Below are 144,179 nucleotides of genomic sequence, written 5' to 3' on the forward strand. Positions count from 1 at the left end.
ACATCTGGAACATAGAATCTAACCCTTCCGGGATAAATCTATGATTTTCCACCGATCAGTGCCCACGATATCATACCCTCCCCATCTTAAAATGCTGCCGGCACTGATTCCATACTCTGAGCGATGAAACCACCACCGGGCTCATGGAGTATCAAGCTGGCGAGAATGGAAGAGGCGCCAGTAACAGTGCCTGAAAGCTCATCCCTTTACACGTGGCCTCCTCCATCTGCCCCTCACCGACCTCTCCTTCACAGCCCACTTCCTGATCTTTTCAACATTTGCTGCCCAGTAATAATTCAGCAAGCTCGGCAGCGCCAATCTCCCTCTCTGTCTGTCCCTCTCCAAATGCACCCTCCTAATCTGGCGTACCTTACCCGCCCATATAAACCCCAAAATCATCCTATTCATCCTGCCATAGACTCAGGCACAAAAATTATGAGATTCTGAAAAATGAACAAAAACTTTGGCAGAACTGTCATCTTTACTGGCTGGACCATCTCTTAAAATCCTCCTACACCCCTCCACCAAGTTCGCCAAATTCAACTTAGTAATTCGGCCCAACTATGCGCCAACCGTACACCCGAAAACTCGACTCAGCCAGCTGAAGCGGCAACTTCTCCAAGCCCCTCCTCTGTACCCCAGCATTCGGGTACAACTCGCTCTTCCCTACATTGAGCTTATACCCTGAAAATTACACAAACTCCACCAATATCCCCCAAATCATATCAATACTCTCCACCGGATCCGTGACACAACAGGTCATCTGCATACAGGGAGACCACTCCCCCCCACACACACACTCCCAATATCCCTGCCGCCCTGACCATCTTTGCCAAAGGCTCAATTGCCAGTGCAAAAAGCAATGGAGACAACGGGCACCCCTGCCTCGTACCATGGTGCAGGCAGAATTACATCAAAGTAATATTATTTGTGTGAACACTCGCCATAGGGGCCCTGTACAACAACCCAACCCAATCCACAAATCCCTGCCCAAATCCAAACCGTCCAACACCTCAAACAATTAATCCCACTCAACCCGGTCAAACGTCTTCTCCGCGTCTATAGATATTATTACCTCCGTTTTCCCCTGTGGGCAAAATAATCACATTCATAAGCCTCCTAATATTAGCCGACAACTGCCATCCTTTCACAAACCCTATTTGGCCCTCATCTATCACTCCCGGTACACATCCTCTATGGGCGGCATGTGGCACAGTAATTAGCACTGTTGCCTCACAGTTCCAGGGACCCGCGTTTAATTCTGGCTTCAGGTCACTGTCTGTGTGGAGTTTGCAATTTCTCCCCATTTCTGTGTGGGTTTCCTCCGGGTGCTCCAGTTTCCTCCCACAGTCCAAAGATGTGCAGGTTAGGTGGATTGGCCATGATAAGTTGCCCCCGAGTGTCCAACGGTTTAGGTGGAGTTACTGGGTTAAGGGGATAGAGTAGAGACGTGGGCTTAAATAGGGTGCTCTTTCCAAGGGTTGGTGTAGACTCGATGGGCCGAATGGCCTCCTTCTGCACTGTGAGGATGCTCTGATGCACTTCGCCCGCACCTAAGCCAACAGTTTTGCATCCACATTCAATAGCAATATCAGATGATACAATTGACACTCCTCTGGGTCCTTATCCTTCTTCAAAATAACGAAATTGATGCTTGTGTCAATGTGGAGGAAGCTCCCCCTTGTCAACCGACTCGTTAAACATCTCCACTAAAAGGGGCCCCAATTGTGTAACTAATTTTTTATAGACTTCAGCTGGGAACTCCTCTGGACCCAGGGTCTTCCCAGGCTGCATCGAACCCACACGCCCTATCACTTCCCCTAGCCCCATCAGGCCACACAAACCCCTTTACCTTCCCCTCCTCAACCACCGGAAAGTCCTGGCCATCCAAAAATAGTCTCATGCTCGAGTCCCCCCATCCCGGGGGTTCCGACTTGTAAAGTCCCTGGTAGGAGGTCTCAATTACCCCATTCACCTTCCCTACCCCTCAAATCCTTCATCCACCCAATCTCCCTCAGCGCCTCCTGCTTCCTGAACTGATGCACAAGCAACCTGCTGGTCTTCTCCCCATGTTCGTACAGCACTCCCCCAGCCCGACGCAACTTCCCCACCACCTTCCCTGTAACATAAGCTAGAACTCCATTCAGGGCTTTTTCCTCTCCTTCTACAGACCCTCCTCAGGAGCATCAAGTACCTCTGATCCACCCCCAGAATGGCCTCCACCAGTCTCTGCCTTTCCAACTATTCCACCTTATCCCTATGTGCCCGGATCAAAATAAACTCCCTCCTAATTACCACTTCAGCGCTTCCCACAGCTTGGAGACAGGGACCTCTTCACTTTTATTGAGCTCAACATAAGTGCATATAGCCACCCCTATCTTTTCACAAAACTACTTATTGGCGAACAACCCCACAACCAACCTCCACTGCAGCCGCTGGGAACCCCCATTTTCCACACACAGGTCCACAAGATGCGGCGCATGATTCAACACCACAATTGCCTAATACTCCATCCCAACCACTCCTACCAACGCCTTGTCCAAGACAAAAAAAATCAATCCGGGTATACACCCGATGTACATGAGAAAAGAACAAAAATTCCTTCCCTCTTGGCCTACCAAACTGCACGGGTCCACACTCCCCATTCGCTCCATAAATGCCAACAATTCTCTTGCCATCTCCGACACCTTCAAAGACTTGGGGCACGACTGATCCAGCCTAGGATCCAAAACAATATTAAAATCCACCCCCGTAATCAATGGGTACGTGTTAAGGTCCGGAACCTTCACCAACACCCTCTTCATAAAATCTACATCTTCCCAGTTGGGGGCATAGATATTCCCCAACACCATGGGCGCAGCCTCCCACTCACCATTACATATATACCCCCTGGATCACCCACTATGCTGCAAGCTGAAAAAGTCACCTTCTTACTAATCAGCACTGCAACCCCCCTCACCCTGATATCTAAACCTGAATGAAACACCTGCCCTATGCAACCTTTCCTCAACCTCACCTGGGGTCCGCAACCATCAGATGAATCTCTTGCATAAACACCACAACTGCCTTCAAGTTCTTTAAGTGGGCGAAAAGAAGGGCATCCCGACCGGCCCATTCGGTCCCCTGACGTTCCAAGAGACCAGTCTGGTCGGAAGGGTCCAAGCACCCCCTACCCCACACACACTCCTTGATCAGCCATATCCACATTTAAATGGGCTCCTCCAGGCCCATATCCTGCCCACCTCCCGGGTCACTGCCATGCCACCCGAGCCAACTGCTCCACAACAATGCCTTCAATGTCAGAAACTCCCCCCTCCCCCATTGCAAACACAAAAAATCCCACCTCCCTGGATCCACCACCACCCACCCAAGCCACAAAGAAAACCAGCACAACCCAAACCCCCCCCCTCCCGCCCCCCTCCACAGCTCTTCCCCCGACTTCACTTTTGTTAACTAGCTTACCTGTTGGCAGGATGACCACCACCCGAGGCAAAAGACCAACTACCTCTGCACCAAAGCACCCTTCTACCTCCCTGCCCCACCCAAGCCCCCCCATCCCCACCTTCCCCTCTCCCCCCTCCCCCACGTTACCCACCAAGCGCCCCACATCTTTATATTACAAACATCACTATTCCCACCGCGTGGAGGCAGAAAAGATACAAAAATCTACTTTAACACAATTAACTTCACAGAGTGGGTAATATAAACAAAAGCAAACATAACAACCTGGCGTGAAAGCATACAGTTTGTCACCCTCCCTGAGTACAATACTACCAGTCTGTTTCATAGGTGAATCCAACCAAAATCCAATGTCCTCCACCATCCCCCAAGTCCATGGTCTCTTATGGCATGTCGAAATAATGTTCCTGTCCCCCATATGTGGCCCACAAATGAGCAGGGTACAGTACCCAAAACCACACCTTGTTCCTGAATAGGGCCATCTTGACCCCTTTAAACCCAGCCCGCCGCTTGGCCCGCTCTGCTTCCAAGTCTTGGTAGATACAGACTGCATGGCCATCGCAAGTGCACTCACGCATCTCCTTCGCCCACTTCAAAATCCTCTCTTTGTCCAAGTACCAATGCATACTCACAATGATTGCCCTAGGCAGCTCTCCCACTTTCGGCTTCCTCCTCAACGACATGTATGCCCTATCCACTTCAGGTCAGTCAAAGACCCCCTCCCCCACCAACTGCTCACACATTTTAGCCACATACATTGTAACCTGCTTTCCCTCAATCCCTTCAGGCAGCTCCAAGGTCCTCAGATTCTGCCTCCTCCAACGGTTCTCCAGGTCATCGACCTTCTCCCTCAACATTTTCTGTCCCTCTGCCATCATCAGCATTTCTGCCTCTAACGAGGTGATACGATCCTCATGATCAGCCACTCTACCTCCTTGGTCGACACATTCTGCGCCTCCAGCCTCTGCTGGGGCGTTCCCTCGGCCCCTGGAATTGGACAGAGCGCACAGAGCCCTCGTGAGGAAGTCCAGAGCGAATGAACCGCCGAGGGCCATGGACACCGTTTCATGGACAAGGAACACATTTTGCGGTGGGCCAAGAAAGAACGGAGCAGCAAGTGGGAGAACTGTGAGTTGCGCATTTATCAGGACCTGGGAGCGGATTTGGCCAGGAGGCGAGCTGGGTTCAATCGGGCAAAAACGACCCTCTTTAAGAAGGGGGTGAAGTTCGGGATGCTGTACCCAGCCCCCCTGTGGGTCACACATGAGGAACGGGACTTCTACTTTGAAACGGCAGATGAAGTATGAACCTTTATTAAAGAAATGAAGCTGGAGGCGAATTAAAAGACACTGAAGCCTTGGAGAAGTACTGTGGCAGCGATTTGTGGTGCTGGATTGTAAAAATTTAAGTAGTTCTATGTGAAATAATGGGCTGTGTGGAGGGTTAAAGGTTGATCTGTCTCGCAGGGACCTTGTTAGAGGGGGGGATGGGCTTTGAATTTAGTTCTGCTTTTTGGGTGACTATTTTTTCTAAAGTGATTGTTTCTTCACTTTTTTTCAGTTGCTTGTTTACTGGGAAATGTGATGCTTTTAAAATGTTTATTCATGTGGGGGGCGGGGGGAGAGAGGAGAGTACAATAGGGAGACAAACTGCTTGGTGCCAGGGGCGGGAGCTATCGAGTCAGCACGGGTCATCTGACTCTCAGAAGCACAGTGGGGGCTGGACAGGTGTTAAGCTGGAGCTTGACTTGGGGGATTGGGTTTTTAGTGTTATTGCGAGGGGGGGAGGGGAGGAGCTGCTTTGCTGACAGGGGAGGAACTGTTACTAGGGGACAAATGGGAGGTCGGGAACGGCGACAGCCCGAGCGGGGACTCGAGGGCGCGAGCTCGAGACTGGCCTAAAAAGGGTGATGCCTAGTGAGCGGGGAGGGGGGGGGGGGGTTGGAAGCCCCCCGTTCAGGCTGATCACATGGAACGTGAGAGGACTGAATGGGCCGGTCAAGAGGGCTCGCGTGTTCGCGCATTTGAGGGAACTGAAGGCGGACGTGGCAATGCTACAAGAGACACACCTAAAGGTTACAGACCAGACGAGATTGAGGAAGGGGTGGGTTAGAAAAGTGTTCCACTCAGGACTGGACTCAAAGACCAGGGGGTTAGCGATCTTGATCAGCAAACGAGTGGCATTCGAGGTAGAGAGAATTGTGTCAGACAAGGGGGGTAGGTATATAATGGTGAGTGGGAAACTGGAGGGGGTGCGAGTGGTACTTGTGAACATATATGCTCCGAATTGGGACGACGTGGAATTTATGAGGCGGGTGTTAGATAAGGTCCCAGACTTAGAGTCACACAACCTGATCATGGGAGGGGACTTCAACACAGTCATTGATCCGGAATTGGACCGGTCAATATCCAGGACAGGGTGGAGGCCGGCTGCGGCAAAGGAATTGAAGGGTTTTATGGAACAAATGGGGGGGATTAGACCCATGGAGGTTTGCACGGCCGAGGGCGAAGGAGTTTTCCTTTTTTTCACATGTCCACAAGGATACTCTCACATCGCCTTTTTTGTTCTGAGCAGGGCGCTAATACCGAAGATGGTGGATACTGAGGACTCGGCAATTGCAGTGTCGGATCATGCCCCGCACTGGGTGGATCTACAGGTTAGTGTGGAGACAGGGCAACGCCCGCTGAGGAGACTGGATGTGGGGTTTCTAGCGGACAAGGCGGCCTGTGGGCGGGTTAACAAGTCCATCCAGAACTACCTGGAAACAAATGATACGTGGGAGGTCTCTGCAGCGACGGACTGGGAAGCTTTGAAGGCAGTAGTCAGAGTGGAATTAATCTCGATACGGGCCCACAGAGAAAAGGTGGAACGGGCTGAGAGGGATAGATTAGTAGAGGAGATACTCCAGGTGGACAGGAGATACTCGGAGCCCCCAGATGCTGGGCTACTGAGGGAGCGGCGGAGGTTACAGGTGGCATTTGGGCTGTTGACCACAGAGAAAGCAGTGGAACAGTTGAGGAAGGCAAGGGGGGCGATCTATGAGTACGGGGAAAAGGCAAGCAGAATGTTGGCGCACCAGCTCAGGAAAAGAGAGGCGGCCAGGGAGACAGGTAAAGTAAAGAGCAGAGACGGTAATACTGTCCTGGACCCAGCGGGGGTGAACGAGGTGTTTAAGGACATTTAAACTGGGGTGGAGGGTATGAGGCAATTTCTGGATCAGTTGAGGTTCCCGAGGGTGGAGGAGGACCTGGTGGAGGGGCTGGGAGCCCCAATTGAGATTGAGGAAATAATCAGGGGCTGGAGGGCATGCTGTCGGGCAAGGCCCCGGGACCTGACGGCTACCCGGTGGAATTGTATAAGAAGTTTTCAGAGATATTGAGCCCACTGCCTGAATGTTGCCTGGTATGGAGAGCATTAGCTATGAGAAGCGGTTGAATAAACTCAGTTTGTTCTCACTGGAACGACGGAGGTTGAGGGGGCGACCTGATAGAGGTCTACAAAATTATGAGGGGCATAGACAGAGTGGATAGTCAGAGGCTTTTCCCCAGGGTAGAGGGGTCAATTACTAGGGGGCATAGGTTTAAGGTGAGAGGGGCAAGGTTTAGAGTAGATGTACGAGGCAAGGTTTTTACACAGAGGGTAGTGGGTGCCTGGAACGCGCTACCGGAGGAGGTGGTGGAAGCAGGGACGATAGTGACATTTAAGAGGCATCTTGACAAATACATGAATAGGATGGGAATAGAGGGATACGGTCCCAGGAAGTGTAGAAAATTGTAGTTTAGTCGGGCAACATGGTCGGCACGGGCTTGGAGGGCCGAAGGGCCTGTTCCTGTGCTGTACATTTCTTTATTCTTTGCTGGTGAGGACATTTAACGAAACAAGAGAAGGGAGTCCTCACCCCCAACAATGTCGCAGGCCTCGATTTCATTGATCTTGAAACGGGAGAAGGATCCGGAGCAATGCGGGTCATACAGGCCGATTTCTCTACTGAATGTGGACGCCAAACTGCTAGCTAAGATGCTGGTCACAAGGATAGAGGACTGTGTCCCGGGGGTGATAGGGGAAGACCAGACTGGATTTGTTAAGGGCAGGCAACTCAAGGCAAATATTCAAAGGCTTCTAAATGTTATTATGATGCTCTCAGAAGGAGAGGAGGCGGAGGTGGTGGTAGCGATGGATGCGGAGAAGGCTTTTGATTGAGTGGAGTGCAATTACCTGTGGGAGGCGCTGGGAAGGTTTGGGTTTGGTGAGGGCTTTATTGACTGGGTGCGGTTGCTCTATCAGGCACCAGTAGCGAGTGTGCGTAGGAACCGGCTGAGGTCGGGGTATTTTGAACTGCACCGAGGGACGAGGCAAGGGTGCCCCCTCTCCCCGTTACTGTTTGCTCTGGCCATAGAGCCATTGGCCATGGAATTAAAAGCCTCTAGGAACTGGAAAGGGCTGGTTCGGGCGGGGGGGGGGGGGGGGGGGGGGGTGGAGCACCGGGTCTCGCTCTACGCAGATGACCTGCTCTTGTACATTTCGGACCCACTGGATGGGATGGGGGAAGTAATGCGAATCTTGGGGGAATTTGGCAATTTTCCAGGATATAAATTGAACATGGGGAAAAGCGAGATGTTTACGATCCAGGCAAGAGGGCAGGAGAAGAGACTGGGATAGCTGCCACTTAGAATGGTAGGGAAGAGCTTTCGATATCTGGGAATCCAGGTGGCCCAGAAATGGGAGGTACTACACAAGTTAAACCTACGGTTGGTAGAACAAATGGAAGGAGACTTTAAGAGATGGGACATGCTCCCGCAATCACTAGCGGGGAGGGTACAGACCGTGAAATTGATGGTCCTCCCCAGATTTCTGTTTGTCTTTCAGTGCCTCCCCATCTTCATCCCTAAGGCCTTTTTCAAGCAGGTGAATAAGATTATTTTGGGCTTTGTGTGGGCAAGTAAAATCCCGCAAGTGAAGAAAGTGTTGTTGGTGCGCAGTCGGGGGGAGGGTGGGTTGGTGCTGCCGAACTACTGCAATTACTACTGGGCGGCTAATATAGCCATGATCAGGAAGTGGGTAGTGGGGGAGCGGTCGGCATGGGAGCGGATGGAGGCGGCGTCATGTAAAGACACCAGTCTGGGAGCTCGTGTTATGCTCCTCTTGCTCAATGTGGGAGCTCAGGGACGTGGCTAATGTCCCTGGCTCCTTCACGTGCAGGAAGTGTGTCCAGCTGCAGCTCTTGTTAGACCGCATGACAGCTCTGGAGCTGCGGATGGACTCACTTTGGAGCATCCGCGATGCTGAGGAGGTCGTGGATAGCACATTTAGCGAATTGGTCACACCACAAATTAGGATTGCTGAGGGAGAAAGGGAATGGGTGATCAAAAGGCAGAGAAAAAGCAGGAAGGCAGTGCAGGTGTCCCCTGCGGTCATCTCCCTCCAAATCAGGTATACCGATTTGGATACTGTTGGGGCAGATGGCTCACCAGGGGAAGGCAGCAGTAGCCAGGTTCATGGTACCGTGGCTGGCTCTGTTGTACAGAAGGGCGGGAAAAAGAGTGGAAGGGCTATAGTCATAGGGGATTCAATTGTAAGGGGAGTAGATAGGCGGTTCAGTGGTCGAAAACGAGACTCCCGAATGGTATGTTGCCTCCCAGGTGCATGGGTCAGGGATGTCTCAGATCGGCTGCAGAACATTCTGAAGGGGGAGGGTGAACAGCCAGTTGTCGTGGTGCATATAGACACCAATGATATAGATAAAAAACAGGATGAGGTCCTACAAGCAGAATTTAGGGAGTTAGGAGCCAAGTTAAAAAGTCGGACCTCAGAGGTAGTAATCTCAGGATTGCTACCAGTGCCACGTGGTAGTCAGAGTAGAAATGAAAGAATAGGCAGGATGAATGCGTGGCTTGAGAGATGGTGCAGGAGGGAGGGGTTCAGATTTTTGGGACATTGGGACTGGTTCTGGGGGAGGTGGGACTACTACAAATTGGACGGTCTACACCTGGGCCGGTCCGGAACCAATGTCCTTGGGGGTACTTTTGCTAACGCTGTTGGGCAGGGTTTAAACTATTGTGGCAGGGGGATGGGAACCAAATGAGGAGGTTAGTGGACAGTAAGGAGGTAGTAACTAAAGCCTGTAAGGAACTAGATCATGAAGTCAGCGTGACTAAGGGAAGAGTATGCAGGGTGCAGATGATGAACGCAAAGGGACTGGTGGTCTGAGGTGCATTGTTTTAATGCAAGAAGTGTAGTAGGCAAGGCAGATGAACTTAGGGCTTGGATTAGTACCTGGGAGTATGATGTTATTGCTATTACTGAGATTTGGTTGAGGGAAGGGCATGATTGGCAACTAAATGTCCCAGGATATCTATATTTGTTCTCAAGGGCAGCACGGTAGCATTGTGGATAGCACAATTGCTTCACAGCTCCAGGGTCCCAGGTTCGATTCCGGCTTGGGTCGCTGTCTGTGCGGAGTCTGCACGTCCTCCCCGTGTCTGCGTGGGTTTCCTCCGGGTGCTCCGGTTTCCTCCCACAGTCCAAAGATGTGCGGGTTAGGTGAATTGGCCAATGATAAATTGCCCTTAATGTCCAAATTGCCCTTGGTGTTGGGTGGAGGTGTTGAGTTTGGGTAGGGTGCTCTTTCCAAGAGCCGGTGCAGACTCAAAGGGCCGAATGGCCTCCTTCTGCACTGTAAATTCAATGATAATCTATGATTAATCTAGGACAAAGGTTCGGCACAACATCGTGGGCCGAAGGGCCTGTTCTGTGCTGTATTTTCTATGTTTCTATGTTTCAGGCGGGATAGAGAGGGAGGTAAAAGGGGTGGAGAAGTTGCATTACTGGTCAGAGAGGATATCACAGCTGTGCTGAAGGAGGGCACTATGGAGGACTCGAGCAGTGAGGCGATATGGGCAGAGCTCAGAAATAGGAAGGGTGCGGTAACAATGTTGGGGCTGTACTACAGACCTCCCAACAGCGAGCGTGAGATAGAGGTACAAATATGTAAACAGATTATGGAAAGATGTAGGAGCAACAGGGTGGTGGTGGTAGGAGATTTTAATTTTCCCAACATTGACTGGGATACACTTAGTGTCAGAGGTCTAGATGGAGTCGAATTTGTAAGGAGCATCCAGGAGGGTTTTCCAGAGCAATGTGTAAATAGTCCAACTCGGGAAGGGGCCATACTGGACCTGGTGTTGGGGAATGAGCCCGGCTAGGTGGTTGAAGTTTCAGTCGGGGATTACTTTGGGAATAGTGATCACAATTCCGTAAGTTTTAGAATATTCATGGACAAAGACGAGAGTGGTCCTAAAGGAAGAGTGCTAAATTGGGGGAAGGCCAACTATACCAAAATTCGGCAGGAGCTGGGGAATGTGGATTGGGAGCAGCTGTTTGAAAGTAAATCCACATTTGATATGTGGGAGGCTTTTAAAGAGAGGTTGATTAGAGTACAGGACAGACATGTCCCTGTGAAAATGAGGGATAGAAATGGCAAGATTAGGGAACCATGGATGACAGGTGAAATTGTGAGACTAGTTAAGAGGAAAAAGGAAGCATACATAAGGTCTAGGCGGCTGAAGACAGACAAAGCTTTGGAAGAATATTGGGAATGTAGGACCAATCTGAAACGAGGAATCCGATAACAACCACAGGTTTGTAACGGGTAGGCTAGATGGCAGGTTCCGGAGTTGGCAGAGGGCAGGAATTAGAAGGATAGGGGATCTATTTATAGATGGGAGCTTTCCCAGCTTGAAAGCTTTGGAGGATAAATTTAAATTGCCAGCGGGGAAGGTTTTAGGTATTTGCAGGTGCGCGGCTTCCTGAGAAAACAGGTGCCGGGCTTTCCGCTGCTGCCGCCACGGGGGATACAGGAGCAGGACAGAGTAGTCTCCAGTACCTGGGTGGGAGAGGGGAAGGTATCGGATATTTACCAGGAGCTTTCGGAGGTGGAGGAAACTCCGGTGGAGGAGCTTAAGGGCAAGTGGGAGGACGAGCTAGGAGGAGAGACAGAGGCGGGTCTATGGGCGGATGCCCTAAGCAGGGTTAATACCTCATCGTGCGCCAGGCTTAGCCTGATACAATTTAAGGTAGTCCACCGGGCACACATGACAGTGGCTAGGATGAGCAGGTTTTTCAGGGTAAAGGATAGTTGTGCGAGGTGCGCGGGAAGCCCAGCAAATCATGTCCACATGCCCGAAGCTGAGAGGGTTTTGGCAGGGTTTTGCGAAGGCAATGTCCACGGTGCTAAAAACACGGGTGGTGCCGAGTCCGGAGGTGGTGATCTTTGGAGTGTTGGAAGATCCGGGAGTTCAGGGGCGAAAGAGGCCGACGTCCTGGCCTTTGCCTCCCTGGTAGCCCGGAGATGGATCTTATTAATGTGGAGGGACTTGAAGCCCCCGAGTGTAGAGACCTGGGTTAGTGACATGGCTGGGTTTCTCAGTCTTGAGAAAATAAAGTTTGCCTGAAGAGGGTCAATGTTAGGGTTCTCCCGGAGGTGGCAGCCGTTCGTCGACTTTCTCGGGGAAAATAAAAAATGTCAGCAGATGCAGTATTTCAAGGGGAGGATTGTTGTTGTATGGTTGAGGTGTGTGAAGATTGGGCTGGGGTGGGGGGGGGGATGTTTATTTTACCATGTTGATGTCATTGTTTTTGTTACTGTAATAAAAATGTTCAAATACCTTAATAAAATTTTTTTTTAAAAAAACTTTCATTGTTGAGCTTTATTTCAGGAGCTGTCTACCCATTCAAGCCAACATACTTAGTAAATGAAACACAATACAGCCTATTATTTACAGTGGTCTTGTGTGGTGGTGGTATTTGGACTTTGGAACAGAATTTCGAAGTAGGCTGATTATCCAATGTAACACCAAATACATTTTAAATCCACACAAGGATCAATAGTAGAATTCCCTAGGAACTTGCGTAATTTTCTTTCTTTAAATCAGAATAACCTATTGTGGTTGGACCATAAATGTAACTGAATAGAAGTAGGAATTAGAGCTTACAGCTATCTAACGTGAAAAGAAAGGCCAGCTTTTTAGACATCCCACAGAGCTGGAAAGTGGAAGATAAATAGAATGGAACAAAAAAAAGGAAGGGTTTAAAAGGAAGAAAGATAATGGGCGCAATCAAACGGCCTCAGTGACGCGACGAGGCCGTTAAATCACGCGAGAGGCCTCTCGCAAGATTTGCGACGCTCGGAACGCCTCGCGAGGTCTAATGGGATCTCGTGAGACATTGTGATCTGGATCACGCCCTTATTGGGTGAGATCCAAATTAACATATTTAAATTAACCATTTAAATATGTCTGTGTGGATTATCTTGGCGCCTGGGAACTAACGGTCTCCCCAGCGAGGCCTGGACCGGGCGCCGTTTAGCACTGGTCCACACCAAGGTGGACCAGGCGGAACGGCACCAGGGTGTTTCCCAGGCCATCAGGGCTCTGGGCAGGTTGGTACCCTGGCACTCCTGCTGCCACCCAACTTGGCAGTGCCACTTAAGCACCCTGGCAGGGACACTGCCAGGGTGCCAGGCTGGCAGTGCCAAGGTGCCTGAGTGCCAGGGGTTCCCTGCCCTTAAGAGGTGAGGTGAGGTGAGGGGGGGCTCAAGGATCCCCTAAGAGGTAAGTTGGGGGGGGGGTAGTCCAGAGGACATGATATGGTGGCTGAGGGGGTCGAGAGATCGGGGCGACATTTAAATATGGCACCCCGATCTCTTCCTGCACTGACGAGCTCAGTGAGATAAGTGCAGAAACGGCAGGGCATTCCTGACCGAGGTAAGAAAAAAAACAAAGTCCCACTTGATAGCGGGGTCATTCTCGGCACTGCAGGTGCCGTGAAACACCCCAATATTTGCACCCAAAACATGACTGTTTTTCCCCCCGTTAAATAGCGCCCAATGAGTTGAATGTTCAAACAGAATTTGTGGAAGACCTGAAAGAAATGAAAGCTGCCGAAAGATATATGAAGATCAAGTGAAACAACGAAAGAGCATTTAAAACTAAAAGGCATGAGAATAGCCATGTACCATGATGAAAAGAGTTAGAAGGGAGAAATAAATGAACATGACTTTAAATGCAAGAAATCCTAACCTAAAAACAGAAAATGCTTTAGGCACACAATGTCTGCCGACATACAATAAGAGAAAGAAGAAACCCATTTTCCAACACAATCCCCATACCCTCCACGTTCTCAGCCTCTAAGAAAATAAGAGATATTACAAAGTCTGAAGTTGCTGTGGTCAATATTCAGAGGGCTGCAGCCCAGGAGATGCACCTGTGTATTTGTGCGTTGAGCTTGGCTTGAGTAGTGTAGAAAGTCAAAGGCAGAGATTTCAGAATGGGAAATGGAGATGAAATTAAAGTGGCATGTGATAGGGATTAAAAGCAAAATACTGTAGATGCTGAAAATCTGAAATCAAAACAGAAAATTCTGGAAATATTCAGGAGGTCTGGCAGCATCTGTGGAGAAAGAAACAGAGTTAACAGGTCAAGATCCTTTCTTCTGATGTAGGGATAACACATGCTAAGAGAAACATGATAAAGGGATTGAAGTCACAGTTAAAAGAGTAGATTACGATAAGACTTTCGAAGTTGGGAGATATAGCATGATGGTATATGATGGTTCAAAGATTTAGCTGCCGATGATGAAATGGACAGTGAAGCAATACAAAGATCAGGACTATGATTTAGCTTAATTTAGTTTCAAAATTTAAGTTTTATATGTCTTTTGAATATTATCCGGGTTTAATATTAAGTCACAAATCCTTACCAGTCTTGTGTGGTTTGTTTCATATCTTCACATATTTTTGTCCCTTTGGGGAACACTGGGGGAACTGGTGGAAGGGTTTCCCAGATGATCATCAACATGTCATGAATGCTCCTTCTATTTCAACAAGTCCTAGAGTGGGACTTGAATCCAGAGCTTCTGGCTCAAGGCAAGGGTGTTACCCACTGAGACATAAGACCTCAATTCTTACGTGGCGATGTCTATAAAACCATAGGTACTTCAGTACAAGTCACAGTACATGAATTTCAATACTCATTTATTAGACAGGATTGCTTCTAGAACTCCAAATCCAGAATTACAAAACACAATTGAACCCAAGAAAATGAAAATTAGTGCAAATATTCATGGAGTGAATAACTATTGTTAATGTAAGCCAAATAGGTGTCCCAAGATGTGAAATTCAGAACCTATTAAAAAAACTGCACCAGACTCAAGATCAGATTAACAAAGCAATTTTACAGAAAAACAAATGTGAATTATATTCCTTTCACTGGGTATGCTTTTGAAATAAATGTATATATGAACACTGTACCCAAACAAAATTAGCTATAACTTTATTCTAAAGTGGCTTTAGGCCTCTAACTGAAAATTGTTTTTAAATTGGAGCAAGATTTGAATCCTTAGCTCGAATGCAATTTAAGTATCACTAATAGTTCTATTCTTCAATAATTGTATCTGGAAATATAACATTATTTATTGGAGAAAGTGTATTTCAAATATCATGCCTAGTGGTAGTTTACCACCTGCAATTAATTCAATGTTAAGCACTGGGACTCCGGCAGATGAAGAATTGGTTCAGTTTATAGTTTCACAAAGTTTTTCAGTAAAATGATCTATCAATACTGTTGAGAGTTAAGGCTGACTTGAGAAAAAATTCTACAGGCAATCGATACTTTTGAGTGTTCAGGTTGACTTGAGGGTCAAAGCTCAAATTTGACTGAATATGAAGGAGAAAAAAATTCCACAGGCAATAATTAGCATCTAAATTGGAACCACGCTGTCATTGTGGGCATGCAAATCATATCCTACTGTATGCTTCAAGCTATTTGCTTTTTGAATATTTTAGAATTAAAGTTGTAGTATCCATTTTCTTGCCTTTCTAAAAATTTACATGGTAGGTTGTTATTTCATTTGTTCTGCAGGTAATCGCAGAATGCTTAAACAGAATAGTAATGGAAATAAAAGTATTACAACTTGGCAACAGTTTTCAAAATGAAAGTTACTTTAGCATATTATAATAAATTCATGAAAGACTAAAATTTAAAATACATAGAAAATGCATTTCCCAGCATTGTGTAACTAAGTGTTGATAATATTGTGATATTTCCATCAGCCTACAAGTAATATAAACGTTTCGCTGAAAAACGTGTGGTGGTGATGAGACACCTTCTTGAACCACTGCAGTCCACATGGTGTAAGTACATCCACAGTACCACAAGGAGTTCCAGGATTTTAACCAACCATGAGTAAAGGAACAGTAATGTAGTTACAAGTCAGTTTGACATGTGGCTTGGAGGAGAACCTGCAGGTGATGGTGTTTCCATATTCCTAGGCCTCTCCTGCACATTCTTCTGAAGGGTATTTCCTTGAAATTGAGCTTCCTCAAATTATTTTTATAACAACATTAACAACTGCATTTATTTAGCACGTTTAACATTGAAAAATCTCTAGGGCACTTTATAGAAGGTTATTCAGATAAAGGTCAACAAAGGAGATATTAGGAAAGATGAACAAAAGCTTAGTCAAAAATGTGAGTTTAAGGACAAATGTAAAGGACAAGGGGGAGGTGTAGAAGTTTAGAGAGCGAATCCCAGAGCTTAGTGCCGAGATGGCTGAAGCCATGACCATTATTGGTGGAGCACAAGGAATGAAGAATTCAGAAAAGGCTGATGTTGAAGAAACGAAGAGTTCTCGGAGCATTGCATGTGAGTTCATGGTTAAACCCGAGGAAGTGGGGTATGGGAGGCATTGTATGTCAGTGAGGACAGGGTGATAGGTGGGTGAGACCTAGTGTGGGGCAGGATATTGGCAACATAGATTTTGGTTGAATTAAACTGTTTGGAGAATGGAGGGTGGAATGCCAGCTGGAAGAGCGTTAGAATAGTCAAGTCTGGAGGTGGCAAAGGCATGGATAAAGGCTTCAGTTGCAGACAGGTAAGGTAAGGTTGGAAATGGAAGTCAGTGGTTTATGTCACAAGAATGGTGCAGTCATGTATTACAACGTTTACCATAGATACAAGAAAAATGTATTTTGGGAAGAAAAGGTCCTGACACCCAAGCGGTTAAAACAATTTCATATGTATTTTGTGCACCAGTTTAAATATATTTCTGAAGGACAACTACTGACATGAATACGGTACAAACAACAGCTAGCACAAATATCAGAATCATGACACATGGAAGTTCTAACATGTCTCAATGTGGTTTGCAAAATAAAACCTGTTTTTTGTGAAATTAATTTTTAACATTGCATCAGTAGATTAATTTAAAAGTTTAGAAATAGCTGTTGCTTGGTAGCTTATTTAGTTGGCCGCTTGATATTCAAACTCCAAGGTTTACTATCTTTCCAAGTTGCTTGAGCAATTCCCATCAATTCTTAGTCACCACAGGTGCTGGTTGTTGAAAGGAACAAACTACATCAAATCTTCTGTTGGTAAATAGCGTTTTCTATTGACCTCCAAAAATACTTTTGTTCCCCACCTTGCTGAAAAAGGTTGTATGAGAGATGGTGAGCAAGATAGTTGTGGGGGTGAGGAAGGGAGGAAATTGAAAAGTTCACCAGAAGTACCAATTGTCAACTAGTTAATTAACAACAATGACAAACAGCCATCCCTGAAAATGGATACTGCAGCTTTAAATGTGCAAATTTTAGTTTTATTATCTATAGCATTAAAAGACATTTTCAATGCTTACACCTAAACTCAACTGATTAGAATGAGTCATAAAAATATTTTGCCAATATCTGTGACTGTATGAGTGACAGTGACAATTCAACAAAAGAGTAAAAAGGCATATGCAGAAACATCTTCCAAGTGGTGTGCTGTTCAGCAATTAAATTAACTTTTTTACTGTTCTCATTCTTGGAAATATTTTCACACTTTCATGGTCTGTAATGATGGTTTGATGTGCTCCATGCATCATACAACTGCTTATCTACTTCTAAAATGCATAAAATACTGTTTGTTATTCCTATGCTCATTTACTACTGCATACATGCATGGTCGTTCAAGTTTTCCTTTCACTCCATGTACCTTCACTGACCTCTGCTGGTGGTAGCGTTAAAATGTCCAGTGTTTAACAAAAAAACCCAGTCAGATATGTAAATACCCATTGTATTCCTATTAAACTGGGAACTTGGCTAAGTTAATTTAACAAAAACTCGGGATCATCATAACCAAACAGTTTGAAATCTCCTTGGAAACGAGCATCAAGGCGTTTTATATCTCGTTTACTGATTCCAGAGAAATACTGCTCGACCTTGGTTTTGTTGTATGCTGTAATACCTGGTGGGATTGGGGGATAGGATACCAAATTACTCATTCCTGCTTTCTTTAAAATATATGGTGCATCTTTTTCCAGTGTTTCATGATGTCCTATGACATTATACTTGATTTCACAAGGTGCACAAAGCTCTACATATGTAGCCCAGTGAATAATGGATTCTCCTATCTTTACATCAAGCCACTTATGGTTAGGATCGCCTAAATATCGAATAAAATCATCAAATTGGAGTCCTTTAGTCTCTGTACGGTTTCTTCTATACTTCTGAATAATTGCTGGAGCAATGTTATATCTGTACCATGGTTCAAATCGAGGATTCTTTAGAAACTTGTCTTTGAATGCAGAAATAAGTCTTTCAAAGGGATCCCTAACAATGAAGAATTTGAAGTATGTATTCAATCTGAAAAACAACAAAAGTGAAAATTAATATAATGCTAGTCTGGTACTGATACTTATCCAAAACATGTTCTAAGAATGAAACAAACATCACAACTGTGATCCAATAGGCAGAGTTCAATAAATAAAGTTCAAATAGGTGATGTAATCAGGATATGTTTTCTGTGGAAACATTGTCAAAATAAGTTTATTCAAACCTTTTTGTTATTTCGGATTTACTGTATGACGACAAGCGAGGGAGCCCATTCTTCTCATGATTATGGATCAAAAGCTCAGGAATGTCTTCAATAGATTTAAATTCTCCTGTAAAAAGGATAAAAATATTAAATACAACACTTTCATATTCCAAAATCTAGTATTCCAAATACCACATAGCACAGACAGGGACAAAGTCTTAAAAGAGATTGATTGCACTGAATAACAGGATCTTCCAAAGCACTGCGAGCACAGAAATAGGCCATTTGGTCTAATAGACCCTGGCCAGTGTTCTTGCCTCACTGAAGCCTCCTCCATTGGTTTTCTCATTGGAATAATGTTATAAATGGGGAATTGGGGCCTAAACCAAGGTGCAATGCCCTATTTTTGCTGAACAGTGAAAAATTGTGAGATCTTGCCTTACAGTTGTATGTTTTCCATGAAAAAATAACGACTGCATTTTCATAGATACTTCTATACCGTATCTGTTAAGCATTTTGCCCTTTCTGAGATTGTGAAAGGCAGAACATAAAGAAACATTATAGTTGGTAAAGACCAACGGTTTGCTGGCATGTCGAAACCGGCATTGTAAAGTGCTGTTTGTTGTAACTCGAATGTCGTAAAGTCAAGGGCTGTCTGCATCTTTATATCCCTTTCTCCGTCATGTGTTTATCTAACTACCCTTAAATGCAGCTTTATTATTTGTCTCAAGTGTTCCTACAGATGTAAGTTGTAAAATAAGTAAGACTATGAGGGAGGATTCAGAAATGAATTTGGTGTAATGGTTTACAGTAAGTCAATAGAGCTAAACAAGAACAGTGGTGATGGATAAACAGGACTTTGTGTGAAGCAGGATGTGGGTATTGTAATTTTGGATGAGCTAGAGATACTATAAGGCGCTGGATAAATTGATTCTGGAGGTAATAAAATTATGAATGAGAGGTCTCAGCAGTTATGATAGAACATAAAAAAGGTAGAAAAGAACGACGATAATAATTAATCCATGGTCACATAGTTTGAACATATGCCAATGGAACTTTGGGTACCAGATTTTTTCCCAGTTGTCACAGCTATGCTTTAATTCCATGGATCCAGAAGGATGACATGAACTAGAAAAGAGCTCTAGCTAACTTGTTTTGCTGCGTACAAAATTAGTCCATCATCAGAGTGAAAGTCTAAACACTAGCTGATGCCCATTGGGAAAAATAGGGCCGGCCAGAACTTGACTGGAGCTCTCATAGTTAATTCTGAAGGGGCCACACATGCAACAGGGGATTCCTTAATTAATCAACACAGTGCAAAGAAGGGCAAATCAGTCTCCTGTCTTTTCATGAGGGAAAGGAAAGTAGGTCAGAGAAATGCCTTAAGAATCACCTTAGAAAGGTGCCTTAAAATTGCATCCAGCATCAGACTGAATAGTAGGAAATTACGAATATTAATTCAACCATGAAGACTTAAACAAACAAATATTTCCTGACCAGAACAACAAGACAAACCATTATAAACACAGATGCGGAAATAGCTTGTTATGGGTGACATAAAGATGCATCACCTTATCTGAACCTTTGTGCGACCCTCGCTGTAGCGCAGATTGTGGATCTAGCATAACTAGTTGTTGATGATGCCTCATTGATTTTGAGGTAACCTGGGGTACCAAGATGGCTGTGTGGGCATGATAAGAGCTGAGAATGTGGAGAACAGAGTGATGCGAAAAAGAGTGCTTCGTAAACAGAGTGTTAAAGTCAGGAATTCAGTGCAAGTTGGAAATGAGTGCAGAAGAAAGGAGTACTGCTGTCAACCAGTAATGCCCCCCTCGCCACTCTCAACTTCACCTTGTAGGAGATCTCCGAGGAGGACACAGAAGACAGCTATCACCCACACTATCCACCACTGCAAACACTGGTGAATGAACTTAGCGGACAGCCTTCTGGTCCACTATCTGGTGAGCACCACACTGCCTCAGGTGGAGAAAGGCGTGTCTTGGAGATCAGAGTCAGAGGTCTGCAGGATCCCGGGATTTGACTGTATCCCAGCCAGGTGCCATGCCCCTGGACATATTCGTCCCTCAGCTGCTGGAGATGCAAAAACAGATCTGGGAATACCAGGAGGGGCTGTCAGCAACATTCCTGCAACTGCAAGGCTGAATGGAGGACTCCCAAAGCCTTCAGTTGCAGAAGTTGCTGGCGTTGCATGGCATCCAAACCAACACTGCAAGGGTGGAGTGCGCAGTGGAAAGCCTGGGGCAAGACATCAGAACCATGGCTGAAAAAATCCAAAGCATGGCTCAGTCCCTGAGGGGTTCAGACAATGGCAGATCTCCAGGTCTGGCAACGCCAGATGACCTTGAGGCTTCTGGAGCTCACTCCAGCTGCCCCTGCATCCCATGGAGTAACCTAGGGGTCTACAAGCACCCGGAGGGAGCAGGAAGCACTGGGGCCTTCCACCCAGGAGAGCCTGAGAGTGACCAGCCCTTCTGAATCCCCCCTTCCTGATACCAGAGTATCTCAAGGTGATGGGCAGAACATGGCAACCAAAGGTAGGCCGGGGCTCTGCAGGTCTCAGCCCTCCAGAGGATGCCTGCTAAGGACATCTCAGGCACCAGGGCGCGGAAGACAGCATGAATTTTCACCCATATCTTTGACTTGAGAATGTGGACAGCTGACATTGTTAAGAGTTAACTCGTGATGGCCAATTAATTTGAAGAGCATGAGTCTCCATAATGTTAGAGGGCACAATAACTCTCCAAGTCAGGGATAGGCAAGACAAAGAGGCAGTGTTCTCACTCAGATTGCATCACCCGCGTCTCATTGCTGTCATCTATTTATACTTAAGACTCCAAACAGCCACTCCATGATTTTAAAATGCCTGCCCCCCACACCAAAACCCAAATGCCACCCCCCTCCCCAAACAAGGCTGGTTACCATCTTGCCTTTCGTTTCGGGTCTCATTCAACCAAGCCCCTTCGGCCAGCCTCCTTCAGTCTCATCACAGCCTTCCCCCACCTCATGAACCCTGAACCCACAGATGTCCCATACCACTAACAGCTGAGTAACTCAGCACTCATTTTCATTTCCTGACAACACAGCCTGCAGACCGACACAGCGCACTGAAAACTTTTTAAACTACACAGCATGCAGGCTTCAGGACAAATAACAACAGCCGCTATCTCTGTACCGGAGGAGCCCCCCCCCCGAACCCAACCCCCATTAAGTTGGCCAGTGGAAACAGTCCCCTTGGACACCCTGGTACAAGGTGGCGGGGGCACTCACCTCCTTCCTCCCTTTCAGGGGTCATGGCGTCTGCTTCCCATTTTTAAAAATCAGTAGTAATTCGCACCCACCTGTCTTCACACTGGTGGGTGGGAAGATTCAATGAGGTCTGAAGATTGGACTTTAAACTTGCAAATTATATTAAAATGGATTCAAATTAATTCAAATCAGGTTCTTTCCATTCCTGGGTGTGAACCTAATCGTATCATCGGAAAGGGCCAGGACGTTCATATTCAGAAACCTGGCCAGTGCAAATCCTGTTTTTGGCCTCTCACGATATTTTCCGGCCATTACGGGATTTGCGCCCTGAACATCTTTAATTGACCTGTAGGATCGCGCCCTTTGTTTCATAAGGCAAACACATCCCTTAAGTGGAGAACTTTAGAGTTAATTAATAGTCAGGGATAGGAGGATGTGGCTTCAAGTCAGGCAGGTAAGGGGATCCAGGAAGCAGGGATGAAAGAGCCTCAGTTCTTGACTTTGACTGATAGTTAAGAAGTACAAGATACTTGCTACATGTGTGGATGAGAACAAGGATTGTAGAGTGGATAAGCAAACTGACAATAGCATCATGGTACAGGAGGTCAGACAAGTGGAGGTAGTGAAAAGAATATAGTGGTGATAGGGGACAGTATAGTAAGGGGGACAGATACGGTTCTCTGAAGGCATGACTGGCTGTTTCAAAGGTTGTGTTGCTTGCCCAGTGCCAGAGTTAAAGGTATCCCTTAAAGAACTTGGATTGGGAGCAGAAGATCCAATTGTCACAGTCCATGCAGGCACCAATGACAGATAGAACTAAAAACAATGTTCTACTGAGAGAGTTTGAGGTGTTAAGAGTCCACATTTAATTACATTTATTTTTTTATTTATTCAAGGGAAGTGGGTTTCATTTGCAGGTCCCTTAAGTTCATAATTTTCTTTAAATTATTTTTTTCTACTGATATTAATTTCAAAAAGTAATGCACCCATTAACCTTTGGTTACTTTCTTTTTCTGGTATGTAACTTGTATCTTCTAGTGTGAAGACAATCTCAAAATATCTATTCAGCATCTCTGTTATTTCCTCACTCCTCGTGATAATTCCTTATCTCTGTGTCTGAGGGAGCAATGTTTATTTTAGCTGCTCTCTTCTTTTTTATATACTTGTCAACACTGTTACAATCTGTTTATATATTCTTGGTTAGTTTACTCTAATTCTATATTTTCCCCTTTTTATTACCTTTTTGGGCATCCTTTGCTAATTTATGAAACTCTCCCAATCCTCATGCATACAAAATTCTTAGCAACATTATAAACCTGTTATTTTAATCTAATACTATACTTAATTTCCCTGGTAAGCTTCAGATAGATCTTTCCCACTGTGTATTTGATTCATAATTGAAGGTATTTTTATTTATTTTAAAAAAAAAATTTTTATTAAAGGTTTTCAGGTATTTTTGTTGAAAATTTTGAATCATTTCTATAAACTTCTTTATTCTGAGTGTAATCTGTGGCTCAGTTGGTCGCACTCTCACCTCTGAGTTAGGAGGCTGTGGATTCAAGGCCGTTGCAGAACTTGAGCTCAACACCTTCTGCTGAACTTCTTTTATTGACAGGCCACCCATTGTCGGTTAGAAATAAAAACATCACCATCTGTTGTTACAACTTCAATAAGGTTCTTTGTTGACATTTCCTAAGGGCTGTATATTACAGCTGAGGTCATTATGAATGCTTCGCTGAGCTTTAAAAGCTACAAAATCACTTCTCTTAGTGGAAGGGGTGGGTTCACATTGTGATTGACAGTTTAAAGAGGTGTTTAATGGACTAGCTGTCTTTGAAATGGTTACTGAGTAGAAGTATATTTGTTTTTATAGCAGGTTGAACATTTGACGGGATTTAAGTTTTGAATGCATTTTTTGAATGGAATCTTTTTTCATTATCGAGTCTGCTTGAGCGAGAACTATTTTTTCATTTTCACATAGCTCTTGAGGTCTGCCACGGTGGATATTGGGCAAATGGCTATTGGAGGTGGTGTATGAGGGACCGTGGGTATCAGTTGGCATTAAGGGGCCATAAGGGCATAAAGTGCCTGGGGATGGGTGAGGGCATGAGTTGGCATGGAGCAGCCAATGGAAGGGACTGTGTTGGAGGTGTGAGGCGTGTGAAGGGCGAGGGCTTGAAGGCCCAACAACTTCTTAAACAGTGACAAAGTCCGAGGGAACCTAGGTGCGTCAACACTCGTCTGCCTCTTTGGCTGCCTACAATCAGTTTTCGGGGTCAATGGCCCAACTCTACCCTGTCCCTGCCTATTTCGAGTGAAAATTTGGTGTAATAGAATCATTTAAATGGGCCTGCAGTCAGGAAATTTCCCTACTCAAGTTACCACATTGATAGCAAAATTCTGGCCCTTTAATACGAGGTGGGTCTGCAAAGCAGGAAACTTTGCGACTCAAGTTACTACTTTGATAGTGAAAAACCGGTTCTACAATTGATAGCAATGAGTTAAAGTAAGAGACCAAGAGTAATGTATGCAAGTTCGTTGATGACACATAGCGCAGTGGGAATGCAAGTTGTGGAGATGACAAAATGAGGATGTAAAGAGATATAGACAGGTTAAGTAAATGGGCACTAAAGTGGTGTACATTTGGGAAAGTGTAAGGTTATTCACTTTAGCACTGTTGCTTCACAACGCCAGGGTCCCAAGTTCAATTCCCAGCTTGGGTCACTGTCTGTGCGGAGGTTGCACATTCTCCCTGTGTCTGCATGAGTTTCCTCCGGGTGCTCCGGTTTCCTCCCAGAAGTCCCGAAAGATGTGCTGTTAGGTGAATTGGACATTCTGAATTCTCCCCCCTTGTACCGGATTGCGGCGACTAGGGGATTTTCACAGTAACGTCAGTGCAGTGTTAATGTAAACCTACTTGTGACAATAAATATTATTGTTATAAATCTGAATACTTGTAAAAGATATGAAACTTTTAAATGTTGATGTTCAAAAAGACTTGGGTGTACTCAAACAGGGATCACAAAGTTAGCATGCAGCTACTGCAAAAAGTTTGAAAGGCAAATGGCATTTTGCGACTCAAGTTACTACTTTGATAGCGAAAAACTGGTTCTACAATTGAATAACCTTACACTTTCCCAAATATACACCACTTTAGTGCCCATTTACTTAACCTGTCTATATCTCTTTAAAATAAATGTTGGCTTTTATTGCAAGAAACCTGGAGTACAAGATGCCCACATTCTCCACTTTCATTGTGGGCAGCACGGTAGCACACGTGGCTAGCACTGTGGCTTCACAGCGCCAGGGTCCCAGGTTCGATTGTCCGCTGGGTCTCTGTCTGTGCGGAGTCTGCACGTTCTCCCCGTGTTTGCGTGGGTTTCCTCTGGGTGCTCCGGTTTCCTCCCACAGTCCAAAGATTAGGTTAGGTGGATTGGCCATGCTAAATTGCCCTTAGTGTCCAAAAAGGTTAGGAGGCGTTATTGGGTTATGGGGATAGGGTGGAAGTGAGGACCTAAGTGGGTCGGTGCAGACTCGATGGGCCGAATGGCCTTCTGTATGTTCTATATATGTATCTATGTAAGAACAAGGAATTCTTGCTACAATTGTACAGGGCTTTGGGGAGATCAGTACTGAGCATAGTTTGGTCTTCGTATCATCTGCATTACAGTGCAGAAGGAGGCCATTCGGCCAATCGAGTCTGCACCGGCTCTTGGAAAGAGCACCCTACTTAAGTCCACGCCCACACCCTATCCCCGTAACCCCACCTAAGCTTTTTTGGACACCAAGGGCAATTTAGCATGGCCAATCCGCCCAACCTGCACATTTTTGGACTGTGGGAGGAAACCGGAGCACCTGGAGGAAACCCATGCACATACAGGGGGAACGCGCAGACTCCGCACTGACAGTGACCCAAGCCGAGAATCGATCCCGGGACCCCAGAATCGTGAAACCACGGTTCCAACCACTGTGCCATCCTGACACTGTGAATCTGTGGACATTGTGTATCTCAGGAAGGATACATTTTCCTGGAGGCAGGATATAGCAGGTTCACTAGATTGAAAGGAGAGGTTGTCCTATGATGAGAGGCTGAGTAAGACGTAAGAAGAAGGGTCTCATTGCAACATTCAAGATTCTGAAGGGACTGGACAGGATAGCAACAGGGAGCTTGTTTCCCCTGGGTTGGAATCTAGAACATGGGGGCATATACTTAGGATAGGGTTTCAACCACTTAGGAATGAAATGAAATGAAAATAGCTTATTGTCACGAGTAGGCTTCAATTAAGTTACTGTGAAAAGCCCCTAGTCGCCACATTCCGGCGCCAGTTCGGGGAGGCTGGTACGGGAATTGAACCGTGCTGCTGGCCTGCCTTGGTCTGCTTTAAAAGCCAGCGATTTAGCCCAATGAGCTAAACCAGCCCCTTCTGAAGTGAGTAGAAAATTATTGACTCAAATGGTTGAGAATCTTTGGAATTCTCTATCCCAGAGGCTTGTGGATGCTCAACTGTTGAGTACATTCAAGGCTTGGAATTTGGGTCTCTCAGGGAATCAAAGTTTATAGCAAGTGAGCAGGAAAGTGGAATTGAGAGAGGTGGCGGAGCAGGCTCACACGATCGAGTGGTGTAATCATGCTCCTATTTATGTTCCTAATTCTAGTCTATAAAACACATATCACTCAGATTTGTCAACAGAATTGAGGAGGTTTCTTTGGAAGCAAGCAATGCATGCAACCGTATTTACAATCATCAGTCTTTAATTTAGTTATAGTTCTTTAAATAGCCTTTACAGCAGTCGGTAAAGGGAGACATATGTCGACTAACATCAGGCGTTTGTTAAATGTCATAACAATGCCCTCGAAGGGATGGAATGTGACGGTAGCAGTCATAATGGATGCGGAGAAGGCCTTTGATCGGGTAGAGTGGGAGTATTTGTGGGAGGTATTGGGGCTGTTTGGGTTTGGACAGGGGTTTGTGGATTGGATTTGATTGTTGTACCAGACGGCGGTGGCGCTTGTAAGAAAGAATCGGGTGAGTTTGGGGTACTTTAGGCTGTATCGTGGGATGAGGCAGGATTACCCACTCTCCCCATTGCTCTTTGCCTTGGCGATAGAGCCACTGGCAATGGCGCTTAAAGCATCTAGGGGTTGGAAAAGGATAGTGAGGCTGGGGACTGGAGCATAGGGCTTTGTTATATGCGGACGGCCTGGTGCTGTATATATTGGACCCACTGGGAAGCATATTATGGACAATATGGTGGAATTCGGCCGGTTTTCGGGGTATAAATTAAACATGGGGAAGAGCAAGTTCTTCCCGATCCAGGCAAGGGGGCAAGAGAGGAGGCTGGGTGAGCTGCTGTTTAAGGTAATGGGGCGAGTTTCAGGTATTTGGGCATCCAGGTGATATGGGGATGAGAGCAATCACACAAGTTGAATCTGGCTCGGCTGGTGGAGCAAATGAAGAGGGAATTGAAGAGGTGGGATGTGCTTAGACGATAAGACATAAGAGCTGAATTAGGCCACTCGGCCCATCAGGTCTGTTCCGCCATTCAATCATTGCTGATATTTTTCTCATCCCCATTCTCCTGCTTTCTACCCATAACCCTGATCCCCTTCCATTGTCATTGGCGGGGTGGGTGCAGTCTGTGAATATGACTGTGTTTCCGAGGTTTTTGTTTGCATTCCAGAACCTCCCGATTTCTTTCTCAAAGGCCCTTTTTAGGAAGGTTAACACATTGATATCGGGATTTGTGTGGGCGGGAAGGTGCCACGAGTAAAGAAGGGGCTGTTGGAGCGGGGGGAGGGGGCTGGCCGTGCCAAATTTAATAAATTACTACTGGGTGGAAAATATAGCCATGGTAAGGAAGTGGGGGAGGAGTCGGTAAGGAATCGGATGGAGGCAGCCTCTTGCAAGGCCAGTTTGATGGTGCTGTTGATGGCACCTCTGTCATTCTCACCGGACAGGTACTCCACAAGTCCGGTAGTGGCGGCGGCCATGAGGGTGTGGGGACAGTGGCGACAGCACTTGAGGCTTGAAGGGGCCTCGGTTTGGGCTCTGATCTGTGGGAATCACAGGTTTGCTCCGGGGGGACTGGACGGGGGTTTCGGGGTTGGTGATGGGTGGGGAACTAGCAGTTTGGGGATTTATTCATGGGGGGCAGCTTCCCGCCCACACGGGACTGTGGAGGACTTGTTGAGGAGTATGAGTTGTCCAGCGGAAATGGGTACCAAAACTTACAGGTGCGGAATTATGTGAGAAAACAGGTAATAATAATCTTTATTACTGTCACAAGTGGCTTACATTAACACTACAATTAGGTTATTGTGAAAATCCCCTCGCCGCCATACTCCGGTGCTTGTTCGGGTACACTTGAGGGAGAATTCAGAATGTCCAATTCACCTAAGATGTGCTGTTAGGTGAACTGGACATTCTGAGCTGCTGTCCTTTTCTGATTTTCCCCCTCCAGGGTTGCCGGATAAGGTGTTGTCGAAAGCCAGGCAGGGACCTGCATGATTTGCTGCTTGCGGTTGCAATCCAGCTGGACCTTTTGATTGTTAAAAATGTCAGGCTTGTAATGGGAAACATTCAAGACACGCTGGATACAGTCTTGGGAAGCCTGTCATGGCATGCACGTTTAATGCTCTTTCACTCGTCTTCACTCTGTTCGTGGGGAAAGTAGGTAGCTGTTTCTCCTGGATTAGCGAGCCAATTTGACCACCCTGGTACAGCAGTACAGAGCAAACTGTGAGACATCATTGTTATTGCCTGCCGCAATCCATTTTTCCGCCAAGATTTCCTCCAATTAAATACTGTAAGATGGAAACCATTGTCTTTGCTCCCCAACACAAATCCCATTTCCTAACTCGGATTCCCTCCCTCTGCCTGGAACTGTCTGAGGCTGAACCAAACTGTTCAAAACCTTGGGTGTCATAAATGACCCTCAACTAAGCTTTCAAACATATCTCCAGACCATCAATAAGATCATGTATTTCCACCTCCATAATGCTGCCTGTTACCTTGTCTTAGCTCCCATGCTGCTAAAACCCCCATACATGTTTTTGTTACCTCACTTGATTATTCCAGTGCACTCCTGGCTGGTATGCCATATACCATGTTCTACCCGCTGTAAACTTGGCATCATCCCAAAACTGCTCGTTCTAGCTCACACCAAATCCTGTTAACCCATTATGCCTGGGCTCACGGATCCATATTGCCACCAGCTAAGAAATGCTTCAATTTTAAAATTCTCAACTTTGTTTCAAAATCTCTACTGACCTTGCCCCTCTAAATCTCTTTCAACCATACAAACCCTCTTGAGTATCCTGATTTTAAGTGCTTCACCATTGGTGGCCATACCTTCAATTCCCTCAGCCATGTGCTCTAGATTTTGCACCCTGAGCCTCTCCACCTTTCCAACTCATGTCTTCCTTTAAGGTACTCCTAAAACCTACCTCTTTGACATGCCTTTTAACATTTGCCCACATCTCCTTATGTGGGCCATATTTTGCTTTACAATGCACTTTTGGGTGGCACGGTAGCACAGTGATTAGCACAGTTGCTTCAGAGCTCTAGGGTTCCAGGTTCGATTTCCGGCTTGGGTCACTGTCTGTGCGGAATCTGCACGTTCTCCCAGTGTCTTCGTGGGATTCCTCCGGGTGCTCCGGTTTCCTCCCACAGTCCAAAGATGTGCACGTTAGGTGGATTGGCCATGCTAAATTGCCCTTAGGTTAGGTGGGGTTGCTGGGTTACGGGGAAAGGGTGCAGGTGTGGGCTTAAGTAGGGTGCTCTTTCCAAGAGCCGGTGCAGACACGATGGGCCAAATGGCCTCCTTCTGCACTGTAAATTCTATGATTCTTATGAAACATCTGTATAAATGCAAATCGTTGTTGCATAAAAGATAAGAGACATGGTGGCCTTAACAGCTTCAATCAGTGTTGTCCATGCCACAGTGAAAGGTTCAAGCTATAGTTGCAGCAGATGACATAACTGGATGACAGCCCCTTTTGTGAAGTGTCGACACCTCATACATTGCTCTTAGAGATACATGAAGTGCCTCCCGAAGACCCTTTATAAGATGACTTCATGTCCTGCTGCTATCCCTATCCTTAAGTTCCAAAGGCAACCCAACCAGTCATCCTTTACTGAAGGTAGCCAAAAAAAAGTGCAACACTAGCAAAATTATTTTCTAATCAGTCAGAATGAAGTTTATAAAGTCAGAAAATAGGCCAACAAAACACTAAAAGATAATCAGCAGCATTAAATCACAAACTGACAACCAATCTATAAATAGTACTTCAGGTCCTTCTTGCCTGCTCGTGCAACAAATTGCTGAGTTTATTGCATGGTGAGTCAGAAACTGGGGCAACTCAATATCAGGAAGTAGCCCCAAACCATGAGTAGGATCCTCATATCTAGATTTTAATTTGCATTTTTAATATTCATGGCATGCACACTGGACCTAACTTATATGGCAGGCAACACACTTGTGCTTTCTAATGAGCGTGAGCATCACCCCCAACCTACTGTATGCTTAGGTGCCTGTAAACTTGTGTATACTTGTGCCTGTAAAATGGATGATTGCCATCTAATTTCACAGTGCCAAGAATGCTGGAGCTGCAGCACAAAATGTTACTTCTGGAATAATCACTGCTTTTAAACTCATGGACCAACATAAAAGTAATCAATTTAAAATTAGTTTTATCTGAATGATTAGGTATTTAGGCATAGACGGCTAATCTACTTTGGGAAGTTAGAAACTAAATTTACATATTTACTCCAGAACAAGCATTTTACCCAATGTCTTGCTGATAGCAAAATGCAGATATAATTTCTCACAAGTTTTCATAATTACCATTTAAAACAATGAGAACTTTCTTCCATTGTGTATTACCAACTTTTGGGGTTTGACAGAACAGGATTTTGTGCTTATCGCACACAAATATACGGTCCAAGACAAACTTTGTGATAGGAGAATGTGTCAAATTCTTCAACGATGCATTTCTGCAGACGTTCTTCAGAAGATTGAGGCGTTCAGCATGTACTGCATCCCAGTGAAGATCTACTTCATTCAATGTACTTTGAGAAGGCTGGAAAGTAAAATGAAAATTTTTCTGATAAGATTTTTAACCAATTTCACAAAACAAGAGCTCCACCCCAAATTTTAAAATTATATTTTGAATGAGTTCGCCATCAATAGTCCACTTGTCAAGTTCATAAATGTAGCTGTAAATGAAGTGGGAAGGAACAGAGAAGACAATAAGTGCTTCCCCACAGCATCAGGGAAAAATCAAATCAAAGGAATAGCTATATATATCCTACGGGTTGGAGAAAGTAGAGAGGGTTTGGTGTTGGGGGCCAGGGAGGGACAAAGGAGAGTGCATTGGAGTTGAGAGCAGAGACTTAAAGTAGAAGGGAAAGGAAGGATGGCAAATGAAAAGGGTAGAACAGGTGGGTAGTGGAGAGAGAGGGGGCATAGAGGGAAATAAAAACTAAATATACAGGGAAGGATGCCCCAGATTTTTATTTTCGGAACTTGAGTGAAGCCTACCTTCCCTCACTTGGACCTTAACATTACCCTCATTGGGGAAAGGTTTACGTCTTCCTTTCAACCAGGGACAAAAATATTCTTGGTGCTGAAGTTATGCTCAGCAGTATCTTTCTTCCAACTTGGAGAAAGAACAACTGTGCATGGTGGGGCTGAAGGGGAGGAGAAGATAAGAGAAGGGGGAAGAGAATCTGAGAGGAGAGGGAGGGGAACGGAAACAGAATGGAGAGCAGAAGAGATGTCAGTGGAGTACAGGAGTATATATCGAGGGGAGGGACATGAGAGGTGAAGGGAAGAGAAGGATGCAGTGGAGAGCAAAAGCAGAGAAAGTGAAGGATGGAGGAAGGAGGGACCAAAGGCAGAGTTCTAACTCATCAGAGAGGAATATCATGGATTTTCATCTGAGCTGGGGGTGACGGGGAAGAGGGGCTTGCACGCATAGGGGAAAGAGGTCGGCATTTTTGCTAAGCACATACATCTCAAAAGGCAGAAGAGAGCCACATAAGAAAGGCCATTTTCGCCGGCTCACTGTGGGCACAGATTAGTGCTCAATTAAAAGTCTTGTTATATTTCACACTTCCGAGAGATGCTGTGCCTACTTCCTACAAAACCCTCCCTAACATAGTTCCCCCATCATATTGAGAAGATCCCGATTGTTATAAAAAAGCAGACCCTCTAACTCACCGTGAGCAAAACGAGACACTACTACTGTGCCAAAAATATTATTTTACATGGCATTGCGACAAACAAATCTTACAAAAAACTAATTAAATTCAAACGATGAGATTGTCTCTAGCTTGGAGTTTTTTTAAAAGTGAAATTAATAGCAATTCAGTTGAGAATCTCCTTAAATTCACTATCCAGCGTGTATTCAAATCAGAATGAAAATAACACAAATAGAAATACTGCAATTCAGGGACAGAGTCTGAAGTTTCCAATGAGAAAATTTATATTTACAAAATCAAATAAACTTTATTTTAACAACATTTTGAAATGTGTCCCAGCTATTCTGCAAATGATTTTGAAAAGCAATCATGTGCATACTGCAGAACAAAAAAAGCCACAATTTCCAATCAACACTGGCTGCTAGTCAGACTCAGGTTATGTATTGCTGAAGAAAGATACATGCAATCAAAGCTTTTCCTCTTGCACTCATCAGAACAGCTATGCAAGATAAACCAACAGAAAAGGGAACAACAATTTATGCTGCATGAGAAGAGTGTGCCGATTGGTTGGCAAATTGACTTGATTGGTAGAGGCGTTGCCATGGGGAATGTAGCAGGGAACAGTTAACTGCCAAGCCCTCACCTTTAGGGGCGAGGCCCGCGCCGGAGTGGTTGCCGTCCCGCCGGCTGCCGTGGAAGGCCTTTGGTGCCACGCCAGTCGGGGCCTAAGGGACTCCGCCGGCCGCCGGAAGTCCGCGCATGCGCGGGAGCGTCAGCTGACGTCATCCCCGTGCATGCGCAGGCGGAGGCTATGGCCGACGCGGAGGGGAAAGAGTGCCTGCACGGCATAGGCCCGGCCACGGATCGGTGGGCCCCGATCGCAGGCCAGGCCACCGTGGGGGCACCCCTCGGGGCCAGATGCCCCCCCCTCCCCCAGGACCTCGGAGCCCGCTCGCGCTGCCTGGTCCCGCTGGTAAGGGAGGTGGTTTAATTCACGTCGGCGGGAGCGGCATTACAGCAGCGGGACTTCGGCCTATTGTGGGCCGGAGAATCGCCGGGAGGGGCCCGCCGACTGGCGCGGCGCGATTCCCGCCCCCGATGAATCTCTGGTGCCAGAGAATTCGGCAGCCACCCTCCCCCGGCGATTCTCCGTCCCGGCAGGGGGTCGGAGAATCCCGCCCCATGTTTTTAATTTTGTAAGCTGGGGCTGATTGGGTACGGTCAGTACCTTGTCATGCTGTCATCTGCCTGTCATGTATATCCTAGGTAACAATATGTCTTAGAACTAACAAGGGGCATGCCATATTAGATTTGGAAACAAATCAGATTTAGTTAACTTTCTAACAGTGGATAAACAACTATCTAATAGGGATTACAATATGAGTCCAAAGTAGTGCATGATAGGAAGAAACAGAAACTGCTAAGGTTCCACACCTAAGTAAGACCAACTAGAGTAAACTGGGCACACTGGGTAAAATGAGAGATGATCACTGGGAGTGGCCAGGCTGATTACATGGCTTCCCGTGCTTGGAGGAGGGGTTTGAGCTGCCCGAGGGAATGGGTTCCGCTATCTGCAGGTGAGTGACTTTGCACGGAGGCAGGTCTCAACCTTTCCGCACCTACCATTCAGGGGATACAGGACAAGGGTGTTTCAAAAACGGGAGTGGGGGAGGTGAAGGTCTCGGAAATTTATAAATGGGAGGGAGCCCCGATAGGGGAAGTGAAACGAAAATGGGAGGAAGAATTGGATAAGGAGTTAGAGGTGGGGTTGTGGGAGGATGCCCTGAGTAGAATCAACGTGTCCTCGTTGTGTGCCAGGCATAGCCTGATACAATTCATGCTGGTCCATAGGGCGCATATGACTGTGGCCCGTATGAGCAGGTTCTTTGAAAGGGTGGAGGATAGGTGTGGGCGGTGTGCGGGAAGCCCCATAAATCATATCCATATGTTTTGGGCATGTCCGAGGCTTAGGAGATTTTGGCAGGGATTTGGCGATGTCATGTCAACGGTATTGAAGGCACAGGTGGTTCTGAGCCAGAGGCGGTGATTTTTGGTGTGTCGGAAGACACGGAGCCCAGGGGGCGAGAGAGGCTGATGTTTTGGCCTTTGCCTCCCTGGTAGACATAGAACATACAGTGCAGAAGGAGGCCATTCGGCCCATCGAGTCTGCACCGACCCACTTAAGCCCTCACTTCCACCCTATCCCCTTAACCCAATAACCCCTCCTAACCTTTTTTGGTCACTAAGGGCAATTTATCACGGCCAATCCACCTAACCTGCACGTCTTTGGACTGTGGAAGGAAACCGGAGCACCCGGAGGAAACCCACGCAGACACGGGGAGAACGTGCAGACTCCGCACAGACAGTGACCCAGCAGGGAATCGAACCTGGGACCCTGACGCTGTGAAGCCACAGTGCTATCCACTTGTGCTACCGTGCTGCCCTCGACGGAGCCCGGAGGCGGATTTTATCGGCGTGGAGGGACTCGGAACCCCCAAAATCGGGGTATGGGTCAGTGACATGGCCGGGTTTCTCAGACTTGAGAAGATCAAGTTCGCCCTGAGAGGATCGATGCTCGGGTTCGCCTGAGGTGGCAGCCGTTTATCGACTTCTTTGGGGAAAATGAAGCTGTCAGCAGATATATCGGGGGGGGGGGGGGAGTGGGGGGTAAAGGGAAAGAGGGAGGCGTGGGGGGCTGGTTGAGGTGGGAAATAGTTAGTGGGAGAGGGGGACTGGGGAACTGTGTATGTAAGCCACGTTGGCTTGGTTTGGTTGTTGATTGGGTGGGTGTTGTTTCATCTGTTGTTTTTTCTCTTGAAAATTGTTAAAATTATACATGCCTTAATAAAATATTTTCCAAAAAAAAGAAAACAAACTTGCAAGGGATATCAAAATCAATACAAAAAAAATACAGAAGAGTATCCAGGAGCAATATGGGTCATTAAAAACTGATAACTGTAATATTGTCAATGAAAATAAGGAAAATGGCAGACATGTTGAATAATTGCATTGCCTCAGTATTTATAGAAGAGGAAGAGTTTACCTTGTCAGACACCTCAAGGAAACTAATATTGAATCATGGAGACAGGTTCAAGCAATCTAACATAACGAAGAAAACAATGCCACTAAAGAATGATAAATCCACAAGATCAGATGGTTTCCATTAGCAGGGTTTTAAAGGACATAGGTGAGAATGGTACAGGTATCTCAACTGTAATCTTCCAAAGTTCTCTTAATGTATGAACTGCTCCTCATAATTAGAAAATTAGGCATGTCATCCTGCTATTTAAGAAAAGAGAGAGAGGGAGACCAGTGAATTAAAGACCAGGTAGCCTAACATCTGCTGATGGAAAATTACTAGAGTCTATTATCAAAAGGTAAAGTAACTGAACAAATTGGAAATATTCAACTGATCAGAAAGCCAGCATGGATTTGTAAATGCTAGGCCATGTCTGACTAGAATCATAGAATGGTTACAGCACAGAAGGAAGCCTTTTGGCCTGTTCTATCTTGGCAGCTCTCTGTGAGAGCTACTCAACCAGTAGCTCTCTCTGCCCATTCCCCATAGCCCTGCAAATCATTTTTCTTCAGACTAACTTGATTGAATGTTTTGAAGAGGTAACCAAAGTAATGAAGATCGAAATGTCTATGGATGCTACTTATATGGATTTCTTGAAGGCATTTGATAAAGTTCCTCATAAGAGATTGTTAACTAAAGCTGGCAATTGGTGGGGGGAGGGGCTGCGGCCATCAGAGCCTGGTAGAACAGGTTTCGATGGGCCTAGGTGGTGTGAAATGTTGGGGGAGGGGACCGATACTGGGTGAGGTGTTGTCGAGAGGAAGTGGAGGGGAGGATTCTGGGAGGGCAGTGGGGTAGTGCTACAATTCATGGGCATCATGCATTGTACACTTTCGGGGATTGGACGGCCTCGAATATTAGCAGGGGGAGGGGGGGTTGGGTGGGTGGACTATATATGTTAATGGTGACTATGGCCGATTCCTGATTCCTTTTTGTTTTTTATCTGATGTTTATGTTGACATGTGGGCTGTTGTTTGAGGGTTGGTGGGAGGATGGGATTGTTGTTGTTGATAAGGGGATTGGCATTGTATTTGTTACCGCTTATTGTTTGTTGGTGGGTGTAAGTTTTTAAGAAAATGTGAAACAGGAGAATAAAAATATATTTTTTTAAATTAAAGCTGACGATCATTAAAGGTAATAATTGACCTAGTGAGGAAATTGGTTGAGTAACAAAAAGCAGAGAGTAGGGATAATGAACAGGTACTTTAATTGGCATATATGACTAGTAATGACAAAGAGGATCTGTGCTAGGGTCTCAACTATTTACTATGGTGATGATGGGATAGAAAGCCACGTATCCAGGTTTGTTGATGAAACAAAGATAAATGGCATTGTAGGCAATGTGGATCAAAGCACAAAATAAGATACTGATAGATTGATTATGTGATTAGGCAAAACTGTGACTAATGGATTTCAATGCAGGAAAATGTGAATTCATCCACTTTGGACCTATAACTGATTATAAATAGTGAAAAGCTAGAAACAGTAAAGATCCAAAGAACCTTGCAGTGATCCAGGTCGATAGGCGATTAAAATATTATGAACAGATCCAGAAAATGATCAGAAAAGGTTTGTGGGAGGTTGATCTTTATATCTAGAGGAAGTTCCCAACTTCCTCTTGGGTGGTCCTTAAGCTCTCTCCGTCCCACCTCAAAAGGGCAGGGCATCCTAGCTGCACACTTAAATATGCAAATTTAGGTCCGTCCACTCCAGATCGTGACGTCTGTTGAGATTCTGTTAGATCTCGCAAGGCGTGGCAAGCCAGGTAAATCTCGCGAGAGAGCTCTCGCGAGGTTTACGGACGTGTCGGGCCCCGGGTCGGGCGCGACGCAGCCATTAGATTGCACCCAGGCCTTCCAGGAATGAAATTAGGAACCACTTCAACACACAAAGAAGTTTGGAAAGCTTTTCTGCGGTCTGCAATTGATAATTCAGTTGTTAATTTTTAATCAGAGATTAATATATTTTTGTTCACCAAAAGTATTAAAGAATATAAAGAAAATGCAGCTACATGGAGTTGGGTCACAGATTGTACATGATCGCATTGAGATGCGGAACACGTTTGAAGAGCTAAATGACCGACTGTGTTCATACTTTTTCCAATTGAATAGGACACAGTTTACAGTAATATTTACCTATTTCCTGTTTTGTTTTTTGTAAACATAATTTACAAGTCAGTAGCTCTGGAACCGATTGACATCAACACGAGATCCCAGCTTGTTTCTCAGTTCTAGACCATATATCTGTGCCACAAAAAAGCCAACTATTTTCACCTCCATGACATCACCCAACTCCAGCTCTACCTCAGTTCAACTGCTGCTAAAGCCTTCATCCAAGTCATTGTTACTCTAGACTTGCCTATGCAAAGCTGGACAGCCTTCTATTTTCTATCCTCTAAAAGCTTCAAGTGATCTAAAACCTTCCAGCCCACATCCTTATTGACCCGTAATCCTGTTCGCCCATCACCCTTTGTGTTTGATTACTTATATTGGCTCCGGTATTAATGCCTCAATTCAAAATTTTCAAACTTGTTCTAAATTCATTCCATAGCCTCATCCTTTCCTATCCCTGTAACTACTGCAAGCCTTTCAACCCTTCAAAATAATGTGCTCATCTAATTCTGAATTTTTGAACATCCCTGGCTTAAAGTACTCTATCATCTGGTCACCGTGCCTTCAGCTGCCTAGGCCTTAAGCCTCTGTGTCTCTTTCCTTCTTCAAAATGTGCCTCTAGACCTACCTCTTTGGCCATCTGACCTTATGTAACCCACCTTGTCGATGTACAAGTTTCTTTATAATGCTGTTTCATAATGCTCCGGGGATTGCTGGCTAGGCCAGCATTTACTCACCATCCTAAATGCCCTTAACAAGGTGGTGGTGAGGAGCCTTCTTGAACCACTGCTGTCTATGTGGTGTAGGTACACCTAAAATGATGTTAGACAACAGTGATGTTTGACCAGTGACAGTGAAGGAATGGCAACATAGTTCCAAATCAGGATGATGTATGGCTTGGAGGGGAACCTGCAGGAAGCAGTGTTCCTGTCCACTTACTGCCTTTGTCCTTCTAGGTGGTAGAGGTCACAAGTTGAGAAGGTTCTGTCGAAGGAGCATTGGTGAGTTGCTACAATGTATCTTCATGATCGATATTCACTCTGTGCACATTGCCCTAACTGTGCATTAGTGGTGGAAGGAGTGAATATTCCTGGTGGTGGTTGGGGTGCCAATCAAGTGGGCTTATTTTTCCTGGGTGGTATCAAGCTTCTTGAGTGCTTTATGAGTTGCACTCATCTAAGTAAGTGGAGAGTATTCCATCATACTCCTGATTTGTGCCTTGTAAATGTTGGATGGGCTTTGGGAATCAGGAGCCGAGTTACCCTCCACAAAATTCCCAGCCTCTGACCTACGTTTGCAGCCACAGTATTCATCTGCTTGGTCCAGTTTAGTTCCTGGTCAATGGGAACCCCCAGGATGTTGATAGTTGGGGATTCAGTGATGATAATGCCCTTCAATGTCAGAGACAGGTGGTTATCTTCACTCTTGTTGGAGGTGATTGCCTTACAGTTGTGTGGCATGAATATTATTTTGTCACATCAAACCAAGCCTAAATATTGTCCAGTTTTTGCTGCATATAGATATGGACTGCTTAAATATCTGAGGAGTCACGAATAGTGCTGAACATTGTGAATTCATTCTCAAACATTCCCACTTCTGATCTTATGATGGAGGGAAGGTCATTGATGAAACAGCTGAAAGATCATTAGGCCTAGGACACTACCCCAAGGAACTGCAGTGATGTCCCGGGATTGAGCTGATTGACCCCCCAACAATTACAACCATCTTCCTTTGTGCTAAGTATGACTCCAACCAGTGGAAAGATTTCCCCCTTGTTCCCATGACTCCAGTTCTGCTAGGGCTCCCTGCTTAATGTCATAAGGTTTAATATCCCTAGGTCTATCTTAACTTGTAATAAAAATCTCTTTAAATTTCTAACAGTCTTGGTTTTTTCTTTCTGGAAAAATAAGCAGTGCGTTCTTGGATCTAGTTTGGCTCAATGTCCACTTGTCGTGTTCAGCATCCTTCCAACTGCATAAGATGACAGAAATGAAGCAAATCAAATACTTTAGGTATAGGGCAGCTTCATATGGTGCACTTTTGCTTATGATTGAAGAGATCAATTCTCCACTTTCATGATTGAAGAGATCAAACTGTGATAAGTAGGTTCTCCCATAAGTGTCACATATGAAATGGTTATCAGGTGTTGTTTTTGGTGTTGGCACTTGCTTCCAAGATGCAGTAGCTACTGATTATCATGGTGATGCATATCGGCCCACAGTGATGTTCCCATTTCCCTCTGTCAACAGCGTGCCTCCCAGGTGCGAGTGCCTTTTAGTCACACTTGTGTCCTTGAAGCAGAGCTGTGGGCATCCTACCTCGACATACAGAAAATCCTTGGTGTGTGATCTTTCTGCAAACACCCAGAGCCAGTGAAGTCACCTCTGTTTGATGAATGAAAACATACTTGAAACTTTGCCTTTGTGAGAATGGCCACATTTATGGTTTTGACCAAGAATGTGCCTCAAAAAGTGGAAATAAAAGCTGTGGAGCTTCCTTTCTGTGAATGGCTGTGAATCATCCATTTTTCAGTCATACAAGATGCTGGGAACATAGGCCTCATAAACCAGCAGCTTGGTCCTAAGTCAACTTGTTGTTATTTCATATATCAGAGGTTCCCAAATTGGGTTCCATGGTCGGTCCAGCCGGCGTGGGGGCAGACGAGACGGGGCGTAGGGTGGGGTGGAGGCTGTACCAAGAAGAGCCAAGGCCAGGGATGGGATGAGAAGAGGAAGGGCCCGGGGTGAGGCGGGTGGGTGAAACTGTGGATGAGAGTGGGTTCACGTGAGTGAGGGTGTGGGTGAGACTGTGACTGAGGATGGGTAAGCGAGGGTGAAAGTTGGTGTGGGTGAAGGAATGTATGTAAGTGGATGCTCCCATTAAAAATGACACAAAGGTAAGACTTAGAATTATTTGATGAAAAACAGAACCCAATGTATACATAAAGACATATTTTAAGTTTGTTTTTGTATGTTTGTACCTACTGCAAAACAATGATCACTATTTTGGAGTTGAATTCTTCAAGAAAGGTAGGATGTTTCTCAGGGATTCCTTCAGTACTCTTGGGAAGTCAAAAGGGTTCTGCGGGTGGAACGGTTTGGGAAGCCCTGCCGTATAGGTTTCATGAGTTGGCCGATGGTGGTTGCTGCTTTCCCTGAGTGTACGGAGTTCTGCAAAATTGCCTTTTAGGAAAGGGCAGCAGCAACTGCTCTTTCTGACTGTAGCTATACTCTGTTTACAAGCCCAAAATTGTACTTTTGGCTTTTTTTCCAAGTTTTCTGACATGGCGAGGTTACAGAGGATAGATTTTTGGCTTAGTATAAGGGTTGTGTGTTTTTGAAAACATTATGAGTGACAACAAGGTGATGTGAAGGAGGTAGCGAATTCTAGAGAGTAGCAGTGTATGAGCTAAATGAGTGGTTCTCTGTGTTAGATGAAAGGAGTGGTGGGGAGATGTTCAATGTTAAGTAGTGGAAGGTGTGTACAGGCTGGAAGATATCGTTAATGCAGGGTCAGATGAAGCCGGCGAGTGATGAAAGCAAGGGTGATAATTCAGAAATGTTCATGCTGCAGCACAGGAAGGGAAGGAAGGCACGGTACCTTAAGAAAGTTTACAGTTACCAATTAGAGAAAATGGAGTTCCACAATACTTGTTGAGTTACTGCTTTCAAATAATAGCCAAACAGTAGCCATTCAAATTTCCATCATAATATCCTTACTTAGATTATTTTTAGACTATCATAGGAAATGAGGAATGAGAATATTACAGAAGCATTAAAAAGTATTCTGAATTACAAAATAAAATTTAGTTTAAGATTTATTGTTGTATCAAAATCAGCAATTACATTTTACTGATAATCCACGAAATCCAACAACGGGAATAACTAGCTACTGGTATGCTCAGTTTAAAACAGTTGTTCTTTAGCTCTCTTTCAAATATTTTAACTATACAAGAGTAAATATCAACATCAAAAGTGGGTAATGAATAACTAGATAAATGCATTTTATAATGTAACCAATATATTCATGTTGGCTTTTCTACAAAGGCTGTATTAAACATATTCCTACTTCTTTGAAAAGAGCGATTAAACTGCCAAACATTTGCAATGTACAAATGTCTCATTAATCTCTTTTCATCAATCCCTAAACACAAAGGTTAGGTTTTTCAAATGAGTTTGCTAAATGTATTGTAGTCATGTATGCTTTGCAAATGATGCTTTGCAAATATTCTGCAGATGTCATCCTACAATCTATCTGCTTGCTTAATAAAATTAAACATTTTATTTGGTTTATATGCTTGCGATCTCTACTTTGGTTATAGTTCTTTTCCCCAATCCACATAATAATGAGGGTGAGCAGACAAAAGAATTGGCTCTCAGGGCATTTCAATACTCATAAATTGGTGGTGAGGAAGTTTAGCTACCTACTATCTCTTTTATTTTACTGTCAAGCACACATTCCATGGAAGGTTTTAAGATATTCCTCCCACAAGCAATTACTTGTGAACATATAACAACGTACAGAACACACGTCTTTCCATTTTCCTTTCAGTGTAATAATATTCAGAAAAATGCTTGCCATCGTTTTATATGGGGAGGTCACTTGATCACGGGCAAAGAGAACAAGGAGCTGTGGGATACAATGCAAATCCCAAAATTGGTCTCACCTGATGTTACAAACTAAAACATTTGAAGTTAAATTTGTCAGTTCCATGAGTGGGAAATGGATCAAATCCCAAAATTTAGTGTAATTTGTTTTAACCATGCCACACATTAGTAAACAATTACAATGAGAATCATCAGTGTTAGTTCCAACTTTTAATTTAAAATCAGACATAAATTGGTGCACTGATTGGATAATTGTCCCAATAAAGCTGTCAAATATTTTCCACTTTTTTTCTTTTTCTTTTTTAAAAATAAATTTAGAGTACCCAATTCATTTTTTCCAATTAAGGGACAATTTTGAGTGTTCAATCCATCTACCTTGCACATCTTTGGGTTGTGGGGGTGAAACCCACGCAAACACGGGGAGAATGTGCAAACTTCACACGGTCAGTGACCCAGAGCCGGGATTGAACCTGGGACCTCGGCGCCATGAGGCAGCAGGGCTAAACCACTGCGCCACTGTGCTGCCCTCAGCACCATTAAAATAATAAAATGCCCCAAGACACTTCGCAGGAACATTATCAAACAAAATATGAGACCGAGGTACACAAAGAAGATGCTACAGCAAATTCCCAAAAGCTTGGTCAAAGAGGTAGGTTTGAAAGAGTCTCTGAAAGGAGGGAGGTGTAAGGTAGGAAATTCCAGAGCTTAGGGCCTTGTCATCTGAAGGTACAGGCACCAATGGTGGAATGATTCAAATCAGGGATGCTCAAGAGACCAGAATTCGATGAGCGCAGATATTTTAGAGAGTTGTGGGGCTAAGCAGATTACAGAGAATAGGGAGGGGTGCAGCCATGGGGGAAATTGAAAACAAGGAAGACAATTTTAGAATAAAGACACAGATTAAGAGAGAGCCAATGTTGGTCAGAGAACACTGGGGTGATAGGTGAACAAGGCTTGGTACAAATTAGGTCATGGCAACAGAGGTTTTGATGATTCAAGCTTACAGAGATAGAATGTGGATGCATTGGAATAATCAAGTCTAGAGATTACAAAGGCATGGGTGAGGGTTTCAGCAGATGAGATGAAGTTGGCCATTGTTAAGGAGATGGAAATTGGCAGTCTTAGTGAATGCACAAATATGTGGTCGGAAGCCCATGTTGAATGTGCGACCCAGGTTGCAAATAGTCCAGTTTGGTTTTCAGCATCTGCAGTAATTTGCTTTTGTCCTTGATGCATGATCAATGACCACTAAAACGAGGTTGTAGTCCAACTGAAGGCTTTAATAAGCTAGATGTTTCCCTAGGGGCTCAGATACAGAATGAGGGCTGCTGGGGCGGCCCGGGTTCTTATGCCCGCCTATCAGGGCGGAGCTATTATACACTCTAGCCTATAGCAAGCATACAGGTTCTACCAATGGTGCTTTAGCCTGTCAGGTACCGTAATACCTATAATACCACATTCACCCCCTGTTAAAAAAAAGTCCGGTGGGGGTGGTGGCCAGAAACTACCAAACATAACATGGTATAATTAGTTATGGAGGTACCGTAATACTTCTGTACAGTGTTTAGTAACTATTTACAAGTCTGGTAGCTATGTACATTTGGTGGTTTATATTTACAGATGACAGTTAAAATGAAGCAATCAGTCGATCGGGGGCCCTGGTCGTCCTCTGTGATTGTCGGAGCCTCGGTGGTGACTCCGGTGGAGGCTCGGGCGTCTGTGACTCCGGGAGCGTGGTTTTGATCTCCATGGCAGGTTCGTCACCCCGAGACGGCGCTGGTGGGAAAAATGGCTGACCTGGGAAGGGAGCGCCTGCGGGGGGTGTCGGTGGGTGGGGGGGGGGGGGGGGGGGGCGGAAGGACCGATCCTCCTGTAAGGTGCTGCGGTGGAGGGGAGGGTGGGACCGGTGGCTGGAATGTGCGTGGAGTTCCGGCGGGCGCCAGGTCCCGTAGGGAGACCGTATCTTGTTGGCCGTCGGGGTACGCCATGTAGGTATACTGGGGGTTAGCATGGCGCAGATGGACCCTCTCGACCAACGGGTCCGACTTGTGCGCCCGCATGTGTTTTCGGAGCAGGATGGCGGATGCTGCCAGCCAGGTCGGGAGCGAGGTCCCAGAAGAGGACTTCCTGGGGAAGACAAGGAGACGTTCGTGAGGTGTCTGATTGGTGGTTGTACAAAGTAGTGACCGGATGGAGTGGAGGGAATCCGGGAGGACTTCTTGCCAGCAGGAGACTGGGGGGTTCCCGGACCGTAGGGCCAATAGGACGGTCTTCCAGACTGTTCCGTTCTCCCTCTCTACCTGACCGTTACCCCAGGGGTTGTAACTGGTCGTCCTGCTCGAGGCGATGCCCTTGCTGAGCAAGAATTGACGCAATTCGTCGCTCATAAAGGAGGACCCCCTATCACTATGTATGTAAGCGGGGAACCCGAACAGTGCAAAGATGCTGTGGAGGGCCCTGATGACGGTGGTGGCGGTCATGTCGGGGCAGGGGATGGCGAATGGGAACCGGGAGTACTCGTCAATCACGTTCAGGAAGTATGTGTTGCGGTCGGTGGAGGGGAGGGGGGCCTTTGAAGTCCATGCTGAGGCGTTCAAAGGGACGGGAAGCCTTTATCAGGTGCGCTCTCCCTGGCCGGTAGAAGTGCGGTTTGCACTCCGCGCAGATTTGGCAGTCCATGGTGGCAGTCCTGACCTCCTCGATGTCGAGTGGGGCAGGTTGCAGGTCTTGACGAGTGATCCCCGGGTGGCAGAGGTCCTCGTGGAGGGCTCGGAGGCGGTCCACTTGTGCGGTGGCACATGTGACGCGGGACAAGGCGTCAGGAGGCTCGTTTAGCTTCGCGGGACGATACAAGATCTCGTACTTGTAGGTGGAGAGTTCGATCCTCCACCGCAAGATCTTGTCGTTTTTTATCTTGCCCCGCTGTGCATTATCGAACATGAAAGCAACCGTCCGTTGGTCAGTGAGGAGAGTGAATCTCCTGCCGGCTAGGTAATGCCTCCAATGTCGCACAGCTTCTCCTATGGCCTGGGCCTCCTTTTCGACTGAGGAGTGGCGGATTTCGGAAGCATGGAGAGTACGGGAGAAGAAGGCCACGGGTCTGCCCGCTTGGTTGAGGGTGGCCGCCAGAGCTACATTGGGGACCCACTGGGCGTAGTAGCTAAAAACCCCTAGGCAGCGTTTCAGGGCCTTAGAGCAGTGAGGGAGGGGGAACTCCATAAGGGGGCGCATGCGTTCAGGGTCGGGGCCTATAACTCCATTTCGCACTACGTAGCTGAGAATGGCTGGCGGTTGGTGCTAAACACGCATTTATCCTTATTGTATGTTATGTTAAGGATTTTAGCAGTCTGGAGAAATTTTCGGAGGTTGGTGTCGTGGTCCTGCTGGTCGTGGCCGCAGATGGTGACATTATTGAGATACGGGAATGTTGCCCGTAAACCGTACCGGTCAACCATTCGGTCCATCTCGCGCTGGAAGACCGAGACCCCGTTGGTGACACCAAAGGGAACCCTTAAGAAGTGATAGAGCCATCTGCCTTGAAGGCAGTGTATTTGCAGTCACTAGTGCGGATGGGGAGCTGGTGGTAGGCGGACTTGAGATCCACCGTGGAGAAGACCTTATAATGCGCGATCCTGTTTACCAGATCGGATATGCGGGGAGAGGGTACGCGTCCAGCTGCGTAAACCTGTTGATGGTCTGATTGTAGTCGATGACCATCCTATGCTTCTCCCCGGTCTTTACCACCACTACTTGAGCTCTCCAGGGGCTGTTACTGGCTTCAATGACCCCTTCCCTCAGTAGCCTTTGGACCTCTGACCTAATAAAGATCCGGTCCTGGGCACTGTAGCGTCTGCTCCTGGTAACGACGGGTTTGCAATCCGGGGTAAGGTTCGCAAACAGGGAAGGCGGGTCGACCTTAAGGGTCGCGAGGCCGCAGACAGTAAGGGGGGGGGGGTATAGGGCCGCCGAATTGGAAGGTCAGACTTTGAAGGTTACACTGGAAGTTCAAACCCAGGAGAGTAGTCGCGCAGAGGTGGGGAAGGACGTAGAGACGGAAATTTTTGAACTCCCTTCCCTGGACTGTGAGGTTTGCTACACAAAACCCCTTTATCTCCACTGAGTGGGAACTGGAGGCCAGTGAGATTTTTTGATTAACAGGGTGGATGAGGAGGGAACAGCGTCTTACCGTGTCGGGGTGTATGAAGCTCTCCGTGCTCCCAGAGTCAATTGGGCAGGACGTCTCGTGCCCGTTGATGAAAACGGTCGTCGTAGCGGTTGAGTGTGTTCGAGGTCGAGACTGATCCAGAGTCATCGAGGCCAATCGCAGTAGTTGGGAATTCTGTTCAGGCAGTGTGTGGTCGGCCGAGCTGGGGTCCTGGGGGTTCATCCAAGATGGCGTCTCCCAATGGTCGCACATGGCCGGGGGTGCACAAAATGGCAGCGCCCATCCCTCAAGCGTGGCGTCCGTGGAACAAGATGGCGGCGCCCAGGGTCCGCACGTGGCCCTGGGATATGGAGGTGGCGGCGACCGCTGGCCGCACGGGGCCTGTGGAGAAGTTTGTGGTGGTGGTCCGCATTCGCCGCTGGAGACCGCGGCCACCGCTCGGGCCTGACATACCCCACAAAATGGCCCTTTTTGCCGCATCCCTTGCAGGTGGATGCGCGGGCCGGGCAGCGCTGGCGGGGGTTCTTGGCCTGCCCGCAAAAGTAGCAGCGGGGCCCCTCGGGGTTGCCAGGCCGCCTTGCAGTGCAGGGCTGTGGGGGAACGGGGGAAGTCTAGGGGTCGGCCGCTGCGGGGTTCCACGCTGCCCAGGGGGCTTCCGCGCGGTCGGGAACGTAGGCGCGGGCGTTCCTGGAGGCCACGTCCAGGGAGCCTTCAAGGGCCCGTGCCTCCCTGAGGCCCAGGATGTCCTTCTCTAACAGGCGCTGGCGTATTTGTGACGAAAGCATACCTGCCACGAAAGCGTACCGGACTAAGAGTTCCGTGTGTTCGCTCGCCGAAACTTGCGGGCAGCCGCAGCTTCTTCCCAGGAGTTTGTCGCCTTGTTGCAAGCAGGTGCCGGGCGTAGACCTGGTTTACCGGGCGAATATAGTGTTTCCTTTTAGCAGCTCAATTGCTGCATCGAAGTCTTACGCTTCCTCGATGAGGGTGTAAATCTCCGGGCTCACCCTTGAGTGCAGGACGTGCAGTTTCTGCTCTCCCGTGGGTGTGTTTTCGGCCGTCTCGAGATACCCTTTAAAGCACGCCAGCCAGTGCTTAAAGATTGCCGCTGAGTTCGCCACGTGGGGGCTAAGTTGCAGCACTCCGGCTTGATTCGGAGCTCCATTCTTTCTTCTTAAAAATCTAGCTTATTAAATTGATGCACGATCAATGACCACTAAAGCGAGGTTGTTGTCCAACTGAAGGCTTTAATAAGCTAAATGTTTCCCCCAGCAGCTCAGGTACAGAATGAGGGCTGCTGGGGCGGCACGGGTTCTTATACCCCGCCTATCAGGGCTGAGCTATTATACACTCTAGCCAATAGCAAGCATATAGGTTCTACCAATGGTGCTTTAGCCTCTCAGGTACCGTAATACCTATAATACCACAGTCCTATTGACTGCAATTTAAGCAAACCATGAATCTAAAGAAACAGGCTAATACTGATGTTTAGGCTTTTGTATTTTTCTTTGAATTTTCAGCCTGCTATCCAGTCCTCCAAGTTTGAAAATCTCCCCTGGAATCCTGTCCACTCCTGCTGCTTTTCCATTCTTCATATGTTTAATGATGGCTTCAACTGTGTCCAGGTTTGGTGGGAGTCCAAGATCATCTTTGATGGGGAGTTGGAGATTTCCTCAAACACATCGTCATCTATGGTTATATGACGGTTTAGGAGTGGTTTGAAGTGTTGTCTCCATCGAAGGCCAATGTTTTCTCTGCCTCTCAAGAGAGTTCCGTCCTTATTCCTCATTGGTTTAGGGCCACTGAAGGAGCTCCGGGTGTCATGCTTGTCAGCGAGGAGTTGCAGCTTCTAAGCTTTCTCAGTCCACCATTGGTTCTTGATTTCCCTAGTTCTTCTTTGCACCTCCACCGTGGCTAATTGATGAGCTCTCCTCTTTGACTTGCCGGTTATGCCATTTTGGCAGGCGCGGAGAACTTTCTTCTTCTTCTCAATGAGGTCTTGGATGGTGTGGTCATTGATGTCAAACCAGTCTTGGTGCTTTCTGTTCTTGTAGCTGATAGCTTCTTCACAGCTTGAGATAATGGCTGTCTTCAACTCTTTTTAGTTTCCTCCATTCCATTAGAATGGACACTGTAGTGATCTTTACATGGGTATGTACAGAAGGGGCTGATGGGTAATGGAAAGACCACTAGGGGGCAGCACTGGCATGTATAAAAGGGGAAGCAGCAGCCCTCTGGCCGGTTGGGTGGATTAGACTGTGAGGAGAACAGAGGCAGAGATTTAGCTCAGGGCTGCTAGTGTGGTCAGGCCTAGTTGTAGTGTATAGAAAAGTTGTAACCTTTCTACTAGTACAGTTCTTAAAGTAAGAACTCACGCAGTTATTTAAGTTGTGTTGCTCAATAAACCTTCTGTAAAACTTCTGGATGACTTCGAGCCTTCTTCCAAAGCCTCTACTGTAACCGAGTTAAGTAGCAAGATTACCTGCCTTACAGGTAACAAAACATAGTACCAGATTGACTTTAAACGGACAGTACTAGATAGATTAGGTTAGAGACCGGGAAGAACCAAAACAAGCAGCAAAAGTAACGGGCCGGCCGCTCGACTGTGGAAGACTTCGCAGCATTTTGATTCCAAACCACCTACCGAAGCGACGGACCACACGCCACTTCCAGAGTTGCTGAAAACTACCGGTAATTTAAATAGCAACTGGAAAATGTATAAACAACAGCTTCAGATATACATGGCAGCTACTGACTTAAATGCAGCCACCGACGAGAGAAAGATTGGGATATTACTCTTAACGGCAGGCCGGCAAGCTATAGACATTTATAACTCTTTTACGTATGGTGACAATGAAGATGAAACTAGCTTTCAAGTGATAATGGCAAAATTTGATGAACACTGTAAATCACAGTCAAATGAAATCATGGAACGATTTAACCTGCGCAACAGATTCCAAACAAACGGGGAGACTATCTCTAATAGATCTCCGATTGCTAGCACAAGGTTGTAACTATGCTGATGCAACAGACTCCATCATCAGGGATCAATTAATCTGTGGTCTCTCAGATGAAAATTTAAGGAAATCATTAATGCAGCAAAATGATTTAACTTTAAAAACTACCACAGCAAAATGCTTACAGCAAGAACAGAAAAAACAGCATTACCTGGAGTTTCTTGAGAAAAGAAACATGGAGAAAGTACTCCACGAGGTGGAAGATGTCAAAATGGTGGTCTCTCCTCACAGGCCTTCTTTTCTGGCCGCTGGCGCCCATTACAGTATGTCTGCGCATGCGCGCAGTCAGGAGAAACGCGATCACGCAAGATCTCGGTATGTAAAGTACTGACCCCAGCCAGAAGAGTGAGTTGCGCACGCGCGATCGCTGCCGACGCGTGACGTCACGGACGTCATGACGTGCTACCGCTGTGGCACCGCCCATTTAAAAGGGAAATGTCCTGCACGAGGGAAAAGATGTTTAAAGTGCTCCAAGATTAATCATTTTGCCTCCCAGTGTCAGTCCACAGCCAAATATTACTCTCCAATGCAAAGAAATGGAAATTTCAAGGTTCGCACAGTAGATGCAATGGACACTCAGACACCCGAAGAAAACTTTTCTGACCACGAAGAGTTCCACTCCTGGGAGAACACATACGGCGTTGGAATCATAAATGCCACAGAGGAACCGCACGAGCTGACCACACAGCCTCAATACGTGCATCCATTGAATCCACAAGTGAATGGAGTGCCACAGTGCAAGTGAACAACTCCCCAATTACATTCAAACTTGACACAGGAGCATCCGCGAACTTGATGACAAGCAAAGGCGGCAGCACGGTAGCATTGTGGATAGCACAATTGCTTCACATCTCCAGGGTCCCAGGTTCGATTCCGGCTTGGGTCACTGTCTGTGTGGTGTCTGCACGTCCTCCCCGTGTCTGCGTGGGTTTCCTCCGGATGCTCCGGTTTCCTCCCACAGTCCAAAGATGTGCAGGTTAGGTGGATTGGCCATGATAAATTGCCCTCAGTGTCCAAAATTGCCCTTAGTGTTGGGTGGAGTTACTGGGTTATGGGGATAGGGTGGAGGTGTTGACCTTGGGTAGGGTGCTCTTTCCAAGAGCTGGTGCAGACTCGATGGGCCGAATGGCCTCCTTCAGCACTGTAAGTTCTATAATATTAGGTGGGCAAGACAGACTAGAGGTTCACCTGGGAAGGCAATGAGCTTCGGGTATACCAGGGCACGGATCTGGTGAAGAGGAGAGCCGGGTTCAGTTGGGTGAATTGTTGTTTGTGTTATGGAGGTGTGTGAGTTCAGGTGCCTTGGGTGGGGGCTGCCAGGCTAGCTGGGCAGGCTAGCTAACAGGAGCACAGTGAGGGGTGGCCAGGTAGTTTGTGTAGCAGGGGACAATTGGGTTGTTGTTTTGTTTGGGGGAGGGGGGGCTACTGACAAAGATGTGGCTGATGTGGCGCAGAAAGAAAAGGAGTGGTGACGGTGGGAATCCTAGGGTGGACCTGGAGGGTCGCGTGACACATGCCGGGGGCTGGCCCGAGAAGGGATATGGTTGATCGGCAAGAGAGGGGTGTGGGGTGTCCCAGACCAGGTTGGTCACATGGAACATGAGGGGGCTGAATGGGCCAGTCAAACGGTCGCATGAGCTTGAAGGCGGAGGTGGCCTTCTTGCAATGAACACTGAAGATCAGGGATTAGACAAGGCTAAGGAAAGGGTGGGTAGAGCTAGTCTTTCATTTGGGATTAGACAAGAAGATGTGGGAGGTGGAGGTATTGTAAATAAACGGGTGACCTTTGAGGTGAGGAATATTGTGGCAGATTCGGGAAGGAGGTTTGTGATGGTGAATGGAAGCTGGAGGGGATGCCGGTGGTTTTGCTCAATGTCGATGCCGCAAATTGGGACAATGTGGAGTTTGTGAGGCGAGTGCTGGGGAAGATCCCGGACCTGGATTTGCAACGGTTGATTATGGCTGGGGAGCAGGTTTGGACCGGTTGAGCCCAAGGTCGGGGAGGGTGTCTATAGTAGCGAAGGAGCTGAAAGGGTTCATGGAGCGCCTGGGGGAGGTGGTCCCGTGGAGGTTTGGGAGACCGAGGACAAAAGAGTTCTCATACTTCTCCCATGTGCACAGGTCTTCATTCTTTTGTGGTGGGCAAGATGCTGCTGGTGAGGTCGTCGACTCGGGGCACTCGCCGACCGTTGTTTCAGACTATGCTCCGCACTGGGGGGACTTGCAAGTGGACCGGGTTTGGGGGGGGGGAGCAGCAGCCGCAGTGGAGACTGGACATAGGGTTTTTTTAAATTTAGAGTACCCAATTATTTCCAATTAAGGGGCAATTTAGCGTGGCCAATTCACCTAACCTGCACATCTTTGGGTTGTGGGGGTGAAACCTATGCAGACACGGGGAGAATGTGCAAACTCCACACGGACAGTGACCCAGGGCTGGGATTCGAACCCGGGTTCTCATTGCCGGAGCCCCAGTGCTAACCACTGTGCCATGTGCCGCCCATACTGGACATAGGGTTGTTAGCAGGTGAGGAGGTGTGTGAGCGGGTGAGGACCGACATTCGAAGGTACATGGAACTGAACGATATGGGTGAGGTCTCGGCCGTCACGTTCTAGGAGGCGCTCAAGGCACGTCCTCAAGGCAGAGGTTATAGGGGATGGGGGAGGGGGAGTTCATATCGATCTGGGGGCATAGGGAAATGGAGGAGCGAGTACAGATGACACGGTTGGTGGACGCAATTCTGCGGGTGGACAGGAGGTATTCGGAAGCCCCGGTGGCAGGATTGTTGAAAGAGAGGCAGAAGCTCCAGATGCAGTTCAGATTGGTGTCCACGGGGAAGGCAGTAAGGCAGTTACGGAAGGCCAGAGGGGCAGTGTATGAGTACGGAGTGAAGGACGTAGGATGCTGGCCCAGCAACTCGGGAAGCAGGAGGCAGCAAGGGAGATTGGTAGGGTGAAGGACGGGAGGGGAAGATTGGGTTTCCTGTTGAATTTTATAAGAAGTTTGGGGGGAACCTGGGGCCCCTGCTAGTGAGGGCATATAATAAGGCGAGGGGAAAGGGGGAACACCCGGTGGGGGTGAATGGGGTATACGAGGAGTTTTACAGAAGACTTTATGAATAGGAGCCCCCGGTCGGGGGGTTATGCGGCGGTTCCTGGATGGGTTGGAGTTCCCTAAGTTGGAGGAGGACCTGGTGGAGGGGCTGGGGAGTCCCCATAGGTCTGGTAGAGATGATGGAGGGCATCGGGGTGATGCAGGCAGGGAAGGCCCCGGGCTAGGATGGGTTACCTGTTGAACTTTGTAATGAGTTTTGGGGGCACCAAGGCCCCAGCTGGTGAGGGCATATAATGAGGCGAGGGAAAAGGGGGAACACCCCCTACATTATCGCAGGCATCTATATCCCTAATACTAAAGAAGGATAAAGATCCGGAGCAGTGTGGGCCCTATTGCCCGATATCGCTATTAAATGTGGACGCTAAGTTGCTGGCAAAGATCCTGGCCTCCGATTGAGGACTTGGTGCCGGGGGTGATAGGGGAAGATCAGACAGGGTTTAAGAACATAAGAACTAGGAGCAGGAGTAGGCCACCTGGCCCCTCGAGCCTGCTCCGCCATTCAATGAGATCATGGCTGATCTTTTATGGACTCAGCTCCAAACTTTCCAGCCCTAACTCCAGAACCCTTAATCCCTTTATTCTTCAAAAAACTATCTATCTTTATCTTAAAAACATTTAATGAAGGAGCTTCAACTGCTTCACTGGGCAAGGAATTCCATAGATTCACAACCCTTTGGGTGAAGAAGTTTTTTCTAAACTCAGTCCTAAATCTACTTCCCCTTATTTTGAGGCTATGATCCCCAGTTCTGCTTTCATCCACCAGTGGATACAACCTGCCCATATCTATCCTATCTATTCCCTTCAGAATTTTATATGTTTCTATAAGATCCCCCCTCATCCTTCTAAATTCCAATGAGTACAGTCCCAGTCTACTCAACCTCTCCTCGGAATCCAACCCCTTCAGATCTGGGATTAACCTCGTGAATCTCCTCTGCACACCCTCCAGCGCCAGTACGTCCTTTCTCAGGTAAGGACACAATACCCCAGGTGTGGCCTCACTAACACCTTAGACAATTGCAGCAGATTCTCCCTCGTCTTAAACTCCATCCCTCTAGCAATGAAGGACAAAATTCCATTCACCTTCTTAATCACCTGTTGCACCTGTAAACCAACTATTTGCGACTCATGCGCTAGCACATCCAGGTCTCTCTGCACAGCAACATGTTTTAATATTTTAGCATTTAAATAATAATCGCTTTTGCTGACATTCCTACCAAAATGGATAACCTCACATTTGTCAACATTGTATTCCATCTGCCAGACCCTAGCCCATTCACTTAACCTATCCAAATCCCTCTGCAGACTTCCAGTATCCTCTGCACTTTTTGCTTTACCACCCATCTTAGTGTCGTCTGCAAACTTGGGACACATTGCCCTTGGTCCCCAACTCCAAATCATCTTATTGTAAATTGTGAACAATTGTGGGCCCAACACTGATCCCTGAGGGACACCACTAGCTACTGATTGCCAACCAGAGAAACACACATTAATCCCCACTCTTTGCTTTCTATTAATTAACCAATCCTCTATCCATGCTACTACCTTCCCCTTAATGCCATGCATCTTTATCTTATGCAGCAACCTTTTGTGTGGCACCTTGTCAAAGGCTTTCTGGAAATCCAGATATACCACATCCATTGGCTCCCCGTTATCTACCGCACTGGTAATGTCCTCAAAAAATTCCACTAAATTAGTTAGGCACGAACCCATGCTGCGTCTGCCCAATGGGACAATTTCCATCCAGATGCCTCGCTATTTCCTCCTTGATGATAGATTCCAGCATCTTCGCTACTACCGAAGTTAAGCTCACTGGCCTATAATTACCCGCTTTCTGCCTACCTCCTTTTTTAAACAGTGGTGACACGTTTGCTAATTTCCAATCCGCCGGGACCACCCCAGAGTCTAGTGAATTTTGGTAAATTATCACCAGTGCATGTGCAATTTCCCTAGCCATCTCTTTTAGCACTCTGGGGTGCATTCCATCAGGGCCAGGAGACTTGTCTACCTTTAGCCCCATTAGCTTGCCCATCACTACCTCCTTAGTGATAACAATCATCTCAAGGTCCTCACCTGTCATAGCCTCATTTCTATCAGTCACTGGCATGTTTTTTGTGTCTTCCGCTGTGAAGACCGACCCAAGAAACCTGTTCAGTTCCTCAGCCATTTCCTCATTTCCAATTATTAAATCTCCCTTCTCATCCTCTAAAGGACCAATATTTACCTTAGCCTTTCTATTTTGATTTATATATTTGTAGTAGGTTTGCAAAGGGGAGGCAACTGATGGCGAATGTTGGGAGATTACTAAACATGATAATGATGCCCCCTGAGGGACAGGACCCTGAGGTAGCAGTGGCAATGGGTGCAGAGAAGGCTTTTGATCGGGTGGAATGGGAGTACTTGTGGGAAGTGTTAGGACGGTTTGGTTTTGGGCAGGGGTTTGTGGACTAAGTCCAATTGTTGTATAGGGCACCGGTAGCATTGTTGTATAGGGCACCGGTAGCATGCAGACAAATTGGGTGAGCTTGGGGTACTTCGGGGTACACTGTGGGACAAGGCAGGGATGTCCACTCTCCCCATTGTTTTTTGCCTTGGCAATCGGGCCATTGGCAAATGCGCTTAGGGTGTTGAGGAGCTGGAGAGGGATTGTGCAGGGGGCGGGGTTGAGCACAGGATCTCACTGTGTGCGGACGGCCTGCTGACCTGCTGCTTTATATTTCGGATCTACTGGGAGGTATTGAGGGTGTGGTGATATGCATCACTGTATATACACAAGGGGTTAATGCAAATACACTAAGACTAAGTAAACACTAGAGGGAGCACCAGAGACATCATGACACACAGACATTCAACCAATAGGTCAGTAAGATAGGACACGACTAATGGGCAGTCAAGACACCTAGAGGTGACACTACCACAAGGGGGCAACCCATATAAAAGGGCAGGGCACACATGCCCTTTCTCTTTCCACAGGTGACACAGGGGCAGATCGGAAGCATCACACCCACCGCATGGCTTAGAGCAGACTGGTTAGTTAGATTGAGTTACTATAGCAAGATTAGCAGGAGAGTCGAACTCAAGTAGGAGAATTGTTAACTGTTCAATAAATGTGTTAAACTCATCTCCAGGTCTGAACCTTCCTTTGTCAGAGCATACATCAAGGAAGCAGCATATGCTACATGAAGAAGCATAACACAACATGGCTCCAGGAGTACCTGTTGAATCTCTTTAGTTAAACTCAACATATCCGTGACAACCAGCAACAGCACCCAGGCAAGATGTTTGAGATTCCAGTTCCTCAGCAGCTCAGGTACCACGGCAATCTCAGTGCCAGCTGGCGTGCATTCAAACAGAGATTTGAGATCTACCCGGTAGCGTTTGGCCTAGATGGCGTGGCGGATGCAGAGAAAATAAAGCTTCTGCTCACCATAGCGGGTGCAAGTGCAGCAGAAATCTTCAAGACCTTCAAGTACTCCAAAGGGCAAGACAAGAGAGACTTCCAGACAGTCCTGGAAAAGTTTCAAACATACTGCGAGGAAAACACAAAAGAAATCGGTAAAACTGGAGTCTATACTCACCACGAGGCACAGGTAGGCTTGCAGCAGAAGAAAACAGCAGTTTTGATTGGCAGCCATCTTGAGAAAGGAGCCGCACATGCGCAGTTCTCAAGAAGACGCGAACCGGCAAAACAGTGTTTTGCGCATGCGTGAGAAGCCGCGCATGCGCAGTTGCGCAAAGAGCGCACAGTAAAGGAAACGCGATCTGCGCATGCGCACTCCATTCCTACATTCTACGTCACAAGCGTTATGATGTCAGAGGCTCCGGACCACGCCCGCTTAAAGGGGAAATGTCCCCAAAAAGTGAAAAACAGTTTTAAAGCCGTAAAACACAATTCTTTCACCTGGAACGACAGCACAATGCCTGAACTTAGACCAGTAGCTGAAAGTAACCTCCGCAGAACCCTGCAACAAGCAGTTAGCACCACCCAAAGAAATGATTTGGTCCTTGAAGACTACGACTCAGACGTTGATTTCTTCTTTGGACATAGCGAGCACAATGACAGCTCCGACACAGAAAGTGATGATATGGTCCTTGAAGACTACCTGTGCCTCGTGGTGAGTACCAAATCCGAACCGCAATGAGATGTGTTGTACAGTGAAGAATCTGACACAGACATGGACGAGTTCTTCGGATTTGAGGATCCTCAGCCCAGCACAGACGACATCTTAACCCAGAAGTACAGGATTCTGCTGCGGCCTGACGCCAGGAGACAGAGAGCGGTACAAGCTCACAGAGAGCGGCCTGACGCCAAGAGTCAGAGAGAGGTCCAAGCCCACAGAGAACGGCCTGACACCAAGAGACATAGAGAGGTACAAGCCCACAGAGAGCAGCCTGAGGCCAAGAGACAGAGAGAATTCCAAGCCCACAGAGAGCGGCCTGACGCCAAACCAGTGGTCCACGCACCACGAAGAGTGGTCCACGCACCACAAAGAGTCCCCGACCACACAGAGGGTGGTCCACGCACCACGAAGAGTTCCCGTCTCCACACGAAAGGTGGTCCACACACCACAAAGAAACCCCGACTCCGCACAGAAAGCGATGACAGACTACGCAGCGAGACTACTGTACGTCTCCACACAGAGAACACAGAAAGACTCCCTAGCGAGTCCACTGCACGACTCCGTTGAGAGTGCACAGATCGACTCCACAGCAAGACCACTGCATGACTCCACACAGGGAACGCTGCCAGACTCTACAGAGAGAGCGGTACAAGCCTCCACAGCGAGCTCGTTGAGACTCCACGAAATGAAGATGAAAATGAAACGAAATGAAAATCGCTTATTGTCACAAGTAGGCTTCAAATGAAGTTACTGTGAAAAGCCCCTAGTCGCCACATTCCGACGCCTGTTCGGAGAGGCTGGTACAATGGAAGCAACCCGAGACTCCAGAGCGCAGTCCTTGCATGAACAAGACCATGAAGGTCTAACAACCTTATCTGAGCAACCAGCAGCAGACGATGCAAGTCTGCCATGCTCAAGTGCACAGCAAGACTACCATGACAGTCTACCACGCTCACGTGAACAACAAAAAGACTATGACAATCTACCCAGATTATTTGAGCCACCAGAAGAAGACTCTGACAGTCTACCCAGCTCATCTAACCGGCAAGAAGACACTGAAAGTCTACCCACTGTATGTGCGACAAGTGACGAAGGCTTCACAATTCCCATACAAGATGTGCGACGTCTCAGCGAGACTGACAGACCTCAGCTAGTATGTACAGAGGCACTCGACAATCAAAGTGAGACTACTAGTGACACCAGTGACACCACATTAATTCAAAACTCATCCATCCGAGCCTCTCCATAAGAAAATGCATTCCTGAATGTTTTGACTCCGGACGGGGAGCATCAAGACACCTCAGATGATTCAAATGAACCTGAAATGACTCCGGACGGGGAGCGTCAAGAAATCAAAGGTGATTCAGGTGAACCAGATAGGACTCCAGACGAGGAGCATCGACAAGCCAAAGATGATTCCAGTGAACCGGACATGACTCCAGACGGGGAGCGCCGAGGAATCAGAAACGGCATGCTCAATGAAACAGCAGATGCCACAAAGGACACTGACATGAGTAACATTGTGAAGGACTCAAATTCTCCACTCGGTGTGGTCATTGAGCGCAACAAACACAACAACAAAACCTACGAAAACAACAACAAAGACAACTACAAGAAGCGTACCAAAGGCACATACGTCAACAACAAGCACGACAAAACCAACAACACTGGAACAATGACTGGTATGACATGGTACAACTCTGCAAATGCAGGACAGTGTAACAACACAGCTCCTAACACTGGCAAGGGTATAGCCATAGCATGGCATGACAGTAAACCAGCTTTCAAGGCAGATGAGTTTGCTCCACTACGAACAAGCAAACCAGGTTTCAAGGCAGATAACATATTGCATCAATATCGCAATCACAAGAAACAGTCCAGGTTGGACGACACAGATTACATACTGCATCGCTACCACAAGCATAGAAAAAAAAGAGTCCGAATCAGACAACAAAGTGATTTGACCATTTGCACACATCCTCATCACTTCTTGGTTCCTTAAGCACAGAGACACTGACGGCGTTCACAAGGACATGCCATCATCAACATCACCACTTCACTAACAAAACAAGAAAACCACTCGACCGTATAAATTCATGAACTTTGGACTCATACACATTATTTGGTTATTGTATAATCATCACTGTCATCATGACTTGTATATGTCATCACCTATCTACCTATTTTGTTCAATTTTCTTTAACACTGTACAGAAAATATGTAACACGAAAAAAGGGGGGATGTGGTGATATGCATCACTGTATTGTCATGTGAGAGAAACTTTAAGAAATAGATGTTTAAGTAATGTACCTTTAAGAAATGGAGCTGATCATATTACTGAAGTGATGTCAGAGGGTGGGGGAGCTGAGCTCACTTCTACTTTTGGTTTCAGTTTGAGTAGGCAGCTGGGAGTGTCTGTGTGTTTTGCTGAGAGCTTCAGGAAGAAACACAGAGCTGGTCTGTTGATGTCTGCAAATCCAAAGACTATAAATATATTGAATGTAACCTGATGCGTTCTTATTTTTTGAGGTTTGAAGTCTTTTGGATGTTTAAAAGAACAGTTTGAAGGATTATTTAGTGTTGTAGTCTTTTGGGGTTATCTTTGAAGTACTGGGTGTTAAGATATTCAATGTTTGTTTTTAAAAGGTTAACTTAAGTTCATAGAATAAAAATTGTTTTGTTTTAAAAACCATTTGTCCATAATTGCTGTATCATGCCTGGAGAGTACGCCGTGTGCTTCCCACACCACAATCTATTAAAAGTTGTGGGTCGGTTGAACTCCATGAAACACCTTGGTGTTCTGTAAACCCGGACCCATAACAGTATATATGCAAGGGGTCAATGCAAATACATTAAGACTGAGTAAACACTAGAGGGTGCACCAGAGACATCATGACACCCAGACATTCAACCAATAGGTCAGTAAGATAGGACAAGACCAATGGGCAGTCAAGACACCCAGAGGTGACACTACCACAAGGGGGCAACCCATATAAAAGGACGGGGCACACATGCTCTTTCTCTATTCACAGGCAACACAGGGGCAGATCGGAAGCATCACACCCACCGCATGGCTTAGAGCAGACTGGTTAGTTAGATTGAGTTACTATAGCAAGATTAGCAGGAGAGTCGAACTCAAGTAGGAGAATTGTTAACTGTTCAATAAATGTGTTAAACCTATCTCCAAATCTGAACCTTCCTTTGTCAGAGCATACATCAAGGAAGCAGCATATGCTACATGAAGAAGCATAACACAACAGAGGGAATTATGAGTATTCTGAAGGAGTTTGGCCAGTTTTCCGGATATAAGTTAAACATCGGGAAGAGGCCAGGGGTCAGGAAACGAGGTTGGGTGGGCTGCCGTTCAGGGTGGTGGGGGCAAGCTTCAGATATTTGGGTATCCAGGTAGTGCGCGGATGGGAGCAGCTGCACAAATTGAACTTGGCGAGGTTGGTGGAATAAATGAAGGGGGATTTTAAGAGGTGGGATGTGTTGCCACTGCCGGGGCGGGTGCAGACAGTGAAAATGACAGTGCTGCCAAGGCTCTTATTTCTTTCAGAACCTCCTGATCTTCGCCCCAAAATCATTCTTTAAGAAAGTCAATACTTTGATCTTGAGGTTTGTGTGGGCAGGGAAAACCCCTCGGGTTAAAAAGGTGCTGTTGGAACGGGGGCGAGGGGGGGGGGGGGGGGAGCGGGTTGGCCTTTCCAAACAAAATGAATTATTATTGGGCAGCAAACATTGCTTTGGTGAGGTAGTGGGTAGTGGGTGATGGATCGGCATGGGGCAGAAGGAAGCGGCCTCTTGCAGGGGTACGAGTTTAGGCGCATTGGTGACAGAGCCTCTGCTGTTCTCGCCTCTTCCGTTCTCGCCGGCCAAGTACTCCACGAGCCCAATGGTGGTGGCGGCCCTGCGGGTGTGGGGACAGTGGCAGCAGGGGGGGGTTTGGGCACAAGGTTTTGGAGTGGCGGCAGGCAGGGATCGAGCAGTTTGAGGAGCTGTTTGTGGGGGGCACCTTTGGGGGTTTAAAGGACTTGGAGGAGGAATATGAGCTGCCCAGTGCGAATGGGTTCAGATACTTACAGGTGCCATCCTTTCCTGGTTTCCTTGGGATTACACGATAAGGTGTTATCGAGGGAAGGAGTGGGTGAGGGTAAGGTGTCAGAGATTTACAAAGAGCTAATGAACTGGGAGGGAGCCCCGATTTTGGGGGGGGGGGGGGGGGGGAAGTCAAGTCAAACAGAAATGCGAAGAGGAACTGGGGAGGAAATGAAGGCCGGGTTGTGGGAGGAGGCTCTGAGGAGGGTGAATGCATCCTCGTCGTTTGCGAGGCTCAATCGTATCCAGTTTAAGGTCGTTCATAGAGCGAATGTGACGGTGGCTAGGATGAGCAGGTTCTTTGAAGGGGTAGAGGACAGGTGTGGGCGGTGCGTGAGGAGTCCTGTGAACCATGTTCACATGTTCTGGACACGTCCGAAACTGAAAGGATTCTGGCAGGGGTTCGCAGACGCAATGTCCGAGGTTTTGAGGGTGAAGGTGGCCCAGAGTCCAGAAGTGGCGATATTTGGAGTGTCGACGGATTTTGCTGGAGTGGAAGGACTCGGAGCCACCAAAACCTGAGAGGGGGGGGTTATATGGCCTTCATTGATCTGACTATAGCTTTTGACTCAGTCAATCGGGAAGTGCTATGGGCAACCCTGTCAAAGGCCAGCTGTCTGTAGAAACTCATCAACATCCTCCGACTCCTCCACAACAAGGTGTCAGCGACAGTCCATTCCGACGGAAATAAGTCAGACATCTTCGAGGTCAAGAGTGGAGTCAAGCAGCTAAGATTGACATCGGTGCAGAGAACCAACATCACATCCAATCCACAATGTCTCCTTTGGATGCCTAAGGACGAGAATCTTTGACGATTGTGACATCCCTGCTGACACCAGGATCCTAGTATACAAAGCAGTCGTCTTCCTAACTCTTCTAAACAGCTCATAAACTTGGACCACATATAGACACCACCTCAAGACCCTGGAGAGGATCATCAACGCTGCCTGAGATGGATTCTCTGCATTAGCTGGGAGGACAGGTGCACTAACATCAGTGTCCTTGAAGAAGTCAAGAACACCAGCATTAAGGCCATAATTATCCCAAACCAACTCTGCTGGGCCGGCCATGTTCTTAGGTTGTCAGAGACCCGACTGCCAAAGCAAATCTTCTTCACCCAGCTCAAGGAAGGCTCCTGAACAAGAGGACAACAAAGTAAGCGCCTCAAAGACACCCTGAAGACTTACCTCAAGAAATGTAACATAGATGTCAATGTCTGGGAGACCCTTGCTCAGGAGAGATGTACTTGGAGGAACCTCGTGACTGAAGGGACACAATTCTTTGAGGACACCAGAGGGCAAGAGGAGGCCCAAAAAAGGTGCCTGAGAAACAAATTCCAGTGATCCACAGTCCAAGGACCAATCCCATCTCCCAGAAACACCTGCCAAGTGTGCAGTGGAAGATGCACCTCCAGGATCTAGCTCATCCGCCTTGCAAGAACCCACAGAACCCATGACCTGTAACATGGAGTTTCTTAGGTGGACAATCATACTCGTTTGCAAGTGATTGATGAAGAAAATGATCCAAAGCCACAGCATTACATCAGTTAGGCATTGTTCAGTTCATCCTACTGTTTTAAGTCTGTTATTTCCAAGTTGGATTCATCTTTTTCTTTACTTTCAATGTTAATTTAATTAAGTTTTGGTCACTCTTTCTAAATTATCCTTCTCCTTCCAGGTTGCTTCGTGGGTCAGCTATGACTCAACTGGTAGCCCAAACGTTGTTACAATTAAGAGATTTAAAGTTGTTATGTTTTGGGACTCTGTCTTTAATTTAGGGTAAAATGAAGGAGGTCATGTAACCTGCTCTGAAGTCTGCCTCATAGCAGACCTGGATGAGAGGCTGTTGAAGATTAAAAGAAAGCGCTTACGTATGTCTTGCTTGGAAGAGTGTATATACTTAGAGACAATGGCGGCAGCATCTATGTGCTCACACTGGATAGATTATGAGTCTGTAAATTTCCATAAGCACAAAGAACAATGGGTTGCAAACTGCTTTAAACTGTCCATTTACATCCAAGGTAAAATAGAGTTGGGTCTCAAAGATAGCGAAACAGCATGTCTACCTAGATACAGGCCTATATGGTTCACATTCCCATGAATATGGGCTTTCAGGGGGAGAAGGTCTAAGATATCCCTGAAAATCCATAAAAGAGGTTAGTCTGCCAAGATCTAAGAGAAGGAGAGCAGCAAGAGGCCAATGGTCTCAAGTGGAAGTTTGCACTCAGGCTGAAAAGACCAAATTTGAGAGGATTTAAATGAGACAGGAAGATGCGCCTAACTCAAGCTTTGGAGGAGGAAACTAAATGGAGGAAAATCGCTCATAATGATACCAAGTCTGGGTTTGAAAGTTGCTAGGCTGGGAGGCGGAAACTAAATGGAGGAAAATCCCTCATAATGACACCAGGGGGGCGATTCTCCAAAATGGAGACCAAGTGTTTGCGCCGTTGTGAACGCTGTCGCATTTCACAACAGTGCGAAACAGGCACGGGGACGACCGATTCTGTCCCCCACAGGGGGCCAGCACAGCGCTGGAGCGGTTCGCGCTGCTCCAGCCTCCCTTCCCAGGGCCAAATGGGCGCCACGCCAACCCGCGCATGCGCAGTTGGGCCATGCCAACCTGTGCATGCGTGGGGGACTTCTTCAGCGCATCGGCCCCGACTCAACATGGCGCCGGTGTTTAGGGGCTGGCCGCGCAACAAAGTAGGCCGGGGGGGGGGGGGGGGGGGAGAGGCCGGCCCACCAATTGGTGGGCCCCGATCGCGGGCCAGTCTCCATCGGAGGCCCCCCCCGGTGAAGGAGTGCTTTTCCCCACCCCACAGGCTGCTCCCCGACCCTTCGCGCAGAGTTCCCGCCGGTAGCGACCAGGGGTGAACGGCGCCGGTGGGACTCTGTTGTATCCGCGTGGCCGCTCGGCCCATTCGGGCCGGAGAATCGGCAGCCCCGCCGATTCCAGCGGTCCGTGGTCGGCGCCACGTCAAACGCGCTGGCGCAAATGGCGCCGATTCTCCGCACCTCGGAGAATCGCGCGCCAGCATCGGGGCATCGTGTCGCGATTGCGGCGATTCTCCGGCCCGGTGCAGGGCTCGGAGAATCCCCCCCCCCCCCCACCCCAAGTCTGGGATTGAAAGTTGCTAGGCTGGGAAAGATCAAAGAACAGAAGTAAACCCCAGGAGTTAAAAACACGAAATGCTGGAAAAGCTCTGCAGATCTGGCAGGATCTGTGGAGTGTGAAACAAAGCTAATGTTTTGAGTCAAACATGACTCTACTTCAGAAATGTATTCTTCCTTCTTCTGAATACAATTTTAATGCATCCTCTTTCTTTTGCCCTACCATCTGTGTCTATGGATTGAACTGCTTAGACTCCATGCTCTGAAATTCCCCCTTTGATCTGCCACTCTTTTCTGAAAAACTTTCCTTAAAATCCACCTCTGACAAAGATTTTGTTCACTCCTCTTGATGTATGTTTCTGTGACTTAGAGGTCCTTTTATTAACTCCTCTGTGAAACACATTTTATATGTTAATGATGCTATCGAATGAAAGTTGCTGCTTTGTTAATAAGTGGAACAAAAAATCAATTGTATAATTTTTTAACAAATGAGTTATTGCAGTTCCTTATCAGTTCAAATTCAACCGCTGACTATGTAAAGCACTAAGAAATAACCAAATGACTTAACAACCACCAGTTCAATTTGTTCTTAATCACATTTTTTAAAAAGGGTAATCTTTTCCTGTCAGGATTATATTTATTTACATTCTACATATCAGTGCACTGTTTTTCATGCCAGATGACAGAGTTAATTTTCATAACAATAATCTACAGAGAGGTCATTTACCTCAGTGCACAAATATATCTCTTTCCTGCATCAGACTACCCACTGACCGTATTGGTATTTGCCCTTTTACCTTTTCAGTGCTTTAACCAAATTCATATTGATTGTTCCATAAATTAACTTTAATCTGAAGTAGCTTCTTCCTTTGTTTATAACTGGTCCTTTAGTGTTCTTCACCTCTCTTGTCATGAACTGGCTCCTCCCCTTGAAATTGTACATCATTCCCCACCCTTTTCATAGAATTTCATAGAATTTACACTGCAGGAGGAGGTCATTCAGCCCATCGAGTCTGCACTGGCCCTTGTAAAGAGCACCCTACTTAAGCCCACGCCTCCATCCTATCCCCATAACCCCACCTAATCTGTTGGACACTCGGGGCAATTTAGCATGGCCAATCCACCTAACCTGCACATCTTTGGACTGTGGTAGGAACCCGGAGCACCCGGAGGAAACCCACGCAGACAAAGAACAAAGAAATGTACAGCACAGGAACAGGCCCTTCGGCCCTCCAAGCCCGTGCCAACCATGCTGCCCGACTAAACTACAATCTTCTACACTTCCTGGGTCCGTATCCCTCTATTCCCATCCTATTCATGTATTTGTCAAGATGCCCCTTAAATGTCACTATCGTCCCTGCTTCCACCACCTCCTCCGGTAGCGAGTTCCAGGCACCCACTACCCTCTGTGTAAAAAACTTGCCTCGTACATCTACTCTAAACCTTGCCCCTCTCACCTTAAACCTATGCCCCCTAGTAATTGACCCCTCTACCCTGGGGAAAAGCCTCTGACTATCCACTCTGTCTCTGCCCCTCATAATTTTGTAGACCTCTATCAGGTCGCCCCTCAACCTCCGTCGTTCCAGTGAGAACAAACCGAGTTTATTCAACTGCTCCTCATAGCTAATGCCCTACATACCAGGCAACATTCTGGTAAATCTCTTCTGCACCCTCTCTAAAGCCTCCACATCCTTCTGGTAGTGTGGCAACCAGAATTGAACACTATACTCCAAGTGTGGCCGAACTAAGGTTCTATACAGCTGCAACATGACTTGCCAATTCTTATACTCAATGCCCCGGCCAATGAAGGCAAGCATGCCGTATGCCTTCTTGACTACCTTCTCCACCTGTGTTGCCCCTTTCAGTGACCTGTGGACCTGTACACCTAGATCTCTCGGACTTTCAATACTCTTGAGGGTTTTACCATTCACTGTATATTCCCTACCTGCATTAGACCTTCCAAAATGCATTACCTCACATTTGTCCGGATTAAACTCCATCTGCCATCTCTCCGCCCAAGTCTCCAAACAATCTAAATCCTGCTGTATCCTCTGACAGTCCTCATCGCTATCCACAATTCCACTAACCTTTGTGTCGTCTGCAAACTTACTAATCAGACCTGTTACATTTTCCTCCAAATCATTTATATATACTACAAACAGCAAAGGTCCCAGCACTGATCCCTGCGGAACACCACTGGTCACAGCCCTCCATTTAGAAAAGCATCATTCCATTGCTACTCTCTGCCTTCTATGACCTAGCCAGTTCTGTATCCACCTTGCCAGCTCACCCCTGATCCCGTGTGACTTCACCTTTTGTACTAGTGTACCATGAGGGACCTTGTCAAAGGCCTTACTGAAGTCCATATAGACAACATCCACTGCCCTACCTGCATCAATCATCTTTGTGACCTCCTCGAAAAACTCTATCAAGTTAGTGAGACATGACCTCCCCTTCACAAAACCATGCTGCCTCTCACTAATACGTTCCCTACCACTGAAGTAAGGCTCACCGGCCTATAGTTCCCTGGATTATCCTTGCTACCCTTCTTAAACAGAGGAACAACATTGGCTATTCTCCAGTCCTCCGGGACATCACCTGAAGACAGTGAGGATCCAAAAATTTCTGTCACGGCCTCAGCAATTTCCTCTCCAGCCTCCTTCAGTATTCTGGGGTAGATCCCATCAGGCCCTGGGGACTTATCTACCTTAATATTTTTTAAGACGCCCAACACCTCATCTTTTTGAATCTCGATGGAACATGCCGGTCCTGAATTCCTTTCAACTGACACTTGAAAGCCTCCCACATGTCAGATGTTGATTTGCCCTCAAACATCTGCCCCCAATCTAGGTTCTTCAGTTCCCGCCTAATATTGTTATAATTAGCCTTCCCACAATTTAGCACATTCACCCTAGGACCACTCTTATCCTTGTCCACCAGCACTTTAAAACTTACTGAATTGTGGTCACTGTTCCCGAAATGCTCCCCTACTGAAACATCTACCACCTGGCCGGGCTCATTCCACAATACCAGGTCCAGTACCGCCCCTTCCCAAGTTGGACTGTCTACATATTGTTTTAAGAAGCCCTCCTGGATGCTCCTTACAAACTCTGCCCCGTCTAAGCCCCTGGCACTAAGTGAGTCCCAGTCAATATTGGGGAAGTTGAAGTCTCCCATCACCACAACCCTGTTGTTTTTACTCTTTTCCAAAATCTGTCTACCTACCTGCTCCTCTATCTCCCGCTGGCTGTTGGGAGGCCTGTAGTAAACCCCCAACATTGTGACTGCACCCTTCTTATTCCTGATCTCTACCCATATAGCCTCACTGCCCTCTGTGATATCCTCCCTAACCAGTAGCGCAACCCCGCCACCCCTTTTACATCCCCCTCTATCCCGCCTGAAACATCTAAATCCTGCAATGTTTAGCTGCCAATCCTGCCCTTCCCTCGACCAGGTCTCTGTAATGGCAACAACATCATAGTTCCAAGTATAATCCAAGCTCTAAGTTCATCTGCCTTACCCGTCATACTTGTTGCATTAAAACATATGCACTTCAGGCCACCAGACCCGCTGTGTTCAGGAACTTCTGCCTGTCTGCTCTGCCTCAGAGCCACACTGTCCCTATTCCCTAGTTCTCCCTCAATGCTCTCACTTTCTGACCTATTGCTCCCGTGCCCACCCCCCTGCCATACTAGTTTAAACCCTCCCGTGTGACACTAGCAAACCTCGCGGCCAGGATACTTATGCCTCTCCAGTTTAGATGCAACCCGTCCTTCTTATATAGGTCACACCTGCCCCGGAAGAGCTCCCAGTGGTCCAGATAACGGAAACCCTCCCTCCTACACCAGCTGTTTAGCCACGTGTTTAGCTGCTCTATCTTCCTATTTCTAGCGTCACTGGCACGTGGCACAGGGAGTAATCCTGAGATTACAACCCTAGAGGTCCTGGGGGAAAAAGTGCAAACTCCACACAGACAGTGAGGCTGGAATTGAACCTGGGTCCCAGGAGCTGTGAAGCACCAGTGCTAACCACTGTGCCACCGTCCGTCAAAGAAACCAAGCTTTGACCCCCTCCGCCCTTGTAAACTACCACCCCATCTAAATTCCCTTTCCTCTCCAAAGACTTGACCATTTTGTTGCTCCTAAATCCTCATGTTAATTGTATATTAATTGTGTTGACTTCTAGACACAATTGTGGCCCCTTAAATAATCACAGACTTAAATATGGTTGTTAGTATAGGATGTGTTTTCTTGTAATCTGTAACTCTGTAAATAAATGCTTACACAAATCTGTATAGCTTGGCTCCAGTTGCATCCTTCACCAGTTGGTTTTCCAGACAAAACTATCCATCTTTCCTGGAACACCATGTATAAAACCCTCAATAAATGACATCCTATCTAACTGTGCTAAAGGCAAGCTATCCCTTCTCGACCTGTCTGCAGCCTTTGACACAATTATTCACACCTTTCTACTCCAATGCCTTTTCACTGCCATCCAGCTAGGTAGGATTGTACTCGGTTGGTTTCATTCTTATCTAAATACCTGCAATGGTTTCTCTTCTCATTCATGCAGTGTGACCTCTGTCAGGGCCTTAAGCTCTGGAATTCGCTCTCTAAACCTCTCCACCTCTCATTCCTCCTAGAAGATATTCCTTAAATCCTATTTCTTTGACCAAGCTTCTGACCACCTGACCTAATATCACTTTATGTGGCTTGGTGTTAAATCTAGTTTTATAGCTATTGTTGGTCTATATAAAGTTTTGACATATGCATCAATAGATGGAGCCACACATTAGAACTGATGCAGGTTCTAAAAGAAAAATACAGTCTTTCGTCTGAATAATCGTAAATTGTTTGAAATATGTTAATTTAAATAAAAGTAATATTGTCACGCAAAGCTTTAATTCATAGTGACTTGGTTTAAATAAAGAAATGCTAATATAATTCTCAAAAGGTTAAAAAGGAAATTACTATTCTTACCTGGTCATCTGTGTGTAAAGTCTGTTCTTGAGGCTTTATTTTAACATATTTGGTCACAGTCTTATCCAATATTTGTGGTTTAGAACCATACTCTGTAAAATTGAACATTCAATTCAGGTATATCAGGTCAGTGCAGTCTGTCGGTAACTACCGTGCGCGCCAATGACTTTAGGTGGTCTGTTATCAATTCAAATGGTGATCGTTAATTTATTGCTGTCACTAGTGGAAGGAAGGAAGTGGTCTTTATGTCAATTATTGATATATTTTATGCATTGGGTTGAAAATAAATTGTAAAAAACAGTTTGCACAGATATTGCAACTTGTTTTGCATCTTTATTGTTGGCACTGTATAACATATGGGAGCAATAGTATTGTTTTGTTTAAACAATGTTTTACCTGTCATACCAAGAAGGCATAAAAAAACTTAAGGAATTAGTTTCTCTTACAAATTCTCTTGTTTAAATTCAGCTTTTTTTAGAATGGACAATTGCTGAACTGATAAAATGGTTGCATATTGATAATTCTGGAAGATTCTACGCCATTCCAAAGAACAAAGCTCATCGTCCTCCTGAAATGCATTGTATGAAGTTCCAGCCAAGTCAACACTAAAGGCAAGTGGATAAGACAGCTGCACCAGCCAGTTCTGGACAGAGGCAGAGCTATTGTGGCTTATCTCCAACATGCTAATTGTTCCACAGTTAACTGCTCAAAAATACAATGGGTTTGTACAACGGTCCTTAGGTGACCTGAAACCACCCTGTCACATGAGTGTTATTTGAGCTCTTCAAATTGCTCTAATTATGCAGCTTTTGGATTGTCTTCAGTTGTGGTTTAACCTCAGAAGAGAAAACCAGACTCCAGGCTCGCAGTCTGCCTCTGACCTCCATCTCTCTCAAAGTCAGATCTCCAGAAAGAATCCTGTCTTTTGCCAGAGTGAACTAATTCTGAGAATACAAGAAAACTTTGCTGCATTTTCAATCTGCAACTGAGTCCCTAGGACCAAAACCAGGATGCTGCCATACAACACTACCTGAAAGAACGTTCATTGGACATTGACTTACTGAACTCTACTCATGTGAATTAATGCCAATGCCGTTTGATTTTTTTTAAAAAGTAACTCGCAATTTGTAACTTCTTTCGCTGCCTTTCTACCTTGTATGTTTGTGAGTGTGAATGTGTGTTGCGATCCATCGCTCGAGCTGTGAATATGTTAATAAATCCTAATTTTGTTTCACCTTAAAGAATTTGCTGGGGGTTATTTTTGACACTGGACCGCATAAACCAGGGTTTGGGAAACGCACAACGGCCCATTTCAACAAGGGAGAGGATACAAAGGGTAACAAATTAAATTAGAAATTAAAACTATTGCTGTCATGGACAGAAGAAGGGAACAGTAATAATAATTTAAGTCACCTCACTCGCATGTCGGTAATATACCACACATTGTTTAATTGGCAATTTAACAAGGTCACCGCAGCATTTATTTTAAAATGAGCTCAGCCAAGACAATATAGTCCATTGTGCTTTTATAAACAGTTGGGCATCAGCACACATAGGTGTAATGCTGTTACATAAATAGAACCGACAACAAGACTATTGTACTGAATGGGTTCGTTTTCACTGCAACAAGATACACAACAAGGAAAGACACAAGGGAATCATTGCAGTGGTTACCAAGGTCACTCAAAGGTTAAGCATGGCCTCAGTTAAAATGTTTTATCTTTGTTTTCAACTGCCTTGCTCTCCTGTCCCTGTAATCACCCCCAGTCCCACAATCATCTAATTCTGGCCTCCTGAGCAATTCTGATTTTAATCACTCCACCACTATGTCTTCAGATACCAAATTCCTAAAGTCTGGAATTCGCTTCCTAAACTTCTTTTGTTCTTTCCTTAGAATGTTCCTTAAAATCCACATCTTAAATCAAACTTCCCAATATTGTCATTAGTGGCCCAGTGTGCCAAATGATAACATTATTACGAAACAACTTGGGATGTTTATTATGTTAAAGGTGCTAAATAATTAGAAGTTGTTGTTTCACCTAAACAAAACCACATATATATTAGACAATAAGTTTTGCTATCCATTTTGTTAATAAATTGTTATGTGGACCGATTTTCACTGTAAAATGTAGGATTACACGGGTTTCATGAGTCCCAGCAATGTCACAAACATTTTTAGTCCAGTTTCAAAATCATATAATTAAGCTAAACGTGAATTTGAAAAATTAAATTCAAAATCACAAATCATTTAGAGGCAACTATCAATAACTAGATTGGTACATTTAATTTAATTGTTTATGAAGATAACCAATAACCAATAAAATAAATGACAACAACATGTGGGATCTGGAAAACATATTTGAAATAGCATCAGTTAGAATACCTTTGAAAAAATTTGATGCTGAGGTCAGATTTTTCAGATTTATCAAACAGTTCATTGTTAATTTCATGGGTTGGATTCTCTGCTACTCAACGCTAGAATCGTGACTGGGCGGAGAATATCGGGTAATCCAAAAATCGGGATTTGCGCCAGCCGTCGATTCCGACGCCATGCTCCAGTCCCCCATTGGTGGAACTAATCATGTGTGCGCAGCGCACCGGCTGGCCCATGCAAAAACATAATTTGCATGGATTTAAATATCATTAACGGGTTGGACACTGTATGCTCCACCCCTCTGAGATGCTCCGCCCCTCTCAGGCGAGAGGGGCGAGAGTCACGCTCACAAGTTGTAGGGATTTACAAGCGGGGTCTGGGCGCTCTGGCTGTTGAGGGAGAGCTAGAAGGTAAGAAAACTTTCTAAACCTGTCAAGCTTGGTGGGGGCAGGCTACCTGGGTTGCAGGGAGCAGCGGGGAACGACTGGTGCCACATCCATGCGCTCGGGATCTCTCCCTTGGGATGGGGGTGGGCTGGCTCAGACCTCCATTGCTGTAGTATGTTACTTAAATGTACCTCTTTGATACAACTTACAAGCTCCTGGCTGTTCACACGTCACTGATCGCTGTATCCTGTAAATGCTCAGAGAGCCACTGATCATGTTGGAACCCACCCAGTCCACACACCATGCCCCCACCCCCCAGAAACACTGTACCCCAGCAGTGTCAGCACCAGGATGCACATGGTCATGCTCAGTCATTAGTCCTCCCCTCCCCCCCCCCCCCCCCCCAGGTGTTGCCACTCCTCAGAAGCGCAGCCCCACTGCAGAGGGAGAAGGGGATTATCAGAGCTCATCACAACCAAACACCTTTGGAACCCTCCCTAGCACACTGGCCCTCTCAGAGAAGAGAATTCGCCAGTGACACTATCAGTCAGCCCACCCATGAGGATCACGAGCTGTCTCCAAGCCCTGCCTGTCCACCAAGCCCCTGATCCCATGCGTCCTGCCCCAAGCCAGGAAACCTGACCAGCTCTCTGTCGCACCCAGTGTATAACACCAAGGCAGCACATCACACCGCAGCAATGCTCTCAGCAAACACGCATCTCCCTCACTCACCCCCAGCTGTGGGACCAGCCAATATACAAGCCTCTTCGCATGGAGGTGACTGACAGCACACGTTGACCATCCCCATCACACCTGTGGCTCACCTAGCACTGTGGGGTATGGAGGACACCCCTCCCTGCGGCTGCCAAGGGGAAGGTCGCCCTGAACCTTTATGCCTCTAGCTCATTCTAGGGTTTGAGCAGGGATCTTGCAAACATCCACACACTCATGTATCTGAGCTGTGATGGATGCCCAATGCGCCAGGGCATTGGACACATCACTTTCAATCTGGACCAGGTCCACAAAGGTGCCCAGCCTAAGGAGGTCATTCAGCTTCTTTCGGCATTGCATGCCGTTCTTCCTGGTGGTGCTCGCAGCACTGACTGCCTCTGCCACCCCTCCCAGCCGCTATTCAGGAGGGCAGGCTTGAGCCTGCGGCCCACCGTGGGGAGAGGGTGCCCCTCCTCTCCTCAATGGCATCAAGCAGTTGGTCCACTTCAGATTCCCAAAATCAGGGGACAGGTCTTCTCTGAGCCATCTTCTTTGCTGGTGTGTGGTGAGTGGAGCGCTTATAAGGAGCTCTAGCTTGTCAGGTTCTTCAATGTAAATTCCGTTTCCAGCGATTCCGATGTCAGCGGAGATGGGAATTGCTTCCAATTCATGTGGACAGTGTGTTGGCCCATTTGCATCTCCTGAATTTCAGATCAAACATTCCCCCTCGCTCACAATTCAGTTCGGGCGGCACCACTTAAGTCTCCCAAACAGAGAATCCAGCCCCATGTTTAAATTTTATAACCAAATTTTCACATCAAAAATCAGAAGACCAGGAAGTAAAAGAAAACAGTATATTAAGTAAATGAATAGAAAGCGATCTCCACCCACTCAACCTCTAACAGACAGCGAATAACAACAGCTTTGTTATTATTTCCCCTTGTGGGGCAGATTCAATTTTGAAACCTGTTGCACTGCAAGGAAGCTCCTCAGCTAACAGCAATGGAACAAACACCAGCTACAGCTTCACAGCAAATCCAACATAGGAACACGTTTTGAATGTTTTTTTTCCCATAAATTTAGAGTACCTAATTAATTTTTTCCAATTAAGGGGCAATTTAGCATGGTCAATCCACCTACCCTGCACATTTTTGGGTTGTGGGGGCGAAACCCACGCAAACACGGGGAGAATGTGCAAACTCCACACGGACAGTGACCCAGAGCCGTGATCGAACCTGGGACCGCAGCGCCGTGAGGCCGCAGTGCTAACCCACTGCGCCACCGTGCTGCCCTCCACGTCTTGAATGTTGATGCGCAAACATCCGATCTAGAAAAGTTCATTAATAACAAAGTACTTGACTTCCAGTGGCGGCCATGGAGTGAGTGGTCGCACATTTGGCTCAAGCCGGATTTGAGGGTCTTTTCCTGCCCGACTGGCATAGTATTTGAGGGAAAACGGTACAGGAGTGCCAGGGGAAGGTAATACTTCTTTGGTGTGGCTGGTGGATGGATCTGCGGACAAGGAGTGGTGAAGGAAAGATAGAGCAGCAGGAGCAGGATAGTCTTTGTGGTGCTCCACAGGTAAAGATGGCAGAGGACAAGGGGTTGGGGAGGCGCTGCCCGCCCAGTGGTCAACGGAGCAGTTGGTAGAGTTTCTGAATAATAGGTTGCTGTAACAGAGGAAAGAGGCCCTGGAAGACCCGGCCAAAGTGTTGGAACCACTGAAATCTGGGATCGAGCAAGCTGAGCAGAGGCTGGAGTCCCAGGGCCAGGAAGTGGAGGAGGCGGTGGGGAGCACGAAGACCAGCTGGCCTCATTGGTGGCAGAGGTGGGAGTGGTGCAAGAGAACCAGGTGAGGCTGAGGGAGAAAGTGGAAGATCTGGAGAAACGCTCCAGGAGGCTGAATGTAAGGATTGTCAGGAGTCGGCATTAAAGGTGTAGAGGGCACGGTGCATGTGCCGAGGATTCTGGAGAGATTGATGGGGAAGGGGCCTTTGATCGGCCTCTGGGGATGTACCGAGCGCACAAGGCGCTGAAGAGAAAGCCACAGGTGGGCGAGCCGCCGAGGGTGATGGTGGTGCAGTTGCACTGCTTTCTGGACAAGGAGAAGATCCTTTGATGGGCGAGGCAGACCAGGAAATGTACTTGGGAATGAAATGCGCTGAGGGTGTACCAGGACTTGGGTGCGGAGCTGGCAAAGAGGAGGGTCAGGTTTAACCGGATTAAGGCTGCCCTCTTTGAAAAGGGGGTGAAGTTTGGAGTATTATACCCAGCCCGCCTGTGGATGACTTTCCAGAAACGAGAAATTTATTTCGCACACCAGAGGTGGCGTTGGAATTTCTGAGGGACAAAGGACTGGGAGGAGTATGAGGACATTGAACTTTGGAGGAGTTTTGTGCGCTTTTTAAAGTGTTTGGTGGTGGGTTTTCTGGGGCATGTCTTTGCGGGGAGCAGTGTGCCTTTTGTTACTCTTTAGGGGTCGACAGTTGGGATGGTCAGGGGTGGGGGGACCTGTAAGGAGGAGGGGCAGTTAGAGACCTTGGGTGGTGACCACCATGCTAGCTGGGCAGGCTAGTTAACAGGAGTGAAATGGGGGGTTGCCAGGATGAAGGCGTTGGGTGGGAGTGTGTGCGGGGGGGGGGGGGGGGGGGTGAAGTTGTTTTTTTGTTTGAGGGTGAGGGAGGGGAGGTTGCTGAGATGGGTGCTGTTTGTGTGGTACTGTTGCAGAGGGACCGATGCTGGTGGACATCCAGGGGCGGGCCTGGAGGGTCGCAAGCCGGGGGCTGACTCAAAAAGGGGTATGGCTGATCAGCAGGGGATGGGGACAGGTAGCCTCCTGACCAGGCTGGTCACGTGGAACGTGAGGGGATTGAATGGCCAGTTAAATGGTCACGTGCGTTCAAGCACCTGAGGAGTTTGAAGGTGGACGTGGCATTTTTGCAGAAGACGCACCTGAAGTTGGGAGTCCAGACAAGGCTGAGAAAGGGGTGGGTGGGGCAGGTGTTCCATTCGGGCTGGATATGAAGACGAGAGGGGTGCCATGTTGGTTAATAAGCAGGTTGCGTTCGAGGCAGGGACTATTGTGGCCGATCCGGGGGGATAGAGATGGGGGGGGACCTTTGTGATGGTTAGTGGGAAGTTGGAGGGGATGCCGGTGGTTCTGGTAAACGTTTATGCCCCAAATTGGATGACGTGGATTTTATGAGGTGGGTGTTACGGAGGATCCCGGACTTGGACTCGCATCGATTGATTAAGGGGGTGAGTTTAACACGGTCATAGATCCGAACTATGACCGGTCGAGTCCCAAGTCGTCGAAGGTGTCAGCAGTGGCAAGGGAGTTGAGGGGGTTTATGGAGTGCATGGGAGGGGTGGACCCGTGGAGATTTGGGAGGCTGAGGCAGAAGGAATTTTCATACTTCTCCCATGTGCATCGGGTGTACTCCCAGTTTCATTTTTTTGGGTTGGACAAGATCCTGCTGGCGGCGGTGGCCAACTCGGTAGTATTTGGCGATTGTGGTTTCCAACCACGCATTGGGTGGATTTGCGGGTGGCTCACGGGGGCGGGGGAATGGCCACAGTGAAGGCTGGATTTGGGATTGCTGGCGGATGAGGAGGTATATGAGCGGGTGAGGGCTGCCATTCGGGGCTACACGGAGTTGAAGGACACAGGGGAGATCACAGCCATCGCACTCTGGGTGGCACTCAAGGCCGTAGTCAGGGGGGAGTTCATATTAAATCGGGCGCATAGGGAGAAAACGGAGGGGGAGGAGAGGGCAAAGCTGGAGGATGTGCATGAGTACGGGGAAAAGGCGCGTAGGATGTTGGTCCATCAGTTGAGAAAGGAGGAGGCGATGAGGGAGACCGATAGAGTTAGGGATGATTAGGGTAAGGTGGTGATGGACCCGAAGGGGGTGAATGGGGTGTTCGAGGCCTTTTATAGGAGACTCTATGAGTCGGAGCCCCCAACTGGGAAGAGGGGATGTGGCGGTTCCCAAAGTGGGCTAGTTCAGGGACTGGGGGCCTAATTGGGTTGAGGGAGGTGATGGAGAGTATGGGGTTGCCGCAGGCAAGGAAGGCCCCGGTGCTAGATGGGTCCCTGGTAGAGTTTTATAAAAAGTTGGGGGCGGACCTGGGGCCGCTGCTGGTGAGACCGTACAATGAAGTCAGGGAGAGGGGGGAACTCCCCCCTATATTGTCGCAGGCTCCCATCTCCCTGATTTTGCAGAGGGACAAGAACCCTGAGCAGTGTGGGTCCATATCACTATTGAATGTGGTCGACAGGTTACTGCCGAAGGTGTTGACATCGTGAATTGAGGACTGTATGTCGGGGGTGATAGGCGAAGATCAGACAGATTTTGTGAAGTGGAGGCAGTTGGCGGCGAATGTGAGGAGGCTACTCAATGTAATCATGATGCCATCAGAGGGGTAGGAGGTGGAGGTAGTAGTGGCGAAGAAGGCTTTCGATCGGGTGGAGTGGTCATATTTGTTGGAGGTGCTGGGGTGTTCAGGTTCGGACAGGGGTTTGTGGATTGGGAACGGTTGTTGTATAGGACGCTGGTCGCGAGTGTACAGACGAACCCAGTGAGTTCAGGGTACTTTGGGCGGCATTGTGGGACGAGGCAGGGATGCCCACTCTCCCCGTCGCTTTTCGCCTCCGCAATAGAGCTGCTGGCAATGGCACTCAGGGCACCGAGGGACTGGAGGGGGATTGTGCGGAGAGGGGGGGGGGGGGGGGTTCAAACACAGGGTCTCATTGTATGCGGAAGACCTGTTGTTGTATATTCCGGACCCGTGGAAAATTGTTCAGTTAAGATCTGTTCACAAAAAGCAGGCCAAATCAATCCAATCTGGTCAATCACCACCCCATCAGCCTATGAAGTGGTGGAAGTGTCATCGGTGGTGCTATCAAGTGGCACATATTCAGCAATAACCTACTCACTGATGCTCAGTTTGGGTTCCGCCAATCCCACTCAGTACCAGACTTTATTACAATCTTGCCCAAGGTGAGGTCTTTAAGGTTCTACCATTTAGTTCACATTGTCTCTCCCCATCCTTATCAAAATTTATCACTTCACATTTCTTTTGTGGTGTCACAAGCTTTGTGCTTGTGTGCTTGAAGGGCGGTATTTTTCTCATAATACTCTTCAATATCTTGACAGAAATTCCCCCTACCAAGGTGGCTACAAGAAATCAACCTGGAAGTCATATGACAGACTGAGGAAAAACCCTATCAGGAATCAATGCAAGAAAGTCAATCGTATAACCTTACAAGACTATATAAGCCGAGTCCTGTTAGGTATGGATGCCAATTTGGTGAGGATTTGCTATGTACAGACAATGTGTTTGTGGCTGACCTTGGACTCTTCGAAAACAATGATTTGGATTGAATTTCGTCTTGTATGGAAACCTGCTCTGGTACTCTGACCTTCTTCGTCGGTGTAGAGTTTTCCAGCACAGAAAGAGGCCCTGCGGCCCATCCAGTCTGTGCCAGCCATCAAGCACCTATCTATTCTAATCCCATTTTCCAGCACTTGGTCTGCAGCCTTGTATGCTCTGGGGCGTCATTCTCCGACCCCCTGCCGGGTCGGAGAATGGCCGTTGGCCGCCGCGAATCCCGCCCCCGCCGAAGTCTCCTGTACCGGAGATTGGGCGGGGGCGGGAATCGGGCCGCGCCGGTTGGCGGGACCCCCTGCTCAATTCTCCGGCCCGGATGGGCCGAAGTCCCGCCCAGAAATTGCCTGTCCCGTCGACGTAAATCAAAGCTGGTATTTACGGGCGGGACCAGGTGGCGTGGGCAGGCTCTGGGGTCCTGGGGGGGGCGCGGGGCGATCTGACCCCGGGGGGTGCCCCCACGGTGGCCTGGCCCGCGATCGGGGCCCATCGATCCGCGGGCGGGCCTGTGCCGTGGGGGCACTCTTTCCCTTCCGCCTCCGCCACGGCCGCCACCATGGCGGAGGCGGAAGAGACTCTCCCCACTGCGCATGCGCGGGAAACTGTCGGCGGCCGCTGACGCTCCCGCGCATGCACCGCATTTCCACGCCAGCTGGCGGGGCACCAAACGCCATTTCCGCCAGCTGGCAGGGCAACAAACGCCATTTCCGCCAGCTGGCGGGGCGGAAATCCCTCCGGCGCCGGCCTAGCCCCTCAATGTTGGGGCTCGGCCCCCAAAGATACGGCGCATTCCGCACCTTTGGGCCGGTGCGATGCCCGTCTGATTGGCGCCGTTTTTGGCGCCAGTCAGCGGACATCGCGCCGTTGGGGGAGAATTTCGCCCCTGGTGTTTCAAGAGCTCATTTAAATGCTTCTTAAATATTGTGAGGGTTCCCTCCACCGTGGCCGGAAATGATATCACTACCCCCCTCACTACCGCCTTCAGGGCCTCCCATACCACCACCTGTGATACTTTCCCTGTACAGTTAAAGTCCACGTAATCCTCAATCACTTTCTCGATCTTCTCACGAAAACTTCGGTCTCTCATCAACCCCGCATCTATTCTCCACCCCGGCCTCTGTGCTACCCCCTTCTCCAGCACCATGTCCACCCAATGCGCGCATGATCTGAGGTCGCTCTCGCTGAATACTCTGATCCTCTGACTCCCACCAGCAATGCCTTCCCTACTACGAAAAAGTCTATCATCGAATAAACCTTGTGAACCAAGGAAAAAAACAAATATTCCCTCTCCCTCGGGAGCAAGAACCTCCATGGGTCAATTTCCCTCATAAGCACCCCCCCCCCCCACCCCCGGAAAGCGAGCACGGCTGTGACCTATACATCCTTGGCTCTTGTACCAGATTCAAATCCCCTCTCACTATTAGCTCATGCGAATCCAAGTCCAGAATGGCCCCAAGCACCGAACTCACAAATCCTGCACCATTCCAGTTAGGACCACACACACTTGCCAAAGCCACCAACCTCCCTTCCAACGCCCTTGTTACTATCACATATCTACCCCATTGGTCTGCCACCACCTTTCTCCACCTGGAACCTCACTCTCTTACCCATCAAAACTGCTACCCCCCACGCCCTACTGTTGAACCCTGAATGAAATGCTTGGCTCACCCAGCCCTTTCTGAGCCTCACCTGGTCTTTCACCTTCAGCTAAGGCTCCTGCCCAGGCCCCACTCCCCTACCCGGTCCCAGGAAACAAAGAAATCCCCTTCAAACAAACAAACCCAGTGTAAACACACAAACCCCATTGGCCTCGGGCCCTCCACCCCTTCGGGCTGGCACACGATTCTCAGATTTTGCCACCTGGATCTGTTTTCCAGGTCTTCCACCTTTGCTCTCAGGCCTTTGTTGGCCTCCACCACTCTCTGCAGCTCCTCACCCATCGAGGTGAACTGATCGCTGTGTTGCGACAGGGCCTCCTTCACCCCCTTCAATCTCTCACCCTGCTCCTGCACCTCGGCCGATGTTTTCGACACCGCAGCCTTCACGGTGCAATCGCCTCCTCCACCTGTAACTTCACTGGCGCCATCATCTCCTTCCTCATCACCTCCATGTGCTTAGCAGACTGCTTTCCTAATTCGATGGCCATAATGTCAGTCATCTTTTCTGCCGTATACGGTACAACCCCATCCAGCGACCCATGTGAGATGGCACAGTCAAAGCATTGGTGGCAGCTAAGGATTGGGTAGTTTATATGAAGTAAGAGATTATGGAATATGAAGGCAGTGAACTCCGAGGAAAAAGAACATGAAGGATTGAGAATGAGGCTGAAATGACTGAGGATGAGAAGTCACTCAGTTGCAGAGACTGAGCAAAGAAAGCAATGAAAGTGTCTCGGTGAGAAAATTATGGTACCTGGCTGGTCAGCAAAGAATAAGAATTTTAAATGTGAGGTGTGAGTAGTGGACCAAGATGAGATGTTCAAATGAGGAGAAAATGGCAGAGGAGTAGGGGACAGATCAAGGGGTGATTTGGTGGAGAGCCACATATCCACTATGATGGTCTCAGCGGGATAAGTCATCGATAAAACAGTTAGACAGTTAGGACAGGAATATCGATTTACGGGAAGGTGTCATCATTCCTTAGCCAGGTTTAACAAAATCATTTTATTCATGAAACACATATGCCCAGCCCGAGTGCGGAATTGCAGTGTAACTTGCGCGAGGTTCATATGAAGGCTACGTAATCAGGATTTTAAAAAACATACAAACATGTGACAATTATGAAGTTATATAACTGGACAAAAAGTTTTCGCAGGTAACAGGAAAGTGCTGAACAGGTGATAAAGGTAAAACTGAATTTAAATTATATTAACATTACAAACCAATACCACATTCCTTCTACATTACAGGCACTGAAGAAATTAAAAAGGTACAACAGAATTAAAATTATATTATCATTACAACCAATACAACATTCCTCCTACATTAAAGGCACTGAGGACATATACATTTAATAATGTAAGTGCTTCATTGAGGACGCAAACCATGTGAGGAATAGGGCTACATCAGTACCTTTATATCTTGCATCTTATGGGATTGAATTTAGTCAAACGTTAGAGTTGCCTTGTTTGCGCTGGGTGTGGTGGGGGTAATCAATTCTGAAATTGGGCAGATGCACAAGGGATTTTCCAAACTGGGTACAAATATTAATTCTTCTTGTTTGTGAAATGAAGGGCCTTGTTGTACAACTGGTACTGAGGGAATAAGGTCAATCTCAGCATACGGTTCTGTACCGATTTGACCTGGACAGTTCGCACATGAGTGAGGCCAGGGTCTACACAGGCAGTGCATTCACCGAAGGGACAGTTGTAGCTATTATAGGTAATCAAATAGGTCATCTAGGTTGAACATCTGTTCATTTGTTTTATTTTTTAGCATACTGTTCACTTGGCTATCCCACTTCAAGTCAGCATGATTGTGCATACCCAGAATTTCCAAGGCTTTCACCTTTGAGAGGGGATAGTTGCCTTAAGATAAGGCAAGGTATGGGGCCGGTTTAGTTCAGTTGGCTGGACAGCTGGTTCATGATGCAGAGTGTGGTCAGCATGGCGGGTTCAATTCCCGTACCGGCTGAGGTTATTCATGAAGGCCCCGCCTTCTCAACCTTTCCCATCACCTAAGGTGTGGTGATCCTCAGGTTAAACCACCACCAGTCAGCTCTCCCCCTCAAAGGGGAAAGCAACCTATGGTCATCTGGGACTATAGCATCTTTACCTAGTTGCCTTAATTTATGTCAAGGGTCATGTGCTCATATCTACTGCCGTCTATGCACATAGCGTTAAATTTAGTGACAATTAACTGCCTACTGTTTTCCCTAAACCATTGAGGATGTCAAGAGTTTTTTGAACCTCACTGACTGTACCCTGCAGGCCGTCAAGTCTACGTATTTTCAGTTTTTGAGACCAGAAGAAGAGAGCATCAATAATGTGAATTAGGAAAAGAAATGGCCCATGTCAAGCGCCTTGAGGCACACCACACCTGTTGTTAATTGAACACTTTTGGTTGGACAGCCATGGTCCATGATGTCACTTTCTTTGTAGTGGGGACCCAGGTTGGTTAAGATCTTACCCAAAACTGCATCAAAGTCATAATATTGATGCAATCATCCACAATGTGTTCATGGATAGCAAGGACTTTATTTACAAATGAACCGAAATTCTGAAGAATACGCATTGGGAGAAGTAAGTTGAACAGGAAGGAAATTGGCAAGATTACACCTCAGCAAGTGCATTGAATGACAGGTCAGTAGTTGGGATTGCTACTCGTAAGGAGGTAGCAACAGGTACTCTCCATGGGTCCTTCAGGGGATGCAAAGAGAGACACAGAAAGAGTCGAGCCTGGGGAGTAGAAAGGGTGAGGAATGCTTGGGTTGGGATTTTGGATGGCCTGAACACCCATGTGATGGGGAGAAATTATGACACACAAAGTATCTAGTAGAGATAATGAGAAATGGTGAGTTTGGGTCCAAAGTTTCGTCCAAATTTGCATGCAAATAGGCATAGCGGAAACAGAAGTTACACAAACCTGGTTATTTGGAATTATTAATAAACTGGGAAGAGAGAAGAGACAATAAGAGGAAGTCCAGAGTTAAAGTCCGAGATCTCTTGGTGAGCTCAAGTTCACATAGGAAGAGTGAAACAGCTTGGGCATCCACACACTATTATCCTAAGTTCAGGGACAGATGTGGCGGGTAGTGAAGTCCAAAAGCTGAGGGTACAGGATTGGAAGACACACCATTAGAGGTATTTCCATGGGAATGAAGATTCAGGTGGTGTGCAGAATAGGTTGTAAAGCAGAATAGTAACCAAGTTGAATGTCATCATAAGATACAGGAGGTGTCGAGAAATATACTTTAGCCCAGGAATTTGAAGCTCCATGCAGGAGCCAGACTGTAGCTGAAGTTGAATAAACAGTAGGCCAGCCACAGGCTCAGCAAGTAACAGCAGCAGGAGAATGAAGGGCTGCAAGCTGATCAAATAAAATGTAAGTAACAGAGCAGCAGAGAAAAAACACAGAAGCCAAGTCTTATGGTGTAGTCTTAATTTTCAGAGGAATTTGGAAGTCAAATTTAAAAGATCAGTGACCTCACTGAGGAAACTCCAGTGCAGGCATGATTGGGGGATGGATAGTAACAGTTTAAACTAACAGTTAAATTGGGATTAAAATGTGTCCATGTAGAACCAGAAAAACATAATCACTGGAAAAGAGGAATACATGGGAGATAAGTCAAAAGATGGCATTGAATGGCAAAGGATAGGGGTATACTCAGGAGCAGACGAGGGAGCTGACCACTCAGGAATCATCTAGTATGTGGAACTGGGGTTAATCTAGAGATTTCTAACTTGGGCCTCCTTAGCTCCTGAAACTTTAACTGCAGGAGTTTTTTCTTCCTCTGTCATATGTATTTTCACCTTTCACTGTCACTGGGTCAAAATCCTAGACACCCTCCCTAACAGCACGGCAGGTTAACCTATGACAGCATTGGTTCAAGATAATAATTATAATATAATAATAATAATCTTTATTATGTCACAAGTAGGCTTACATTAACACTACAATGAAGTTACTGTGAAAAGCCCCTCGTCGCCACATTCCGGCGCCTGTTCGGGTACACTGAGGGAGAATTCAGAATGTCCAATTCACCTAAGAAGCACGTCTTTCGAGACTTGTGGGGGGAAACCGGAGCACCCGGAGGAAACCCACGCAGACACGGGGAGAACGTGCGTACTCTGCACAGACAGTGACCCAAGCGGGAATCGAACCTGGGACCCTGGCACTGTGAAGCAACATAGCTAACCACTGTGCTACCGTGCCACCCCCTCGAGAAGGGCATTCTCGAGGGCAAGTAGAGATGGGCAATAAATTCTGGCCTAACTAGCGAAGCCCACATTCCTTGAATGAATGAAAAAAATTATTTCAAAAAGCCAGATTACATAGCAGACAAACATTAAATGTCATTGATTTAGTAATTAAGAATTCTTTTTTTTTTCAGGAAAAAATATGTTCACATTTTCTATTTGATATTAGAATGAGATTCAAGACAACAGGAGTTGAATATTTCAGAGCGGGGCCAACCCTTGATCAAAAGTGGTTCTGGTGTGAAATGGACTGCCTGCTGCGATAGTGGAGTCGGACACTTTAGGAACTTTCAAGCGGTTATTGGATAGGCACATGGAGCACATCAGAATGACGGAGTGGGATATCTTGATCTTGGTTTCGGACGAAGCTCGGCACAACATCGAGGGCCGAAGGGCCTGTTCTGTGCTGTACTGTTCTATGTAAAACTTGGCAAAACTGGGCAGTGGGCAGCAGGCACTATCTCACCTTTTCCATGGGTGTTTTTGTTTGCATCTACCTTCTGGGAAACACTGATAGCATTGGCATCAACCCATTCCTTCCTCTACCACTGTGCCAGTGGTGGGAGGAGGGATGTTAGAGGAAACTTTCTATACAAAGTTCTAGCACGAGTCCAGACTTTTGCCTGTCTAGCCCTGACTCCCTTTCTACCGGCAAAGTAATTGTTGCTTCCCAGCCCTTTTGCTCTGCTAATCTACTCATCTTCCTTCCGTTAAATCACAATAGAAACTGGAGTATAACTAGTGCACAACCAGCCTCGTTATTGATCACCACATTTGTAGCAGCATAGATGAATTGCTAAAATTGCAAGCAGCACCAAAAGGTATAACCTGTAAGTATAGCAGTCAGGTCGCAACCTCACTAGCATCCCATATGAAAATGGTGAATCTGTGAAGCATATGTGGGTTGTGTTACACTAACTTTATCAGTTTGAGTATATCCTCTTGTATCTCAATGGGGATTGTGAGAATTTCTTACATATCATCTTTCCGTCTGCTCCAGTTACATAGGTAAATGTTTCTTGGATACCTATAATTTCTCAAACTCAAGAAAGCAGTGGGCCTCATTAAGTCTTCGGTACTATTACTAAGCAGCCAGTTCAGTCTAGAATACAATCTTCTAGCAGAACTCGTACCTGAGCATCAAGATAAAAGATGAGAACATTGTATTGCTGCATTATCATAAAAATCACAGCCTAATTATCAGTTATTTCAAAAGTTGAATTTTGTTTATGCTGCCAAACTCAACCATGTAGCAAAGATCAAGAGCATCTAAACACTCTGGCTTTGGTACATTTATTTTGTTCCTGTATGCTAAAAGTTCTTACTTTTGTTTTGCCAGTTAACTTTGAAGTGTGACACAAAAGCGTGTTCTGTCTGAGAGGTGGTGAACATTAAGTGTGCACATAGATTCTATAAACATTACTAGCAGACCTGCTGTGGTGTTGCTCAAGGTTGGAAGCTTTAATAACAGGAATGTTTCACTAATATTACTAGGGATATTGACTTATCACCACCAAGTGGCCTGTGAAAGAGGTGTAGAGTTTGCAATACTGGAATGAGTCTTCACTGCGTCTACTTTGAGAGGACAAAGTTCAGGGAGCATCAAGAGACTAGTGCCAGAATTCCAGGAACATTGCAGAGGAAGGTTCCATGAACACTGAAGTTGTTTGTAGAAACTACGATCATTTGGAAACAGGTCCCGAGAATTGGAAAGTGTTGGGTTAGGTAGTCTCATGACCCAGGAGTTCTGGGACTATATTGAGTTTAAGGATTTCTAAGTATTGAGATGTGTCCTGTGATCTGGATAGGAGGGAGAAGAATGAAGAATCCAGAATGGTTTCATGGTCGAGCATCAGCAAGTTTATTGGTGGAATAGTTTGGCAGTATAGGGTGCAGCTTTCAGGCCAACCATAATCCACCACACCCTTGCCCATCAAATCTTTCCGTCTGCCTTGGGAAGTTCCTCTCCCTACTGCTTTGCCCATTGTCAGCTGATTGCTATCCTCAATTTTCTCCTTTGAAAGAAATTAAGGATAAACATCCTGCTTTTTAAAATTAATGTTAAATTAGCAGCTGAGGATGTGTAATTTCCTGGCATGTGTTTCTGGTGTATGTCTGAAATGTGGATAAGCATGTTCCTGAAGTTGGATGGAAGTCAAGGTGAACTCTGAAGCAGCAATTAGATTTGTAAAATAACTCAAGGGGCCAATAAAGCAAAATGAAAAGGAAAGAATAATAGCATAGTTTAGCGTTATTTGTATCAGCCACTCTTTGAAATACTGCCTCAAAGGTATTCCGGGTAATCTTTCAACAGCATTGCACTATGCCACTCATTTATAATTCATGGCAGAGGCCCAGCAGAGGTTACTCCCCTGTCTGAGTGTTTGGGGGAAGCTCTATAAGGGGAGAAATACATTTCACTATAGTACAATTTCTGCTAATAAGACCACACACACGATAAATCCTAAAATTTACCAAATTGAAACCAAAAAATTGATGATCATTCATTCCTGACTTACCTTCTTTATCTCTGAGAGTTAAAGTAATAAATTTACTGACAAACAGCAACATGAAAACTGCCCATCCACACACAGCCAGCAGTAAGCATCGGTGCCGCATGTTTTCAGACATAAGCCATCGTTCGCATGTGTTCTGCAAAAGAAGAATGATATTAGAAGAGTAATTACAGCATAATCTATATCCCCCAGTCTACAGACTCAGAAGGAAAGGTAAGCATAAGATACTAAACGTACATTTACAGCACTGTGCCCATTGTAGCCACCTAAATTGGCCAACTCCCGATTTAAAATGGCGAACGGCAAAGGCTGATGGGAAAGTCAGCCAACATAGACAGAAACCAGCAGCTGCAGGTTTGCTGTGTATTTACCTCTGCAAAGGCCAGACAACATCGATACTAGCGACCATCAGCATAACAAAGTAGCAGCCATCTGCATACTGATGAGCAATCTCCGGGAACAATAAGTAACATTTTGGACACACAAAGCAAAGCCAGACTCCACGGCGCCAGCAGGAGCCAACACAAAGGAGGTGAACGAGCACCTCAAGACCGCCCATCGATCAGGGAACCGCTCCAGTATTGGAGAAAATCGAACCAAGCGACTGGGACAAAGTCTAATCACTTGGGACCAGGTACAGGGTTGCCCCGAAAGGCGGGAAGCCCCTGGAGACTATAAGAGTTAAGCCCCAAGTTCAAATCGCTCTCTCATCAGCCCTCTTCACCTCTGCATCCTGCTCGGGTCACCCAGCAACACCAACCAACATTGACCGTGACCGGTGCAGTGACTCCCGACAGAAGTGAGTCTTAATTCAACGCTCGCTACGAGATCGGCGCTCCTAGCTACCAATCCGTACCAACTTCGAATCCCGCAGACTCAGAACCTGAATGAAAGGCCATTTGTTCCCCTGACCTGGTGGGCCAGTCCGAAGTTAAGTATAGGCCTGTTAGTTGTAGAAGTAACTTAGACGTAGATTTTGTGCATGAGTAGTGATTACTGTGTATAATAAATGTGCTTTGATTTAAATCTTACTAATCGGTGTATTGGGTTATTGGTCATTATTCGGACTTGAACCTCATGGCGGTATCATAAAGATACCTGGCGACTCGAGAGCAAAGGTAATAAAACAGAGCAATTGAACCAAGGAGAAAATCAGCAACACCATCAGTTGATTTAAATTAATTTAATCAATTCAAAACTCTTTCTGTAGTGAAAGAAACACTACTGATAATATATCACAATTTAAAACTGATTTTATTTCCCCCAAAACCAATGAGCATTAATGTTTTCCTTGCCTTGGGACATATTGTTACATTAAAGGTGCCAAATAAATACAAATTGCTGTTTTCATTTAGTACTTTAATTAAATGTCGAGGAATTATTTGTTAATTCCCATGCAGTTGAGAGCAGGAAACAAGAAAAAGCCACAAAACCTATTGAAGTCCATAACTTTAGTATATTAAATTGCACATCAAAAATGCACCTTATCGTACTTTGAATAATATAGAATGTTTTGCCTCTAACTTTGGTAGATTATTTCAAATATTTATCACTGCTAATTGATATCTATTCTAATTTCATTAATTTCCATTTATGACTCTTGTGATAATTTAAGCAATAATTTTGTTTTACCTCATGTGTATCATTCTACATTTGATGTACTCTGTTGAGATCCCATGTTAGCCGCCTTTCGTCCAGGTTGCGAAGTTTAAGATTCTCCAGAATATGCTCATCTCTCATTCCTATCACACTTGGTATCAGCCTTGGTAATTCAAGATCATCTTGTTGTGGCACAATAGTTGAAATCAAACACAGCGGGTGAAATTCTCCGTCGCCCGATGCCAAAATTATGAACGTCGATCGGGTGAGAATGGCTCCCAACGCCGGAAAGGGGGCGGTGATGCTCTGCCCCTTCAATTCAGCGTCATTGGGCCGTGCGCAGTCGCAACCTCATTGGCGCGTCATCAGCCGGCCCACCCACGATGCTCCGCCTCCAATGGGCCAAGTTCCCGATGGGGTTGGCCACATGTGGGGAACCTGGCGTGCCGACTGCGGACAGTGTCCAGCGCCGCCACACTCGGCTGTGATCCGTGCTGCTGGTTGGGGGACTTCTGCTAGGGCTGACGGGAGTGGTGGGGGGGGGGCAGGTCTGTAGGATCAGGGTGAGCGTGTACGTGGTCCAGCTCGGCCGGCGCCATGTTTTCCGCCGCAACCGGTGGGGGTGTAGGCGTGCGCGGCTGCAGCTCGTCAGCCCAGCGCACACGAGGCCCGGAACCCGTCGATACTCCGGCCGTTCTCCGCACGATCTGCAGGTGTTGCACGTGCCGCTGGTGCTAGCCCCTCACCAGCAAAAGAATCGGTGGGGGGATAGCGCTGATTTTCCCATCGTGAAACACCACGCGTCCTACGTTGGCATCGGCACTTAGCTGCAGGAGCGGAGAATCCAGCCCAGTATTCTTCTGATCAACACTTATGAAACTTTACCATATTTTCTAATGATCTGGGGAGAAGGTCTTGAATGCTATGTTATTTAATCCTATTTGAAAGTGGCTTGTCAACTATTTCCAGATCCCTTCCAAGTCACTTTAGAAAGTAGGGGTACATGGAATTGTGTTTATATTCATTGGTATTAAGTTGCCATATATCTGCCTAATTGCAGAAAACTGTTGGTTTCCGTGTTTATTTTATTGAGCTGTATTAGTCACAGTCAAGTCCAAGCAATAACCTTTGTGGTCCTTCACTCAAAACTTCCCCACAATCTAACATCACATTTTTCATGAACCCAATTTTTTTTAAACCAGTTTGTTAGTCAGTTCCACATTCTCCATCGATTTTCTTGTGGTTTTCAATTTAATTAGAAGTTTTTTCTCCATTCAAAATATTTTAAAAAGCTACTTGTAAATTTAATAATCGAGATCATAGGGCATTCCTGTACCCTTTATCTGCATAATCCTCAACTACCAGAGTAAAACTGAAACAAATACCATTAATCTTCATTGTAAAGGAAAAACTCACAGGTACTAAAGTTGATTCTTAATGAAGGCGCAACTATTAAGCCTTGAACTGCACTAACAACTCACTTGGATAAACAACCAAAATACACAATAAAGTTTTCTTTCTACAATGAGGTCTGATTGCATAGTGAATCTGGTTTAACTATCACAATATTGAGGCTTAGCCTGAACCACGAGTGAGTTTAACTCTGGGAAGGAACACAATATCTTGCTGCATAGCGCAGTAGAGATATGTAATATACACATATAAACAGAGAACAAGATAGACTACACAAGAAAATTGTGAGAGAGATTAATGGTGATGCCAGGTGTTGGGAGACCTCGCTGAAGGAAAAGGATGAACGCTCTTCAGAATTAACAAAAGCTCACTGTAGTATCAAGAGAATATGATAGTTTATATGAGGGTTCCTTCCAAATTTGTTGTGTATTCTTAAACTGAAGAAAGAAACTGTTGACTCTCACTGGTCTCTGCCTCAGTGGGGTAACGTGATGGCTGACAGAATAACAGAGTCAAATATGCAAATAAATCTCTCTTTATTGCCAATGCTTACACACAATTAGGTATAATTGCTTACTAGCTTTAAGACTCAGTCCTCAAAGCATAAAAGATACTACCCCTTCAAGGCTTGGCCAGGCGCTTGATCGCGTTTGTCTCTGGTCACTGAGCCTCGCTCAGGTTCTTCGTTCCTTCTGTGACTGTTAATCCCAGTTTGCCACTGCTTTCTTGCCTTCTAATGATGATTTTTACACCCTTTTCCGAGATAGTCCGTTAGAACATCTGTTCTGTGCTAGCCATTGGTGTTAGCTATTTTGCATGGTCAAGCAGTTTAGTCTCTGTTCTTTGGACTACTTCCTCTTATCAGAGGTTGATGTAATGTTTTATCTGGTGTCCCAAGGCATTGTATTGTTCAACCTTATGACCTGCTAGGTCAGCAAATGCCTTTTTGGTCCTGTGGCCTTGTGACCTGCAATGTCAGCAGAAACCATTTTAGTCCTGTAGCCTGTCTCAAGCCCTGAGCCTATAAATCGTAAGGAGAGTCTTATTAAGAAACCACTCTAAAAGCTGATCAATACACAAACTGGTGCTCGTTCATCCTTTTCCTCCAGTAATTACTCCAAAATTCTGTCACTATGTTGATCCTTATAATAATAATAATCTTTATTAATATCACAAGTAGGCTTACATTACCACTGCAATGAAGTTACTGTGAAAATCCCTCAGTCGCCACACTACCATGCCTGTTCAGGTGCACGGAGGGGAGAACGCACAGTGACCCAAGCTGGGAATCGAACCCAGGTTTCTGGAGCTGTGAAGCAACAATGCTAACCACTGTGCTACCGTGCCGCCCATATAGAATGTTAGCCTTGTACTCTATCACTTTTAAAATCTTTCATCAGTTTGAGAATAACAGTAAAAGATTTCAAAGCAACGTTTATAAAGACCTATGATATAAGACTGCTTTGCTCTGAGTAGCAGATCTGTATCAGCATGTGGGTAATGGTCTGAGTTAGAGGATGGGAATTCAAGTCAACTTAATTTTAGTTAGGGCGGCATGTGGCACAGTGGTTACCCCTGGGACTGCGGCGCTGAGGACCCAGCTTCGAATCCCGGCCCTGGGTCACTCTCCATGTGGAGTTTGCACATTCTCCCCGTGTCTGCGTGGGTTTTACCCCCACAACCCAAAGATGGGCAGGTTCGGTGGATTGGCCACTCTATGTAAGGTTGCTCGGGCTGTCTTTGGAGATTTCAATATTTCTGTCTATAAGCTTCAGGCACTTAACCCATAAGCACTGAGGATAGCCTTTTTGGTCATCGCATCATCTACGGAGGTCTCCTCAGAAAGCATGACATAAATCTCATAGAACATAGAACATTACAGCGCAGTACAGGCCCTTCGGCCCTCGATGTTGTGCCGACCTGTGAAACCACTCTAAAGCCCATCTACACTATTCCCTTATCGTCCCTATGTCTATCCAATGACCATTTGAATGCCCTTAGTGTTGGTGAGTCCACTACTGTTGCAGGCAGGGCATTCCACGCCCATGGGCTTTGCCTGTTAATTTACGTTGCATTAGCAGCATCCAGCGTTCTTCAGGCCATTTCATGTTTTGTAATTTCCTCAACTGAAAAGAAAAAATGCCTCAACATCCCTATCCTCTAGTTTTGGCACCAATTGAGCAAATTTAAACAGGCCTGCACTTGGCCTTGAGTTGTGGGAAGGCCCTCTCACAGGGAATCTCCCTTCTTTGTTCAAGTTGTTTTCATTGAAATTCTTTCTTCCCTCCATTCCTGCCTTTTCTTCTCAAAATGCTCTCTTTCTTTTCCCCTCTCCTGCTTCTCTTTCCTTTCCCTCTCATCTGAATTTTTTTCTCTAGCCTCTTCTGTTCCAACTGTATCTTTGCTAAAGCTAGTTTGTCTGCTTCAGGTTCTGCCTATCTTCCAATTCTATTTTAAGATTGCTGACCGCTCATTTTTGAATTTATTTCCTCATTTTCGGTCAAAATTCTGTCTCCAATCACCTCACTACACTTTTCCTAATCAGTCAGTGGACAATGCCTTTAAACCGTTCCAGGCTATTTCGCTCCATTCTAAAAAAACAAACAAGCCTCAAAGTGGACATTTTTGGTTCGTAAAGGATTATTCTAGTACACAAGAAAACTGTACTCGTTCAACATCCAATTACACTTATTTATCTATGGGTTCAAATGTCAGACGTAAGCGGCAAAATATGTTAGCAGGGATGAACAGACTTCTCTCTTTATCTATTCCTGAGTTGGTTACAACAGAGTTTGAATTTAAAAACGTGATAGTGTAGCTCAGTGCATGAAGTAAACCAGTCAGGTTCCTTGAGTTTTATTGCTAAAACTCACTCAAAGAGATGCAGAAATTAACTAAAGTTTAAAATGTATAAATATGTGTCCAACTACCCACTAATGCCAAAATACAACACATACAATCTCCCACACCCATGCATGCAAAAAAGAAATACAACTCGGCAGAGTTTCAGGTATTAAATCTTGGCAAAGTAGCAAGTAAAATCAAAAACAAAGATATCCACAGAGCATCAAGATGCTTATTTACATCTGAAGGGTCCCTTTTCCATGGTGGAGAAGTTGGTCTGCAGTCAGAACTGGTTGATTCAGAATTCTCCTTTAAGAATTCTTGGTTTGGAACAATAAAGTCTTCTGGTGGGTTTTTCAAATCGCAAATAGCTCCACTTTGATGAGAGAGGTTTCAGAAGAGATGAGGTAAGGCTTTTGACCCTATGACAGTCTCTTTGATGATACAAAATCCAGTATTTTTTTCACCTGAGAGCTAAATTACTTGACTTCTCTCAGAGAGCTCTATAGAGACTGTGTCTCCACGAAAACAGCATGTGTCCTTCACAAATATAATATAGTAGCTGCTGTAAGCTAGTGTCCTTTGCTTAAGAAAACTGATCTTTTCACAAACGTTTGGCCAGACGATAAAATTATAAAATTAATATTTTCAACAACACATGTTCATAACAACATCATTTAATGGATGGGAATAGAGGGATACGGACCCCGCAAGTGTAGAAGATTTTCGTGTAGATGGGCAGCATGGCCAGTGCAGGCTTGGAGGGCCAAAGGGCCTGTTCCTGTGCTGTACTTTTCTTTGTTCCAAATCTAATATATATTTATTGATTTATACTTCCTTGTCTGGACTCTGTGTCTCAGTGAGGATATCTCAATCTGATTGATTAAAGAGCATTGCTGATGCTTGCCCTGTATACCAGACTCATTGATTCCCAGTAGAAGGTGCTGTGCTGGAAATTAGACACCAAATTAGGTGAAACTCTGTGGGCCGCTGTCGGCAAGGTGAACAGTAAACATTGCCCCTTCACTGCTGAGAGCAAAATGTGGGCCATCGCGGAGGTAGCACCTTTTAGGTGTGCAGGCTTGGTGGATTGGCCATGCTAAATTGCTCCTGAGTGTCCAAAAGGTTAGTTGGATTACGGTGATAGGATGGGGGCCTGACCCTATGTAAGGTACCCTTTCAGGGGGTCAGTGCAGACCTGATGGGCCCAATGGTCTTCTTCTGCATTGTAGTGATTCTACAATTCTATGATTCTAGATGTAAAAGAGCCTATTCAAAGAAGAGCAGGGAAATTTTCTTGGTGGCTTGGTCAAAGTTCTGCCTCAACTTAAAGTTTAACTTTGAAATACAGTTAAATTGTGTCGCTAAAAACATTGGAAACACTCAGCAGTTTGGTGATGGTGGAGGGCAATTAAGCAACCAATGGCAGGAAGAGGTCATGGACAGATGGTGAAGTCTAGCAAGTGAGTACAATGTGGGAAATTCAGATGTGCTCTGTTCTGAAAAAGTAGGATGAGGGCAGCACGGTGGCGCAGTGGATTAGCCCTGCTGCCTCATGGCACCGAGGCCCCAGGTTTGATTCCGGCTCTGGGTCACTGTCCGAGTGGAGTTTGCACATTCTCCCCGCGTTTGCGTGGGTTTCGCCCCAACCCAAAGATGCGCAGGGTAGGTGGATTGGCCACGCTAAATTGCCACTTAATTGGAAAAAATTAATTGGGTACTCTAAAAAAATTTTTTAATGGAAAGCTTTGTGCATTCAGTACAATGAAGTCCATTTAAATAGCACCACATCCACTGGTTTAGAGATATACCTCCTCTAATGTTGACACACTGTAGGTACAAGGATTCTTCAGAAGCTACTTCACAACCCACAAGTTGCACTTATATTGAGCTTTAACATAATAACATTTCACAAGGCATTTTACATGAGCATTATATAGGAAGATCTAACATTGATCCACATCAGGAGATATTAAGGACATAATAAGACCAAACTGCCCTTGAGCCTGTTCTACAATTCAGTATGATCATAATTGATTGCCCTAGCTCTACTTTTCTGTCTGTAACCACATTCCTTGGCTTACTGAGACCCCAAATATTGGTCTATCTCAGCCTTAAACATACCCAACAATAGAGTATTCACACGCCCTGCATATTGAATTCCAGAGATTCAAAACCCTTTGACAGAAGTTGCTCCTCATCTCAGGCTTTAAAGATTAACTCCACTAATTACAGCTGTTGCTGATTTTCTCCTTGGTTCAATTGCTCTGTTTTATTACCTTTGCTCTCGAGTCGTCAGGTATCTTTATGATACCGCCACGAGGTTCAAGTCTGAGTAATGATCAATAACCCAATACACCGATTAGTAAGATTTAAATCAAAGCACATTTATTATACACAGTAATCACTACTCATGCACAAATTCTACGTCTAAGCTACTTCTACAACTAACAGGCCTATACTTAACTTCGGACTGGCCCACCAGGTCAGGGGAACAAATGGCCTTTCGTTCGGGTTCTGAGTCTGCGGGATTCAAAGTTGGTACGGATTGGTAGCTAGGAGCGCCTATCTCGTAGCGAGCGTTGAATTAAGACTTACGTCAGTCGGCGATCACTGCACCGGTCACGGTCAATGTTGGTTCGTGTTGCTGGGTGACCCGAGCAGGATGTAGAGGTGAAGAGGGCTGATGAGAGAGCGATTTGGGGGTCGGGGGTCTGGTCGTATCAGAAAATAGGGGATCTGATCCTTTATACCGGGGTGCGAGCGCGGTAGGCTCTCCTTCTCCATTTTCTTAGACGCATAGTCTGCACGATGCAGCAGAGTATCGCCAATACCAGTAAGGATTCTATTACATAGGACAGGGAGTACCAGGTTATAAACCTGGCACACCAAGATGGTGCGGTGTCGCTGGTGACTGGGCTCTGGGTACTGTGGGGTAGTGAATCATTAACGGCTGGGGGGCTTTAGATCATGGGGTTCGCGTTCACGCGCAACCAAATGTCCATTATCATGATGATGAACCATGTGAAGAAAGTCCTCATGGCTCTTCTCTTTTCTTTTCTTCTCCGGTCCTGGAGCGTCTGGCGTTCTGTGGAAACAAGCATAGTGTCTGTAACTATCTTGGTTTAACATCTCGTACGATAGTCTGTCTGTCCTTTAGTGCCAATTACTCCCTTTATAATTGGTCACTATGTGTGACTCCCTCATTTTTGTTTTTCAAAAACCGAATTTTAGGACAAGACACACTTTCAAATAATGAACCAGTGCGAGCCGTCTCACAGATTGTGCGATTTACCATCCAAATGTTTCAGGATGTAAATAGCATGTGGTTGGCAACCTAAGGGTTACCTGAAACAAAACAAAACTTTTTGAACTAAAATTTACAAAATGAGGTGCGTATGGGCCGCGATGGGTAAGAGTTGGATGGAGTCCCCGGGTAGGACGGCTACCAATGCAATGTCTCCCCTACCCGAGCGTAGTTGCCCAGAGGGGGGGTTCCCAGGCAGGGCGGGTCTCAAGCCGTTTCTCCACTGCCTGAGCAACCGACAAGAACGGGCAAGAAATGTAGTCATCGTGGTGGGGCTGCCGTAGTGGTTCTTTCCTTCGAACCAGAAGGGCAGTTACGAACGGGGGTCTGGGTTTCCGTCGACAGACGAGTTCCACTGAACTGGCGTCTGGGACCTTTACAAGTCTCTGCAGACAAACTAGTTCCTCTGAACTAGCGTCTGGCCAATAGCAAGTCTCTGTGGGCAAGTCCTCAGGGGTTTCGGCCGAAAAGGCGTGGGGCGGTGGAAAAAAAAAATTCCGGTCTGACAAACAACAGTTAACAAACTTACAAACAACATAAAACATGCGGCAGGTTCCATCAGAAAGGACACCGTTGCTCCCAAGCTGTTCCTTTTAAAACATCATCTGGACACCTCAGTTCTCGGTTGCGAACAGGGTCGCAAAAGGGTTCTCGTTCTGGGAGTCAGACTCAAGGTCGTCATCTTCTCCCGGGTGCCAAACTCTTGAGTGTGTAAGGGCTGAAAGGGCTGCATGGTGTGATGTAGGGTCGCTCTCGTCGTTGCGGACGAGTCGGAACAAGTTATCTCGGTGCCAATAGTTGGTGTCTAGTTGTGTGGGGACAGAATCGGGGTCGGCATGGTAGTTCGGTGGTCGGTGGTGGGGTTTGTTTAGGAAAGTGATCATGAAGGGATCACTCGGATCGTAGTCGGGTTCGCTGGGTGTGGGTCCTGTTGCATGGGGATAGTAGGGAGGCGTGCTGTGGCTATCGTCCGAGTCACAGTCGCTGTCTCTGCTGCTGCAGTCTGTGGGCGTTCCGGGGCGGAGTGTATATTTCGGGGGTGGAGTCGAGGTCGAGTCCGTGGCTGGACTGGACGTGTTGGGGGATGGTAGGGTTATGTTGGCTGTGGGCGGGGCGTGGTGTGCTGCGTCGAGCATGACGTGGTGAGTGGTTAGACTGTGTTCCGTATGCCCTCAGCTGGTTGATATGGAACCACGCAGTCTTACCGTTGGGATACTTTATTTTATATACGGAAGGGCTTACTTTATCCGCAATTTAGTACGGACCCGAGTATTTTGGTGACAGGAATGTGCTGGGGTTATGTACGGAGAGCATGACTTGCTGTCCTATACTGTACTCAGTCGCATGCACTGTCTTGTCGAAACAAGCCTTGCTCTGTTTCTTCCTTGTGCCCAATTTTACTGCGGCTGCTAGCTGAGCCAATTTAACATTTTCAACTAATTTCTCTACTGCTTTGTCGTGTGTGAGGGCCGTCACCTCGGGGCTGGTCAAGTCTAAACCTAACAAAAATTCTGTGCCTTTCATGGGGCGTCCGGTCATGAGAGTGTGTGGGGTGTAAGCTGTGGAAGTTAAAATTGTGTTACGCAAAAACATCAGCGCGAAAGGGAGGACTGAGTCCCAACTGGTGTTGTTCTGCTGGAGCATTTTTCTGAGAGTGGATTTTAGGGTCCAATTCATGCGCTCCACGATACCAATCGACTGTGGGTGGTATGCTATGTGGAATTTTTGGGTGATGCCAAATATCGTGAGGACGTTCTGCATGACACGTCCCATAAAATGGGAACCTTGGTCAGATTCAATGCTGCGGGGGAGTCCCCATCTTGTAAAGATGTGGTGGGTCAAAATCTTGGCTGTGGTTTTTGCAGTGTATGCTCTGGCTGGGAATGCTTCCACCCATTTCGTAAACGTGTCTATCACCACGAGTACATATTTATAGCCATTCCTGCAAGGGGGCAATGGTCCTATAAAATCAATCTGGAGGTTAGTCCAGGGGCCATTAACGGGTCGGGTGTGGCTAAGCTGAGCCTTTTTGGCATATCTGTCCGGATTATTCTGGGCACAGATAAGACAATTCTCGATGTAGTGATTTACATCATCCTTTAAATTCGGCCACCAACAAAGCTGCTTGAGGTGGGCTGTAGTGGGATCGATTCCCTGATGTCCATGACCGTCATGGAACAAACAAATTAGTTGATTCATGTCCTGTTCAGGAAGCACATAAAGGGTGTCTTTTAACACCACACCGTCATGTGTGGTCAGTGCATTTTTAAAACTCTCATAGGGTGCTGGATAGTTTCCTTTTACAATCTCCCTGAGATTGCTGTCCTGCTTCTGGGCCTCCACTAGATCCTCGATCTTTGTCTGTGAGACCTGAACTGCACTCACTGGTGCGCTTTCGGGGGGTGTCCAAAAATATCCATGCCTGGAACCTGCTTTAGCCAGTGCGTCGGCTTTCACATTTCCAGGGGGGGGAGGAACGGTGGTGACTACGAACCTTGACTATCCCAAAAGTCCTGTTCTGTGCTCTCTCTAAGATGTGATGGAGCAATGGGGCTGAGGGGAGGGGTTTTCCGTCTGCGGAAACAAGTCCTCTTGCTTTCCACAGGGGCAGAAATTCCGTGAGGCTGTTCCAGACATAGAGGCTGTCCAAGTATATGTCTGCTGGGCTGGGGTAGGAATCTGGGTGTTCCACTATATACGCAACGACCGCGAGCTCTGCTGCCTGCGTGCCTAAGTGGCCTGGAAGTTTTATTGCCATCTCCTCAAGGGCGCGTCCTCGACATATATACCGCAACCTGTTATGCGCTTCCCATCCAATACTGTGGAAGGTTCATCCACATTGATCCTTATGGGCTCACACGTGTCTGTGTGCTGGGGGCTCTGGGTTGAACTACCTATCTTTCTGGGGGGTGTTTTCACGGTAAAGGGGCCTGTGTTGTGGTGTGGAGAGATAATTTCACATTCATGGGGCGTTCCGGGGTACTGTAAGTTGTCGGCTAAATAGGTGTGCGTCTTTGTCCTTTTAACAGTGATGTCCCGTCCCTGCAAGAGAAGGGTCCATCTAGCTGCTCTAATCTGGCTTACTGTACCGTCCTTGATTCGTCAGTCCAGTAAAAGTTGGGTGGGGGTGTTCGGTGAGAATTGTGGTGCGGGACCCTCCTGTGTCCCAGAGAAATTCGATGGGCTGTCCCCGAATTTTCGCTGCAACTACCGGTCGTCGGGAACTATCCCAAAGGGTGTCGCAGACCCAACTGGGGGAGCCCGTACACCGTCAGTCCGTTCCGGTCAAGTCCGTCTGATCTGAACGGGCGCTAACACTATGAATGGGCTCTGTCTTCTTCTTACTCAGAGTGCCCGTCTGCTGAGCTCTCTGTGGCTTTCTAGGGTCATTGCACTCTCTTGCGAAGTGTCCCAACTGTCCGCAGTTGTAACACTCCTGTGACATGGGTGGGGGGCTGTTCTTTCCTTCATTCACCCATGCGGGGTTCTGGTGTGTTGTAACTGCCTGTATATCTGCGGCGGCCTGCTTTTCCTCGGGATTCCTGACTGCGGGTTTGCTTTGTATAGATTGCTCCCAAGCGCGGGACAATCTTTTCACTACCCACTTCTCGTTATGGGCCTCCAATTTAATATACTAGAGTTATGGACTTCAATAGGTTTTGTGGCTTTTTCTTGTTTCCTGCTCTCAACCGCATGGGAATTAACAAATAATTCCTCGACATTTAATTAAAGTACTAAATGAAAACAGCAATTTGTATTTATTTGGCACCTTTAATGTAACAATATGTCCCAAGGCAAGGAAAACATTAATGCTCATTGGTTTTGGGGGAAATAAAATCAGTTTTAAATTGTGATATATTATCAGTAGTGTTTCTTTCACTACAGAAAGAGTTTTGAATTGATTAAATTAATTTAAATCAACTGATGGTGTTGCTGATTTTCTCCTTGGTTCAATTGCTCTGCTTTATTACCTTTGCTCTCGAGTCGCCAGGTATCTTTATGATACCGCCATGAGGTTCAAGTCCGAGTAATGACCAATAACCCAATACACCGATTAGTAAGATTTAAATCAAAGCACATTTATTATACACAGTAATCACTACTCATGCACAAAATCTACGTCTAAGTTACTTCTACAACTAACAGGCCTATACTTAACTTCGGACTGGCCCACCAGGTCAGGGGAACAAATGGCCTTTCGTTCGGGTTCTGAGTCTGCGGGATTCGAAGTTAGTACGGATTGGTAGCTAGGAGCGCCTCTCTCGTAGCGAGCGTTGAATTAAGACTTACGTCAGTCGGCGATCACTGCACCGGTCACGGTCAATGTTGGTTCGTGTTGCTGGGTGACCCAGGCAGGAAGAAGAGAGTGAAGAGAGCTGAAGAGGGATTTGAACTTGGGACTCAACTCTTATAGTCCCCAGGGGCTTCCTGCCTTTCGGGGCGGACCCTGTACCTGGTCCCAAGTGATTGGACTTTGTCCCAATCGCTTGGTTCGATTTTCTCCAATTCTGGAGCGGTTCCCTGATCGATGGGCAGTCTTGAGGTGCTCGTTCACCTCCTTTGTGTTGGCTCGTGCTGGCGCCGAGGAGTCTGGCTTTGCTTTGTGTGTCCAAAATGTTACTTATTGTTCCCGGGGATTGCTCATCAGTATGCAGATGGCTGCTACTTTGTTATGCTGACGGCCGCTGGTATCGATGTTGTCTGGCCTTTGCAGAGGTAAATACCCAGCAAACCTGCAGCTGCTGGTTTCGGTCTTGTTGGCTGACTTTCCCATCAGCCTTTGCCGTTCGCCATTTTAAATCGCGAGTTGGCCAATTTAGGTGGCTCCACAGCCTACATGATTAACACTACTTCCTGCTTCCTGCCCTTTAACCAATCCTCTACCAGTATTATTTTCCTCAACTCCGTGTGCCTCGGTAGGATGCTCTTTCAGAGGGTCAGTGCAGACTCAATGGGCCGAATGGCCTCCTTCTGCACTGTAGGGATTCTGTGGAATGCCTTTTTGAAATCCAAGGACACAATATCTTCAAATCCCCCTTATCCAACCTACTAGTTACATCCCCAAAAAATTCTAAAAATAATTGTTAACATTATTTCCGTTTCGTCAAACCATGTTTGATTTTCCACGTACATTGCCAAGACATTCTTAATAATAGATTCCAGTAATTTCATAACAACTGGATTCAGACTAACTGGACCGGTTTTCTCTCCCGCTCCTTCCTGAATAGCGGAGTTACATTTGCTAACTCCCACTTCGTTGAGATCTGTTGTAGTGTCTAGAGAAGTTTGCAAAATTATAACCGGTGCATTCACTATTTTTGCAGTTATCTCGTTTAGAATCCTAGGATGTAAGCTATCAGATCCTGCGGATTTGTTGGCTTTTATATAAATACTTTATTTCTGGTCATATTAATTGACTGAAGTTCCTCACTCCAGATTACCCCCTTTTTCTGGTAACCAATTTGTGTCTTCTACTGTGATGCGAGACACAAAATATCTATTCATATATCTCTGCCATTCCCTTGTTCCCTCTGATAACTTCTCTTATCTCTGCCTCTAAGGAATCAATGTTTATTTTACCTACACTTTTTATTCTGAAGAAGATCGAAAGCTTGGTTAAAGAGATCATTTTTAAGGGGCATCTTAAAGCAGTTTAGAGACAAGACGTTTAGGGAGGATATTCCAGAGGCAGTAAAGGTTCAGAGACCAATGGTGGAGCAATTAAAGTTGGCAATGCTCTAGAGGTCAGAATTAGAGGAACACAGCAATTTTGTAATTGTGGGGCTGGAAGAGATCACAGAGACAGGGAGGATTGAAGCCATGGAGGGATTTGAAAACAAGGATGAGAATTTTAACATTGAAAATTGCTTAGCCAATGTAGGTCAGCAAGCCCAGGGCTGGTGAGCTCACTTAGGATGTGACTAAGGACACAGGCAGGGGTGCTTGGATGACCTCATGTTTAGAGAGGGTAGAATGTAAAAGGCCAGCAAGAAATACATTGGAGTAATCAAGAATAGAAGCATGGGTGAAGACTTTAGCAACCAATGGGCAGAGTCAGAAATAGGTGGCACAGATGGGCGGACAGAACCTCATCCCAGAGTCCGGGTAAAGGTTGCAAACAATTTGGTTCAGGCTCAGAGTTTCCAGGGAGAAGTATGTAGTCGGTAGCTAGGGAATAGAGTTTTATGGCCTCCACCGCATGGGGAAAGATAGAAATGTGGATAGCATTAAAATAGCAGATAAAAAGCAGAATTGACGATTTATTGTTCAAGCACACTTTTAAAATCATATAATCTGAACATATGAAGAGATAGGTTGTTCCTTAGAGGCAGTAAGTGTAAGAAAGTTGAAATGATTTTAAAATCATGTTCTATCTTATTATGGGACAAAAAGCTAAATTTTGAAGGTGAAGCAGGTGTATTTTAAAATTGTGAGATGGTCTAAAGAATCATATCACCTTTCCCCAAAATTTATAAGGGCAGGTGGGGGGTTAACACTGCAATCACAACGCATGAATCTTATACAAATTTATGCTATGACCAGTGACCTTTTCAACCTATTACTGTGTCTGGCGGACCAGAACTTAATTTTTCATCTGTACCAAATCAGATTGAAAATCTCTGACTATGTATAACAGTATTATTTTCAATCTGTGACAGGTCAAGAATTTTCAAACTTTCCAATGTCCATACAATAATTAGAAACCAACACAAGGCTAAATTAGCTACATTTACTATGACAAGAGGAAACAAAATAAACATACAATCACACAATAGGTAGTGGTTTTCAATATTGTTTACTTGTATCCACAGCAGAGTTGAGAACAGATTATGTTTTTAAAAACTCGTAGCACTTTGTGTGTTGTGCTGCTCAACCAGTATTTATTTATACAATAATATAAGACTTCCTTAGGTAAATATCAACCTTGGTTCATGGGAAACATGGGCTCAAATCTCACTGGGTGAATAATGCCAGGCTGATATTCTCAGTGCATGCATATTTGGAGGTACTGGCTTTCAGCTAAGACATTAAAATATGGTGGACATAAAAGATCCCAGCAACAATTAGTATTTATACAGCATCTTTAACATAATAAAAGTTTCAAGGTTCTTCATAGGAACATTATAAAGTAAAATTCAGTACTGAGCCCTATTAGGATATTAGAGCAGATGACCAAAAGCTTGATCAAAGAGGGAGGTTTTAAGGAGCACTCTAAAGGTATAAAGAGAGGTGGAAAGTTACAGAAGTTTAGGGAGGGTATTCCAGAGCTTGGGCCAAGACAGTTGAAGACACAGTCACCAATGGTGGGATAATTAAAATCAGGGATGCGATTGATAGGAATATGGAGAATTGGGAGGGTTGTGGGACTGGAAGAGATTATAGAGCTGGGGGATCTAAGGCCATGGAGGGGTTTGAAAATAAGGTTGACAATTTTAAATGCAAAGTAAGCATAATTGGGGGTCAATATATAGGTCAGCAACCATAAAGGTGATAGATGAATGGTACTTGGTGTAAATTAGGACACAAGCAACAGAGTTTTGGATGGCTTCATGTTTACGGAGAGTATGTGGAAGGCCAACTAGGAATGCCTTGGAATTGTCAAGTGTGCGGATAGAAAACACATTGATGAGGGTATCAGCAGTGGATGAGTCAAGGCAGGGACAGGCTGGGTGATGCTACAAAGATGAAAATAGTAGGTCTTTGTGAGCACACAGACATGATTGGAAGATGACACCAAGGCTGTAAACAGTCTGGTTCCCTCTCAAACATTTGCCATGCAGAGGTAGCTAATGAACAGTTTGTTGCGACAACTGAACACAATGGCTTTGGTTTTCCCCAGTGTTTAATTGGAGGAATTTTCTGTTAAGCCACTACAAGCAGCCTAACAATTCAGAGGCAGTGATTAACAACGGTAGTAGTGAGGTAGAACTCAAATGTTGACAGCATATGCAGGAAATGAGGCTGTGTTTTCGGATGATTTCAATGAGGAGCAACATGTAGATGAAAAATAGGAAGGGGCTAAGGATAGATCTATATATTGGTGGGGGTGGGATTGGGGATCAGAACTAATGATACATCAGTGGGAAGAGAAGCCATTGCAGGTGATTCTCTGGCTACAACTTGATGGATAAACTGAGCCTCTGTGTGGCACCCATTTGCCTGGTTTTTCAGCTTCAGTCTATTTCTGGTCAGAATATCAGAAAAACGATCATCTGCTGCTTTTGCATTTTATGGTGTCCAACTTGGCCATCATCCTGTCCTGCAACTGGGTCTACACACCTCCTGAATTTCTACAAAAATACCTCCATCAGTGTATCCTCCGAACCTCTATCCTCAAACTGCTTCTGGACTTCACTCGCTTCACCTGTCACCAAACTCAGATTACACTTTGCTGAGGCTTCATGCTGATTCTTCTCTTCCTAAGTTGTCAGTACCCCAACACAGGATTCCGGATGATAAATCTGGACCAATGTTCCCTCTAATTTTTTCCATTAATGTGCTGAATTAATTTTGACATGTGGACCAATATCAAGGTAATGTGTGGATGTGTGCCACCAGTAGAAACAAAAAAATTATATATAACATATATGTTTAGAAAATTATCATAAGTATGGAAGTAGAAGAAGGAATACCACTCCCAGCCATTGACACAGTGACATGCTCGTCCACAAATTACTAGATTTACTGGGCGGGATTCTCCGTTGCCCGGCGCCCAAATCATGTTCGCCGATCGGGGGGAGAATGGGCTCTGGCACCAAAATCGGGGCCAGGGCCAGTTTGACACCGGTCAGCCATGCTCCACCCCCTCCGAAATGGTGTCATCGCAACGCGCGCCACGCGCAGTCGCAATGCCGTTGGTGCCTCATCAGCCAGCCTACCCGCGATGTTCCACCTCGGATGGGCAGAGTTCCCAACAGCACGGGACACGTGTGGTCACACAAATCGGGAACCTGGCGTGGCGGCTGCGGACTGTGTCCAGCGCCGCCACACTCGGACGGGATCCATGCAGCTGGCCGGGGGAGCTTCTGCGAGGGCTGGGGGGACTGGTGGGGGGTGGCCAGCTGGTGGGTTGTGAGGTCGGGGATGGCAGGTTGGGTCCGCACACGGCGGGTTGGGTCCGTGCACAGCCGGCCACGTTGTACGGCACGACTGCTGCCGGTCGGCATCTGTGCGCATACGCGGCCTGGGACCTGGCCATTTTCGGATCGGGAAGTGGAAGTTTCAGTCGGTGTCAGTACTAGCCCCTCATCTGTACCGGAATTGCTGAGGGGTTTGTGCCACTTTTTTTTATATGAACCTACCGATTCTCCATTCGAGCCGGCACTTAGCTACAGGAACGGAGAATCTAGCCCTCTGAATTTACCACATTTGAACTCACGACCTCTGGGTATTAAGTTCAGTATCATGTCCACTACATTAACATACATGAGAGAGATATTAGTTAGTTTTTATATTGTACCTTGTATTTTAACTATTTGACAGAAGAAAAGTTGAATATGTGGCAATGGCAAAAGATAAGACTACGATCCTTTGTTTCAATTTGACAAGCTCAAAATAGAAAGAGAGGAGGCTTGCCTTTTGAATTGACGTAAATGTGGATAAGGCAATTTTTATTTTTTCAGCTGGAGTGTTTTCTTTACTTAAAACTGTTATGAATAGTGAGGGAAGTAACTGAGTCATTTCTTCACATCAACAATCAGACATATATGTAACATGTCTCTGAATTTGAGAGAGGTTGGCTCTTATGAATTGCAGGGTGAAGGTCAGAGAGACACTGTCCCGGTAAGTTAAATGAATGTTGAAGATTAAAACAACTGGAAAAGAGAATGGAATCCTACAAGGGAGTATTAATTTTGAGGCAGTGTTTGGGGAAGTAGGACCGGTCCTCCTGTAAGGTGCTGCGTTGGAGGGGAGGGTGGGACTGGCTGCTGGAATGTCCGTGGGGTTCCGGCGGGGGCCAGGTCCCGTAGGGAGACCGTATCTTGTCGGCCGTCAGGGTACGCCACGTAGGCGTACTGGGGGTTAGCATGGAACAGATGGACCCTCTCGACCAACGGGTCCGACTTGTGTGCCCGCACGTGTTTTCGGAGCAGGATGGGTCCGGGTGCTGCCAGCCAGGTCGGGAGCGAGGACTTCCTGGGGAAGACAAGGAGGCGTACGTGAGGTATCTGATTGGTGGTCGTACAAAGCAGTGACCGGATGGAGTGGAGGGAATCCGAGGAGGACCTCTTGCCAGCGGGAGACTGGGAGATTCCTGGACCGTAGGGCCAGCAGGACGGTCTTCCAGACCGTTCCGTTCTCCCTCTCTACCAGTCCGTTACCCCGGGGGTTGTAACTGGTCGTCCTGCTCGAGGCGATGCCCTTGCTGAGCAGGAATTGACGCAGTTCGTCGCTCATAAAGGAGGACCCCCTATCACTATGTATGTAAGCGGGGAACCCGAACAGTGCAAAGATGCTATGGAGGGCCTTGATGTCGGTGGTTGCGGTCATGTCGGGGCAGGGGATGGCGAATGGGAACCGGGAGTACTCGTCAATCACGTTCAGGAAGTACGTGTTGCAGTCGGTGGAGGGGAGGGAGCCTTTGAAGTCCATGCTGAGGCGTTCAAAGGGACGAGAAGCCTTTATCAGGTGCGCTTTCTCTGGTCGGTAGAAGTGTGGTTTGCACTCCGTGCAGATTTGGCAGTCCCTGGTGGCTGTCCTGACCTCATCGATGGAGTAGGGCAGGTTGCGGGTCTTGACAAAATGGGAACAGCGAGTGACCCCCGGGTGGCAGAGGTTCTCGTGGAGGGCTCGGAGGCGGTCCACTTGTGTGGTGGCACATGTGCCGCGTGGCAGGGCACCAGGAGTTTAGCTTCCCGGGACGATACAAGATCTCGTACTTGTGGGTGGAGAGTTTGATCCTCCACCGCAAGATCTTATAATTTTTATCTTGCCCCGCTGTGCATTATCGAACATGAAAGCAACCGACCGTTGGTCAGTGAGGAGAGTGAATCTCCTGCCGGCTAGGTAATGACTCCAATGTCGCACAGCTTCTACAATGGCCTGGGCCTCCTTTTCGACTGAGGAGTGGCGGATTTCGGAAGCATGGAGGGTACGGGAGAAGAAGGCCACGGATCTGCCCACTTGGTTGAGGGTGGCTGCCAGAGCTATGTTGGCCGCATCGCTCTCGACCTGGAAGGGGAGGGACTCGTCGATGGCATGCATCGTGGCCTTTGGAATGTCCGCTTTGATGCCGCTGAAGGCCTGGCGGGCCTCTATCGACACGAGAAAAACTGTGGATTGGATCAGGGGTGGGTCTTGTTTGCGTAGTTGGGGACCCACTGGCGTAGTAGCTAAAAAACCCTAAGCAACGTTTCAGGGCCTTGGAGCAGTGAGGGAGGGGAAACTCCATAAGGGGGCGCATGCGTTCAGGGTCGGGGCCTATAACTCCATTTCGCACTACGTAGCCGAGGATGGCTAGACGGTCGGTGCTAAACACGCATTTATCCTTGTATGTAAGGTTAAGGATTTTAGTGGTCTGGAGAAATTTTCGGAGGTTGCTGTCGTGGTCATGCTGGTCATGGCCGCAGATGGCGACATTATCGAGATACGGGAATGTTGCCCGTAAACCGTACCAGTCAACCATTCGGTCCATCTCGAGCTGGAAGACCGTGACCCCGTTGGTGACACCGTAGGGTACCCTTAAGAAGTGATAGAGCTGCCCATCTGCCTCGAAGGCAGCGTATTTGCGGTGACTAGTATGGATGGGGAGCTGGTGGTAGGCGGACTGGAGATCCACTGTGGAGAAGACCTTATAATGCGCGATCCTGTTTACCAGGTCGGATATGTGGGGGAGAGGGTACGCGTCCAGCTGCGTAAACCTGTTGATGGTCTGACTGTAGTCGATGACTATACTATGCTTCTTCCCGGTCTTTACCACCACTACCTGAGCTCTCCAGGGGCTGTTACTGGCTTCAATTACCTCTTCCCTCAGTAGCCTTTGGACCTCTGACCTAATAAAGATCCGGTCCTGGGCACTGTAGCGTCTGCTCCTGGTGACGACGGGTTTGCAATCCGGGGTGAGATTCGCAAACAGGGAAGGCGGGTCAACCTTAATGGTCGCGAGGCCGCAGACAGTAAGGGGGGGTATAGGGCCGCCAAATCGGAAGGTCAGACTTTGAAGGTTACACTGGAAGTCTAAACCCAGGAGTGTAGCCGCGCAGAGCTGGGGAAGGAAGTAGAGACAGAAATTTTTGAACTCCCTTCCCTGGACTGTGAGGTTTGCTACACAAAACCCCTTTATCTCCACTGAGTGTGAACCGGAAGCCAGCGAGATTTTTTGATTAATGGAGTGGATGAGGAGAGAACGGCGCCTTACCTTGTCAGGGTGCATGAAGCTCTCCGTGCTCCCAGAGTCGATTAGGCAGGACGTCTCGTGCCCGATGATGAATATGGTCGTCGTAGCGGTTGAGAGTGTTCGAGGCCGAGACTGATCCAGAGTCACCGAGGCTAATCGCAGCAGTGGAGTTCTGTTCGGGCAGTGCGTGGTCAGCCGAGCTGGGGTCCTGGGGGTTCCTGCAAGATGGCGTCTCCCATTGGTCGCACATGGCTGGGGGTGCACAAAATGGCAGCGCCCATCCATCCAACGTGGCGTCCGCGGAACAAGATGGCGGCGCCCGGAGTCCGCACGTGGCCCTGGAATATGAAGATGGCGGCGACCGCTGGCCACATGGGGCCCGTGGAGAAATTTGTGGCTGCGGTCCGCATTCGCCGCTGGAGACAGCGGCCACCGCCCAGGCCTGGCATACCCCCACGAAATGGCCCTTTTTGCCGCATCCCTTGCAGGTGGATGCGCGGGCCGGACAGCACTGGCGGGGGTGCTTGGCCTGTGCGCAAAAGTAGCAGCGGGGCCCCTCGGGGTTGCCAGGCCGCCTTGCAGCGCAGGCCTGTGGGGGAATGGGGGAAGTCTCGGGGTCGGCCGCGGAGGGGTTCCACGCTGCCTAGGAGGCTGCCGCGCGGTCGGGAACGTAAGCGCGGGCGTTCCTGAGGCCACGTACAGGGAGCCTGCAAGGGCCCGTGCCTCCCTGAGACCTAGGGTGTCCTTTTCTAACAGGCGCTGGCGGATTTGTGACGATAGCATACCTGCCACGAAAGCGTCCCGGACTAAGAGTTCCGTGTGTTCGCTCGCCGAAACTTGCGGGCAGCCGCAGCTTCTGCCCAACACCAGGGGTGCATAGTAGAATTCCTCCAGCGCTTCCCCAGGGGTTTGTCACCTTGTTGCAAGCAGGTGCCGGGCGTAGACCTGGTTTACCCGGCGAATATAGTGTCCTTTTAGCAGCTCTATTGCTGCATTAAAGTCTTCCACTTCCTCGATGAGGGTGTAAATCTCCGGGCTCACCCTTGAGTGCAGGACGTGCAGTTTCTGCTCTCCTGTGGGTGCGTTTTCGGCCATCTCGCGATACCCTTTAAAGCACGCCAGCCAGTGCTTAAAGATAGCCGCTGAGTTCGCCGCGGGGTTACGTTGCAGACACTGTGGCTTGATTCGGAGCTCCATCCTTTCTTCTTATAAAATCTAGCTTATTAAATTGAAACACGATCAATGACCACTAAAGCGAGGTTGTAGTCCAACTGAAGGCTTTAATAAGCTAGATGTTTCCCCCAGCAGCTCAGGAACAGAATGAAGGCTTCTAGGGCGGCACGGGTTCTTATACCCCGCCTATCAGGGCGGAGCTATCATACATTCTAACCAATAGAAAGCATACAGTTTCCACCAATGGTGCTTTAGCCTATCAGGTACCGTAATACCTATAATACCACAGTAGTATTTGGAAGTACGCATGGCTTAAGATGACCCATGAGGTAACCTCACAAGAACTGTTCCATTATTATTTGGAAATGAGGCTGAGAATCCAAAACTTTTCACAAACTCCATAGGAATGTCCTTGAGTTTTTAATACATCAAATATCTTTGGGATCAATCTTCCCTCTTTCAGCCTCCCTTGCTGAACCTCCCGCTTGTCGCCACTCCTTCCCCAGCCCACCTGCTCGCCAAATCTGAGAGAGGGGCAGCAAGAGGGTGGGTGGTATTGGGCAGGAAGCCTGGGGAGGGCAGTGGCGAGCGGCAGGACCCAGCTGGGAAACTGCAAGTGGGAGTAGGGCAGCAGGCTTGGGGAGGGACGCGAGTGGGATGATCATGGAGGCGGCAAATGGGAGGGTCGGGGCAGGCAGCAAGTGGTGGGGTCGAGGAGGGAAAGTATTGGCAAGCAACAGGCTGGTGGCAAGCTGCAGGAAAGACCTGTGCGGACAGAACTTCGAGCTCAAGGAACCGACAGGAGTGAATTTCTGAATTTTGGCTATTAATTCCATCTGATTAATCATATCGGGTTTGGCTCTCGTCCGTAGATTTTCCACCTTGCAGGGAGTCCATCAGTTCTTTGTTCATGGGCTAGCGTGGCAATAAAATTCATTTAACCATCAGGATGTGAGTAGCTCTAATAATGGATCACCGTACCTTTGATGGATTGGTGTGGGGCTGCATAGCCACATAGTTTAGAGGGAATACTACTTGGGACTACTATTAATTATCTCCATCTACTGCTTATTGCAGTTTACTATCATGTTTTTAAGTATCCATTTTTTATTGTAAATAGACCTATGTCATGCACTCTCCTTATGCCCATGTGGTTTCTGGAAATTGCTTTGGACCTCCAGGTATCAGCACATTGTCCCAGGAGCATTTTTTTTAAAAAAATCAATGGAGTCTTCCCGCCAGTAGCGGCGGCATAGAGGTAACGAACCCTGTACGCTGACGTCACTTACTTAGGGCACAAAATCACTGGAGAGATTCCTCCATTTTATTCCTATCAACAAGCATGCAACAAGATTTAAGAATTTAAAGTGAATTGTTTCATAAGGAAGAGGGGGCCAAAGACAAACAGGCCAGGGTCTCACAACTAAATCCGCTAGAGAGAGCTGCACAGGAGAGTCCACAGCAGGACAAAGCAGTGTTGGTGTGAGCTCCAGGGCCTTTGATGAAAAACCCATTAAGAAGCTGAAATCAGGGCAGTATGGTGGCCTAGTGGTTAGCACAGCTGCCTCACGACGCTGAGGTCCCAGGTTCGATCCTGGCTCTGGGTCACTGTCCATGTGGCATTTGCACATTCTCCCCGTGTCTGCGTGGGTTTCGCCCCCACAACCCAAAAAATGTGCAGAGTAGGTGGATTGGCCACACTAAATTGCCCCTTAATTGGAAAAAATAATTGGGTAATCTAAATTTTATTTTTTTTAAGCTGAAATCAGGAATAAAGCAGTTTTAAGATGATTTCATGAGGTATGGCTTTATTAATTTTCCCAATGCAAATCAGGGTACAAAGCCCATGTGTGTTATATACAGGGAAGTACTGGCAAATGAAAGTTTAAAACCCTCAAAACTTCAAAGGCGTTTGAAGACGCATGGCGGGTTTGAAGACAAACCTCTTGATTTTTTTCAAAGGATGCAGTGAGAACTTAAATCGTCAGCTGAAGTCCTCAGCAGAAATGTAAGATTGAACGACAAAGCAAGTGAGATTGTGAGGACAAATAAGGCTCACTTGTCGCATTAAAGGTAAGCAATAATGGTGGGTTATGTAGATCGGCCAGCATGGGTCCAGAAGGTCAGCCGATTGGTAAAAGTGGGTTCCGGGGAAAAAAGTTGGAAAAGCAGTTATAGATGGTACACACTGCTGCCACTGTGCATCGGTGGCGGAGTGAGTAAATGTTTGTGGAAGGGGTACCAATCAAGTCGGCTGCTTTTCCTGGATAGTGTCGAACTTCTTGAGTGTTGTTGTAGCTGCACTCATCCGGGCAAACGGAAAGTATTCCAATACACTTCTGACTTGTGCCTTGTAGGTTGTGGACAGGCTTTGGGGACCCCGGAAGTGAGTTATTTGCCGCAGGATTCCTAGCCTCTGTCCTGCTCTTGTAGCCACTGTTTATGGCTAGTTCAGTTTCTGGTCAATGGTAACCCCCAGTATGTTGATAGCGGGGTATTCAGCAATGATAATACCATTGAATGTCATGGAACAATGGTTAGATTCTCACTTGTGGAGATGGTCCCTATACACACATGACTGTGTGGGAAAATTTGGCTCCAACTCCATCTACAAGTTTGCTGATGACTCGGCCGTATTGGGTTTGATCTCAAACAATGATGAATCAGAATACAGGAGGGAGATGGAGAACCTAGAGGAGTGGTGTAACAACAACAATCTCTCCCTCAATGTCAGCAAAACTAGAGAGCTGGTCATTGACTTCAGGAAGCAAAGTATCGTACACACCCATGTCTGCATCAATGGGGCCGAGGTGGAGATGGTTGACAGCTTCAAAATCCTAGGTGTGCACATTGCCAACACTTTGCCTTGGTCCACCCACGTCAACGCTACGACCAAGAAACCACAACAGCATCTATAATTTCTCAGGAAACTAAGGAAATTCGGCATGTCCACATCGATTCTTATCAACTTTTATAGACGTACCATAGACGGCATGGTAGCAGTGGTTAGCACTGTTGCTTCACAGCGCCAGGAACCCGGGTTCAATTCCCGGCTTGGGTCACAGTCTGTGCGGAGTCTGCAAGTTCTCCCCGTGTCTGCGTGGTTTCCTCCGAGTGCTCCGGGTTTCTCCCACAAGTCCCAAAAGACGTGCTGGTTGGGCGAACTGGACATTCTGAATTCTCCCTTAGTGTAGTCGAACAAATGCCGTAGCGTGGCGACATGGGGATTTTCACAGTAACTTAATTGTAGTGTTAATGTAAGCCTACTTGTGGCAATAATAAAGATTATTATGGAAAGCATCCTATCTGGCAGCATCATAGCCTGGTATGGTATCTGCTCAGCCAAAGGCCGTATGAAACTACAGAGTCGTGAACACAGCCCAGTCCATCACCGCCTCCCAACCATTGACTCTGTCAACACCTCCCAATGCCTTTGGAAAACAGCCAGCATAATCAAAGACCCCTCCCACTCGGCTTATTCACTCTTCCAACTTCTTTCATCAGGCAGGAGATACAAAAGTCTGAGAGCACGCACTAACTGATTCAAAACAGCTTCTTCCCCGTTGTTCCCAGACTCCTAAACGACCCGCTTATGGACTGATCTGATCTCTTCATACATTCTCTACTGAGTAGTACTACAATCCTGTATGCTTCATTCGATGCCTGTGACTATGTATTTACATTGTATTTTTATGTGTGCCCTATGTTTTTTTTCATGTATGGAATGATCTGTCTAAACTGCACACATGAACAGTACTTTTCACTGTACCTAGGTACAAGTGACAATAAACATATCCAATCCAATGGTTATTGCCTGGCTGGCATTTGAGTGGTGCAAATGTCACTTGCCACTTTTCAGCCTAAGACTGGATATTGTCGAATGGTATTGAAAATAAAATGCTCATATAAACTTAAAATATCAACAGCCGATATGGAAGACTTGTAAAGCTGAAATCGTGTTCTCAATATCCAGGTGATACTACTCCGCGTGTAAAATCACATCAACACCTTTGATTAAATGACTGGGTTGCCACTTCATTCCTGTTCACTTATCATCAGAGCCATGAGCAGCGACCAAATCCATCGCTCAGCTCCCCATTCATTCAATTAAATGATGTCCGTCTGTTTACTTGGAGAGGGATCCCCGGGGCAGCTCTGTCATCCTCACTCTCCTCCTCCAGGCCCGGAACAAAGTGACAGCCGGGGAGCGAGAGCCCGAGGATGCGGATCAACAGCCGCAAATCCCCGGATCCCTCTTCAGACAGACCCAGGCCCGGACTCAATCCACACCTCCAAGCCCGGACACTGCTCATCGCCATCAGTCACGAAGCCGCCTTTCACCCACCTGCTCAACTCCCGGCTCTAAAAAAAAGCCGCGCCAACCCGTCTACTCCAACATCACAAAACCAAGCCGAGCACCGCTTTCCAGCCGGCCGCCCATGACAACCACAACAACAACTTCACCGCCAACTGACCAGCACTGCAGCGCCCAAGGTCCTCCCAGTGGACACAGTCCGCCATTGCAGCGCCAAGATCCTCCCAATGGACACAGTCTGCAATTGGGGCGCCCAAGGCCCTCCCAGTGGACATAGTCCGCCATTGCAGCGCCCAAGGTCCTCCTAGTGGGCACAGTCTGCAATTGGACCGCCCAAGGTCCTCCCAATGGATGGAGTCCAGCGCTGCAGTGCCAAGGTCCTCCCAGTGGATCGAGTCCAGCGCTGCAGTGCCAAGGGGAGTCACACCGGCAGTGCAGCGCTAAAGTCCTCCCAGTGAACAGTCCCGCCATTGCAGCGCCAAGATCCTCCCAGTGGACGCAGTCTGCAATTGGAGGGTTAACACATTCTCGTGGACACATTCCGGCTTTGCAAAAGCCTGAAAATTCCAGCCACCCTATTTGCTGTCGACATTCTCGATGTGTTCAGCTGACGATTGATTGGAAATTTGAAGAAGTAGTAAAAAACTACTGAGATAAACTCAAAGTCTGATATTTCGAGTCTGTATGACTTTTTCAGAATTAGTTTATCCAACATTTTCAGTTCTTATTTCATATTTCCATCATCTGCAGTATTTTGCTGCCGGGGCGGAGGGGGGGGGGGGGGGACAGGCTGAGCGGCCAGGGAGCCCTAAAATGACAGGACAGTGTCCACGCACTGAGTGCCATTACGGCAGTCATCTTGTTGGCGGTCCCTGAGTGGACGCCAAGAAAACGGCCTCATGGGTGGGTGCCCCGATCACCCCACTCAACCGGCGACACCCACCAGGGAACCACCCAGGGCCACACCAACGGCAGCCCCCAGTGAGGGCAGTGCCATGAAACGGTGGCCCTGGCAGCAGGGACGGGTGCCAGGACTGGGGGCACCGACGGGGCTACGGGAGTGGGGGACATGTGTAGCTGGGTGTACGATGACAACTGGGGCTACCATGTAGCCCATGGTACCTGGTTGTGCATGGGTGTATGCGCCATGATAATATGTTTTCCCCTCATCCCCTGCAGATTATCATGTTTGGTCACCAACCAGCGATGTTGGCTGCCATTGCGGCAGCCGCTGCCCTGCATGCAGCCCTGTGGCAGCGTCAGCGGGGGCGGCTCAGAGAGGCAGCGGAGGCTGCAGCAGAGGGGCAGGCTGCCGAGGGACAGGGCAGCCGCTCAGGCTGGAGGGCCGCCCGTGTGACAGGCTGAGGGGGAGGAGGAACAGGACAAGGAGGAAGAGGTAGTTGTGATGCCAAGGAGGTGCCGGATGAGGCCAGGGGTCTACCGCGACCGAATGTCTTTTGAGGACCTCCCGGATCGGGCCTGCAGGAGGAGACTGCAGATGAGTAGGGAGACTGCCCGACACAACTGCCACATGATGGCACCACAGGGGAGTAGGGGAGTACACCCACTCCCGGTGACTGTCACGGTGATGGTGACGTTGAATGTCAATACGACGGGGTCGTTCCAGTAGCCGAGTGGCGACCTGCCCAACTTCTCACAGGCATCGGTGCACAGGTGCACCGTGCCATCACCGATGCCCTGTATGCCCTTGCGGACATTCAGTACCCTGTGGACCACGCCCACCAGTCGGCTTCGCTGCCGTCGCCGGGATGCCCCGGGTCCAGGGGATCATCGATGGGGTGCACGTCACCCTACGGCTACCTGCGGATAACAAGTCGCTGTTCATGAACAGGAAGGGGTACCACTCCATCAACATTCAGGTGGTCTGTGACCACTGGATCAGAACCCTGCATGTCTGCGCCCGATTCCCGGGCAGTATGCATGACTCGTTCGTGATGGCACAATCTGTGATCCCCGATATGTTCGAGGGACACCACACCCCGGCTGCTGGGCGACAGGGGTTACTCGTTGCGGTTGTGGCTGATGATGCTGATACGGAGGCCACAGTCCGACGTGGAGACCAGCTACAATGATGCCCATTGTGCGACCAGGGGTTTGGTGGAGAGGTGCTTCAGGGTCCTGAAGATGCGTTTCAGGTGCGTGGACCGCTCTGGAGGGGCCCTGCAGTAAGAGGCCTGGAGGGACGGCCGCATCATGGTGGTCTGCTGTGTCCTCCACAATATAGCCCAGCAGAGGGGTGATGTGGTGGAGGAGGATGAGGAGCAAGGGCAGGCCTCGTCAGACGAGGAGGATGAGGGGGGAGGGGGATAATGAGCGGCACATGGGGGCTGGCCAGGCACAGGAGGCTGCACTACGCTATCGGCAGGGCCAGCGAGCACGGGACACATTAGTCGACACATGTTTCACCAACTGGGGGGGGGGGGTTGCTCGGCAGGGGCACGGACACCACAATACCGCACCCCCTTACCACCTGACACCCTCACATCCCACACCACCGAACACCCTCACCTCCCACACCACCGAACACCCTCATCTCCCACACCATCGACCACCCTCACCTCCCACACCGCCAAACCACCCGCATGCACACCCCCCTCCATTATATATACCTACGGCACTACAAGCCGGTGTACTGGGTTGGCAGTGACAGAGGATATGGTCCATGGCATGGAGGATATTGACAGCCCACTTATGATGAGCTCCATGCTCCACATTGTTAGACAATGTCTGACTCATGCCCAGAGTATCACCTTCCACCTGGGTGATCCCTGCATGCGAGCTGGACACTCCATCTCACGGCCCTGTCCCCTGTCGAATCGCTGGGGACAGTGTGATGGGGACGGTCGGGGGAGGGGGGCTGCACGGTCCACCCATTGGGCCTCACTCGTCCACTACCCCTCACCCCTAGTGGCCATCACTGACCGCCCCATCCGCACAGCCATCAGACAGAGCAGATGCAGGTTTCAACGGTGTTAACATATGTTTAATGTGAAGAGGTACATACAGACTGTGCCCTAGCCCCTGTAACTAAACTGTGCCCTGCACCCATGTCAACTTAACTGATGTCTAGCTTTCTGGCCTTACGGGCCCTAACACTACGCCTAGGTGGTTCCCCAGATGGTACACAGGAGTGGAGACAGACTGCTGTGACCCCTGCCCTGCGACGAGGGTCGCCGTTGGCACACGTCATTTGGGCGACCCGGCCTGGATGGGCCCGGCTGCTTGTCGGACATCCCAGGTGGCGTGGTGCCACCCTGTTCTGCCCACTGGCCACCAGATGCACCAGGGCCAGGAGGGGGAGGAGTCCGAGGTGCTGCGGTGTACCGGGACATCCCCTGCAGGAGTCACCGGCACGGGCCCCAGCACCTCCTCGTCCCTTGGGTGCCCGATGACACCCGGGCTTCTCCATGGGATGTAGGTGCAAGCGGAGCCAACCCATGAGGCTAACCCCCCCCCTCCCCCCCCCCCCCCCCCCCCCCCCCAACACCTGGCGTTGCCACTCCTCTGGTATCGACAAGGGTCTGAATGTTAGCGGCCATGGAGCACAGGGAGTGGGCCATCTCCGTCTGGCACTGGACCACCTCCCTCTGGGACTGGACCACCTCCCTCTGGGTCTGTGCGATGCCGTCCAGCTCTTGGGCAATGCCGCTGATGCTCTCAGCAATGGCGTGCTGTGACTCCGCCACACTGAAGAGTGCCGCTGCAATCTGCAGATGGCTTTGGCAAATGGTTGCCTGTGAGTAGGCAGCCCTGTCCTGGGCCACGGCCCCAGCCTGCACGCAATGCCCCAGGCCTTGCACACTCTGAACCAAGTCCGACACCGTCGCCCCCATTGCCTCCACTGCGGACGCCACCCGTGCGGTCTAGGCCTGGGTGGCACGCATGACCGGCACCACTCCCTGCTCCTGCTGGCGGATGGACTCCTCCACATGCGTCTGCAGGTGCTGGAAGCCGACCGTCATCTCCTCCTCTAGTCCCTGGGTCTCTGCCTGCACCTGCACTATGGGTGGGAATGGATCTTCCAGAAGCCTGGGACCCGTCCGGCCCCTCGGCTGCTCCTACCTCCACCTGCTGTAGTGGAACGTCTGTGTGATGTGCATCAGTGAGTGTCCCAGAAGCCTCATCACTAAATTGCCCAACTGAGGTGATAGTCTCTGAGATGGTGGAGGGTATTGGAGACAGCAGTGATGGAAAGTCAGTGTCTTCATCCGACCCAAACTCCGGGGTCTCCTGGGTTGTGGTCCCTGGGTTGTGGTCCCCTGGGTTGTGGTCCCTGGGTTGTGGTCACTGGGTTGTGGTCCCTGGGTTGTGGTCCTTGGGTCGGGGTCTCCTGGGTTGTGGTCCCTGGGTTGTGGTCCCTGGGTTGTAGTCCCAGGGTTGTGGTCCACTGGGTTGTGGTCCCTGGGTTGTGGTCCCTGGGTTGTGGTCCCTGGGTTGTTGTTCCTGGGTAGTGGTCCCCTGGGTTGTGGTCCCTGGGTTGTGGTCCCTGGGTTGTGGTCCACTGGGTTGTGGTCCCTGGGTTGTGGTCCTTGGGTCGGGGTCTCCTGGGTTGTGGCCCCTGGGTTGTGGCCCCTGGGTTGTGGTCTCCTGGATTGTGGTCCCTGGGTAGTGGTCCCCTGGGTTGTGGTCCCTGGGTCGTGGTGTCCTGGGTTATGGTCTCCTGGTCGTCTCGGGCAGAGGATTGGTGTTCCGGCTGCTCTCCCTATCGGTGCTTTGGTTCCTGGGGGGCACTGGCCCTGGCACAGGCTGGGGGCGGGGGCCCTGGATGGGCCGGGACCATCCCTGGCTGGTCCTGTAAGACACAAGACAACATGAATGGTTAGACAGCGGGATGGGTGTGAGGTGGTGAGGGCTGTGGCGTGGGGGGGGGGGAGGTGTTGAGGGGTGTTGGCGTGAGTGGAGGTTGGGGTAGCCACATATTTGTCATGTGGACCCGCAACCAGACAGGGGTCTCACTTTGTGGTGCGCTGCCAACCTCGGCGTCGGCGACCTCCCTCTCCTCCAGCCCGCCGACAATCTCTAGTGTCCTCTGCTTGGGCAGAGTGAGGACGCAGGTCGGGTGGTCCCCCTCCGGTCCTCTCCCGCTCCCGGCGGTTGTGCGCAACCTTCTCCTGGGGGGGGGGGGGGGGGGGGCGGGGGGGGGGGTTGCGCAGATACGAACAGCACCAGTGTTAGACGGTCCGACACATGCAGCCCAGGGCCCAGGGTTTGGGTCTCTGATGGCATCAGTGGCCACGGCATACGGCCATTGTGGCTGGCATCGGTGGGTGCAGCCATGTGGGTCAGGGTGGGGATCTGACTGTCCCTCCGGGAGGGGGGGGCGAGTCACATGTGTGTGTGGGGTAGGGGGGTTGGTGCTAGGGGCATAGTGCTGGTTATTCACCCTCGCTGCCCTGAGGAGGTCATGCAGTGGTCTTCCTGCACTGGTCTGCAGTCTGGGCCAACACCCCGATGGCGCCGACAGCACCTGCCACCTCTGCCCAGGCACAATGATGCATGCTGACCTCTGTCCCAGCCCGGGACAGCACCAGCTTCCTCTCCTCCACGAAGTCAAGAAGCGTTGTCCAAGGTGGCCTTCAGGACGCGCGACAGCACAGAATCGCTGAGCAGAAACTGATAGCCAAGTTCCACACACATGAGTACGGCCTCAACCGGGACCTTGGATTCATGTCGCATTACATTCACCCCCCACCATCGGGCCTGTGTTTGCGAAATCCTACCAACTGTCCTGGTTTGAGACAATTCACACCTCTTTAACCAGTGATTATCCCTCTCTCCAGTTGCTCCGTCTGGACCTGTAAAGACTTAATTGTCTGCAAAGACTCGCATTCAAAGTATCGTCTTGCATCATTGACTTTGTCGATATATATGTTCCTGGAACTCACCTCTTCATTCACCTGAGGAAGGAGCTGCGCTCCAAAAGCTAGTGATTCGAAACAAACCTGTTGGACTTCAACCTGGTATTGTAAGACTTCTTACTGTGCTCACAAGAGTCCAACGCCGGCATCTCCACGTCATTGTTTCTCAGGACTAAGTATAACCCACACAGGAACTTTTCAGGCAGGCACTGAATTACATTCTCAGAATTTACATTCTCTGCCAGCTTTGGCTCGCATGGCCTTTTTTAAAACACAGTCTTATTAAAAGTTCAATATGTCCATGCATAATTTGGAGCTGTGATCCATTGTTATGACAGAGGCCACAGGAACAGAGATGGGTCAGGGGAAGTACAGCCCTGTGTAGGCCAAATTTAAATGTACCATGACAACCATTACCTGAGGCAATCAAGGAAGGTGCATGTTTGTCAATGCTTTTGACAGCACTGAAGTTGAACCTGATGTGTCAGAAAAGCAGGAGGCCTTGAGCCCAGGGCAAGGTTACCCCTCAGTTCATGGATGCAGACCTGGATGCCATGCTCCAAGGTCATGAAGGAGAGGAAGGAATTCCACTTCCCAGAGGCTGGATGGAGGAGGCCACCCATCCAAAGAAAACATGGTGGAAGAGATTTTATTAAGTTCATTTGACATTACTTTTAGCATGGTAAATTTGGACTTATTTGCAGTGTTTGAGGAGCTGTTCGGCGCAGGGGTGAGGGGGAGGAGGGTGAAAAAGGGGGGAAATCTGTACAGACTGTATAGTTGATTGTTGGGAAGTATGTTTCCAGGGTGTTTATTTGCTGTAACCTGTTTTGAAGCACGTTTGTAATAAAATACATTTTTTTTAAAGCAACACAAGCGGGGGTAACAGCCTGGCGGGGTGATCTGTGTGATATCCTTTGGCTGGAAAAGATAAAATACGAGTTAAGGAGTTCAGCGGACGGGTTTGAGGCAAGGTGGTGGATTTTCGTGACCGTTGAGAAGTTGTTCGTCGCGGTGGGGTGGGGGGGATGAAAAATGGAGAAAATATGTATGAACTGTATAGTCGTTTGTTGGGAAGTTTGTTTACGAATTGTTTATGTGTTGTACCTTTTTATATACATTTGTGTTAAAATACATTTAAAAAAAAGGTAAACTATTTCCACTGGGGGCATAGCCTAAAATTTCAGGCCAGGCCAGTCAGGAGAGATGTTAGGAAGCACTTCTTCATTCAAAATGTGGTAGAGGTTTTAAACTCTCGTCCACAAACAGCAGGTGAAGCTAGAACAGTTGTTAATTTTAAACCTGAGATAGATAGATTTTGTTGAGCAAAGGTATTAAGGGATATGGGCCAAAGACAGGATATGGAGTTAGACCACAGATCAGCCATGATCTCATTGAATGACGGGTCAGGGTCGAGGAGCTGAGTGGCCTACTCCTATTCCTATGTTCTTATTATACAGTGCTAAGTGCCGCATCAGTGCTGCTTCTCAGAAATCAATACAAATACATAGAACATAGAGCATTACAGCGCAGTACAGGCCCTTCGGCACTCGATGTTGCGCCGACCTGTGAAACCATCTACACTATTCCCTTATTGTCCATATGTCTATCCAATGACCATTTGAATGTCCTTAGTGTTGGCGAGTCCACTACTGTTGCAGGCAGGGCATTCCACGCCCTTACTACTCTCTGAGTAAAGAACCTACCTCTGACATCTGTCCTATATCTATCTCCCCTCAATTTAAAGCTATGTCCCCTCATGCTAGACATCACCATCCGAGGAAAAAGGCTCTCACTGTCCACCCTATCCAATCCTCTAATCATCTTGTATGCCTCAATTAAGTCACCTCTTAACCTTCTTCTCTCTAACGAGAACAGCCTCATGTCCCTCAGCCTTCCCTCATAAGATCTTCCCTCCATACCAGGCAACATTCTGGTAAATCTCCTCTGCACCCTTTACAATGCTTCCACATCCTTCCTATAATGCGGCGACCAGAATTGCACGCAATACTCCAAATGCGGCCGCACCAGAGTGTTGTATAGCTGCAACATGACCTCATGGCTCCTAAACTCAATCCCTCTACCAATAAAAGCTAACACACCGTACGCCTTCTTAACAACCCTCTCAACCTGGGTGGCAACGTTCAGGGATCTATGTACATGGACACCGAGATCTCTCTGCTCATCCACACTGCCAAGAATCTTACCATTAGCCCAGTACTCAGTCTTCCTGTTATTCCTTCCAAAATGAATCACCTCACACTTTTCTGCATTAAACTCCATTTGCCACCTCTCAGCCCAGCGCTGCAGCTTATCTATGTCCCTCTGTAACTTGTAACATCCTTCCGCACTGTCCACAACTCCACCGACTTTAGTGTCATCTGCAAATTTACTCACCCATCCTTCTACGCCCTCCTCCAGGTCACTTATAAAAATGACAAACAGCAGTGGCCCCAAAACAGATCCTTGTTATACACCACTAGTAACTGGACTCCAGTCTGAACATTTCCCATCAACCACCACCCTTTGTCTTCTTCCAGCAAGCCAATTTCTGATCCAAACTGCTGAATCACCCTGAATCCCATGCCTCCGTATTTTCTGCAGAAGCCTACCATGGGGAACCTTATCAAACGCTTTACTGAAATCCATATACACCACATCAATTGTTTTACCCTCATCCACCTGTTTGGTCACCTTCTCAAAGAACTCTATAAGGTTTGTGAGGCACGACCTACCCTTCACAAAACCGTGTTGACTATCTCTAATCAAATTATTCCTTTCCAGATGATTATACATTCTATCTCTTATAAACATTTCCAAGATTTTGCCCACAACAGAAGTAAGGCTCACTGGTCTATAGTTACCGGGGTTATCTCTACTCCCCTTCTTGAACAAGGGGACAACATTTGCTAACCTCCAGTCTTCTGGCACTATTCCTGTAGACAAAGATGACTTAAAGATCAAGGCCAAAGGCTTAGCAATCTCCTCCCTAGCTTCCCAGAGAATCCTAGGATAAATCCCATCCGGCCCAGGTGACTTATCTACTTTCACAATTTCAGAATTGCTAACAACTCCTCCTTATGAACCTCAAGCCCTTCTAGTCTAGTAGCCTGAATCTCAGTATTCTCCTCAACAACATTGTCTTTTTCCTGTGTGAATACTGACGAAAAATATTCATTTAGCACCTCTCCTATCTCCTCGGACTCCAAGCACAACTCCAAGCACAACTTCCCACTACTGTCCTTGACTGGCCCTACTCTTACCCTAGACAATAGATACACACTGATTAACATATATGTTAATCATTTGGATTCAAATTAATAAACAGTGGAGCCTTACTCTGTACAATCTTCCTCCACAAATTCCCACTATGAGGTCACAGAGCCCAGCGCAATTGGAGCCTCGGCGCAACTTTTCTCTATTTGCAGCTTCTCACACAGCAAAGAGGCATGGCAAGCTGACAGGTGGAGAGAGAGGCCAGTTGGAGGTGGGGCTAACTACCAGTACCAGCATTCAAATGCCATACTAGGTGTGATGCAAGTTCAATGAGTATCTAATAAAAGGACAGGAAATAACCAAGGAGCTTAACGAGCCGGCGAGGAAATGAGAAGAGAGGCGCAGGGAAATGAACAGCAATTTTAAATGGCGAGTTTAAGCAACTTCATTGCTCACTCATCATTTTGGAGCCCCCTGTGGTATGGGAGACTTGTATAGCGGCACAGTGTGTTTCATTGGAAATTTGCCCAAGTCCTAGGCTTCTAAACCAGCAGAAATAGTTTCTCTCTATCTACCCTATCTGTTCCCTTAATGCCGTGAGAACTTAAATTAAATCATTTCTTTACTGTCTAAATTCTAGGGAGTACAACTCTAGTTTATCACAGAATTTTAGAATCTGTACAGTGAAGATGGAGACCATTCACCCCATCGAATCTGCTCCGACCCTGTGAGCACCCCACCTAGGTCCACTCAACTGCCCTATTCCCATAACCCCACCCAACCTACACATCTTTGGACACAAAGTGGCAACATTTTGTCAAAGCCAATCCACCTAACCTTGCATACCTTTGGACTATTGAAGGAAGCTGGAGCATCCAGAGGGATTCCATGTAGACATGGGGAGAAAGTGCAAGCTCCATACAGACAGTTAGCCAAGGCCAGAATTGAACAGAAATGTCCCTGGCGCTGTGAGGCAGCATTGCTAGAGGGCCTCGCCTCGTAATTTAACACATGGAGTCGAAGTAAATGAATGCTGCATTCCACCAAGGCCAATACATCCTTCCTAAGGTGTGACACCCTGGATTGCTCTCAGTATTTCTGGTCTAACCAGGGCTTTGTATAACTGATGCATGGTATCTACTCCCTGATGTGTTGGGTAGGCTGGGTCGATGTGGACTGCATTTGATGCAGTGTAGCGAGAGACAGACCTCCAACACTTGATAAGATGCAACACGATTTTATTTAACATCTAAACTATTATACATGTTCAACTGTGGGTTGACATTATGCTGACTTGACTGGATACCTGATACTAGCTTAACTAGACTTACTAGCTATCACATGGTGTTTGCACTGGCCAGCTCACTAACTCTGACTGTCTCAAAGGCTGGGTCCCGAGAGAGCAGGAAAACTGGTGCCCTCTGGCTTTATAGTGGTCGTGTCTTGTCTGGTGACACGCCATTCATTCTCATGAGCGGGCAGCCACTGGAATTCCGTCGACTTTTTGACGAGGTGGCGGAGGGCTGTGGCGTGTGCCGCCATGTTGGGAATGAACTTCCTGAGGAAGTTGACCATCCCTAGAAAGCGGAGGACCACCTTCTTGTCCTCTGGGCTCTTCATGGCGTTGTTCACCGAGACCTTGTCAGCATCTGGCCGCACGCCTTGCTGCGAGATGTGGTCACCAAGGAATTTGATTTCTGATTGACCGAACGAGCACTTGGCTCTGCTGAGTCGGAGGCCATGCTCATGGATTCTGTGGAATACCTGCTTGAGGCGATCAATGTGTTCTTGAGGAGTTGTGGACCAGATTATGACATCGACAACATACACGTGCACCCCTCGATACCCTCCAGCATCTGTTCCATGATGCGGTGAAATACCTCTGAGGCAGGAATGATGCCAAACGGCATCCGGTTGTAGCAGTAGCGACCGTACGGGGTATTGAATGTGCACAGCTGGCGACTGGATGCATCCAGCTGTATTTGCCAGAACGCCTTGGAGGCGTCCAGCTTCGTAAAGCGTTTGGCATGAGCCATCTCGCTGGTCAACTCCTCTCATTTTGGTATCGGGTAATGTTCCCTCATGATGTTGCGGTTTAAATCCTTGGGGTCGATGCAGATTCGAAGCTCCCCTGACGGCTTCTTGATGCAGACCATGGAGCTGACCCAGTCCGTGGGTTCTGTGACCTTTGATATGATGCCCTGGTCCTGGAGGTCCTGTAACTGCTGCTTGAGGCAGTCCTTGAGGGGTGCCGGCACCCGACATGGTGCGTGGATCACAGGGGTGGCGTTTGGTTTGAGCAGGACTTTGTATCGGTATGGGAGTGTGCCCATTCCGTCGAACACGCTGTGGTACTGCGCGATGATGTCATCAATTTCAGCCTGGAAGTTCTCAACAGGTGAGGCCGTCGCCTGTGAGGATGACATGGTGTGGACTCGCTGAACCAAGTTCAGGAGTTTGCAGGCCCGAGCACCGAGCAGGGATGCCCTGTCAGGTCCCACGATCTCAAATCGCAGTGTCGCTTTAAATGACTTATTGGAAACTCCGAGTTGGCATGAGCCACTGGCAGCTATGGCATTGCCATTGTAGTCAAAGAGCTTGCAGGCCGGTGGAAGAATGCTTGGTCTGACGCGGATGGTGTCGAGATCGGATTTGAAGATGAGGTTCGCTGATGCGCCAGTGTCCAGTTTGAACCGGATGCGAGCCTTGCTGACTGTGAGGACAGCACACCACATGTCGTTGGGATCCACGTTGAGGATCGGGAGGTGCTTCGCTGTCTTGGAGAAAGGCAGCGCATGCTTCGTGATGATGCCCACCCGGAATGGAGATTTGAGGCACGCAGCATCAGGATCTGTTGGGCTGTCGGGGTCGGAGTCTGGCATGGCCTGCTGTATTGAATGGACACTTCTGCACCGCGGCTGGGATCGCTGGATGCTGAGCGGTGGAGCAGATCTGCAAAGGGCTGCGTAGTGGCCAAGCTTGCCACACTGTAGACACCGTCGTGATTTTGCCGGACATGGCCGCTTTAAATGGGCGAAGCCACAATTCGGACACATCATGACGCCAACGTCAGCGCGTTCCGTGCGCCATCGCGCATGTGCCATGCGGTCGCACGACGTTCACACCTGCGCAGTCTGGTCGTCGGTCTCACTGTCCCCTCGGTCGTGGCGCGCATGCGCAGGGGCCCGGGTAAAGCGCGTGGAATGGCCACTCTCGTCGATACTTAGGCCCTGCATTTGTGCGATGGCCTGCACCCATTCCGCCTCGTGGGAGGTTAGCTTTGCCGTTTCTGCCGCCCTGATGTGGGAGTACCGATTGTTAGCATGTTCGTGGAGAACGCACGTTTCAATGGCGATGGTGAGGGTGAGCTGCTTGACTTTCAGGAGCTGCTGGCGAAGGGAATCGGAGTGGACCCCGAAAACGATCTGATCCCGGATCATGGAATCAGTGGTCGAGTCATAGTTACATGACTGTGCGAGGATGCGGAGATGGGTCAGAAAGAATTGAAAAGGTTCATCCTTACCCTGAAGCCTCTGCTGGAAAACGTGCCGTTCAAAGCTCTCATTCACCTGAATGTCGCAGTGGCTGTCGAACTTCAGTCGGACTGTTTTAAATTTCGTCTTGTCTTCGCCTTCAGCGAATGTAAGGGAGTTGTAGATGTGGATGGCGTGGTCTCCGGCTGTGGAGAGGAACAGTGCGATCTTCCTGGTGTCCGATGCGGCCTCGAGGTGGCTTCTATATAGAGTTGGAACTTATGTTTGACGATCTTTCAATTTGCACCGAGGTTGCCGGCGATGCGGAGCTGTGGAGGAGGGCGGACGTTTTCCATGTAACCGGATGGCTGTTTGCTGGTCAACGCTGATTCACTCAAGGTAGGTCCGTCTGTTTGCTGGTCAACGTTGATTCACTCAAGGTAGGTCCGTCAATTTTCAGCATCACTCACTGGTACCATGATGTATTGGGTAGGCTGGGTCGACGTGGACTGCACTTGATGCAGTGTAGCGAAAGTCAGACCTCCAACACTTGATAAGATGCAACACGATTTTATTTAACATCTAAACTATTATACATGTTCAACTGTGGGTTGACACTATGCTGACTTGACTGGAGACCTGATACTAGCCTAACCAGACTTACTAGCTACCACATGGTGTTTAACATTTAAAGGTTTTTTTTCTTTATATAATAAAGAACATAACAGGACTGGGTCCTTTTAGTAAGATATACATTATTATTTGAACATTGCAACTTGAATGACTTCAGAATAAAGATGTGGATCAATAGAAAAGCACTGCAGGTAGGTGATTAACACAGAACAGTTCTTCATTCTGAGCGCAGCACCAGAGCAAAGGAATAATGGTGTGAAAATGAAATTATTTACTTTTTCATACTCTTATGAAGTTAACAAGAATCAAAATCCCAATAAATCTTCAAAGTGTAAAAATACATGTTAATTGAAATTCTCCAAAGTGTAGCTGTAAGTTTCAAGTACCTCTGCGTGGGTTGGTGACAAACCCATGAAATCCAATGTTACAATACAGTTAATTAGGGAATAAAATGTAACTTTTAGCAAAATTAAATGAGCCACATTGTAAGTCCAACTAACAATCTTAAATTGGTTGTTAGTGATGTGTTGGGTGTTCTGGATCACAAACAGGTCACCAACACTTGAAGTGGTGCAACTCTATTTTATTACAAGGTTAACTATTTAAACATACTTGAACTGTGGGTAAATACGATACTAGCTTTAACTATAGACCTTTGCCTAGTCCTAACCAGTTGATGCACTCAGCACATGGTGAATGTCTGTGTTGCAGGCTGCGAGCTCTGTGCTCCGTGCTGGCTGCTACTCGAAAGAGCGGGAACTCTGATGTCCCCTGCCTTTATAGTGCGTGTGCTCTCACTGATGATTGGCTGCGGTGTTGTGTATGTTGATTGGTCCCACTGTATGTCCATCAGTGTGTGTCTGCACCATGATATACTGGTGTATATTATGACAGTTAGTGTAATTCTTATCTCACAGGAGATTGCTCCAGCAATTGCTGTCCAATCATAGAATAACATCTAATCTTACACATTTTGTTTTGAGTTTTGAAGACGGGGGCTGAATGAGTATGGTATGTACTCTGCCTACTGTGAACAGCCAAAGGGATGTGCTGTTTGATATGACCCGTAGGTCTTTGGGCTTAAATTGGACTAACTGACTGCCCACATCCACGGAGTAGCTGACCTGGTTTCCAGTCTACTCCTGGGCAGATCCATCAGAAGTAGGAATGCCTCAGGGAGTCAACCTGGCATGGCTCTCCCTATTGTTCTGTTCCTACCCCTAGCCCCTGTCTCCAGCCATGTCTCTCCAGGGCTGGGAAAATTTAGGCCTGAGTGATGAAAAATCAATTCAATCTTGCATTGACCTCAATAAAATGGACAAACAAAATAAATAGTTGCAAAGGTAAAATTGTTGACAGCTGGAAAAATGAAGACTTAAAGAGAGATGTGCGGTTATTTGCCATTCCAGAAATATGGAGTCCAATTAGTTGAGTTATTTGACAATGGCATTGTGAATGCGCATGTACATTTGAAATTGTTAAAGAATGCTGACTGATTCATATAAATAATGGTAAATGAGTTCAAGATTTCAACATGACTAACTTGAGAACACAGTCAACATTCTCCTGCACGGATTGTAGGTCAGGAAAATTGTTTTTGAGAATTATATGAGTATTAAAAAATGCGAGCAGGAGTAGGGCATTCAGCCCTTCGGTACTGCTCCACTCATTATGATCATGGCTGATTATCAAACTCAATAACCTGTTCCCAGTTTCCCCCCATATCCTTTGATCTCTTTAGCCCCAAGAGGTATATCTAACTCCTTCTTGAAAACATACAATGGTTTGGCCTCAACTGCTTTCTGGGGTGGAGAATGCCAATGTGGTAAACCACGTTATTGTATTATATGCATGGTGCTGTATTGTACACGCCTGGGCTTGTGCAGGCTGGCTCCGCCTGTGGCTCCTCCCCTCAGGCCTCTGTATAAAAGTGGCAACTCTCCGCCTCCAGACCCAGTTCGGGTCCAGAAGCAGGAGGCTTGTTGTTTAGTGTATTAAAGCCTCAGTTACGTTTATCACTCATTGTCTATTATTGATGGTGTATCAATTTAATACACTAAACATCTAAAGATGGACTCTTCACTCAAGATGAACTCCTCACTCAAGCCTGATCGCTTGCAACTGGACCCACAAGATTCCGACGCTACAGAGACCTTTGAACACTGGCTAAGCTGCTTTGAGGCGTACCTCTCATCCTTCAACGAAGACTTCACAGACATCCAGAAGAAGCAGGTCCTCCACGCACGATGAGCCCAAGAGTCTTTAACATCATCAGGGACGCCACCTCGTACGTTGAGGCTATAACGCTGCTAAAAGGACATTACGTGAAATCCGTTAACCAGGTATATGCGAGGCACCTCCTCGCCACGAGATGCCAATGCCCTGGGGAATCACTCGCATAATTTCTGTGTGCCTTGCGCATCCTCTGCCAGAACTGTGACTGCCGGGTGACATCGGCTACCCTGCACGCGGAGCTGCTGATCAGGGACGCCTACGTTGCGGGCATGCACTCGAACTATATCCGCCAGCGATTATTAGAAGAGAGGACACTCAGCCTCCCAGAGACAGTACAACTCTCCAGCTCACTGGAGGTGGCCTCCCAGAACATTGGGGCCTACACCTCCGGCCGCGCGGCATCCTCGTGGGCCTCGTGAGCGCAGCCATCAACCGACCCAGGTGCGACGCAAGCCTGCGCCGCGCAGCGGCCCACCAACGCCGGAGGCCCGAATTGCTACTTCTGTGGCCAGAGTAATCACCCCTGACAATGCTGCCCGGCACGGAATGCAACCTGTAACGGCTATGGGAAGAAGGGCCACTTCGCAAAAGCCTGCCAGGCCCGACACCCCCCTAAATCTTCTAAACCCAGCAGCGTTGTCTGCTGCCTGTCGGGGCCAACCCCAGCTGCCACGCCACCCGCCATGTGCGACCCGTGGGTGCCGCCATCTTTAATTTCGGCCGACACATGCGACCCACGGGGGCTGCCATCTTGGACGCCATCTTGCACCTCCCCCGCCACGTGCGACTCATGGGGGCCGCCATCTTGGGACCACTCCACAGCCTCCCGGGAGCCCTGCTCACCCGACTGTACGCTGGCCGCCGCTACCTCTGACCGGCCTTCCAACTCTTGCCTCCGCCGCACTCGACCAGTCCCGGCCGCACCACCTCGTGAAGTCCACGATGACCGTCCGGATCAACGGGCACGACTCGGCCTACCTCTTGAACTCTGGGAGCACAGACAGCTTCATTCATCCAGACACGGTAAGGCGCTGCTCTCTCCCCGTCCTACCCGCGACCCAGAAAATCTCCCTGGCTCCCGGATCCCACGCAGTGGAAATCCGGGGATACTGTGTCACGCCCCTATGCAAGGCATAGAGTACACCAACTTTAGGCTCTACGTCCTTCCCCATCTCTGCGCTGCCCTATTACTGGGGCTTGACTTCCAGTCCCATCTCCAGAGCCTTACCTTTAAGTTCAAAGGACCTCTGCCCCCCTCACCGTCTGTAGCCTTGCGACCCTTAAGGTCACCCCACCGTCCCTCTTCGCAAACCTCACCCCGGACTGTAAGCCCGTCACTACCCGGAGCAGGCGCTACAGTGCCCAGGATAGGGCCTTCATCAGGTTGGAGGTCCAGCGACTCCTGCAAGAAGGGATCATTGAGGCGAGTAACAGCCCCTGGAGAGCCCAAGTGGTGGTCGTCAAGACTGGGGAGAAGCACCGGATGGTCATCGACTATAGTCAGACCATTAACTGGTACTCGCAGCTCGGTGCGTACCCCCTCCCTCGCATATCTGACATGGTCAATCAGATTGCGCAGTATCGAGTCTTCTCTACAGTCGACTTGAAGTCGGCATACCACCAGCTCCCTATCCGACAAAACACTGCTTTTGAGGCAGATGGCCGCCTCTATCACTTCTTCAGGGTTCCCTTCAGCGTCACCAACGGGGTCTCGGTCTTCCAAAGGGAAATGGACCAAATGGTTCACAAGTACGGGCTGCGGGCCACGTTCCCATACCTAGGCTGTTATGGGAGAGGTGCTTTCAGAACCTCAAAATGTATCATGGAGTTCAACCATGGATTGTTGCTTTTGAAGCACACGGCTTGTTCCCCAGGTGTAGTATTAAAATTATGGACACGTGGTTTTTAAAATAAAACAAGGTTTATTCCATGAACTCAAATTAACCTTTTAAATAAACATTGGATCTCTTAACACCCCTTACTTCAGAGATAACCCCGACAATAATACAACACTACCCAATCGTGCAAACTGTTCCTTTAAACATCCAAACGGCTTCAAACCTGCAAAACAGACATGAGGTTACAGTCAATATATTTATAGGCTTTGGATTTGCAGATATCAACAGACCAGCTATGTGTTTTCTTCCTGCAGCTCTCAGCAAAACACACAGACACTCCCAGCTTTCTCCTCAAACTGAAACCAAAAGCCGAAGTGATCTCAGCTTCCCCCACCCTCTGACATCACTTCAGTAATATGATCAGCTCCATTTCTGAAAGGTACGTTGCTTAAACATCCATTTCTTAAAGGTACTCTCACATGACACCTCCCCCCAAGAAAAAAAAATAAAGCATCAACTTCAAGATGATTTCATTTTTAACCTTGCATCATCAATTAAGAAATGCACACAGTAAAAATACTTTTTTGTTTCACAAACAAAAACCACACGCAAACAGGCATAATAATATAGTCCATTTTTCCCATTCTCCTTCCTCTAACCGAAAACCTTCTCGATTGACAGTCTCCATGAACAAGAAAGTCTCTGCACGAGCCATCCATTCCTCTACTCCTCAGCATTTCTCTTTAGAATCAGATATTTTTGTTCAACCTGACCACAGAGCCCTTTGCAATTCTCCAATACAGGAGCATTGGTGATCATGGGCGAAATTCTCCATTATCGGCGCAAAGTCCGCCGATTGGCGCAAATCCGACTTGCGTCACATCGGAAAAATGGGTCGAAAGTCTCCGGCCCAAAATGGGCTAGCAGCGACGTAACGGGATCCGCGCTTGCGCACGTGGTTGACGCCGTGCAGCGTCATACGCGCCGCACGGCGTGACGGCTCATAAGGCCGCGCTGCTCCCCCCCACCCGACCGGAACACCCGACCGGAACACCCGACTGGATGGCTGGCCGCCACTCAGCCCCGAGGTTCGAGTCACAGGATGTGGAGGTGCTCCTGGACGCAGTGGAGCAGAGGAGGGACACCCTGTATCCCAGGCACGGCCGCAGAGTTGCCCCACGCCACAGCCGGCGTCTGTGGAGGGAAGTGGTGAGGCCGTCACCGCTGTGGCCCTGACACCACGGACAGGCACCCAGTGCCACAAGAAGGTGAACGACCTCGTCAGAGCAGGCAGGGTGAGCCTCCCCCATATCCCCCCCTCCCCCATATCCCCCTCCCCCATATCCCCAAGTGAATCCAGCCCTAACCTTAACCTCTGCAATGCACGCGCAACCGATGGCGTGCATTCATATACCTGCCTAACAGTGTTGCCAATTACCCCTGCCACCCCCCCCCCCCCCACAGGAGAAGCGCGCACACAACAATAGGGAGCATGTGAGGACTGGAGGAGGCCCCGCTGATGAGAGGCCACTGACCGAACACGAGGAAAGGGCCCTGGAACTGGCTGGCGGACCTAACGACCGGGAGGTTGCTGATGCAGAGGTCGGGGGTGTACTAGCAAGTGAGCCACCGACAGCCCGTCCCCATATCCCTCCTCCCCCATATCACCTGATCACTGCCTGCGTGTCTAACCATGCATGCTTCATTGTGTATTGCAGGACCAAACGTCCAGGCACCCATCCCCGCAGATGCAGACCGCCCGCAGGATGCCCCTCGGAGGCCACGGGAGACAGAGAGACCCGGACCCTCCAGCATGCGACGCCCGCAGGATGCCCCTCGGAGGCCACGGGAGACAGAGAGACCCGGACACTCCAGCATGCGACGCCCGCAGGATGCCCCTCGGAGGCCACAGGAGACAGAGAGACCCGGACACTCCAGCATGCGACGCCCGCAGGATGCCCTTCGCACACCACGGGAGATGGAGAGACCTGGAGCAACAGGGAGACGACACCCCCGTCACGTGCAGGAGCAACCACCCAGCGACGAGGGGGGCAGCCACAGGCCCCCGTCACATCCGAGCCAGGACACCACTACCCAGGACACCACTACCCAGGACACCACTACCCAGGACACCACTACCCAGGACAGCACTGCCCAGGACACCCCTACCCGGGACAGCACTACCCAGGAAGACGAAATACCAGACAGTGACTCAGAGTGGATGGGTGGAGACGAACCCCCACCCCAAAGTGCCATGGACTCAAGAGTGGGACGAAGAGCACGACACAACGCCACTGCTGTCACCAACACCCTCCACCATCGCAGAAACACTCACCTCGGTTGGGCACTTTAGTGATGAGGCGTCTGGTACACTCACTGGTGCGCACAACACAGCCGTCCCGGTACAGCAGGTGGAGGTAGGAGCAGCAGAGGGGCTGGGCGGTCGGAGGGCAGCCCAGCCCAAGCGAACATCTGCCGCCCAGATGGATCCCGGGTTCCTGGAGTTTCCACACCCACACATAGATCCGATGCAACCACCGACCCGGAGACGAGCAAAGAGGGTGACGGGCGGCTTGCGGCGGCTGCAGTCACAGGTGGAGGAGTCCACCCACATCCAGGAGCTGGAAGTGGTGCTGGTCATGCGTGCCACCCAGGCCGACACCGCACGGGTGGCGTCCGCGGTGGAGGCAATGGGTGCGACGGTGTCAGACATGGGGAACGGTTTGCGAGGCCTGGGGCTTTCCGTGCAGGCGGCGTCTGTGGCCCAGGACACGGCTGCCCTCTCACAGGAGGCCATGAGCCAGTGCCAGCGCCAGATGGCAGAGGCGCTCAACACCATAGCCCAGTCTCAGCAGGCCATAGCCCAGTCTCTGCAGGCCATGGCCCAGTCTCTGCAGGCCATGGCCCAGTCTCTGCAGGCCATCGCTGAGGGCATCGGCGCCAGTGGCCATGTGCGAGCCGGCGTCGCACTGTCACAGACAGGGTTTGCCAACCCCCTGGGCTCCATGGCTGCAAACCTGCAGACCCCTGTCGATACCAGCACGGGCCTCCAGGACTGGCAGCGCCAGATGTCGGGGGGGCGTCGGATGGCCAGTCCGTTCGCATCCCCCACCCATGTAGAGGCCTGGGGGCCATCGGGCACCCCGAGGGAGTAGGAGGTGGTGTGGCCCGCCCTGGCTCCCCCTGTAGGGGAGGTCCCGGAACACCGCAACACCTCGGACTCCCCCCCTTCCGTCCCAGGTGCATCGGGTGGGCAACGGGCAGGACAGGCTGGCAGCTCGCCATCCCAGTCGCCCGGGCCGCAGCCTGGCCCATCTAGGCCAGGACGCCCCAGGAAACGGCCGCCAAAGGGATCCAGTGTCAGAGGGCAGGAATCACAGGAGTCCACCTCCAGTTCTGCTGTACCGTCTGGGGAACCACGTAGATGTAGTCAAAGGGCCCGTAAGGCCAAACAATTAGACACTGAGTAAGTTGGCACGGGTGCAGGGCACAGATGAGTTTTAGGGGCTAGGGCACGTGCATGAACTCCTTTGGTTATTAAAGTCAATGTTACACCTACAGAAGCTGCCTTTGTGCTCTGTCCAAAGCGTGCGGGGGTGTCATGTACGTTGAGCGCAAGTGTGTGTGTGAGGGGTGGTCTTACCTCAGCCCCAGGTGAGTCTGCCCCCTTCCCCCTGGGCCGCCATCAACATCCCCCCGGGCAGAGGACGGGACCGTGCGCTGCAGTGTCACAGCCGCATGCAGGGATGGTCCGGGTGGATGGTGGTACTGTGGCCATGGGTCAGACATAGTCAAACGATGTGGAGCCAGGAGCTCACCGCAGGGCGGGTTGTCATCATCCTCCATGGCCTGCAATAGACACGCGTCCACCGGCAACTGTGTGAGCCTGACCGTTGTGCCGCAGGTGGATCGGCAATGGGGGGGGGGGGTGGTGTGCATGCGGGTGGGGTGGGTGGGGTTGGGGAGGGGGGTGAGGGTGCTGGGTGGGTGGATGGGTGGGGGGTGTGGGTGGTCGGCTGTTGCCATGGTGTGGGGTCTGTGGCCATACTACCCGATTCCCACGCCCATCTAGTCAGTGAAGCGGGCAGCTATCAGCCTGTCCCGTGCCCGCTGGGCCAGCCGGTAACGGTGGACAGCCACCCGCCTGTGTCTACCCCATCTGCCCTGACCATTGCCCCCATCCCCCTCATCTGGGGAGGACTGCGCCTCTTCCTGCTGCTCCTCCACTCCGCCCTCCTCTGCCTGCGGCACATCGCCCCTCTGTTGGGCTATGTTGTGCAGGACGCAGCACACCACAATGATGCGGCAGACCCTATCTGACCGATACTGGAGGGCCCCCCCAGAGAGGTCCAGGCACCTGAAACGCATCTTCAGCACGCCAAAGCACCTCTCGATCACTCCCCTTGTCGCTACATGGGCATCATTGTAGCGGTTCTCCGCCTCATTGCGTGGCCTCCGAACAGGCGTCATCAGCCACGATCACAATGGGTAGCCCCTGTCGCCCAGCAACCAGCCCCTCAGCCGTGGATGGCGTCCCTCGTACATGCTGGGGATGGATGACCGCGACAACACGTATGAGTCGTGTACACTGCCTGGGTAACGGGCGCAGACTTGCAGGATTATCATGCGGTGGTCGCAGACCACCTGTACGTTCATCGAATAGGTCCCCTTCCTATTGGTGAACAGGGCCCTGTTATCTGCAGGTGGCCGCACGGCGACATGCATCCCGTCGATCGCGCCCTAGACCATGGGCAACCCAGCCACGGCAGAGAAGCCCACGGCCCGGGCATCTTGGCTGGCCCGGTCCACAGGGAAGCGGATGTAGCGGTGCGCCATGGCATATAGGGCATCTGTCACTGCCCGGATGCACTGGTGCACCGATGTCTGCGATATGCCGGACAGGTCCCCACTCGGTGCCTGGAATGACCCCGTTGCATAAACGTTCAGGGCCACCGTAACCTTGATGGACACGGGGAGAGGGTGTCCCCCGCCAGTGCCACGCGGTGACAGGTGTGCCAGCAGGTGGCAGATGTGTGCCACGGTTTCCCGCCTCATCCTGAGTCTCCTCCTGCATTCCTGGTCCGTGAGGTCCTGGTATGACTGCCGGGGCCGGTACACACGGGGCGCCCTCGGGTGCCTCCGTTGCCGTGGGGCCGCGACGTCCTCCTCCCCCTCCTCGTCCTGTCGGTCAGGTGTCCCTCCAGCCTGGGCGGCTGCCGCCTGCCCCTCTGCAGCAGCCTGCGCCGCCTCTCTGGCACGCTCCTCCTCCTCCTCCTCATCCAGGGCAACATGGACATTAGCGGCTGCCGCCACGGCGGCCAACATCGCTGGATGATCGGAAAACATGATGGCCTGGCTGGGGGGGGGGGGAGGAGGGGACGACGACATGTCATCATTGCCCATATCCCCTCCTTCCCCCAGCCAGGTGGCATGGACCGACTGGGTCCAACTGTTGGAGGCTGGCACCTGGCCAGGTGGACCAACACACTTGCCCTCGCAACCCCCCTCCCCCGGCACGGACCCGCCATCCCGCTCCCCGGCACGGACCCCCCATCCCCCACCCCGGCACGGACCCTCCCCCATCCCCCTCCCCGGCACGGACCCCCCATCCCCCTCCCCGGCACGGACCCGCCATCCCCCTCCCCGGCACGGACCCGCCATCCCCCTCCCCGGCGCAGACCCCCCATCCCCCTCCCCGGCATGGACCCCCCCCCATCCCCCTCCCCGGCACGGTCCCCCCCATCCCCCTCCCCGGCACGGACCCCCCCCATCCCCCTCCCCGGCACGGACCCCCCCCATCCCCCTCCCCGGCACGGACCCCCCATCCCCCTCCCCGGCAGGGACCCCCCATCCCCCTCCCCGGCACGGACCCCCCATCCCCCTCCCCGGCACGGACCCGCCATCCCCCTCCCCGGCACGAACCCCCCATCCCCCTCTCCGGCACGGACCCCCCCCATCCCCCTCTGCGGCACGGACCCCCCTTCCCCCTCCCCGGCACGGACCCCCCCCCATCCCCCTCCCCGGCACGGACCCCCCATCCCCCTCCCCGGCACGGACCTCCCCCATCCCCCTCCCCGGCACGGACCCCAACCTCCTCCCCGGCACTGACCCCCCTCCCGGCACTCCCCCGGAGCCCAGCCCACTCTAACCACCCCCCCCCGCCGCACACACACACACACAACCCGAGACACACCTCTCCCCACACATTCAGACTGCGGCCACGCCATCGCCTGCCCAGCGGCCAACCCCCCAGGCCGTCACTCACCTCCACACTGGTCGGCGTGAACCTGGAGCACAGATTCACGCCGATGAAAAGGAGATTTGATTTACGTCAACGTGAACGGTCATCACGTCGACGGGACTTCGGCCCATACGGAAGGGAGAATATCGACAGGCTGAAAATCGGCTGCCTTGCGCAGACCCATGCCATTCTCCGACGTCAGCGGCGCCATTAACGCCCCGCCGACTTTTCTCCCTTCGGAGACTTCGGCAACCGGCGGGGGGCGGGATTTACGGCGGCCAACGGCCATTCTCCAACCCGCTGGGGGTCGGAGAATGACGCCCCACAGCTTTCAGGCAGTCAAATGCTTGTTGAATGTCCCCTGTCCATTGAAATTTTTTAGTTTCTTCAGCAATTCCATCAGTGGAGCAACCACGCTACAAATCTTTTGCACAAATGTTCGATCAAATCCATTCATGTGAAGAGATCGCATTATTTCCCTTCGTCTTGAGGGTATCGTAAACTCCTCAAGGAAAGTGATTCGAGCTACTCCAAATTCACTTTCGGCGAGGTTCATCACCAAACCCGCCTCCTGAAATCGATCGAAGAACTCTATACGATGTTTAAAATGTTCTTTCCATGTCTGGAAGTTGGAAATAAAAGCAGATTGTCCCACTTTCTCAATGTAATCCTTCAAACGTGGGATAGGGTAAGAGTCCGTTCTTGTAACTACATTCACCTTTCTATAGTCCTCACACAACTGTTGGGTACCGTCTGGTTTAGGTACCATCACTATGGGTGAACTCCATTGGCTGTAACCCACTTCAATTATGCCATTTTTAAGCATACTCTCAATCTCTCTGTTAACCTGTGCCAATTTTAAAGGGTTAAGTCTATATGGATGTTGTTTGATAGGAACAGCATTTCCCACATCTACATCATGTATAGCCATTTTAGTTCTTCCAAATTTATTTCTACAAACTTGCCCACGTGATATCAATAACTCTTTCAGGTCAGTTCGTTTTTCCTCTGGAAGGTAACTTAACAATTCATCCCAATTTTTAAGAACAGCCAAAAACGGCGCAAATCAGTCGGGCATCGCGCTACCCCAAAGGTGCGGTATTCACCGCATCTTGGGGGGCCGAGCCCTAACCTGGAGGGGCTAGGCCCGCGCCGGACTGATTTCTGTCCCGCCAGCTGGCGGAAGTGCCCTGCCAGCTGGCGCGGAAATTACATTGCCGGGCGGCGCATGCGCAGGAGCGTTAGCAGCCGCTCATGGCATCCCCGCGCATGCGCTGTGGAGGGAGTCTCTTCCACCTCCGCCATGGTGGAGACCGTGGCGAAGGCGGAAGGAAAAGAGTGCCCCCACGGCACAGGCCCGCCCGCGGATCGGTGGGCCCCGATCGCAGGCCAGGCCACCGTGGGGGCACCCCCCGGGGCCAGATCGCCCCGCGCCCCCCCCCAGGACTCCGGAGCCCGCCCGCGCCGCCTTGTCCCGCCGGTAAGGTAGGTGGTTTAATCTACGCCGGCAGGACAGGCATTCTAGCAGCGGGACTTCGGCCCATCCGGGCCGGAGAATTACGGGGGGGGGGCCCACCAACGGGCGCGGCGTGATTGCCGCCCCCCGCCGAATATCCGGTGCCGGAGAATTCGGCAACCGGCGGGGGGCGGGATTCACACCAGCCCCCGGCGATTCTCCGACCCGGAGGGTGTTCGGAGAATCTCGCCCCAGGTCCGTGACCAGGGACTGCCAGGTCTGCGCGGAGTGCAAACTGCACTTCTATCGGCCAGACAGAGCACATCTGGTAAAGGCCTCCTGCCCCTTTGAGCGCCCCTGCATGGACTTCAAAGGGCCCCTCCCCTTCACCGACCTTAACGTGTATTTCCTCAACATCGTTGACGAGTACTCCAGATTCCCTTTCGCCATCCCCTGCTATGACATGACCTCAGCCTCCGTTATCAAGGCCCTGCACAGTCTTTTCACCCTGTTCGGGTTCCCCGCCTATATCCACAGTGATCGTGGCTCCTCCTTTATGAGCGACGAGTTGCGTCAGTTCCTGCTCAGCAAAGGCATCGCCTCCAGCAGGACGACCAGCTATAACCCCCGGGGAAATGGGCAGGTGGAGAGGGAAAACGCGATGGTCTGGAAGGCTGTCCTCCTGGCCCTGCGGTCGAAAAGTGTCCCAGTCTTCCGCTGTAAGGGGGTCCTCCCTGATGCGCTCCACTCCATCTGGTCACTCCTCTGTACAGCCACTAGCAAGACTCCCCATGAACGTATGTTTGCCTTCTCCAGGAAGTCCACCTCCGGGGTCTCGCTTCCATCCTGGTTGACAGTCCTGGGGCCCGTCCTTCTCCGCAAGCATGCGAGCAGCCATAAAACTGACCCCCTCGTCGAGAAGGTCCTGCTCCTCCATGCAAACCCCTAATATGCCTATGTGACACACCAGGACGGGCGGCAGGACACGGTCTCCCTTCGGGATTTGGCTCCTGCAGGCTCCCCGGCTACCATCACCACCACCCCCACCCTACACCGTCTTCCGCCACCTCCACCCACCTCCCTCATGAACTGACACCCGCAGACCCACCGGCGACAAGCAACACCACCTCTGCCCGTACACCGCCCCCCCCCTTCGCCGACTCAACATCTGGGTGAAGAAGATGACAACACGCTCCCGGACGTGCAGGTCTCGACGCCGGCGCCAACACCACAGCCGGGACTGAGGCGATCACGGCGGAAGGTCAAGGCCCCCGACAGACTTATCCTTTAAAACCACTTCACCCCCGCCGGACTTTTTTTAAACAGGGTGTGAATGTGGTAAACCACGTTATTGTATTATATGCATGGTGCTGTATTGTACATGCCTGGGCTTGTCCAGGCTGGCTCTGCCTGTGGCTCCTCCCCTCAGGCCCAGTTTGGGTCCAGAGGCTGGAGGCTTGCTGTTTAGTGTTTAGTGTATTAAAGCCTCAGTTACGTTTATCACTCGTCGTCTATTAATGATGGTGTATCAGCCACAGGCTCGACTTCCGGTGTGGGCCATGGAGTGAGTGGTCACATACAGCACAGCTCCTGCTCAAAATCACAGAAAAGACCTCTTTTTAACCAATACTGGCTGGAATTATGATGAAAAGACGTAGGCGAATGTTGGAGGAATAATTTCCCTCGGGAGTGGTATGTCTGTTAGTTATCAGACCCGGCAGAAAACAGTGAGAGATTTGGCTGAAAAGTTGGAACAAGCTTGTGCTGCAGCAACAGCAAAAGCCACTTTAAGCATGCAGGCCGGGGAAGGGCTGATGCAAGCTGGAAGGCTTCAACTTGACTTAATGCCCTTTATTAAAGCTGAATTCCAGCAGCAGAGGGAACAAATGCAGGAAGATCGTGCAAAGGCCATTGAAGAAGCGGTGACACCCCTAAAGAGTTCTTTGGAACGGGTGAAGAAGTGTTTGGAGGTGCAGGGGTCGCAGATTCGAGAGATCGAAGGAGTGATCTCAGGCCACGGCGATCGTGTGGTGACTCTGGAGGTGGAGGTGGGACTCCTAGGAGACCTCTGTATGATGTTGAAGGCAAAGGTGGAGGAGCAGGAGAATGTCTCGAGAAGGCAGAACCTACGAATAATGGGCCTGCCTGAAGGAGTGGAAGGTGTGAGTGCCACGAGGTTCGTCTCGAAGATGCTGGTGGGGCTGGTGGCAGAAGGGGTGCTGGATAAGGCACCTGAAGTGGACCGAGCGCATAGGTCCCTGAGGCAGAAGCATAGAGCTGGGGAGCCGCTGCGGGCGGTGATCGTGAGACTCCACAAATTTGAAGAGAAAGAAAAGATTCTGTGGTGGGCCAGGGAGAAGCGTACCTGCGACTGGAAGGGGAATAGGGTCCAAATTTATCAGGACATCGGAGTCGAGTTGGCAAAGAGACGGGTAGGCTTCAACAAGGCCAAGGCGGTGCTGTACCGGCGGCAGATCAGGTTTGGGGTGCTCTACCCGGCGAAATTATGGGTGACGTTCGGAGGCTGGGAGTATTATTTTGAGACCCATGAAGCAGCCAAAGACTTAATTAAGGAGCATAAACTGTGGGTGAACTGAGCGGACAATGCTTGGGAACCGGGGTGCTGGCACTTTGTAATAGTTGGGAGCATGTTTGAAGTGGAGGTAGGGGTTGGGGAATGTTTTTTGTGGGGGGAGGGGGCAGTTTGCTGTTGGGATTGTAAGAGGTGGAAACGTTATGTGGGGATGGATGTTCCCGTCCGTCCCCCTCCTGTTTTCTGGGTCTGTTTATGTTTAACATTTGTTTGTTTGCTTTTGGAGAAGGCTGCCTGGAGTTCAGGAGAAGTCTTTGTTTGGGTGGAGGAGGGTAAGGTGAACAGGGAGCCTTCGTCCTTGAGCTGAGGAGTGGGGGGGGGGGGGGGTCATTGGTAAGTGCCTTTGGGCAGGAGCTGCTGCACTAGCAGGTTATACTGGTGAATGGAAGTGAGGTGGTGGGGAAGAAGGCCGAGAGGTGTGGCCAGGGACATGGGGGGGGAGGGGGAAGGGTGGGATGGGGGAGAGGGGAAAAGGGGGGTGGAGGTTGTTGCGACGTGGCAGAGGGTGAGAGATGACATGGTCATGGGCGGGGAAAGGGGCCATCTGGGATGGCCTAGGTACAGGGTGGAATTAAAGGGGCGGGGGTTAAGTGGGGAAGATGACAGATGGTAGAGGGGATTGGAGGCATAAGCCTTGATGCACGATCAATTGCACAAAGACTAAAGTTGGGTACAACTGTGGCTTTATTACAGTCAGATGCGTGGCCTCCTGCTGCAGCTGGTGAAATGGCAGGGCACTGGAGGTCATGCATATTTATACAGTTCTCCGTGGGCGGAGCCAGCCGGCAGGAGCTACCGGCGAACCTGTAGTGCAGGTCCTATCTTACATCTCCTATTACAGTGGACACCACAAGCCTCCAGCAAGGCTGGTAACGTGGAACGTCCGTGGACTGAATGGGCCGGTTAAAAGGTTGCGGGTGTTCGCGCACCTCAGGAGCTTGAAAGTGGGCTGGTCATTCTGTAGGAGACGCACCTCCGTGTGAAGGACCATGTTATATTAATGAAAGGGTGGGTTGGGCAGGTTTTTCACTGAGGGTTCAATATCGATGGGAGTGGTGTGATTTTAATGAGCAAAAAAATGGGATTTGTGAGTGCGAAGGAGGTGACGGATACGGATGGGAGATATGTGATTGTGAGTGAGGTATTGGAAGGGGTAGTGGTTGTGTTGGTAAATGTGTACGCCCCAAATTGGGATGATGTGGATTTTATGAGGGGGTTGCTGGCAGCGATCTCGGATTTGACCATGCACAGGTTGATCATGGGAGGAGATTTTAACTGTGTTCTAGAGCCGAGGGTGGATAGGTCGAGCTCCAGGTCGATGGGTACATAGAACATACAGTGCAGAAGGAGGCCATTCGGCCCATCGAGTCTGCACCAACACCTTAAGACCTCACTTCCACCCTATCCCCGTAACCCAATAACCCCTCCTAACCTTTTTGGTCACTAAGGGCAATTTATCATGGCCAATCCACCTAACCTGCATGTCTTTGGACTGTGGGAGGAAACCGGAGCACCCAGAGGAAACCCACGCAGACACGGGGAGAATGTGCAGACTCCGCACAGACAGTGACCCAGCGGGGAATCGAACCTGGGACCCTCGTGCTGTGAAACCACAGTGCTATCCACTTGTGCTACGTGCTGCCCCTTGTGCTACCGTGCTGCCCCTGTTGTACGAATGGCAAGGGAGCTGGGGGGGGTTTATGGGGAGGATGGGTATGGTGGGTCCATGGCGCTTTCAGAACCCAGGGGGAAGGGAGTATTCCTTCTTTTCACACGTCTATAAGGTGCATTCTAGAATTGATTTTGGGAGATTTTGGTTGGGGTGGAGGGGGCAGAGTATACAGGGATAGTTATCTCAGACCATGCGCCCCACTGGCTGGAGATTTGGTTTAGATCGGGATGGGAGCAGAGGCTGGGGTGAAGGTTTGACTCGGGTGTGCTGGCGAATGGAGTTTTTGTGATAAGGTGCGTGCAGCGATTAAGGAGTATGTGGAGTTGAATCAGAATGGGGAGATGCCTGCGGCCATTTTTTGGGAAGCACTGAAGGCAGTGATCCGGGGGGAAATTATTTTGTTTAAGGCTTATGCGAAAAGAGAAAGGAGGGAGGAACATGATTGTCTAGAGAGCGAGATACTGGAGGCGGACAGGGAATATTCAAGGGTGCCCACCGTGGAGGGTTTGGCGAGGAGTAAAATGTTACAGGGGCAGTTTGACAGGATGACAACAGGGAGGGCGGTAGGGCAACTGCATAGGGCAAGAGGGGTGCAATATGAATACGGGGGAAAGGCGAACCGCATGCTGGCGCACCAGCATCGGAAGCAGGCTGCTTCCAGGGAAATATTGAAGATACGGACTGGGGCTGGGGATGTGGTGTCAGAGCCAGGGAAGATAAATCAGGCATTTAGGGAGTACTACCAGGGACTTTACAAGGTGGACCCAGGGGGAGAGGAGGGGGACATGGGGCAGTTTCTGGATGAGCTGGAATTTCCCCAGGTGAAGGAAGCAAAGAGGCAGGCATTGAAGGAGCCCCTGGGCTGAGGGTGCTGGATAGTATCAGGGTATGAAGTCAGGGAAGCCCCCTGTGCCGGATGGGTACCCAGCGGAATTGTATAAGTAATTTGCGACGGACCTGGCACCACATCTGTTGGGGTGTTTAATGAAGCGCTGGAGAAGGGGGAGTTGCCGGAGACGATGATGCAGGCAGTAATCACGCTAATCCCGAAAAAAGGGAAGGACCCGGTGGAATGTGGGTCGTATAGACCCATATCACTATTGAACACGGATGTGAAAGTATTGGCAAAGTTGTTGGTGGGGTGTATGGAGGAGTGTGTCCCCGGGGTGGTGGCAGAAGATCAAACAGGCTTCGTGAAGGGCAGGCAGCTCGCAAGTAATATAAAATGGCTGTTGAATGTGGTGATGAATCTGTCGGGGGCTCTGGTACCGGAGGTGGTGGTGTCCATGGACATGGAGAAAGCGTTTGATTGGGTGGAGTGGCGGGTACTTGTTCGAAGTTTTGGGTTTGGGCTGAGATTTGTGGCATGGGTACGGTTGCTGTATGTGGCACCAAGGGCGAGGGTGAGGACGAATGATATGAGCTCACAAAGCTTTGACTTACACAGGGGTACGAGGCAGGGGTGCCCGCTGTCGCCGTTGCTGTTTGCACTGGCCATAGAGCCATTGGCGATGGCTCTCAGGGGGTTGACAGAGTGGCGAGAGATTATGAGGGGACAGAGGGAGCATCGGATGTCGCTCTATGCCGATGACCACTTGCTGTATGTTTTGCATCTGTTGGAGGGTATGGGAAGGATTATGGGCCAGTTGGGTAGGTTTGGAGAGTTCTCGGGATACAAGCTGAATGTAGGGAAAAGCGAGGTATTCCCGGTGAATGAGCTGGCACAGCGGGCTAATTTAGGGGGGATGCCATTTACGGTAGCGAGGGATAGGTTTAGGTATTTGGGGATTCAGGCAGCGAGGGTATGGGTGGGGCTCCATAAGTGGAACTTAACAAAGCTGATGGAGGAGGCTAGGGAGGATCTTAAGAGGTGGGTTACACTGCACTTAACGCTGGCGGGGAGGGTCCAAGTGGTGAAAATGAGTATTCTATTGAGGTTCTTGTTTATCTTTCAAGCTCTCCCGATCTTGATACCAAAGGCCTTTTTTTGGAAAGTAGACACGATCATTTCTGATTTTGTATGGGCGGAGTTGATGCCGACGGTGGGGAGGACTCTGCTACAGAGGCAGAGGCAGAGGCAGCAGGAAGGCTTGGCGTTGCCAAACATGCTTCATTATTATTGGCGGGGGGGGGGGGGGGGGGGGGGGGGGCGGGGGGGGGGGGGGGGGCGAATGTGGACAAGGTGCGGCGGTGGTGGGAAAGATAAGGAGTAGAGTGGGTTAGGATGGAGGAGGACTCTTGTAAATTGTCTAGTTTGAATGCTATGGTGACTGCAGCATTGCCAATGGCTCCGAGGAGGTATTCAGGAGCCTGGTGGTGCAGCCCACAGTTAAGATATGGAATCAGTTGAGGAGGCATTTTAGGGTGGAAGGGATGTCGGTGCTAATGCCGCTTTGCGAGAATCATGGGTTTGAGCCAGGGGGACTGGATAGTGTATACAGGAGGTAGAGGGAAGTGGGGCTAGTCAAGGTGAGGAGGAAGGGTTCGCCA

The 144,179-nt window shown here is 48.6% G+C and overlaps 1 protein-coding gene across 2 annotated transcripts; it reads right to left on the bottom strand.

The window, feature by feature from the left end:
* Positions 1-14,471: 14,471 nt before the first annotated feature.
* Positions 14,472-112,624, bottom strand: chst10 (carbohydrate sulfotransferase 10). Of its 2 annotated transcripts, none has more exons than XM_072476600.1 (6): positions 112,484-112,624; positions 85,469-85,601; positions 68,171-68,262; positions 30,420-30,654; positions 18,327-18,432; positions 14,472-18,133 (listed from the first exon to the last, which is right to left on the bottom strand). In XM_072476600.1, the coding sequence occupies exons 2-6, from the start codon at positions 85,578-85,580 to the stop codon at positions 17,596-17,598; spliced, it is 1,083 nt and encodes a 360-aa protein (XP_072332701.1). In that variant the 5' UTR covers positions 85,581-85,601; positions 112,484-112,624; the 3' UTR covers positions 14,472-17,595. The 2 variants fall into 2 exon arrangements, with proteins under 2 accessions (XP_072332701.1, XP_072332700.1); XM_072476599.1 differs by lacking the exon at positions 112,484-112,624 and adding an exon at positions 94,343-94,477.
* Positions 112,625-144,179: the final 31,555 nt, after the last annotated feature.

Source organism: Scyliorhinus torazame, chromosome 15 (assembly GCF_047496885.1).
Source record: "Scyliorhinus torazame isolate Kashiwa2021f chromosome 15, sScyTor2.1, whole genome shotgun sequence".
NCBI lineage: Eukaryota > Metazoa > Chordata > Chondrichthyes > Carcharhiniformes > Scyliorhinidae > Scyliorhinus > Scyliorhinus torazame.

What these genes read in the sequence shown, in the direction of transcription:
- chst10 (XM_072476599.1), bottom strand. Translation starts at nt 94,453, where the DNA reads ATGTTAAACCAAGATAGTTACAGACACTATGCTTGTTTCCACAGAACG. An exon ending in CTTTACACACAGATGACCAG is followed by an intron (nt 30,655 to 68,170) that starts GTAAGAATAGTA and finishes TTTACTTTCCAG; the next exon opens with CCTTCTCAAAGTACATTGAA. An exon ending in AGTTCTCATTGTTTTAAATG is followed by an intron (nt 18,433 to 30,419) that starts GTAATTATGAAA and finishes TCCTTTTTACAG; the next exon opens with GAGAATTTAAATCTATTGAA.